Raw genomic sequence first — 144,179 nt, 5'->3', positions numbered from 1 at the left:
AACTGCTTTAATGTTAATGTCTTGCTAGAGGGAAAAGCAACCTTCATTTGACAATAAATAGCAAGGCCTCCTGTATCCTGTGAGTCTTCTTTAGCATCCGAAAATCCTTTTGGAACTTCCCTTACCTTTCTTTCCTGCAACCCCAAGGTATATAATCAGCTATTCTTCACAATCCCGGGCAGCAGGAGGCTTCAATAAAATCACCATTTTGCACCAAAGACGTCTCAAGAATTCTTTCTTGGCCATCGCCTCCAGACCCCACCAAACCTCACCTATATTTAAAAACTACATCAGTACTAGTAAAGTCTTTTTTCATTTTGCGTTAATGATTCTCCTAAATAATACTCTCTCCAGCAATGCGTGACTAACATATTCATGGTAATTATATCCATACTTTTCCTACCTACTCAGTACCCCATTTAAAAACAATTAGATACTTGAATAAACAGAAGATTTTTCTATGAACCTAAAATTGCTCTAAAAATCATCTTTTATTTATTTTTATTTTTTAAAAATTTATTTATTTATTTTAGAGTGGGGGGCCAGAGGGAGAGGGTGGGAGAGTCTTTCAAGCAGACTCCTCACTGAGCACGGAGCCCAACTTAGGGCTCTATCCCAGGACCCTGAGATCACGACCTGAGCCAAAATCAAGAGCCAGACACTTAACTGACTGAGCTACCCAGGTGCCCTTAAAATAGCCTTTTTAAAAAAATACCAAAACCAAATTTTTGCTATAAGTTATTTTATAAGAAAATGTGAATTAAATGTTTTAATTGGGTCACTCTTTATGCAATACTCTAAATAAGTGTAATTCTGTTCAGCAATCTCTACAAAATGATAGAGTTATTCCAGTTAGGGAACCATCTGCTTTCTCTAAATTCACAAAAGCATCTTCTCCTTCTTCAAATGTATAATAGTTACCTTTTGCTATATTTCAAATTAACCAGACTTCGTAAATTAAAAGAACAAACAGTTTAGCTAGTTCAGAGTTTCTCTTATGGTTGCAACCAAGCCATCAGGTCTGCAGTCATCACAAGACTTAATTAGACTGAAGACTTCTAACTTCACTCATAGGATTATTGGCAGGGCTCTGGGAAAGACCTGTTAAGTGAATGAAAAGACAAGCCACAGCCTGGGAGAAAATATTTTCAAAAGATGTATCTGATAAAGGACTGTTATCCAAAATATATGAAGAACTCTTAACACTCAACACTAAGAAAACAAACAACTCAATTTAAAAATAGACCAAAGACCTTAACAGACACCTCAACAAAAAGATACATAGCATATGAATAAGTATATGAATAAGCATATGAAAAGATGCTCCCTGTTTATGTCAACAGAGAAATACAAATTAAAACAATACTGGGATGTTGTTGTTTAGTTGCTCATATACAATTTGCAGCTGAGGCTTTCAGTTCCTTGATGTGTGAGCCTCTCTACAGGGCTATCTGAATAACCTCCTGATAATGGCAGCTAGCTTTTCTCAGTACATGTGTTGAGAGAGAGAGAGATCCAAGATGTGAGCCAGTCTTTTTGTTATTTAATCTTGGAAGGACATCTCATTACTTCTTCCATATTCTATTGGTTGGAAGTGAATCAGTGAGACCAACCTACTCACAAGAGGCAGGCATTCAGGAGAGAACAAATACCAGCGGCAGGATCGTTGACGGCTGTCTTAGACGCTGCCTACCACAATATGCCAAAGTCACCTTAGGTTGATAAGAAGTCAGGCCACACAGAATTGTACTGTTTTCTTGAGAGAAAATAACTTCTGGGTCTCCACTTTGAGCAACTGGATGGATTGTAATGTCATTTATTAAGCAAGAGAACACTGGTAAAAGACTGGGTTTGAAAAAGAGACCATGAGTTCAGCTATGGGTATGGTTAAGTTGGTTAAACTTGTGGTTAATTTGAGACCTCCAGCTGGAGGTGCTGAGTCGGCAGTTAATTCGTTGTGATGGAGCTCAGAGGGAGTCTGGAATGGAGATACTCACTTGAAAGCATTTACAGATATGGGCATGGATAAAATCACGAGGGAGAAAATATAAAGTAAGATGAGGAAGGAAACAAATTTAAAGCCTTGAATACCAAAATTAAAAGCCAGGTCATGGGCAGTGATATAACAAAGGACTCTGAGAGGAATTAGTTCCAGAGGTAAAAGAGGATGGAGGGAGTCTGGTGATACAGAAACCCAGGATAGAGTGTTTCAAAAAGGTCAGAGCACTCTACAATCTCAAGTGCTGTGGAGGGAAGTAAATAACAGGAAAACAGAAAAATGCCCATTGGCTTCATGATGAAGGAGTGGGAGAGAAGCACAGACGGAAGTGAGGTGAGGAACAGCAGGTGAGTTATCAGCGATACAGGCAATGAAGTCTTTGTAAAGGAAGGGAAAATACAGCAAGAATCAAAAGGGAAGTAGAATCCGAGCTGGTGATTTCTTTTTAATATGAAAGTGAATTCCATATGTTCAAACGATGATGGGAAGGGTGCAATAGAAAGAAAAAGAACAAGAAGTAAAAAATAAATAACACCACATCCTCTTTATCCATTCATCTCTCAAGGGACCCTTAGGCTGCTTCTATATCTTGGCTATCGTAAATGATGCTGCAATAAACATAGCGGTCCACATATCTTTTCAAATTAGCATTTTTGTTTCTTTAGGTAAATACTCAGTAGTAGAATTACTGGATCATAGGGTAGTTCTATTTTTAATTTTTTGAGGAAACTCCATACTGTTTTCCACAGTGCCTGCACCAGTGGGCATTCCCACCAACAGTGTATGAGGGTTCTCTTTTCTCCACATCCTCACCAACACTTGTTATTTCTTACCTCTTTAATACTAGCCATTCCTATTGGTGTAAAGTAATATCCCATTGTGGTTTTAATTTGTATTTTCCTGATGATTAGTAATATTGATTCAGTCACTATTGTTACACTCAAGAAAAAATAGTAGTAGCTACCATTGCTATCAGTACAATAATTATCAATGTGGTTATTAGTATTCATGTTGTATTTGTATCATGTTAATCAAAGGAACTTTTTCTGAAATAATGCTATATAAATAATCACCTAGTGGGGGAGGAGTCATTTTCTTCACTCATTAACCAAATATTTCCGAGTGTCTGTGTGCCTCCCCAAACTCACAGTTGACTCAAGAGGGCAAGAATACAAATAGTCACAATGCAACGTACCAAGCGTGACACCAGAGGAAAAAACAAACAAACAAACAAAAAATGTGCTCTGGGAGCATAGAGAAGACAAAGCTAAATGTGCCCAAGAGAATTAGAGGAGACTTCACCAAAATGGGGTTTTGAAGAATGAGTGTGAGTTTGCTGGATGGAAAGGAGGTAATTACAGGCAATGGGGACAACGTGGAAAAGGGTCATCGATCAAGAAAAAAATACACTTACTATGTGGTTTTAAATACTCTAGGTTTCTGTGACTTCAGTCTTGGAGTAAACACCTCCCAAATATTGCTTCTGACCTAGGTATTGGAGTTTTAGCCTGAGAAATAGTTCCACAATAAGAAAAAGTCAAATATCTGTTACCTTGAAACAAAGTACAAGGATATGGAGAAACACATGCAAGTCCAGTTTTAACTTAACAAGTTACCGACGGGCAAACAAATCCCCTTCCTACAGATGTTGTTACTGTAGTTGAGTTACGAGACTAACACGCCAGTGATCCTGGAGAATAGGAGAGCCAGCTCTGGCAAGGGCTCTTAGTTGTCCCCAGTATTTCCTCTTCTCCTACAGTAATAAAACCCCTAATTTTTAGTTGGATAAATCATCACCTGAAGACAGATTTTATTTCCCAGTCCTCTCTGTTACCAGTCGTGATAGAGTAAGTTCTGGCCAGTAACAAATGAAGAGAAGGGGTGTGGCAATTTCTGGGATGTATTCTTAAAGGGAAAGTGTATCTCCTCTTCCTCTAGTTTTGCTATCTTGAATTCTAAGGACCATGATGGCTCACTTTAGGGATGGTGGGACAAAATGCTAGAAGCAGTCTGGGGTCCAGAGGACTGCAAACTGATGGGTCCAACTCTTAATTGCCTATGTACACAAAATTATATATTTTATATTGTTATGTTTTTTAAGTAACTGACTTAAAAAATAAGTGTAACCAAACCTTTATTAGAATTAATAATTAATTAATTTGAGACTTCCAGCTGCAGGTGCTGAAATAAAACTCTATTGCTTTTTGTAAAGTTTCAGATTGGTTATACATTTCTGTGTTCTTATTTCCACTTAAAAAGCTATCTTTTTGGGGGTGCCTGGGTGGCTCAGTCAGTTAAGCGTCTGCCTTCAGCTCAGGTCATGATCTCAGGGTCCTGGGATCGAGTCCCACTTCAGGCTCCCTGCTCATCAGAGAGTCTGCTCAAGATTCTCTCTCTCTCCCTCTGCTCCTCCCCTGCTCATCCTCACACTCTCACTCTCTCTCAAGTAAATAAATAAAATCTTTAAAAAAATGGCTTTTTTAGATGGTAGATTTTTTTATTTGATAAAAGCAAATAAATAGAAAGAAAACTCATTAGAGTTCTACATAGAAAATGAAATATCAGTTTCTCACTCTGAACCTCCCTAAATGTGTAATTAACTGCCTGGCTCCCCGCTCTGAATCTTCCAGTTTCTGAGTTAAGTTCTTCCCAGGGACTCACTCATTCAATTCTCCCAACAGCTCTTTGAAAGAGGTGCTATTTTCAGCCCCATTGTACAGCTCACAGAGGTGAAGTAATTGACTAATGCCTCCCAGCTAGAACTTGAAGGACTCAGGCTTTTAGCCCAGGCAGTCTGACTCCACAGCTTAACTACTCAACACCACCACCACTCCGTAAGTATGGAGAGTCCTAGAAATTCTGTGGTTGGGGCTCATTCACAACAGGAAAAAAAAAATAAGTAGAAACAAGCAAGTAAATGACTTGACACGAGACATTCTTGTTGATCTATTCCTTATTTCTTCTTAGATTGTCTTCCTCGATCCTGAGGTATTTATACACTGGATTCCTATTTTGCCCTCCATGACTGAATTTTCTGTTCCTCAGCCCAAAGTGTTTTCTGTAACCCTGCTCTGCATAGTCAGACACTTGGGACCAGAACGTAATTTGGACCATTTGTTGTCCATGATTATCTTCTTTACATTCTCCTTGTGCTATTCCATTTTCAGTTCTGACCTCAGATTTGTGTTTTTGTCTCTTTCTCTGTCTCTCTGTCTCTCTCTCTCTGGAAAGGCTAATCTCTGGCTTGGAACCTTTCTTCCAATTCCATGCTTAGCTGGGTTTTTGGCTCTGATTTGACCTTATTTCTAAACCTAAATTCTAGACACTTAGAACTGAGAACACCAAATTTGGTGGACAGTTTGATTCTACAACAGAAATACGATTAACTTTGGCACTGTTGGTTACCATGTAGACATCTTTTGGCTGCCTCATTTACTCCTTTATTCACCAAACATTGATTAAGCACAGGCATCTTGCTGTGCCCTGAGATAAAACCATGAATGAGTTGATTCTTGTGCTTACAGAATACTTAACACTAGTAAACAATAGTTGCAAGAGTAAACAGTGGTTAGCATAGCAAAGGATGGTTATAATAGTAAACAAGTTAACAAAACTCCCGTGTCAAGGATAGAACCAGGAAGTCAGCAGCTGCCTGTGGTCAGTGAAGCTTGAGCGGAGTTTTGAAAGCTGTATTGTTCACCAGGTTGGCAAGGTGGTGTATTATAACCGAGGGAGCAGAATTTACAGAAGCACAGAAGCATAACCGAAAGTTTAGGATAGGACAAAGGGAATAGTTGGAGATGGTATGGAAGAGAGGTTTAGAGTTACATCAGGAAATGCCTCATATGCCATGCAGATGGGTTTGAGCTTTGAAGGGATTTAGGCAATCCAATGAAATGATGAGATTTGCCAGGTTTACCCACTCCTTCAGGCTTCTGCACATCAATGTGCCACCAGGCTAGTGAACACAGAGAAGTGATTAATGAGCTCTGTGACCACCCAGAAAACATTCCTGGCAGCCGCAGGCCCCAAGATACATCGAGGAATCTGCTTCTCTGGCAACATTTAAGTCAGAAATAAGTCTATTTTTTTTTTAGAGTTTTTCTGCTGCTTTCACCACATCTCTTTTTTATCTGCCCTACCACCTTATCATAGTTGCTGGTTGTCTTTCTTTCTAGGGATTACTTTCAGGGATTAACATAAAGATTAATGGATATAGAGAAGGCTTGTATTTCCTCAGTTTTGAGGTGAGCCGAGACTGACCATGCCAATGCAAACATAATTTGGTAGGACACACCAATTCTTATTAGTAGGACATGTAATAACTTATTGTTCCCCTGTGAAATAACAATACTTTATTAAAATGGAAAACGGCAGTATATCGTGAGAATGCTACGTTGACAGGCCGGAAGAATCCTTTAGCCCTGTGCTCACTGTCTGATGACGCTGGCAGGGGGCATTTGCAGAGAGGTCCCAGGCTACCCTCCCTGACTCCAAACTCCTCCCTCCTTAAGGCTGATGATAAAGCCAGTTATACTCGGTAAACCCAACAGCTCTACTTCCATGAGTATTTAACCTCCACTGTCATTTGGCATCTTGCACTGAAATAGGTAGCAGATTAGCACCAGGAATTTATCAGGACAATGTTGCTCATTAATATAAGAGTCTTTTGGAGCAAATAGGAAGCATCCGATCTAATTTTTGGAAGATGGAGAAATGGTGTGGTCCTGAAAACACCATAAGTGTATGACATTCTGCTCATTTGGGACTTTCTAATCTAGCCTCGGGGATCTGCTTCATGTTTCTATCTTTTTTTTTTTTTACATGAGAACAGTGTTTACCTCCCATTTTACAGTGATTGAAATTCCCAATACCTCAATTCAGGCCAAAGAAATGAAAAACAGTACAAGCAAGAAAATAATGTTCCGGGGACAGGAGACACATTTTTGCTTGAGGTAACAATACCAAGAATTGAGTATCAAGACAAGGATTATCTCCCTGGATTTTTTAAAAATAAATGCAGTGGTGGTTACAAGAAGAAATGAAATGTTGAATAGCAGAAGCAGCAGGGAGGATTTCATACTGGATAGTAACTAGTTGAGACATTTTTGATGTCTTCTTGCAGACCAGTAATTGGAAATTAAATAAATATTCCCTGTATAAAGGAGAAGCACCTGCTTGAGGCTTTGTGTTCTATTATTCCTGCTTTTCTCCTTTGATGCCTGATTTCCATGTGCTTAGAATAATTCATGAGAATTACTTTAACATTTCAGGAAAAAAGTAATGGGTAAGAGCTTGCTGCCTAGAAAAATATTACATAGCTGATTTCTGACATTACAAAGAAACTTGGAAATCTTTCCGCCTGTACTATCTGTAAAAACCCCAGTGTCCTAAAAAAGCAACAATTTTAGAGTCAGGAGTCCTGGCCACAAGACCCCACTTCACTGCTAGCTCACTGTGTATTGCTAGACAAATTCATTCACCTCTCTGAAACTCAGTCATGTGATCTAAAAAATGATGGAAGGCCTTTGATAATCAGTAAGGACCCTGTTGGCTTTGATGCTCTGTGATATTGTATTAAGTTTTAGATTAAACCCAAATGAACCGAGAAAAAGAAAGGCAGAATTGAAAGGGACCATCATTACTGTGCTTGGAGGTATGTGGAATCAAACAAGAAAAGCTGGAGTGGCTTTTTCCCCACACCTTAGACTGGAATAAGCAACCATGCATTTAAAAATGAAACTTTGGAACATAGTGAAGCTAATATGTTGGACTAGAGAAGGAACCAAGCCACAGCCCTGGGGGTGGTAGAGGTCCCCCAGCAAGCTGGATCCTATGATCCCAGTGTATCTGGCCCTCAGAGAGGGAGAGTATGGCTCACAAGGCCAACCCTTTCCTTCATCCCACAGACCTCAGGTCTTACTAATATTCCAGATCAGTGGGAGACCACTCTTGTCTGCCTTGGAAAGCCAAGCCAATTTCTGGGCTGGGAAGGAGTGGGTATCTAAAATGAATGCTTGTGTAGTGAAAGGAAAATAAATCCTCTAAGGGCCTGGCACAGGGGCCTCCAAAGAGGTCCAAGGATAGGATTCAGGTGGTTCTAAATGAATTTTCTTTCATTTTGTTTTTATTGCATTGAAAATTATCCTTTGGACAAACTGTTGTCAAGTTATTAAGATCCAATTATGAAAGTATACATTCAGGCAACTGTATGGTAGCTTGAGATGCTACTGGAGACAGTTAAATGACATATGTTTGTCATTGTTGCCATGTTATGATGTCCAGGATAATTTTTCTTTGATAAACATTAGGAAAAAAATGTATCCTACCATAATGACTATAAATACCTCATTACAGACTTCTCATATAAGGCACAGGTCAAGTTAGAAAATGTCAAAGAAAAAAATGGTACAATGAAACTTACAGATGCTTTGGTTTTACTTCCATTGCCAAAAATTATGGGACATAAACAGTTCTTGAGTAGTTGTACTCTTGCCAAAAGAAGCATAAAGTCAACTAAGCATGTTTCTGATGTATGTTAAACAATGTGGGGTTCAGGAGAAGAAAGCTCAATTTAAAAATTTGGAACTTTACACTTTTTCATTTACAACCATCAGGAACTTAAACTAGTTCAAGTGCAAAAAAATTTATTACCCTTATTTTAGGTTATTTCGCTGAACTGCAGTCAAGAACTACTTAGACCCCAGGAAACAACTAGAACAAGAGACATTAACTATTTGAACGCTTTTGTCCGTATTGTATTCACTTCTATCCATTTGCTTTATTCTACTCTCTCTGAAGATCAGCTTCTTCCACCATTTTTCTGGTCTAGGGTTTATATGATAGGAAAATACGGCCCCCAACATACCTATATTTTTCATAGCATGAATAAGTTCAGCAACCCAGAAAGGATCTGGGTTTTTTTTGTACAGTACCAGTCTGAAAGTTCCCAGGCAGAGATCCAGCTGACCTAGCTTGGGGCAGGTGTATATCCACAGGCTGATCAATCATGGCCAGGGTTAACATCGTAGCAACACAGCTGTTCCTGCTGTCATGTAAGCTCTTAGAAAGGAATTAGCATTACTTGGTATTAACTCATAGAAATGTACTGTACACCCTTGGGCCCCCAGTGCACATGTATAGTGTTCTTCTCTACACACAACTGCACGTGTGTCCTGCCTAAAGTTCTCCAAATGTCCCAGGTGAACTCTGTTTTTGGCCCCAAATCATACTTGCCCTGCATTCTGATAGAATGTCCTAGGCAGTAATTCTCTGTGGCCAGGCTTTATGAGTACAGCCCAGCCCTATTTTATTCAGTCTCAATCAATTATTTATGTAGTCCTTTTTTAACATGTAATATATTCAAGAAAAGCAACATAATTATAACAAAACTTTGGTTAAAAGAATGAAAAAGTTGTAATGTATATTGGTCTCTAATTCTTAACACATTCCCGATGGAAAGGGATGTGAGGAAATTATAAGATGAGCAAATATCTTGGACATGAATTTGCTAACTCTCTTCTTTGGAAATGAAGTGGATTCCTTGATTATTCCATTCACTGACTGGGAGGTTTCCTATGACAAGTGTTCTTCAGGAGCTGCATTTGAGGTTGGAATTTGGGAGGATCTCTCCTAAATCACCTTTGTAATTCACTTTTTTATCAGTGCCTGTATCCGGGGCTTGCTTTTCTGGGTTTTCTATGAACACAATTTCTGTCGAATGTTGTTCAATTATCTGTCAATTTCATCTGAGAGAATTCTATTTTTAAATAGAATTGACTGCAGTTCAGCGAAAGAAATGTGTTGAATTCAACCTGTAGCCAGAACTGGGTCTTGTTTTCTTGGATTCTACTGAAAGCAGCAGTGTTTAGACTCTTTCCCTCCCTTCCTTTCTCAGTTGAAGGATCTTTCTCACGAATGAAAAGCAATAGGTTGGAGCAGGGAAGTTTGTGCCTTTAGGCTGTAATGAGCCATCAACTCCCAGCTGTATTCCAGCTCTAGCTAAATATACTTTACAAAGAGGGGGTCATCAGTGTGTCCATCCCTGCAGTATTGGTGCTTTGGAGGGGCACCTTAAGTTCTCTGGGACCTCCTAGATATTTCTATTCCAGTTTCTAGAATGGAATTTCCTCATTTTAATTTCAGAATAGAATGCAACAGAGGATTTGATTTTTGCAGCTTAGCAAGGTAAAATATTATCCGATCCCCAGCTGGTCAAAGGCAGAGGTTATAAATATCTACTCTTTCATTTGAGCCACCTCAAACTGAATGTTATTCCCTTTAGGAAAAACCTCTAATGAAGGCCGAATTGAAGTAGCCAACATATTAAAATATTCTGACATTTGTCACCAAGCCCCCTTAAAATATTCTGACATTTGTCACCAAGCCCCCTAAAAATCCTGGATACTAGATACAAAAGAAGATGGCTAACCAACTTCTCTGCTACCACTGCAAGATCAAGTCTTCTCCTGGTCCTAGATAAGGGGTTATCACCCTCCCACCCTACCTTCAATCAGTCAAAGTGCAATGTCATACTTAAAATTCTTTCTTGGAAAAACAAGTCGTGTACATTCCCCAATGGAATACTATTCAGCAATAAAAAGGAAGCAACTTAATGAAGCCTTGACTCAAAACTATGGATGCAAAAACTAGGGATGCAAAACTATGGATGCAAAACTATGGATGTCAAAAACATGCTGAATGGATGATGCAAGACATGGCAACACATACTGTATGACTTCATTTATATTAATTAGAAGATCAGGCAAACCTTATCTATGGTAATAGAAGTCAAAGGTAGTTGTCTCTGAGTGGGAAATGAAGAACTTCCTGAAAAGGGACCCAAGCAAATATCCAACAAAATGTCTTTGTTGGAGGAGGTCATTAAAAGGATGTGCCTGCCCGTTGACCCAAGAGCTGGGTCAGAGCCATCGGAGGCTCCTCATGCCCTCCCCTGGCCCTTGGACTGGATGTTCTGCCCACTGCTCCCACATTATGAAATTCCAAGGACATAGTCTTGAGAGAGTGATGTGTTGTTGAGATCACCTGTATGGTATTTGTGATTAAACCCAGTTAAAATCTTTATGTAAACTTTTAAAATTCTGGAGGGTAGGTGAAGAATCTACTCATCTTGTGGCCACCCAAGACAAGCCTCGTATGTAAGTTCCTTTGCTTATTAAACCTGCCACCAGCCAGTCTGGTATGACCTGCCTTGTTCTTTGGTCTCTCTTTGCCCTCTGTGTACAGGGGACAGTTTACTTGGGGAATCCCAAGGTTCCAAACCAGCAATTCTGTTTTGGGTAGTTGTTACCTTGATGCTTACAAGTGTGAAAATGTATCACACTGAACACTTAAGATCTGTGCATCTTATTATACATAAATCACACTTCAACTTAAGAAAAAATATAATTTTTTCAGTAGAGGTATCAAATCTTACTCAAATTAACTACAGCAAAAAAAGGAATTGATTATAGGGACTTGTGAGAATTTCAGGGAAGACAAGAGGAATGGGTTTGAGCTTAAGGAATGAACCGTAACCAGGGATTTAAGGGCTCTTACGACTTGGTCTCCCACTAAAGCTAATCTTAGCACATCTCCTTCATTTCCTTTCTGTACCTTCCTCTACTTCTCAGGTCCAACTGGTAGAAAACACAAATGACAGCGGTCCTCAAGTGTCCCATGTTACAGGATAATTCAATCCTTCATTTGTTCAGTGAATATTTACTGATCTTGATTATTGATTGTCACAGTGTGCCAGGTACTCTTATAGGCCTTGGGGCCATAACAGGAAACTGGCCACACAAATCAACTAGAAGAGTGTATTCTAACTGAGGGGAAAGGAGAGAAGAAGTAAAAAAAAAATACACCAAAATAGTATATCAGGTAGTAATAAGGATACTAAAGAAAAGGAAAAGAATAATGCAAGTCCAATAGTGCATGCCATATTTCAGAGATAGAAGGACTCGTGGGGTTGAATGAGGAGTAGAGTGATAAAAAAATATAGTCAAGAAGGTAGGCAGCAGCTGTCCTGGAGAGCCATAAAGACATGGGTAAGGAATTGGTTGTATTTTAAGAGCAATGGCAAGTCACTGTGTGATTTTAATCATTGGAGAAATAGGTTCTGATTTATATTTTTAAACCAAAGATCACAGACTCTCATTAGGTAATTCTGTTATCCCTTTCTTAAACTTATACTTTTCTATCGAAAAGATTTCTTTGTCCAGTCTGGATCAGGTGCCCACCCCTTAGTTCAATGGTTGTGGCCACTGAATAGGGTCATTTTACAGAATAATGATACGTCCTATTCAACTATAGGTTTACAGGAAAGAAGAATTTTGAGAATTTTGTCTGGTAGACAGACAAACATATAAATGCTCAAAGTCCCAACACAAAAACTAAAGTTCTTTGTGAGTTTTTTTTTTTAATTGTACTGCCAAGTAGAGATGTGACATAAATTGGAAAGGCTTCAAGGACTCTGTTCTTTAGAAATATGAGAAGTGGTTTGTGCCTTGGTTTGTGGTTTGTGCCTCTGTCTACATCATCCACTCCAGAAATGCAGATATTTCACTTAATATTTTGAAGGAGGTCTTAGAGGAATTGGCAGATGTGCCATTTTCCTTCAGCATAAACTGGATGGAATGACTGATGTCTGCAAGTGCAGATAATTCCTAGCTTTCTTCCTTCCAAGCTTACTAGCAGGAATGGGATCAGGTCTATACTGTTCACTGCTGCATTGCACTGTGCAATGAATAGCACATAGTAGGTACTCCATATATTTGCTGAATATGTAAGTTGTGATGCCCCCAAAATGCATTCCTTTTTTATGTTCTGTTGTGGAAACTTCAAGGACATTGATGTCTCTGAATTGTTAAAAAGAAAAGTATGGTGTCTTTGACTGAAAGAAAAATGTCGAGACATTATGGTTAAGTAGAGCATTTGAAAGTTTGGCAGCACATCTGGGTTATTTTGTTGGCTGAAGATAGAAGCTCTACACATCATCATAGTTCATTGCAATAATTATCTTAACTATTCCCTGCCATATCCCAAAGTCTAATAGAAGTTCTGATATGTACTTCGTACTTAGTAAATATTTGCTAAATTAATTATCATGAGTATATCAGAATGTATTGACATCAAAGATTTTTTTTAACTATCTTGAAATAAGCCTTGTCTACTGCTATGATGTTGTCACCTTCATGAAAAATAGAATTTCTTCAAGCGGTTTCTAAGAAATGGAAATAATATAAATTTCTTTTTCATCATGTGCAAAAATCTATGATTTTCCAGAAGACAAATCTCAAATGCCTTCACTGACCCTGAGGAAGAAGTTAAACTTTCACTGAGGCTTAAAGAAAGCCTGTTCTAAGCAGTTTGACAAGGAAAGGCTCATTACTGACCTGGATTATTTGGTGGATAATTTTACCCATGCTAATCTGGTAATGTTCTATTTCGATGCCTTGCAGTAACTAACATGCTTTTACCGAAGGCCTGTGATCTCTTTTGACCAAGAGGTTTCAATAGAAAAAGTGGAGGCAGGGTACTCTGAGCTGTCTAATAGCAAAATAAATCCTTCTGTAAAGTGCAAGTTCTAGCAACAAAATAAACTATGGCAAAAATTTCTGTGTGTAAGTCTTACACATTGCAGAGGAGGCTGTCAATAGCTTTCAAAGGATTCTCAAAGAGCCTTGGATGCCAGAATGTTAAGAACCACTGTTACCCCAACATTCAATTTATAGATGAACTGTTCTGTGAGAGTCTTTTAAATAAGGGTGCAGGGGGAAGAGAAGTAAGCTTTGGGCCAGGTGCCCTGCCAGCCCTTCATGCGCATTATTGCAGACATTCTCTCTCTCTCTCTTCTTCTCTCTGTATGTATTCAATGCTGTCATGGTCCAGTTGTGAGCCCAGGGCTAAAGGTTCAGTCAGTCCCAGAGCAGCTGATTTAGCCCACACCCCAAACACCTCCCTTAAGGTTCCACACTCCAGGTTACTACGTATCTGTCCTCATCCCCCCAGTGCCATACCACACAACAAGGGACAAACCCTCTGACCTGAAGCCCAAGAAAACATTTTCAAATTAGTGAATCCAGACATCCTGTGAAACCTAACCCACCTGTCTTCCCATACAAACCTGCTTCCCCCCCGCCCCTTGTCCCTGGGGGAACAACCCCGTGCTCTCTGGTGGGGTTGTAAGTAACTTGGAGTTCTGCCTTTCACCTGTCTGCCTGTCATCGGCTTGTGTCCCACCACCAAAAGGACCTATGAATCTTATAGCACACCTTCGCAGTCCTGTGAAATAAACATCATGGATTCTGCTTTGCAGAGGAGGAAACTGAGCCTCGGAGAAGTTAATAAGGTTAATGAGGTAGCTCGAATTTAATAATCTGTTAATTGGTAGAGCTGGTATCCCAATCCACATCTGTCGATTATACTACTATACCTGGTCCTGAGAATGAGCTTCAAATTTATAAATTCAAATAACCTGCAAAAATGAGATAGGTATCAATGATTGTCCTAGATTCCTTAGATCTTCAAACACAAATGAGAGAGATGACCTAATACTTGGTTAAGAAAAAGTGACTGAAAAAACGCATGATTATCAGTAGTCATCACAACTGATAATAATTCTTCATTAACAATGAAATAAGTTACCTGTAGCACTCTAATAGTTGTCATTAAATAGCGTTTCATTTATTTTTCCCTTTGTGAAACAAAAAAGGAAAAATAAAAGATATTAAAAGGTTTCACTAAGAGAATATACATCCCAGCCATGCAGAGGTGTGTTTGAGCCAGCACTTACGAGCTTGCTACTTACTGTTAAAATTTTCGGAAATTTGCAAGGCACTTGTTAGGTAATTGGAAACTTGGTATGATTTGGAGGCATTTTTAAAGGGTCACCTATGTGACTGCAGAACAATTCATCTCTGACCTGTTTTCCAAATTCCATCACCCTAATTAGAAAATCTTACCTCCTCTATCCTATCACCTAAATTGCTTAATTACTGATCACCTTAATTAACTTTTTTCTGGATTTCTATATTCTATATTCTATATTGTACTACTCATAACTTCCCATAATTTTATATTTTTGAAATATTCTGTTAAAAACTTACATTAAAAAAATTTTTAGAGTATCATATCCACATAGTGTTACCACTATCTGAATGATAAGAAATGGCATTCCACTATGAATTACCAAGGAGAAAGTAAGGATTAATCATTTAATTTAACATCAACAAATTATTATGTAAAGTGATAATAAGGAAACATATGTGCCTTAAGGACAGAGAACAGTGAGTATGTACAAGTGAGACTTTGGGATACCACCTAATCTTTTGTGGCTTAGTGCCATTACCTACAAGATTGAAAACTTCACTTTTGTGTTGACAGAAAAAAGCAACATCATGAAAGAGAAGTGCTTCCAAAGAAAACACATTGCCCCACAGCAGAGACTTACTTTAAGGTGCATTAATTTATTTCTGTGATCGTAGTTCACATTTTAAGTGTTTTTTAAAAGATTTATTTATTTATATTAGAAAGGTGGGGGCAGAGAGATAGAATCTTCAAGAAGACTCCTTGCTGAGTGCAGAGCCTGAGGCTGGCTCCATCTCAGGACCCCTGAGATCATGACCTGAGGTGAAACCAAGAGTCAGGTGCTTAATGGCCTGAGCTACCCAGGCACCCCTAGGTTTTAATTCATTTCTCATTTAATGCCTACATTTCTCACAGTAGCACAATAGATGGTAAACTTTCTGAGATAAGGCATGGAGCTTTCCCCAGCACCTATTTCAGTCTGTGGCACGTGGTAACCACTCGATAGATATTTCCACAATAAAGGGATGCATGCATACTTAACGACCCAGAATGGATTGATAGAAATATAGAAGTGGGTACACAAAAGGGAGTATTATGGTTTGTGTGAAAAAATTTAATGATATCCTCCATGACACGAAGGATGTACCCTCCACTTCCTTTTAAAGAGAGAGGGGATAAGGTTTGACCTGGAGCAGGACGAAGGCATGAACATAGGACATACTTGGTCAGTAAGGCCAGTTGGCATTGGTCAGTTCTCCATCCAAAGCAGCCATATCCAGTGGAAAGAGAAATGAGAACTCCATTTGCGGTGATCCAGGATTTCCAGAATCCATTGCCACTGTTTTTTTTTCCCCCCACTTCACATCCCTGACTCCTCTCCCCAATTCTGCCACCACCAGCTGCCACTTCTAGACTCTGAAAGGTCATAATGGAAAATCTTTGTTCTATGACCTGCCTTCTGCTTCTATATTTTTGTTCCTCGCAAATAATTCTAATGAAAACCATTTTTCCATTTCAACTTATGAGATATGGTTTGTCTCAAAAGCCAGACTGCTCTTATGTCCTTACCTGAGGTGTTTTCTTAGCAAGAGAAGTCTGTGTACATGGATGCTAATGACTAAATCACCTTCTTATAAAGTTATGTCCATCTGTCACATAAGAAGGATAGTACCCTTTAGAGAGTGCTAAAGAAAACTAGGGGAAGGGTAGGGAAAATGAGCAGCTATTAAGAAAGGTAAAACGCTGGGCGCCTGGGTGGCTCAGTTGGTTAAGCGACTGCTTTCGGCTCAGGTCATGATCCTGGAGTCCCTGGATCGAGTCCCGCATCGGGCTCCCTGCTCGGCAGGGAGCCTGCTTCTCCCTCTGACCCTCCCCCCTCTCATGCTCTCTGTCTCTCATTCTCTCTCTCGCAAATAAATAAATAAAATCTTAAAAAAAAAAAAAGGTAAAATGCTGCCAGGGAGTATAACTGATAAAAGCAATTAATTAAGCATTAAGTGTAGAGTAGGGAATGTATGGCATAGTATAAATTGTAGCACTTCATGCTTCTTTGGTCCCTAGACATTGACATACAAAACCCCATGGCCTTCCAAATCAATAAATTCAGCCCTGTTTATGACAGCTTGTTTCCTTGTGACTGTAGCAGGTGTCTCTCCAAGTGACTCAACTGCATGAATATTACTAAAGTTATGTCACAAAGAGCTGACATGAACTAAAGCTATCAGTGGGAGTGGGGGGACAAGGTGCAAGGGTGTGGAGGAATAGGATTTGGGCAATTAGGAATGATGAAAAGAGGTTATATATTTAAAGCTACTCCTCTTTCTTTGCTAAAGCTTAAAGTTTATCAGCAAAAACCATCTCTCTGTCTGCTCTTTCACACAGCAATTATAGCAATTTCTTAATCTCAGGAGGATGCCAGTATCTTCTAAGGCAATAAAACCTGTTCTAGAATGATGTTACAGGCTTGCAAAATACTTTTTTGAAGCCTTCCTAACAATGCCATCTCAAGAAGTTTCCCCTTTAGAGATGGTATCATAGCCCACATATTTGACATATTTAAGGAGAGCAGGGATTAAAAGTACAATTTATTTCTAGTAAAGACAAAACGGAAAGCTTGTCCCATACTGATTGAAAGGCAACCACGAAAATAGGTTTGTGTCAGGCCTTTTTGTTGTTAGTAGAAGCCATAAAACTCTGAAAAAAAAAGATATATGATCTTAAATCTGAGTAGGACCAAATAAACTGATGGCTTTTTCTGAGCAAGAGGTGGGCTGATGGCCTAGAAACCTGTATTGTGTGATGTCAGTGAGATAGATCATACCAATTTAATTGGTATAAAGATTGAAATGGTTGTACAGAATTATTCCTCTGGGGCTATTTTCCTGCCAAGATAGTACAGATTTACACTCAGAGAGGCAAAACTTCTTGAAAAGGGCAATTTCTATCCCGAACACAGACTCTGAAAAGAGTTAAGAAAGAATGAATTCATGCAAACTTACAGTCGACAGTTTCAACAAATGCATCTCTAACTACAGAGGATAAAGCAGTCCGTACTAATTGGACACAAATTCTGTAAACCTCTCTCATGCCTGGATCCCAGTTCAGTCAGTCACTGAAATGCAAGATTCTATAAAAATAGAACAGAAAAGAGATCTTAAAGGAATTGCATTCCCGCAGGTCGTTGGATAACCTCTGAAGGTAAGCCAGGTCCACTTGGCTTGCATAAGATCAGCGGAATCTATGGAAGGGATATGAAAGATTAATGACATTATAATTCAACATTATAGGGTTTGCCAACCATGTTTCATTCATTATCCACTAAATTAGTGATGCGAGTTGCTGCCAACGAACAGCAAGACAATGCAAAGGAGATAAAAACCTGAGCAGGGCTACTTGTTCACTAATCACTCTAAAAAAGAAACCTGTCCCTGCACAGCTTGATACAAATCACATCGCACTGAGATTATTTGCCAAAGAACCCGAAAATGAGTGAAGACACAGAACATTTTTATGAAGTACTATTTCCCACGGAAATTGCAGAGATGCTTTCTTGAATCATGTACAGGGAAGCTACGGCACTCTGGTCCCCCTGGAATTGTTTCCTCTTTATCAATGCCCAATGCTTTATTTAATTTCACCCCCAAAGCAGCTCTCTGAGGCACGAATTATTGCCCTTGTGTGAAAGATGAGGTCATGAAATCTTAAGAGATTACCCAAGGTCTCTGGCCATCAGGTGGGGAACTAGAACCCACGTCCTCTCAAGCCCTAGAGAAGGTGCTCTAAAGTAGCGCTTCTCAAATGATCCATTGTGAAGGACTTTTCAAAATTCCAATTTGTTACTTTTGTGATGATGCATTCGTTTAAAAAAATTACTATGAAAATGAAATTTTTTAAAAAACCAAGATGTAGCATTCAGACTCAACTATTTTAGGATTCAGTTCAAAAGGTATAAAGTTACTCTGTCAAATTTCTCTCTTCCATTACCAATTACCATCACAGACGGGTAGCAAATAGCTCCTCAGCCAACATTGGCCCATAGTCCACACCTTGAAGAGCGTTGTGTTCAAGTCCTGGTTCAATGAATATATATTTAAAGGTCCCCAAACTATCAGCAATATATGGAAAACTCCTACCAGCTTACCAGCTTCAAAATGAACAGAATAATGAACTGAGACTGCTCACAGTCAGTCACTCCGTCTTCGCCTGGACCCTCCTCCAAGGAACCTCTCCAGGAGATTTCAACATTTGGGCACTACTTGGTGTCCATGTAGGATCTGAGCCCACACTTGTTCTGGTGACGGCTGGGCTGCATATGTGAGTGTGGTTCCTCTTCCTTGTGTGTTGGCGGGGGGAGGGAGCCTGAAATAGGCAGGGAATGAAGAGGGCGGTTGGGGTTGCACTGACCTCCATGGATCTTGCCTCCCTGCACTCTCGCCAGGGCAGGCCCAGACCTCGTGCACCGCTTGGCAGACCCCGTCTCTAAGCTGTGCTTGCTAGCAAGTGCTTCGTCTTTACTTAGTTTATATGTGAGAGATCATATAAACAGCAATTTTCCTGGAGACATCTTTATGTAACATCTAAAAAATTATATGCATTGTCTGTATCAAAGTATGATGTTCTCGTCAGTTTTATTTGGGTTCACTTGAGAGAACTGAGGGAAATGACAGGTCAGGGCACTAAGTCTCTTCTTCAGCTTATTAAAAGAAATGTGTCCTTGAACTTTACTTCCTTCTCTTGCTGCCATCCCATTTTGTTTCTCCTCAAAGTCAAACTTTTGGAAGAGGTACTTATACTATTTATGACCTCCTATTACTCTTAAACTAAATACATTTTCTTTTTTGGACCCATATCATTTTCCTGAAACTGCCACAGCTAAAATTACCAACTACCTCTTTACTACTAAATACAGTGGATACATCTTCAACCTTCTCTTATGTAATATTTCTGAAGTATTTGGTATTATTTGCCAGTACCACTTTTTAAAACTACACGGAGCAGGAAGAGCTCAAGTAATAGGCAAAGCATCTGATCCATCTTCCATGAACGATTTCCCCTTTTTGTTTTTCTTACAGTTCGCCCCAAATCTATTTCATAAACACTTCTGAAGTGCTTATAAATGTAAGACACTGTGCAAAAAAATAAATAAATAAAATAAATGTAAGACACTGTGCTAAGCACTTGACCAATGTACACTTATTTAGTCTTTGTAATCACTTCATGAAATAGGTGCTGTTATTGTGGTCATTTTAGGATGGAAGAAATAAAGACTTCATTTGAAGCTTTTTAAAAAATTTTTTTTCTTGCTGCAATCTAGACTGTGATTATCGGAACCTGCCAAGCAGCTTTTCATCTTGGGGACTCCCTTCACTGCCCTGCTGTGTGGGATCTACTCTCTGCTGGATCTGGGATCTGGTGTCATCCTCTCTCTTGGTTCTCTATCTCCTTCCTCTTTTTTTAAGAAAGGGCACATTGCGGGGCGCCTGGGTGGCTCAGTCGTTGGGCGTCTGCCTTCGGCTCGGGTCATGATCTCAGGGTCCTGGGATTGAGCCCCACATTAGGCTCCCTGGCCAGTGGGAAGCCTGCTTCTCCCTCTCCCACTCCTCCTGCTTGTGTCCCCTCTCTTGCTATGTCTCTCTCTGTCAAATAAATAAATAAAATCTTCAAAAAAAAAAAAAAAAGAAAGGGCACATGGGAAGTAAAAAATGTTATGACTCCTTGCATATCTAAAACTCTCTCCATTCTGCTTATATAATTGAGTGATCCTTTGGCTAGAAATATAATTTTGGATTTAAAAAAGAATTCCCTTAGAAATTCGCAAGCATTGTTTTAATGCCTTCTAAAAGCTATTGTTGGTGATGGTAAGTTTGATAATGGTCTGTTTCTCATCCCCTGGTATGTGATAAGCTTTTTCTATTCTGGAATCTTTTAATCGTTTTGGTGTTTTGAAATTTTGTGTGAAAGGTCTAGTGTAGGCAGAATTATAAGATGTCTCCTGAGATTTTCCACCTCCCTGATCTATATGCCCTATATAATCCCAGGGTCTGTGAATGTGGTGAGTTTTACTCCCGTTAACTGGGTTCTATTTATGGCACAGTTGACCTTAAGATAGGGAGACTACTGGGGTCTTGAATTAATTATGTGAGCCCTTTAGAAACAAAGAGAATTTTCGCTGGTCACAGACAAGGAAGCCAGAGATAGGAAGAACAAAAATGATTTGATGCACCATTGCTGGCTCGAAGATGGAGGGGGTCCCTTGGTAAGGAGTGCAGGTGGCCTCTAGATGTGGGAGTGGCCCCAGCTCAAAGTCAGCAAGGAAATGGGGACCTCAGTCCTACAACTACAAGGAATTCTGCCAACATGAATGAGCTTGGAAGCAGACTTTTCCCAAGAACTTCCAGATGAGAGCTCAAGCTGGCCAACACTTTGATCCCAAGCCTTGTGATACACTGAGTAGAGAACCCAAAGTGCCTTTTATTTTAGATTATTAAAGTGTTTGATCTTTCTTTTTCATGTCACAGTTTTTCTCACATGTCTGGTAATCCTTTTAATATTGTAAGTTACATGAGAACAGAGACTTTGTTCTTTTTCCACTGCTGATTAAATTCCGAATAAGTAATTCTCAAATTAATTGAATGAGTACATGAATGAAGGAACGAGGTGATAGAACTTTGTATACAAGGGAAGAACATTGATGACTAAGCTCTACTTCATGGTGAACAGACTAGAAGAAGGTTTCTTTCAGAGATGAATCCTCCAATATTTTGCCTGGGGTAAGTGCTTAGTCATTATGAACACAGAGATGATTAAAGGGGAATCAAGGAGAGTCAGGGTTCAGTATACATATTTATTCTGTCCCCTTGTTCTCAACCCCCTTATTGCTTCTGGTCTTCATTATACCAACCGTCCCACCATGCTAACTGAAAAGCCTCTCCAAGGTTGAGTTGGGCACATAGGCACCTTCCTTGCCTATCTATGGCCCCGTTTCTTCATATATTTCCTCTACATTGTTTCATCGTGTTTTTTTTTAAATGCATTTTCCAGAAATGTGCTCATGTCTTTATCTGCTGAAGTTTCTCTCCATTTTCTTCATTGTTGAGGATTTATAACATTTTTATTCTATTATTTTCATTTTAATATAGTATCGAGAGTGGGAGAGGAAGGGAGGAGACAAACACTTATGCTCAGTTTACGATCTTGAACTAGAAACCCACTCCCTAATTCTCACTACTTTTTCCTACCTTTAGGGCTGTGACACCACAAACCTTTTATCAGCGTTTGGAGAGAAAAACAACCAAACTAAATTGATATATATTAAGCTGTAAGTAAACGATGCACTTATTAATGATGTTTTATTGTTAATCTAAGAGAAACTAACTGGTGGAATTGTAGACTAAGTAAAAGATTCTTTTGAGCAGAGAGCCTTTCCTTAAAATAACTCTCAAGGATACTTTTTTACAGAAGTGTTGGGAAAGAAAAATGGGAAAATGAGTATTGAGGTTCCCCAGTGCCTCCTTCTAGTAGAAAAGGCAAGAAAAAAAAAAAAAAAGGTTGAGCATGAAGCTCAGAACTCACAGAAGATCTCTAAGTTCTTGGGTGTGCCCCTGGAGCAGAAGAACAGAAGCGAAATGTTTGCACCCAAACAGATTTCTCCTGTGTTTCAGATACTGTCAGAAGTAAATTTCCATGGCTCTGAGGCAGGGGTCAGCAAACTGTGGCCCATGGGCCCATTCTGTACTGTCAACTGTTCGTATCAATAATGTTTTGTTGGAACACAGCCATGCCCTTCTGCTTATGTATCATATAGGGCGACTTTTGCAGACCGCAGCAAAGGTGAGTAATGTGGCAGAGACAGTGTAGCCCACAAAGCCTAAAGGATTTACCATCTAGCCCTTTCCAGAGAGAGATAGCCTGCCCCTGGTCTAAGGCAAAGAGGAGAATCCCATTCCTCTTGCTAGTAACTGATTTAGGAAAGTAACTGGTATGACCAATAATTGTTAGTGAGGAAATTGTGGAGAAGACAGCTGTGGGGCTTTGAGGGTGGATTTTCGCCCTTTTAAAGGAACACTCTTTTATCTCCTGCTGTGTTGTGTCTGGAAGTGTGAGAAGGGCCTGGCTCCTGGATGGTGTGTTTAAACAATTAAATTGACCAGTGTAAGAGCTGCCCTCCCTCAGGACCCCCTGTTTTGTAAATATTCCTTCTTGTCTAAATCATTTTTTTTTAAAGATTTTTATTTATTTATTCATGAGAGAGAGAGAGAGAGAGAGAGAGAGAGAGAGAGAAGCAGAGGCAGAGGGAGAAGCAGGCTCCCTAAGGGACAGGGAGCCCGATGCTGGACTCGATCCCAGGACCCTGGGATCATGAACTGAGCTGAAGGCAGATGCTTAACAAATGAACCACCCAGGCGCCCTAAATCATTTTTTTTTTTAAAGATTTTATTTATTTATTTGAGAGAGAGTATGAGCAAATGGGGGGGGCAGGGAGTGGGAAAAGTAGGTGCCCCGCTGAGCAAGGAGACCAATGCTGGGGCTCGATCCCAGGACCCTGGGATCATGACCCAAGCTGAAGGCAGACACTTAACTGGTTGAGCCACCCAGGCGCCCCTGTTTAAATCATTTTGACTTGAGTTTCTCCTACATGCAGCTCAAAGTCTTTGCACTGTAACACCGCCCTGCTTCCAACATGAAGGCTGGCAGGAGGAGAGCTAAGAAAAACTAGGCCTCTGTTTCTATTTTCTTTTCCACACTGTCTTGAGGACTGTGCTGCCCTAGTTCCATACCCACCTTTTAAGGAATGAAATGGGAATGAAATGTTTCTCAGAACTGCAGCATCATGTCTGGGCCAGCAACTATTTGGGTCCTTTTGTCTGTTGGAAACTTCTAGAACATTAGCACTGCAGAGAGAAACTCTTGCTTTAGAAGTATGGAAATATGTCTGTCTGGACTCTTTTAGGTGTCTCTAAGTTGCTTTCTTGAGGACTAAAGAAAAAGGATAACATTTAAATGCAAACATCAAATGTATCAGGTTTTCTGGTTTCTATAAATTTTTAACAGTTATGGATTTCAATTCATATTATGTATATATAGGGTTTAAATATTTTATTTCTTTCTCCAGGTAATGGTATAAAATCATGATAGTTTCTAGAAGCATAAAGTGATTATTTCATTTTGTCTTACCAATAAAAACTGAGTGAAGCATTTTATGCGCTGTCCCAAAGTAGTATCTTAAATGGAATGTAGTAAATCCAGTAACCTAAACTCCTTTGATTCACCACCTAATCTACATAAATCAAGGTTCCTTAGAGAACTAATTGAAGCTATTTTCCCATTTGTAGTTGAAACAAGTATTTTTGCAGTGCAACCCCATTTCATAATAAAATTCTTGCTGGTAAATTCTCTTCCAGTATGCAATTGCGATAGTCCTGAAGGCAATTTTAATTTTGTTAGGTGCAAATTGTTCATGTTACGAGGTGCAAAAATCATAAAATAAAGGTGAAATTCCCGATACATGCAGAAAAATTTAGATCTCATTATTTATATTGCTCTATTTTGTCTGTTTAATCTTTTACAAAGTCTCTTTTTGTTTCAAGAGGACAAATAGACACTGACACACTTTTGAGAGGGAATTTTGAAGTACATAGTAAATGAACGTTAAAGAAATATGTTATATTCTTACCTGAAAATATTCCCTTTTTTCCTATTATTCCATTTATCTATTCGTCAGTCTGATTTTGGCAGGAAAAGAGCAGCAGTTGCAATATTACAGTCTTACTCTCCACTTGGGATAAATACATAAATTCATGTAAGCTTGATAATAGCCCTACTATTGTTATATAACACTACCACCATTATCTTGGCAGTATAAGAAACCAAAGTTTTTAAAGTAAGATGGCCGAGGCCACACAACCCACAAGAGGCAGTCACTCTACCAAGTCTGTTCTGTCTGACCAGCGAGCCACTCTACAATATTCAGAGACATTCAAGATCAACAAAAAGAAATGAATTATTGATATGAATTTAAGTTAATAAGAATTGTTATAATAAACAAAACATGTCTATAAGATGTCTGGATCAATCCGTGTTGGAAGAAAGAATTCAGTTACTAGTTAATAGAGTTTCCACTCACTCCTCTTGTTTTTCTGAAAAAAGAAAAAAAATAACAATGGTGAAATAACAGCACCTATTTTCTCAGAACATCAAAGTAAACAGAGGTCTTTCACCTCCATCTAGCTCGACTTTTCCAAAACGAATAGGAACTCTGACAACTCAATAGCAAAAAATAAAAAATAAAAAATAAATAAAAACAGAAACAAATAATCTGATTACAAAATGGGCAAAGGACCCGAGTAGACATTTTTCCAAAGAAAACATGCAGATGGCCAACAGGTGCATGAAAATGTGCTCAATATCACTAATCATCAGGGAAATGCGAATCAAAATCGCAATGAGGTATCACCTCATGTCTAGTAGGATGGCAATCATTAAAAAGACAAAAGATAACAAGAGTTGATGAGGATATGGAAAAAAAGAGAACCTTTGTGCACTATTGGTGGGAATGTAAATTGGTATAGTTACTATGGAAAACACTACAGAGGTTCTTCAAAAAATTAAAAAAAAAAAAAAGAAAGAAAGAAACTTGATATGATCCAGCAAATCCAATCCTAGGTATTTATACAAGAAACATAAAAATCTATATCAACAAAAACTTGTATTTGATTGTTTATTGAAACCTTGTTTATAAGAGCCTAAAATCTGAAAGAACCTAAATGTCCGTCAAGAGGTAAATTGATAAATTGTGGTGTGTTCATGCAAGGGATACTACTCGTAAATAATGAACTCTGAAACACAACAACACAGTTGAATCTAAAGTAAAAGTGAATCTAAAGTAAAAGTGAATCTAAAGTGAATCTAAAATGAAAGAAGCCAGGTACAAGAGGCTTTATGATTCCATGTATAAGAAATTTTAGGAAAAGGGGCGCCTGGGTGGCTCAGGTGGTTAAACGTCTGCCTTCGGCTCAGGTTGTGATCTCAGGGTCCTGGGATCATGCCTCATGTTGGGCTCCTTGCTCAGCGGGGACCCTGCTTCTCCCTCTGCCCCTCCCTCCCCCCACTCATGCTCTCTCTCTCAAATAAATAAAATCTTTAAAAAAAGAAATTTTAGAAAAAGCAAAATTATAGCAACAGAAGTCAGATTAGTGGTTTCTGGGGGCTAGGTTATAGAGGGAAAGGATTAGCTGCAAAGACACATGATGGGATTTTTTGGGGGGTGATGAATATGTTCTATGCCATGATTGTGATGATGATTATGCTACTGTGTACATTGGTAAAAATACATCAAATTATACACTTATATTGCTGAATTTTATTATATGTGAATTATACTTCATTAAGCTGACCAAATGAAAAAAGAAATAGCAAATATTCTAAGAGTTGATCAGATATGAACTTCCTTGAATTTTGTTTTTCTCACAAACATACCTTCATCTGTTCTCCTTCCTTTTTTTCCTCAGACCATAATGTGACCCTTCTCATATTTAAGACCAAACTCTCTATCTTGACTTGACTTCATTCCTTCTGCTGCATTGATTCTCTCCATTTCTTTCAGTATACTGTCTCTGTTCACTTTCTACACCCTTGGATCTTCCCTGGTTCCTCCCTCTTAGCCTTTAAACATGATAAAGCAAAACAGAAACATACATCGGCCATAGTTTCAGGCAATCCTTGTAAAACAGGTTATTCTGTGTGTCTCGGCTCATGCTCTTTCCTTGCCTAGAGTTCCTTTCCTCGTCCCTTCATCCGGCACTCTCCATTTTTACCTGATCAACACCACCTAAACAGTCAATGTTAATCAGTTCCTCTGCAATCTTTCCCTTATATCTTCTGCACCTTTGGACCTAAATATTCCATTTTCTGTTCTCTGATTTGCTTATTCCACATTGCTTTAAAATCAACTCATTTTGAGGGGCGCCTGGGTGGCTCAATCGTTAAGCGTCTGCCTTCGGCTCAGGTCATGATCCCAGGGTCCTGGGATCGAGCCCCGCATCGGACTCCCTGCTCCGCGGGAAGCCTGCTTCTCCCTCTCCCACTCCCCCTGCTTGTGTTCCCTCTCTCGCTGTGTCTCTCTCTGTCAAATAAATAAATAAAATCTAAAAAAAAAAAAAAAATCAACTCATTTTGAGGCTGTTTTAAAGGTATGGAATTTGTGTCCTACATCTAGAATGTAGCAACTGTTTTGTGTTAAATATGAATAATATAGTTTTGTAATATATAAAACATATGTAAGGGAGAGTCTTCATTTAAAGTGCTGATGGTGGGGAAAAAATAAAATGCTGATGGTGAGCCATTTATAGAAATTCAATTAAATTACCTTTGGGGCAAATTTTTAAAAATAACTCCAAAGATGGGTTACATACTTTGGAAACCCAATCTCCAGCAGAATTTGCAATATGCATTGTGTAATATTTAAAGCAATTGTCAGATTCTGAAGTTACATCATACGGATTAATTCCTTTAGAATTCTGGGTAGACATGGCTTTCGTCATCTTCATTATGCCTTGTAGGAGAACTACACATATTTCAAAATGCTTTCATATATACTTTGCCTTTGGGTATGTTCAGCTGCACTATAGCAGAGCTAAGGCATGTATTGCCATTAAGTGTTTTTTTTTTTTTTTAAAGAATTTATTTATTTATTTGACAGAGATAGACACAGCCTGAGAGGGAACACAAGCAGGGGGAGTGGGAGAGGGAGAAGCAGTCTTCCCGTGGAGCAGCAGGGAGCCCGATGTGGGGCTCAATCCCAGGACCCTGGGATCATGACCTGAGCCAAAGGCAGACGCTTAACGACTGAGCCACCCAGGCGCCCCCATGTTAACTGTTTTATCTACCTCAAGGTAGAGTAAAATTCCTGCCCCTGGAGGTGTTGGAGTTGAGGCTGGATGACAGACTATCCCCACTGGGCCTTTCTCCATCTTCAAAAGATACAGATTGACCACGTAAAAGTCAGTGTTCTCTTGGCTGTTGACAGTGACCTTTTAGGAGAAGTTATTTTTTATATAGGTCATATGCAACATAAAACTTAAAGCTTTCAATTTTTTTTCCTTCAGAATTAGAGAGCTATAATTTAATCCAAAGCAGTCATATTTCACCAGGCAGTCCTTCATGGAATTATGTAATCATAACTCACAGTTTTCCTTAGTATTTTAAAAACATGCCATAGTTGTGTTTTCACGTAGGCCTTCTTCCCTCCTTAAAGGCTTGCTATTTAAATGGCTCTGGGTTAAAATACAGCTGCTGCTGGATTTGTGAACTGCCAATAAACTTGACAAACCAAATGCTCCTGGTATCAGATGTCCCATGCTACACAGAGCTAGCAAGTACACTTTGCCTTAGACATGCTATTATTTAGAGTTCCCATTGTTGACACAGGCACAAATCAATGCAGGTGGTAACAACAGGAAACACCCATGAGCATCTCTTGAACAATAGGTGTCACTCTTCCTCCTGAATCTGGCCTCTATTTGCTTTGGAAGAGCTAAGAAGTTTAGTTTTGTCATTTGCTGTTTGTAGATATTGTCTTCATAAGTCAAGTCTTTTATTAGCATGAATAGAAAATAGTGTTTCCCTTGTCACTTATAGACAATAATCACCCACTTTACAAATTGCTGATTGAAAAGATCATGGTCATTAACATTTGTTGAGCAGCCCCTGGGTACAATGGGCTATAACAGGAAGAAGAGAAAGGAGAAATGAATGAGAAAGTGAAGGGCAGGTTCCAGAGAGTATTTAAGCTGCCTATCAAGACTCTTAGACATACTGTGTGTGCTAGAAAGGCAATTTAATTTAGCAAATATTTATTTACTATTAACTGAAGCACTGGGATAGTTTTAAAAGATGATTTTAAAAGGCCCAGACATTGTATGCTCCCTCAAAGAATGAATGTCCAACTATACAGACAGAACATAAGAATGTAAAAAGTAACTGACAATACCAGTCAGTAAGTGGGTATTAAAGAGGGCACGTATTGAATGGAGCACTGGGTGTTATATGCAAACAATGAATCATGGAACAGTACATCAAAAACTAATGATGTAATGTATGGTGATTAACATAACATAAAAAAAGTGTTCTTTTATAGCAAATATTGGAGAATTTTTGTGTAAATTAAAATAGCAATAGGAAAATAAATAGCAATAGGAATCCATTTTTTACTTTTCAGATTATCAAAAATTTATGGACATCATAATACTTCTGGTTAAGACTGGGAAATTAGTCCCTCATATATACTGCCAATTGAATGTAAATTGATGACCTCTTTCAAAAGAATATATCAAGCTTTAAAATGTATAAATCCTCTGACCTAATATTTCCTCTTCTAGACATTTGTTCTGAGCAAATGATTAATGTTTGTTAACATGTTATTTTCATTAGGGAAAAATTAAGTAACTTAAATGTCCAACAGTATGAAAATAGTTAAATAAATTATGATACATATATTCTTTTTATTGAGGTATAATTGAAATATTATATTAGTTTCAGGTATACAACATAATGACTTGTTATTTGTATATATTGCAAAATGCTCACCACAGTAAATCTAATTATATTCTTTAAAAGTATACAAGTGTTAAGTATATACATGTAATATATATATGTATATATACAGGTATGTTATATTTAATGCTATATATATAATTTGTATATAGGATGTTCTATGTGGAAAATAAGGCACAAAAGTATGATTAGATTATATGTAGATAATACATGAATATGATGTACCCACAGGCTTACCACTGAACAAGGGAATGACAAATGATTTGAACTTTTTTAACTATTGTTTCTAAAGCTTTACAATGATTACTTTTATAATAAGAACAGCAATAATAAGTGCATTGCTGTTTTTTTCCTTAAAAAGACAAAGGAGACATGGGGAATACAATAGGCATGTAGAGGAAGTTGGTTTTAGTATCTCTGTGGTTCAAATTCTAACATGGTAAGTGGGAGCATTATCTCTAGGGCTGCAGCTCATCCAAGTGATGAGTGCCAACCCAACCCTTGTTCATGGATTTTTAACTAACTAGACTGAACGGTTCTTAAAACAAAGGGAGAGGCTGTGAATGTCCTGAGTTAAGATAAAAGGCAACTTTTTGACTTTCCCATTGACATCATTTTTTTTTTTTTTAATATGAGCGAGAGAATGAGATAGAGCATGAGAGGGGGGAGGGTCAGAGGGAGAAGCAGACTCCCCGCTGAGCAGGGAGCCCGATGCGGGACTCTATCCCAGAACTCCAGGATCATGACCTGAGCCGAAGGCAGTCGCTTAACCAACTGAGCCACCCAGGCGCCTCTCCCACTGACATCATTTAAACTTTAGCAAATCACCGCCTAAATGCATATGAATTAGTAACTCACATGGATAATAGAAAAATTGCATTTGGTTTCCTGACAAACATTTATTGAACATCTAATTCCACGCCAGTGCTTTGCTAGGCCTCGGGGATACTACAGAAAAGAATAAAGGCTCTGACATGCTCTAGCAAACTGCTCTCTCAGGCGAAGCAGAGAGACATGTAACAAGTACTGGCTGTAGAGTAAGGCAGATGTTATGAGGAGGGAAGGGCCGCATGTTGCTATTCACCAGATATTTACAAAGTGTTTACTATGTGCAAGGTGCTGCCACACACACTGAGGATATAGCCATGAACCTACTGATCCCTGCCTTTGTGGGGCTTACACGCTAGTGAAGGAAGAGAGAAAAATAAAAGAAAGATATAAACTACAATGGAGGTAAGATGGTGGGAAGTTGTAAAGAAAGCCTAAAGCCAGGAAAAATGGTAGGGGAGCTGTTGTAACTAGATAAAGGATAAAGGGAGCCTGCCAGAGAACATAATATTTGACTGAAGACCCAATGGAGTGAAAGGAGTAAGCCCTGTGAATATTTAGGGTAGGATCATTTTGGAAGAGGGAAAGGAAGAGGAGGGAGAGTCAAGCAGAAGCAGAGGACCCAGCAAGGGGAAAGACTCTGAAATGAGAGCATGGTGGTACTTTCCAAGGGTTGTAAATGGTCCATGTGGTTAGAGGTAGTGAGGGAGGAGAAAATATAGTAGGTGATGGTGTTAGAGAGGTAAGGGTAATAATTCAGATCCTATATGGCCTTGTAGACAAATGTAAAAGTCTTTGCCTTTTACGGTGAAGTCACTGCAGCGTTTTGAGCACAGGAAGGGCATGATCCATATATTATAGTAGGATTACTGTGTTATTTTCTTGCAAATACAAAAACAAGGATGCCAAATATGAGTATATTGCAGTGATTTAGGTGAGGATGGAGGTAGATTGGAACAGGTTGGAGGCAAGGGACAAAGTGAGAAGTTGCTGGATTCTGGATATATTTTGAAAGCCGAGTCAACAGAATTTGCCAATGGATTAGAAACAGGGTTTCACAGAAAGAAACAAGTTAAAAGTGACTATTTTTTTTTAACATGAGTAATGAAAGAATGGAGTTGCCATTAAATAAAATGGGGAAGACAATGGGAGGAGCAACTTTTGAGAGTGGAAGGTAGGAGTTCAGTGCTTGACATGTAAAGACTGAGATTCCTGAAAGCCATCTAAAAGGAGATGTCAAAGAAGCAGAGGAATAATAGTTCAGGGCAGAGATTAGGGCTGGGGTACAGACATGAGCATCATCAGCATTTAGATGGTATTCAAAGTGATAAGATAGGATAATATTCAGAAAGACTGGGTGTAGACAGAGATGAGAAGAGGTTCAGACTCCAATGTTAAGAGACTGGGAGTATGAGATGGAGCCACCAAAGGAGAGTGAGAAGGAGCAGTCCTAGGGGTAGAGGGAAAACAATCTGGAAGCCAAGAGAAGAAAATGCTTTAAAGAGGGGGAGATAGATCAACTGTCAAATGCTGTTGGTAGGTCAGGTATTGGTAGGACTGAGAAGTGGGCCCTAGATTTGGAAACATGGAAGTCATAGATGACCAAAATTGCCTTTTTAGAGAAGAGATGGGTATAGAAACATGAAGGAGGTGGGTCCATGAAAGGGCAGGAGGTGAGGAGTTAGATAACAACTGTTCCAAGAGTTCTGTGGTTTAAAAAAATAGAAAAAGAAAAAAAAAGGGGGGGAGGAAAATTGAAGCATATGGAGAAGGAAATGGTGTCCAGATGGCATCCAGATTTTTATTTTTAATATGAGAGAAATAACACTGGTCTGTATCCTCATTTTAAAAATCCAGAATAGGGAGAAAAATTGATGATGCAGGAGAGGAGAAATTACTGGATCACTGGCATTGAGAAGGCAAGGGAAGATCGAGTGTCTTAGTGCTATTCTCTAGAAAAACAAAGCTTCATATGTTCACATTTTACTGGGAGGGTAAAATCACAAGGAAGCAGAAATGAGGATAAAGGGCATGTGGTAGGGAAGGAAAGAAAACAAATATGAGAGAATATTACCGATCTGACCACAGCTTTGTGACAAACTGATTGCTCAGTCTTGCAGGACATCTTCAGAGATGCCATATCAGAGAAGTTAGGAAGTCCCCACACAGTGCAGAATTTGTTCAATGGCTCACACCTCCCCTCTGAAAACTCAGGCTAGGAAGAAAGACATGTGCATGCATCAAAAAAAAGTAAGGAAGTTGCCAGTGAGTGGTGCCCACCATGACTTTGGAAGCTGGGAGCCTGCCCCCCAGTGGGCCTCTGGTCTGGGACAGTAGTGGTCATGGCAGCAGGAACCTAGTTCTTTGGTTGTGTAAACCGTGGTTACATTGCTCCTGCCAGAGGAGCACTGGTCGGTGCCTTGATCTGAGGTGATGCATAAACTGGAAATGGGACAGAAGGTTCCGGCTTTTGACTGGAGAACTGATAGGTCCTCCAAAATAACAAGAACAACAGGAAGTTGTTTGGGCATAGATGCATATAGGTGGGTAGTGGTGGAGTTTGTGAAAATTCTCTTCTGTTTCCTTCTGTTTTCTCAACAAAATCAGCTGGGTGAGAACAGGGGATTGATGAAGTTGGGAGGCTCATGGAGAGAGGAGGTTAAAATGATCATCTAGGAGAGTGGGAGGCATAAAAAGACCAGGGAGCCTGAGAGCGCTCATCTTTTCTAGGGAGTTTGCAAAAGCTTCCTGGAGAAAGGGATCTGGAAATTGAGATGTTAAGAATGAGCTGGAGTTAATCAAATGGGCAGGGGACCTATCTTCTGGAAAAGGGAATAGAGTATGTGATAAGACCTAGGGAGTAGAAAAAGCATAACACATATAAATATTACTGACCATAGTGCACAATGAGCAAAGCATAGGAATTGAGTTTGTAGAAGTAGATGGGTAGAAGATTCGCTTTTCAGGTCTTATATTTTGTAGGGTTTTGGTCTTGTCAACATTGATAATAAAAATACTTGGTGAATTAGGATGATTGAAGTGCAAGTCAAGGGCTAAGAAATTTATACCTACTTGTGCAATCAGATACACTGGGAATTCCTGATGTTCCCAGGGAAAGTCACAATTACTCCCATGAACAAAAAAGTAAGCATAACTGCAGTTCACAATTATGAAATGTGTTAATCATTTTGCAAATAATAGACTACATTATCTTCAGCTCCTCTGTAATATCTCTATGGCTATTACATCAGAGAGGAATTTGATAATATACTTATGATACTTAGTATCTTCAATAGAAGTATCCTAAGAGCACACTCAGAATTACACAAACACAGATCTGTGCACATACACAGATATTCATATATTTGGCAGGGAAGCTAGATAAAATGTGAAATAGAAGAATATAAAAATAAAACCAATTACTATCTTGGCAATAAGAGTTCTTTCGCTCTGCTTAGCATCTCTCTGAAAATAAGAGTATGCATTAACATCAATTCAGATAGTAGTATGTTCTGATACTTATATCTCTAGGAGGCTTTTATCCTTCCCACAAATAATCGAAAGATACTTGGACATAATGACATCTTAAACTGTAGAGAATTAAGAGCAAATATAACAAAGTAAAAGACTCCATTTTTTAAAGAGTCGCACTTGGGGCATATTCAGCTTTTAGGTCTTCAACTAAACTTGCTAACACTTGCTAAGTGTCCTACTTATCTAGTATGTCCTGAAATAGTGCATCATCAAGGACACCCTTTTGATTTTATTCATTCCTCACTGTCGCGTTGACGTGTCTACAATGTTCTCAGAGTTACGTTAAAAGCTATGGAGAAGGGGGCAGAGCAGGATGGCGGAGGAGTAGGAGACCTGGATTTCGTCTCCTCTCAGGAATTCAGCTGGATAGGGATCAAACCATTCTGAACACCTACAAACTCAAGAGGAGATCGAAGAAAAGAAGAGCAACAACTCTCTCAACAGAAAAGCGACCACTTTCTGGAAGGTAGGACGTGCGGAGAAGTGAATCCGAGGCGATTTTCGGGAGGATAGACGGCGAGGGAGGGGCCTCCGTCGGCCGCTTCTGGCAAGTGATAGAACCGGGGAGCACAAAATCGGAACTTTTAAAAGTCTGCTCCGCTGAGGGACATCACTCTGGTGGCTAAGCGGGGGGTGGAACCCTCCGGGACAGTGTGGTCTCAGGACCCTCGGGGTCACAGAAAGACCGGGGGTGCCTGAGTGCGGCAGAGCTCCCAGGTATCGGAGCAGGGAAGCCGGCTGCAGAGGCGGAGCCCAGGCGCGGGCTCTCAGCTCGGGGTGGCCATAAACTGTGATCCGGGGCACAGTCGGGCCCCTGCTCCTCCAGCAGGGACCCAACAAGCGGCAGATCCGGGGAGACTCACCTTCCTTCCCCGGGAGGAGCCGCGCGGGAGCGCACTGCGGGGATCTGCTGGGTTTGGAGACTCCACCCGGGTCGGGTGCCAGAGATAGAAACGCGCGGTCACAGGCCGGGTGAGCACGGAGTGCGGCCGGAGAGCGGGTAGACGGGAGTGACTGATGGCTTTTCTCTGGGGGCTCACTGAGGAGCGGGGCCCTAAGTTCTCGGCTCCTCCGGGGCGGAGATTGGGAGGCCGCCATTTTCACTCTCCGCCTCCAAAGCTGTACGGAAAGCTCGCAGGGAACAAAAGCCCCGGAGAGCAAACCCGAGCAGATTACTTAGCCGGGAGGGGGCAAGGGCGGGGCAATTCCGCCTCCGGCAGAGACATTTGGGAACCACGGCAACAGGCCCCTCCCCAGAAGATCAGCGAGAACAGCCAGCCAAGACCAAGTTTACGGATCAATGAGAACGGCAGAACTCCAGCGCTAGGGGAATACTGCACATAGAATTCACGGCTTTTTTACCATGATTCTTTAGTCTTTTAAAGTTAATTTTTTTTAACTGTCTTTTTGTCTTATTATTTCTTTTTGAATTTTTCTTTTTCCCTTTTTCAACCAACATCTTATCAATCCCTTTTTTTAAAAAAAAACATTTTTATTTTTCATTTTTAGAGTCATATTCTATCCCTTCATAGTAGTTACCCATATTTTTGCCTTATATATATAAGTTGTTCTCTCTTTAAAATTTTGAGATAGTTTCTTCTAACAGATTAAAATATACCCTAAATCTCTGGTATATGGTGCTTTCTATTCCCCTGCCTGATCACATCCTCTCCCTTTTTTTTTTCTCTTTTTCTTTTTTCTTTTTTTAAATCCTCTTCTTTCTTTTTTCAAACAACTTCTTATCAATTCCTTTTATAACATTTTTTATAATTTCCATTTTTACAGTCATATTCCATCCCTTCATCATATCAACCCTTATTTTTGTACATATATAAGTTTTTCTTTCTTTAAAATTTTGGGAGGCACTTTCTTCTAAAAGACCAAAATACACCCCAAATCTAGTGTGTGGCACTGATCTATATACCATATAGATCATATTTGATCACATTCTGGTTTTCCTTTTGTTGTTGTTGTTTTGTTTTGTTTGTTTTTGTTTTTATCTTTATCTTTTTTTTTTTCTTTTTCTTTTTTCTCTCTTTCCCTTTCTTATCCCACTGCTTCAGGTCTTTTCTGATTTGTTTAGAGTATATTTTCTGGGGACGTGGTTACTCTGCTAGCATTTTGTTCTCTCATTAATCTATTCTCCTCTACACAAAATGACGAGACGGAAAAAATCACCTCAACAAAAAGAACAAGAGGTAGTACCGACTGCCAGGGACCTACTCAATACGGACATTAGTACGATGTCAGATTTAGAGTTCAGAATCATCACTTTAAAGATACTAGCTGGGCTTGAAAAAAATATGGAAGTTATTAGAGAAACCCTTTCTGGAGAAGTAAAAGAGCTAAAATCCAACCAAGTAGAAATCAAAAAGGCTATTAATGAGGTGCAATCAAAAATGGGGGCGCTAACTGGTAGAATAAATGAGGCAGAAGAGAGAATCAGTAATATAGAAGATGAAATGATGGAAAATAAAGAAGCTGAGAAAAAGAGAGATAAACAACTACTGGATCACGAGGGCAGAATTTGAGAGATAAGCGATACCATAAGACGAAACAACATTAGAATAACTGGGATCCCAGAAGAAGAAGAAAGAGAGGGCCAGAAGGTATAATGGAGCAAATTATAGCAGAGAACTTCCCTAATTTGGGGAAAGAAACAGGCATGAAAATCCAGGAAGCACAGAGAACCCCTCTCAAAATCAATAAAAATAGGTCAACTCCCCGACATCTAATAGTAAAACTTACGAGTCTCATAGACAAAGAGAAAATCCTGAAAGCAGCTCGGGAGAAGAGATATGTAACCTACAATGGTAGAAACATTAGATTGGCAACAGACCTATCCACAGAGACCTGGCAGGCCAGAAAGGACTGGCAGTATGTATTCAGAGCACTAAATGAGAAAAATATGCAGCCAAGAATACTCTATCCAGCTAGGCTGTCATTGAAAATTGAAGGAGAGATAAAAAGCTTCCAGGACAAACAAAAACTAAAGGAATTTGCAAACACAAAACCAGCCCTACAGGAAATCTTGAAAGGGGTCCTCTAAGCAAAGAGAGACCCTAAAAGCAACATAGACCAGAAAGGAACACAGACAATATATGGTAACAGTCCCCTTACAGGCAATACAATGGCACTAAATTCCTAAACGCCCCAATCAAAAGACACAGGCTAACAGACTGGATTAAAAAACAAGATCCACCGATATGCTGTCTGCAAGAGCCTCATTTTAGAACCAAAGACACCCCCAGATTGAAAGTGAGGGGGTGGAAAACCATTTACCATGCTAATGGACACCAAAAGAAAGCTGGGGTGGCAATCCTTATATCAGACAAATTAGATTTTAAACCAAAGACTGTAATAAGAGATGAGGAAGGAGGGCGCCTGGGTGGCTCAGTCGTTAAGCGTCTGCCTTCGGCTCAGGTCATGATCCCAGGGTCCTGGGATCGAGTCCCACATCGGGCTCCCTGCTCGGCGGGAAGCCTGCTTCTCCCTCTCCCACTCCCTCTGCTTGTGCTCCTGCTCTCGCTGTCTCTCTCTCTGTCAAATAAATAAATAAAATCTTTAAAAAAAAAAAAAGAGAGATGAGGAAGGACACTATATCATACTTAAAGGATCTATCCAACAAGAAGATCTAACAATTGTAAATATCTATGCCCCTAACATGGGAGCAGCCAATTATATAAGGCAACAAAAGCAAAGAAACACATTGACAACAATACAATAATAGTGGGGGACTTTAACATCCCCCTCACTGAAATGGACAGATCGTCTAAGCAAAAGATCAACAAGGAAATAAAGACTTTAAATGACACACTGGACCAAATGGACTTCACAGACATATTCAGAACATTCCACCCCAAAGCAACAGAATACACATTCTTCTCTAGTGCCCATGGAACATTCTCCAGAATAGATCACATCCTAGGTCATAAATCAGGTCTCAACCGGTACCAAAAGATTGGGATCATTCCCTGCCTATTTTCAGACCACAGTGCTTTGAAACTAGAACTCAATCACAAGAGGAAAGTCGGAAAGAACTCAAATACATGGAGGCTAAGGAGCATCCTACTGAAGAATGAATGGGTCAACCAGGAAATTAAAGAAGAATTAAAAAAATACATGGAAACCAATGAAAATGAAAACACAACTGTTCAAAATCTTTGGGATGCAGCAAAAGCAGTCCTAAGAGGAAAGTATATAGCAATACAAGCCTTTCTCAAGAAACAAGAAAGGTCTCAAGTACACAACCTAACCCTCCACCTAAAGGAGCTGGAGAAAGAACAGCAAATAAAGCCTAAACCCAGCAGGAGAAGAGAAATCATAAAGATCAGAGCAGAAATCAATGAAATAGAAACTAAAAGAACAGTAGAACAGATCAACGAAACTAGGAGCTGGTTCTTTGAAAGAATTAACAAGATTGATAAACCCCTGGCCAGACTTATCAAAAAGAGAAGAGAAATGACCCAAATCAACAAAATCATGAATGAAAGAGGAGAGATCACACCCAACACCAAAGAAATACAAACAATTATAAGAACATATTATGAGCAACTCTATGCCAGCAAATTAGATAACCTGGAAGAGATGGATGCATTCCTAGAGAAGTATCAACTACCAAAACTGAACCAGGATGAAATAGAAAACCTGAACAGACCTATAACCACTAAGGAAATTGAAGCAGTCATCAAAAATCTCCCAAAAAACAAAAGCCCAGGGCCAGATGGCTTCCCAGGGGAATTCTACCAAACATTTCAAGAAGAATTAATACCTATTCTTCTGAAACTGTTCCAAAAAATAGAAATGGAAGGAAAACTTCCAAACTCATTTTATGAGGCCAGCATTACCTTGATCCCCAAACCAGACAAAGACCCCATCAAAAAGGGGAATTACAGACCAATATCCCTGATGAACATGGATGCAAAAATTCTCACCAAAATACTAGCCAATAGGATCCAACAGTATATTAAAAGGATTATTCACCATGACCAAGTGGGATTTATCCCTGGGCTGTAAGGTTGGTTCAACATCCACAAATCAATCAATGGGATACAATACATTAACAAAAGAAAGAACAAGAATCATATGATCCTCTCAATAGATGCAGAAAAAGCTTTTGACAAAGTACAGCATCCTTTCTTGATCAAAACTCTTCAGAGTATAGGGATAGAGGGTACATACCTCAATATCATAAAAGCCATCTATGAAAAACCTACAGCAAATATTATTCTCAATGGGGAAAAACTGAGAGCTTTCCCCCTAAGATCAGGAACGCAGCAGGGATGTCCACTATCACCACTGCTATTCAACATAGTATTGGAAGTCCTAGCCACAGCAATCAGACAACAAAAAGAAACCAAAGGCATCCAAATTGGCAAAGAAGAAGTCAAACTCTCACTCTTTGCAGATGATATGATACTTTATGTGTAAAACCCAAAAGACTCCACCCCAAAACTGCTAGAACTCATACAGGAATTCAGTAAAGTGGCAGGATATAAAATCAATGCACAGAAGTCAGTGGCATTCCTATACACCAACAACAAGACAGAAGAAAGAGAAATTAAGGAGTCCATCCCATTTACAATTGCACCCAAAACCATAAGATACCTAGGAATAAATCTAACCAAAGAGACAAAGGATCTATACTCAGAAAGGTATAAAATATTCATGAAAGAAATTGAGGAAGTCACAAAGAAATGGAAAAACGTTCCATGCTCATGGATTGGAAGAACAAATATTGTGAAGATGTCAATGCTACCTAGAGCAATCTACACATTCAATGCAATCCCCATCAAAATACCATCCACTTTTTTCAAAGAAATGGAACAAATAATCCTAAAATTTGTATGGAACCAGAAAAGACCCCGCATAGCCAGAGGAATATTGAAAAAGAAAAGCAAAGCCAGCGGCATCACAATTCCGGACTTCCAGCTCTATTACAAAGCTGTCATCATCAAGACGGCATGGTACTGGCACAAAAACAGACACATAGATCAATGGAACAGAATAGAGAGCCCAGAAATGGACCCTCAACTCTATGGTCAACTAATCTTCGACAAAGCAGGAAAGAACGTCCAATGGAACAAAGACAGTCTCTTCAACAAATGGTATTGGGAAAATTGGATAGCCACATGCAGAAGAATGAAATTGGACCATTTCCTTACACCACACACAAAAATAGACTCCAAATGGTTGAAAGACCTCAATGTGAGACAGGAGTCCATCCAAATCCTAAAGGAGAACACAGGCAGCAACCTCTTTGACCTCAGCCGCAGCAACTTCTTCCTAGAAACATCGCCAAAGGCAAGGGAAGCAAGGGCAAAAATGAACTATTGGGACTTCATCAAGATAAAAAGCTTTTGCAAAGCAAAGGAAACAGTCAACAAAACCAAAAGACAACCGACAGAATGGGAGAAGATATTTGCAAATGACATATCAGATAAAGGGCTAGTATCCAAAATCTATAAAGAACTCATCAAACTCAACACCCAAAGAACAAAGAATCCAATCAAGAAATGGGCAGAAGACATGAACAGACATTTTTCCAAAGAAGACATCCAAATGGCCAACAGACACATGAAAAAGTGCTCAATATCGCTCAGCATCAGGGAAATCCAAATCAAAACCTCAATGAGATACCACCTCACACCAGTCAGAATGGCTAAAATTAACAAGTCAGGAAATGACAGATGTTGGCGGGGATGCGGAGAAAGGGGAAGCCTCCTACACTGTTGGTGGGAATGCAAGCTGGTGCAGCCACTCTGGAAAACTGTATGGAGGTTCCTCAAAAAGTTGAAAATAGAGCTACCATATGATCCAGCAATTGCACTACTGGGTATTTACCCCAAAGATACAAAAGTAGGGATCCGAAGGGGTACGTGCACCCCGATGTTTATAGCAGCAATGTCCACAATAGCCAAACTGTGGAAAGAGCCAAGATGTCCATCGACAGATGAATGGATAAAGAAGATTGGTATATATATACAATGGAATATTATGCAGCCATCAAAAGGAATGAGATCTTGCCATTTGCAACGACGTGGATGGAACTGGAGGGTATTATGTTGAGTGAAATAAGTCAAAAAGAGAAAGACATGTATCATATGATCTCACTGATATGAGGAATTCTTAATCGCAGGAATCAAACTGAGGGTTGGAGTGGGGGGTGGGGTGGAAGGGATGGGGTGACTGGGTGATAGACACTAGGGAGGGTATGTGCTCTGGTAAGCACTGTGAATTGTGCAAAACTGTTGAATCTCAGATCTGTACCTCTGAAACAAATAATGCAATATATGTTAAGAAAAAAAAAAAAGAAGAAGAAGAAGAAGAAGAAGGTAGCGGGAGGGGAAGAATGAAGCGGGGGAAATCAGAGGGGTAGACGAACCATGAGAGACGATGGACTCTGAAAAACAAACAGGGTTCTAGAGGGGAGGGGGGTGGGAGGATGGGTTAGCCTGGTGGTGGGTATTGAGGAGGGCACATTCTGCATGGAGCACTGGGTGTTGTGCACAAACAATGAATCATGGAACACTTCATCTAAAACTAATGATGTAATGTATGGGGATTAACATAAGAATAAAAAAAAAAAAAAGCTATGGAGAATACTAAAAGAAGTACCTATCCTTGGGAAGATTCCTAGAGAAAACTCATGAGAATTACAGTTCTGCTTTCATCCCCCACTCAAATAAGGTAATTGGCTTAAGTCCATGAGGCTTCTCAAAGTGAAAGAAGAGTCTGGTAGAACCACATGAATCATGAGTGCTTCCATCATTAGCCATTAAAATACAGTGGAAAATTTAAGTCACCACATGCATGACATGCTGTGGTCCACAGAGGGGGAGAAGTGGTGTGCCTCCTTTAATTACTCCCACGGAACTGAGCACATGTCTAGCCATGGTCTTTTCTTTTACTATTTTCCAAATAATGAGTACTCTAATTGCTTCAGTTGGAGTGGCCCTTGCTCATTTTAATGTTTGGCTGCCAGTGTTCTTTCTCTTTCTTCCTTCCCTCTATTCTCTACACACACAGTCTCCCCTCCCTCCCCCGTTCTTGGTCTGAATTTGATGAAAGTCTGGTTTTTACTCCCTGAAAGTTTAAGTGGTTAAATTAAATCACAACTTGCTTTGGTCAATCATCTAGGGAGCTCTTTAGGAATTGGGGAAACATTTTATTTACGACTCAGCTTTCCACCTGTGCTGACATGGCATGGAATTTACAGCTATATTGAAAGCGTTATAGCCAGCACCTCAGAAATTCCACATTCTCCTGAGCTGCATTATTATGGAGCATTTGTCAGGCAGCCAATTGCTGTGTCAGCCCCTAATTGATTTATATTAGCGTCTGTAGGAACGAGGTGGAGGGTGGGGGTGACCTGGGCCCACTTCAGACTCCCCAGTTGCTGAGTCTCCTATGGACATGAGAGATTTGCAAACAGAATTGAATGTAGATACTGTGTTTTCCTTTTGTTTTATTTTTAGGCAACATGTTTAAAATTGCAGATGTTAACAAGGCCAGTATAAACTTTTACTACTTTGTGAAAAGTTTGGGGAGCTTAACTCCCTATCACTCAACTGTAAAGAACACCTGGCCCCCCGAGGAATGGGGTGGGAGGGGGGTGGATAAGGAAAGCTAGAAACACCTTCAAAATGTTTTTCTCTGTCAGCCTTCATTTACAAATAAAATAGTTAGGTCTAATGGCTCTTTTTTACACTTAGATTCCCCTCCTCCTGGATTAGAAACAAATCTGTATTACTCATTTAGAAACACCTGGACTGAGGTTAGGTCCAAGTTGAGGGAACCTGGAGAAATCAGCAAAAGGGATCATAGAGGGAACGCCCAAGACACTCATTCACCACAACATTGGTTCTTGGGTACAAATCCTTTATACAAGAGCTCCCAAACAGTGGTGCTCTCAAAGCGTCTTGGACAATATGATTTTAGATGTTAACATCCTTGATGGGCACCACACTCCCTGCCACTTCCTAATGCATCATATGTGGTTCACTGCACACATTTAGATTATGTGCCTGGCCCCTGCTGGTATATGAATTTGCAATGATTCACACTCTGCCATTGTGAAACTTCCTCAAGAGGTATAGGGCAGGGATTGAGGATGATAGGAAATGGCCATGATGTGAGTGTGGAGACCACAAAACCGTATCATGAAAGGGAGGAGTTCCTTAGATTCATCTAGGCTTTTGGTTATGGGGCAACCACAGCTGAGAGTGACTTTAGGAAAGGCCTGCCTCTTTCTACTGGCCACAGAGAATGTGACTGGCTGGTCAGCAGAGGTCCTGACGGCAGGGCCAGGCTCTGCGTGCCTGGCTCGCAGAGCTCGCAGAGCTCACAGTGTTCCTGATCTCCATGTGTCTGGGTTATAGAATACTTTGCTCGTAGCATGCCTGTGTCACAATGTGCCACATGCCTTGATTACAACCTGCTCCAGTTACACTCCCTAGACTTGACACACCTTGGTCAGAAGGCACCTTGGTCACACCAAGTGCTCCTTGATCCCTGCATGTCTCAGTCCCTGCATATTGGTCACAGAACCCCTCTCAACATGGTACATCTTTGTTGCGGCACAATGTGCTTTGGCCATAGTATATCTTGGCCACGGTATCCTTGTTTTCTCGTGCCTGTGTCTATGCGGATGGGTCACAGCAGCCCTTGGTCATGGTGGGCCTCTGTCTCTATGGTCTTGGGTCACAGAGTGCCATGGCATAATCATGGTCACTCACAGCTGGGTCACTGGGTGCCTGAATCATGCCTCATCTGGGTCATGGCATTATTGTGGTTACAATGTGTCTTCTGTTTACAAAGTAATGGTAATTCGAGATCATCTCTTAGCATGTATATGTTCTCATGGGAGGTGGAGAGATGGGCGGGATTCCAGAAAGACAAGGAAGAGAGGCATCATAGAGCCAGTAAGGTAGGTACTCAAAATCAGGTTGATCTACATAGCAACAGAATCTGTGTCCCAGAATGTTGAAGTGGGCACTTTAAAAACTATCTCTGTGCTAATGACTCCTGAATTCATGAATTCTCCCAGACTCATATATCCATCTGCTAGCTTGACATTCCCACTTTTACGTCCCTCAGAATTGATGCAGTTCCAAAACGGAGCTGACATGCTCTTCTAACCTGATCTTCCCGCAGTCTTCCCCATCTGAGATCGGACACCTCCCTTCCTCAGGTTGCTCAGACCAAAACTATGATCATTCTTGACTTTACTTTTTCTTGTGCCCCACATCCAACGCCTCAGCAAATCCTGTTGACTCTAAATTCAAAATACGTACACAATATAATCCTCCCTACCTTCATTCATAGCTGTAACTCTAGTCCAAAGGCCATCTTGCCTGGATTATTAAAATAGTCACGTAATTAATCTCTTGCCCTCTTTATTATCAACACAGATACTAGATGAACCTGTTAACATAGAAGTCTTTCCTCTGGTGAAAACCCTTCAAAGTCTATGCCTGCTGCACTGGGAAAAGGCCAAAGTCTTTGCAGTGACTCCGAAGGGCCCACAGTCTGACCTGTGTGACCTCTCTGGTGTTCTCTCCTGCTCTTTTTGCCCTTGGCCACCCCCTTCCGGCTACGTGCTCCTGCTTGGACACCTTTGCACTTGTACTTTTTCTGTTCCATGTGGAGCCCTCTGCCCCCAGATATCAACAGTGCTGAATCCCTCACTTGTTTTCAGCACTTAGCCCAAATGATCCTGAATATTGTCTTCCTGCTAAGCACATTCCCTTGCTTTATTTTTCTTTTTAGCATTTGTCACTATAGCACGTATTGTACTCATTTTGCTTATTGCCCGTCCTCCACAGTCGATTCAGGGAGGGCAGCAACTTTTTTTAGTGTGTCCTGGTATTCCCTGCTAGTGGAACAATGCTTGACATATAAAAAAGTGCTCAATGCATGTTTGCTGAATGAATGAATATTAGGCAATTACTGCAGCTTAAATTTCATTTCTGCTCTTTGTTGTTTTTTTTTTTACCCTTCTGAAAACTCTTTTGAGGCTTCAGTGTTAATCCCACGTTACCTATTTGTCCCCTGCACTTTTGGCTCTTTTATTTACTCCAGCTACAAACTCTTCATCTCATATCTCTCAGGACTTAGACTAATGTACATGCTAATCATTCACATCTCTTCATCAGGAACAATTTTCACTCTCCTGACCTTTCTACTCTCTTTCTAACAGCCTGTTGCAATTTCCATGTGGTTTTCTAATAAGGTCCTTAAATTGTATAAAATAAAATTCATTGCATTCTACCAAACTTGTCATGTTCTATAGCTCAGTTAATGGTGCTACAATCTATCTAATCACAAAAGCTAGAACTTTGGTGTCTTCTGCAGTTTCTCCATGATAGTTACTTCTAACTTCAGTTAGAAGACCTCTTTTTGGTCAGGATGACATTTTGATTTCTTGTTTCAATCTTCACGTAGCAAATATAAACATCTATGTATGCATCTATGGGCATATGTGTATAAGATACATACACACACACAGCACACAACAATAACAGAGGCTAAAGTCACAGTTCTTTTTTTTTTTTTAAGTTAAATTCAATTAGCCAATATATAGTACGTCATTAGTTTTTGTTCTATTAAGCTCTAAGTCAGAAAACTGGCAGATAGAACCAGAAGTTTGACCAAGAGCCAAAAGTTCCTCGGGCGTCAAAGGGAATGAAGCCAGGCTCACTGCATGAAATTGGACACTGGGGCAGGGCTCTCTACCTGTAAATACAATGGAAAAAGCAGTGACTACTGACCAGGGTGAAGGTGTTTTCAATCTATACACTTGCAGCACTTGAAGGAGATAGACTGGGCTTGAACCAAGCTGCCAGCCAGCTCCCATGACTGAATTTGCTAAGTGCCGCATATCACCCATAGCTTCTACTGTAAGAACTGCTTCTGGACTAGGGGTCCAGCAGTGTCCCCAAGGCAACCATAAAAAAACACTGTAGAGAAAAAAGTGGTCCTGAAGGGAGCAAAGAAAAATTATCTGTAAATGAAAATTCCAAAGCACATAGCTAAAACTAACACTAAAAGAGACAGTCAATAATATTGACAAGTGGGAGACTGTGTAAGTCTTAAAAAAATAAAAATAATGGAACAATCTATATGTGATTTTGAAATCCTTTTGTTTAAGATTCTCAGAGCCACAAAAAAGTAAGACCCAGGGAAGAAAAACTGTGAAATGTCAACTAGCAGATATAACTCAAGAAGAAGTGGTTAAAAACAGACACAACTAGCAATCATGTATATATAGAGAGAGTCTTGACTTTAAGACTTTTAGACCTTTTAGAATGTAGTCAAAGAATTAGAGAATTCAGACACTACTGAGCATCTGCCTAGAATGAACACAGGAGAGTAAATGAAAAATGTAAAAGATAATTTGAGGTTCCCAATTACATCTTAAAGAATTTGAGAATTCAAAAACAAACAGAAAGGCATATAAACAGTTTTCTAGAAAATAATTTTCCAGAATTGAGGATGAGTTTTCATACAAAAGTGCATCCTTAGTTTCAGGTATGGTAAATAAAAACAAACCCAAATCTACACCCATTACAGTGAAATTCAAAAGCATAGAAGATAAAATAGAAAGTCTTGAAAGTTATGGGAGAAAAGATGGGTTAGTGGCAAAAGAATGACAATTATACTTAGAACTGATTTCAACAGATGATTCTGGAAGACAATGGAGTACTATCTCTGAAATGTCAAGAGAAAACTACCATCAATTTAATAACTTTATACCAAGCTAAACCCCAATTCAAGAGTGAGGACAAGATGAAGATATTTCTAGACTCATAAAGGCCATGAAAATATACCTTTCAACAAGTTAAAAGAACTCTTAAGGGATAGAGTTCATTGATAAGAAAAATGAATCAAAATTAATGAAATCAAATATTAAAGCAAAAATGATTGAAGGAATGGTACAATTATTTTGGGCAATCTATAAGCCATGTGAAAGAAAATTCTAGAAACATGATTGAAGATAGTGGGGGTGGTAGGAAGTGGTAGGAACTCAGTGTGGAGGAAAAATGTATTAAAGTCATTAAGAGGACAAAGAAGCATCACCTCTTGTTAGAAAAAATCAAGAGAGAGAGAAATGCATGTTAAAATTTTAGTAGTAAATTCCCAAAGAATGAAAGTACAAACAATAGGTTGAAGTTAGCAAGGGAAAAGAAAAGTGAAGAAGAAAAATTTCAGCAAGGGGAAAAATGAAAAAAGCATAGGAAACAGAAACAAAATAAAATGGTAAAAATAATTCCGAATATATTAGCCACCTCAAATGGTAACAGTTGAACTTCTCTATTAAAAACTAAAAACCATGTTGGGGAAAAATTTCATGTTCTGATTATAAAAGATACACTTTTTTATTGTGGCAAAAAATACAACAAAATTTTGCTTCTTAACCATTTTTGAGTGTACAGCTCAATAGCGCTAAGTGTATTCACATTGTTATGGAACAGATTTCCAGAGCTTTTTCATCGTGTCAGTCTGAAAGTCTACTTATTAGAGTAGAGCTCCCCTTCCCCTAACCCTGGTAACCATCATTCTGCTTTCTGTTTCTATGAATTTGATTACTTAGGATGCCTCAGATAAGTGAAATTATACTTTGAAAATCACACAGAAAATTGGAAAATGACGTTGGAAAAGACACACAAAGCAAATAGAAAATTAATTGGTGTAGAATAGATTAATATTGGACACTCCAATCAGCTTAAGCCCTGAGCAACACTGCTTTTTAAGGAGTGGGGCATGGAAGAAGTGTCCATGGAGGAGACCAAGAAAAAAATGATTGGCAGAAAATGAGCAGAATAAGAAGAATGTAGAGATTCAGAAAGTAAGAGTTATACAACAATATATTAGGTCAGTCCAGTGAGGACCTAAACACATGAGGAAATTTAGAAGTTTGGAGTACTGCTGATATCTATTGGTGATCTTAGCAAGAGCAATTTCAATTGAATTTGAGCAAATTCCTCTCTCTTAGATTGAAAAGGAATTATGCTTTTGAGAAGTTGGAGAAAAATAGGAGATGATAATCTAGAGGTGAGGCTGAGGGAAGATGAATATTGCTTTATAGGACTCATATAACTATATTGATAGATTGAGGGCAAAGGGATTAAGATGGAGGGGTGGCAACTTGTCTCTCCAGCTGCATCTCGTTAGCCCCCACATAAATTACATTTTCTTTAACAGGGGGCCCTTCACTGGTCCCTGAACAGCCCCATCCATACCTTCACCTTTCTTTGATAACAATTTCTGAGTCCAGGGCCTAAAATTTCCTTTCCCTCTTTTGCCACTTCTTACTCATCTCCTTAGACTTAGCTCAAATATTCCCTCCTTTGTTAAATCTTCTCTGACTCTTCTATGGGAACCAAACCCTCATTCCATTGTATTCATTGATAATATGATAATAAGATAAATATGTTATTTATATATGGAATATGGTTATAATAAGTTTTTAAACACCCTGTCTATAAGTTCTATTATCTATGTCATTTTTACGTATGATTTTAACCATGGAATTTCCCCCCCTTATTACAAGTCATATTTTTTTCTGCTTCTTTACACACTTGGTAATTTTTTATTCTTTATCAAATATTATGAATTTGAAATTGTTGAGTGCTGGGTAGTTTGGTATTTCCGTAAATATTCTTGAGTTTTGTTTTCAAAGACAGATAAGTTACTTGGAAGTAGCTTGATCCTTTTGAGTCTTGATCCTTTTAGGTGGGACCAGAGTAGTCTTTAGGGCTAATTTTGTCCCATTACTGAGGCAATGTCCTGAGTACTCTACCTGATGCCCAGTGAATTATGAGGTTTTCCACTCTAGTTAGTAGGACCAACTACTGGCCCTGTGGGAACCTCAGGAACTGTTCCTTCTAATCCTTTCGGATGGTTCTTTTCCTGGCCTTGGGTAGTTGCCTCACATGCATGTGCTAATGGGTGTTCAACTAAAGACTCAAGGGGGACGCTCTGCAGATCTCTGGAATTCTCTGTGTAGTCCTCTCTTGTGTAATACCCTAGACTCCCAGCTATGTCTCCTTGACTCAGATAGATGGCTGGGCTCCATTTGGCCCTCTCTTCCTGAGCCATAGCCTGGTATTATAGGGTTCACCTCATTAATTTTTATTTTCTTAGGGTCCATTTCCTTTGTGATTCTCAATGTCTAACATCTGAAAATGATTGTTTCAATAATCAGTATGTTTCAATGAGAAAAAAATAGGAAAGCTAGGAGCATAGTTTTCAGATTAAAAAAAATGTCAATAGTAAAGTTTTTATAATTATAAATGCATAGCTATAAATTTAAACATTACTGATTAAATTCTAACTTTTAATCACAATGAGATTTTGCATAGATTTAATGGCTTCTCTTTTCCTATACAGCTATTATTATTATTATCATAGAGCTTTTTGGATATTAGCATCCATGTAATATGAAATGTAAACTATAAGGCCACTCAAAGGAGCTATGCTGTGTGGGCAACAGTCCTTTATTTTCTGGTAGTGATCAGATTATAACCAGTTGTGTCCTGAGAAAGGCAAATCACATCCACTAATTTATTATATTAATATCTACTTTCATTGTGAATTTTACCATAAGAAAATCATTTTATCAGGGTATGACTTCCTCAAGAGAAGAATTCTTCAGTGATCCAGGCCATGTCTCATTCATTTTTGATATCCCAAGAGCCTATCACATTGCTGGTACTCATGTATTATTAGGAGCTAAGAGACCTTGAAACATAGTTGCAAAAATCTGGATAACCAAGTATACTCAGTAAGCCTCTTTTAAAACTGTATCCACAGTTGGGATGGAAACAGGACATTGTAACAGCTGCAGGATGTACTACTGCAAGAGGATATTCAGTAAATGCTAGTGGGGTCAAAGGCTTAGTGAACTACTGCAACAGTGGAACCCAGGTCCTGGCATCTGTGTTGGGGCTGCTCATTGAGGCCAAACTGTACATTTTTAAAAGGGAGCTTTATAAATTAATGAAGAACGAAGTCAATAAGAATCTTGGGCAGTTCTTCACAATAAAATTACTATTTCAAATTGGCGCAGGACAAGCTGTTGTAAGTACACTCAAAATACAATGTTCAAGTGCAATAAACACTTTTTCCTCACTTACATTAAGTTAGGCTTCAAAGCAAATACTCTGGGTTTAGGGGGGAGACCATATTCCATATAGGTGTTCAAAGACCCAGTGTCTTCAAGTGAGGTCAAGAAAGAGTAGCTCTGGGCTATGGCTTTCCAATCAGATAGCTGCAGGAAAAGGACATGGAAGGGTGTGTGTAAAGGTTTTGTGGACCAGGCTTGAACTCGGCACTTTACACCTCTGTTCACATTCCACTGGGGCAAGAAGTCACATGGCTACAGATGCACCTAAATGCAAGGTGACTCAGAAATATCTAGTAGCTGGGCAGCCATACGTGCAGTTCCAACCAACCAACCAACCAACACACACACACACACACACACACACACACAAATCTGTTGACACACCTGGCCCTCTGTTTACTTTTAGTAAACTGAACAGGAATGGATATTCCTACTGACTGTTAGACCACATCATCTGGTGATCGTTTAAAAAAAAAAATACAGATCTTTTGACTTCCTTTATTTCTTCCTAGATGTCCTATTGACATACAGGTTAACCGTTCTTAGTATTTCTCATACAGTGACATCTCAGCTGGCTTTGTACCTAACAGCTTCCCTCTGATTTTCTCCTGACAGTTCATATAAAGTTCTATGGGAAATCATTGCTATGCGCGGGGCAAAAAGGAAAGGTTTGCTTTTCAAAGTTTCTGGATTCTAACAAAGGAAAAAAAAACACTTCAGGGCAATAATTTGTCATGTGTCTAGGGGTTTCTTTGGGGAAGAATATTTAAGAATATTTAAGAATATTTTAATATTTGTTTGTTAATAGCCCAAACATCTAAGATAGGACCTAGCACAGTACTCAAAAAAGTGTTTGCTAAAACAAAAATGAGAAAATATGCACAAGGACAAGTGTGCTTTTGCCAAATTTCAATTTTGAGCTGCACATAGGTCAGCATAAAGCCACAGAGGTGCATAGGGGCTGGTCAGGGGTACTCTTCTGTACTGTGAAAAGTTGGGGGGTTGGGGGTCACATACAGGGTATGGCTTGAAGGGTGGGCTGGATCAATGAGTGGAAGGTCCTATACACCATAACTGGGATTTAAAGCATAGCCATCAATGGTTTTTAAACAGGAAAGTGACCAATTCAGATCTATTTTAGAAAAATAATTCTGTGAAACAATGAATTGGGTAAGAGAGAGACAAAGGACAAGACATTGATGCAAGAGACAGATAAGGGTCTGAACTTATCTGTGGCAATGGGCTAAGAAGGGAGGCATAAACAATCTTGAGGACATTCAGGTGCCAAATCCATAGGAGTGGTGGTTACTGATAATTAAACATGGAAGGGAGTACCAGAACTGCAATTGTTCTGGGATGGAGATGGAAAAAAATCCAGATAATCGACTTGTTCTAGGACATGCGGAGTGAAGTTCATGTAACACTTCTAGGTAGTTCAATTAGAATTAGAGACAAAGTTAGTTTCAGTTTCAGGGGCCCTACTAAGCTATAGCACTTAACACAGTGTACTATAAATATTTATGAGCCTGCTTCCTGTCCCACTGATAGGACAAGGATCATTTTGCTTGTTTCTATATCACCTATTCAAAATATACAACTAAGTATATATGAAATGTTTGACAACTGATAGTGTGCTATCATACGTCAATTCCGAGCAGTAGATAGATCAAAACAAACCATATATAGAAGCATCAAAGTGACTACCGAAACAATGGCAATAATCTCATGAAGGCATTAGGTGTTACGTTCAAACAGGATTTAAAAAAAGTTAAACTTGTTAAAAGCCAAAATCAACCATGAAACCCAATAAAGATATGAAAAAATTATAGCAATCCAAGAGTGAAATTGTAAGTTGTGAATTGCTTTGCCTTATTCCGTAAAAGGCATTCTCAAAAATTCTTTAAAAAATCTTATTCTAATAAAAAGCTACATGTGAATACTGGTTATAATTTCTGTGTTCATGGATATCAATCATCATATGGGAGGATACAGAATTCAGACCCTTGACAACAAATGAATAAGAAATTAACTTGCAATTTTTATAGCAGTGAGAATTTGAGAAATTGTACGTATTTCAATCTATAATATAGACTTTCATGTTTTTTATCTTGGTAATATATTTCAAGTAAAATCAAACATCTTTATTAAAAGACACCGATCACTATCAGAGTTCTAAAAAAAAAAACAACAAATTACCCCAAATATTGGGATAACTCTGTAAATATATGTTGGCAAACCCTCTTTTCTCTTAAAAGAAAATCTCAGCTGAAGTACCTCTGTGCCATTTTTGGACAAATCTAAAACCTCTTGAGATTCTTTCAGAACTTTCTTTTTATACATTAGTTTAAGAAATGCCTCATGGAAAAGATAAGTTCTGGTAACTGGATATTTCTAGAATACTGAAATTATTCAATTCATGAAGAAACTGTACCCCTCTTTGAAGACTCTAATAGTTTTTTTGGCAGGACACTGAGTTATTCAATGTGTTAATAGAATGCTGTCTTAAAAAATAGTGAGTTCTTGGGGCGCCTGGGTGGCTCAGTCGTTAAGTGTCTGCCTTTGGCTCAGGTCATGGTCCCAGGGTCCTGGGATCGAGCCCCGCATCGGGCTCCCTGCTCCGCAGGAAGCCTGCTTCTCCCTCTCCCACTCCCCCTGCTTGTGTTCCCTCTCTCGGTATGTCTCTGTCAAATAAATAAAATCTTTAAAAAAAAAAAAAAGTGAGTTCTAAATTATCCTATTACACAAGTCCGACCACTGCAGATTCCAAGAGTGGGAGGCACAGAAAGGGTGCTCTGTGGTAACATTTGGTTCTCATTCTCTTTGAAAAATACCACCGTAGCACATCTATTGTAATATTGGTTATGAATTACTTCCTATCACATTAAATCAAAAAGAGCAAAACCCCTCAGGTGTGTACAAACACCAAAGCATTTTCCTTTTTTTGTATCAAGTTTTTAAAAATAGTACCATTGGCTTTATTCTGAGAAATAACTTTTGGTTTTTTTCTGTAAGAAGACTGTGAAAGTAAGTTTGTTAATGTTCCAGAGATTATATTTTATAAAATTCTGCCTGCCACAATTAAGGAATATTCATCTCCCAATATCTTAAAAAACAGACAAGATTATACATAGTAACGATGTTATCATTAGCGTTAGTAATGAAGGAAAGACAGTGCCAAAGTTGGGCGAATATCTATTAAGATACATTGTACATGAATTGGTTTTTATCAGAAAGCATAGAAAGATTAAACTGAAAATTTTAAGCATTTCTTCTCATAAGCCAAATGATTTGATATTTATTTTTTCTGAAGTCCATATTATTTTAAAACCTACTAGATAAAATAGACTCCATTTTAATATGAAGTCTCAATATTATATATATTATTTTCCTGCAAACATCAGTGAAAAATTGAGCTCCTCCTGTTTCTCCATACAGCTAAAATTTATGTAATCCATAGGTTTCAGCACACAGAGTGAAGGGGAAATGTCGTATTAACGTAGAGTGAATCTAATTTTTGAATTTCAAGTGTTAATGATTTAAACCTTTGTGGCTAGGTCCGGAAAAATTAAATTCTTTAAAAGAGGTTCAAAATAATTGAATAGAACCCTATCAATGCTTGCATCACATCTGGCAATAATGAAGACAAATTAACAGTAAGTTTTTGAAAATCTGGCAAGATGATAAAGCCAAAGCATACAAAATCATTTCTCTGTACTTAGTCACTTGTGGTCCAGGGAAGGATCAACTTCCTGGACTCTCGTGTCCATATCAAAGGAGGAAAATCTTACTGTAATCTGGGTTCCAGGTTTCTGGCTCACAAACAACAAGGCCGTACACTCACAAAGCAGGAAAACATCACCCCCAACACATCCTCTGAGAGGAACCTGCTTTTCTAATATCTGCTTTCACTTTAGTTCAAAGAACTGATAATGGCATAAATTCACACCCTCATCAGGTTAGATTTTAAAGCTTAATGTGCGATGTTAACTCTTCCCACTCATATTTAATTTCTCTTGGCCAAGAAGATTTGTCTTTAAACTACAGATGTAGTCAAGAATTTGCTTAAAAAAAAAAGTTTAATTATTAAACTTAAGTTTATGTCAATTACTTGAAACAATATCTTAATTTTAAAAATGACTGTATTCATTTTCTGTGTGTATATATGCCAGTCATGTAATGCCACTTTCATCTAAATACTGTTTAAAACAAATATTTTAAATAGCTTAAGTAACAGATTTGGTACTTAGTTTTTAACAAGTAGAGCAGGATGACCAAATTCGAAAAATATTTTGATTCTTAAAGAATGTTGCAGAATAGTTTAAAAGTACCTTTTCTATTAGAACTGCTCATCTAGCAGAAAATCAAGAATTCCATCAACATCCCATTATCACCTGGAACAGTGGGTGAAAATCCACCTTTGTTATAGCCATTTTAACTATAGAAATGTGCAATAAACCACGCTCTTGTTATAATTAAAGGGATGGTGAATGTGAAACTATTTGGAAAAGCACAAGGCATTAGACCACATAGGCATTATTATAATTAAAGAAAGATGGCTTGAACAGTGATTTAAGCAATGGTGGCTGTGCTGCATTATACCAGATTATACTAACAAATCTTTTTTTATTTGTAAAGTTAGGGATAAATTAATGCACCTCTAACCTTTGTAGTTCTTCTTCATTTACAATGTGTTTTCACATACACTAATCTGATTGGAGTCTGTATTAACTCAACACTGTGTGTTAGGCAGAATGGTCATTTTTTTGCTCATATTTTAATGTGCTGAGTATAATTTCCATCAATTTGAGACACGATAATATGAAATTATTAAGCCTAAAATGTGTTGAAAACAATAAAAACTGTAATTGTATAGATGGGGCTTGGGATCAAAATGACACATTTTATTAAATGCAATGTGCAAAATAAAATTAAGTGAACTCTAGTCAAAAAGGGTACAAGACAGGTATTATTTAAAATGCTTTAGTACTCGTTTTCAATAAAAAGAAATCTGGCATTATAAAAATACATAAAATAGTCATGGATTCATACCATTAATTTACATAAGATTTTTTTTTTTTTGCGTAAAACAAAGTTAAAATAGTTTAAAAAGGTATTCTTATATGAAAGTTACTCCCAGTATAAAATTTTTATAACTTTTTGTAATTTTGGTCCATCTGTATAAATAAGACATTTTATCCTTTTAAAATTCATAACTCCATTTAAAAACATAGGATTCTCTCTTTTAAATAAAAGTCCACTTGAGGTAGTATGTTTGAGCTCTTCTTTGCTCCCATTCAGTCTATGTGTCCAAGTCATAAGACTGAAAATGTGGAGTCCTGTGGTTTTCTAAAGTCTGTTTATAGGTACACGTGTGATTTTCTTGCTGAAAATCTGTCCTTTCTTTCCCATATTCCTCTGACTCAGAGTCCAAGTCTGGGGAAGAACGAGCTTTCAGGTGAAAGGCTCTTGGCTGACAATCCACTGGCTGTCCAAAGCTTGAAAAGGCATCCAGATGAGCTCTCTTCAGCGGCTTTCCAAATGTTCCTGAAAGAAAGAAACCCCTTGAGCATATGGGTCCATTGGCTAGCATGTAAATCAAAACACATTTCAAATGAATGAGCATCTTAGCCCGTAAGCACGAGTAAGTGTTCTCTACAAGTCACTTATGTTATCGGGTGTATGTGCATCCGTGTTACGGAGAGAGAACTTACAGAATGGAGCTGGGGAATGAATACATATGTCCATTCTTTATCACATTTCATCACCTAGAGTAATATTAATCATTGAGCAATGAAGTTCCCCAATATTATTTCTTCCAAATCCTGGCTTTAGTTCTTGACAGTCCACAATTCTCTACGAAGGAGATCTGGATTGTTGGTTCCAAGTAAATTGTGCCTGGATATGGAAAGTTTCTTTCAAAATAATCCTTATGTCTTGCCCTGTCTTCTTTACTGGCAAAATATTTCCACAATTCTCTACGAAGGAGATCTGGATTGTTGGTTCCAAGTAAATTGTGCCTGGATATGGAAAGTTTCTTTCAAAATAATCCTTATGTCTTGCCCTTTCTTCTTTACTGGCAAAATATTATTTAACTGACTCAAATTCTTGTCAGTCATATAAAAGATATTTTCATTTTTTAAAAAAGAGAATATAAATATACTGTGACAAAATTTCTTAAAAGCTGCATAAAATATTTTAAAATTCTTTTTTTTTTTTAAACAATTTGTGGTTCATTTTCCCGTATCTCCATTCAGTGAAAAGATGATCTCAGTTCTTCCATCCGTTATCCCCATACACTAGACAAAAAAATTCACAAACGAGTCTTGGTGCTAGCCAGCGTCTACCACCACCAACTTGGGCTTTAAGGCTCTGGCGGTCTCCTCTGCCAAAGCCGTCCAGCTTGGCTGACAAGCAGTTGTTGCCAGGTGAGACACTGTCCACCCTTGGACTATGGTCGAAGGGTGACCCACCAGACATCCCAAACCACAATCATGCAGCGCATACAACTCCACCCCAAAAGCTGCTGTAGCCCAAAACCACTTTTTCCACATGGCTGACAAATGGAGCTCCTAAGTCACTCCCAAAACTTGTCTTCTAGATGATGCCACACACAGAGCTAACCAGAAGGCTCCTAAGGCTTAGTTATGGATTAAACACATAATCAAGTAAAATCCCCCATGTCTGACTTTGCATTTAGGAATACGTATGCTAACTCATAGGATATCAGGACAACACGATTAAAAAAAAAAAACATTTTTCACAAGTTCGGCATTTGATACTCATTGCTCTCCCACATGCAACTTGGAATAGGAATCCTGAGTCAAGGTGTCTAATAATTTAATAAACTTACCCAGGGAAGAATTACTTAAAGTAACCGATGCTGGCTCTGAACTTGGACTAAAATCTAAAGAGGACTTGTTTAGACACAAACTTCTCATTCCAGGTCCTTCATTTTGAGAGTAAGTAGAGCTGATTAACTTCCTCACGTGTGAAGGCCATCCTATGTCACTGACACTCTGTTCACAGGATTCTTCTGAAGGATAAGGACATGGGTAGCACTCCTTTTTCTTTATGTAACTGGGCTCACAGTGGTCCATTAAGGCTGTTCTCAGGTCAGGGCCACAACCTTTTAAATTTGGGGACAATATCAGAAAGAGATTGAGTTAGTGCTTCTGGAAGTCCCTCCAGGGAACAGAACAGAACTCGGGTAAGAAAACCACATACCTGTATGATAGGCTTCAAACGGATCCGAGCCGTACACATTCCCCTTCAAATACACCGGGCCTGAGGACCCCAAAAAGGGACAAAGGAATGGATCCGTGGCAACTTCCACGTCGGCTTCACTACTATTGTCAACATGGCATGTCCCTGTAAAACAGATATCTCAGTCACTGAATGAATTTGATTCAAGTACCCTTCAACATTCTCTCCACTTGGGGGATTTTCCATATTTATAGATAAAAATTTTGGATAGAATAGCATGTAAAAGAAAAAACTGGAGAAATTTATTGTAGGGTTTTTAAACATTTACTGAGGCCTACGGATTAGTAACTGACTAAATCTGTGCCATCTTACAAAGAGGGGACTCGATGAACCATTGTACTGATGCGTTCACCTGGGCGCCGGCCCGCAGTGGCTTCCAAGAGAAACCAATCTGTATATGCACACTGCAGCCAAGGCGGCCACGGTCCGAAACACACAATGCCATCAGCACTGCCCCCTTCAGATGAGCAGGACCAGCAAGTGGCATTCAACAAGTCATCTCTGGATGCCCAGCTCAAAGATGAGCTTGGCCAAAAAAACCAAAAACCCCCCCAAAAACAAAAAACCGCTATTGTGAGTATCTAAGCCAAACAACCCAGAAATGATGTGCCAGTTAGTTAGGAGTGGCCACAGCAGTTGAAGGACAAGAGATGCAGTGCAGGTGAGAGATGCCGCGATGGGCCATGTGCCTGGGAAGCAGGAACTGGGCAGTCCCAGACAGGCTGTGCAAGACGTGATCACTAGTGCTTGTGGCCCCTAGAGCTGCTCACAGCTGACAGATCCCCAGCCCCAGTGTCCAAGCAACACAGCATTATTATGTTCCAGTTCTGTCACTTTAAACTTTCCTAAATGTCTTTTCAGTAAACCCTGCTACATTTGAACAAGCTTGCAACCAAATGAGTCTAACCAGAACACCCACCTGTATGTGCAAATCTTCTATCTCTACACCCTCTGTCACTGCCTTGCCAAACACTTTGTGACTATTTGTTGCAATTTTCATCTCGCTACTGCCTACACTATGAGACTGAAAACAAATATTCTTCCCTCTCAACTACAGGGTCCACCGTGGAGCAGATATTCAATAAATGCTTGTGGGAAAAGATGGTAAAATGCTTGAAGAGAATGTCAATAGTTTCCTCTTTTGGAGCCCTTAATATGTGCCAAGCGCCATGCAGTTTTCCAATATCATCTAATTTCACAACAACCTAATAAGGAAGTACTATGTAATTGCCCGAGGATACACAGTTAAGCGTCAGAAGCGGGTCTTGAACCAAGCTTGTGTGCGTGTATTATGGTGCCTCCAGGATTATTCTTAAACCATGCAGTTCTTAAAGCAAGAGTCAGAATTTGATTTCTCTAATACAATTTTAAATCATTTGACTTTTAAGACCATACATGAAACCAGTTAATGTCATTTAAGAAAGGGGAACATTCAGGGCCAAAGAACATTTATAGTGTAAAGAAATTATCACGTTGTATGCAGAAATTAAACCTTAATTCTCCTACTTGTCTTCTCTTAATATCAGAAACAAAGACTTTTCTGGTATTTAAGAAAAAGGCATAACAGTATTTAATTTCAGCTTTGCCAATGGTCTTAGGCCAGTTCCTTAATATACGAGTGTATTGACTGCTTGTGAAAATTAATACTGTATTTGAGCCTTCCATCAGATTATTTCGAGACAACTACAGCCAGTGTTCATTTTAAACACTTACCACTGCTGTCATGTTGTGGTAAGAAAAACCCGCCTCCTGAAGACGTGACAAACTGGTGGTGGCTTCCGCTTTCTGAGGAGATGTACCCATCCTGTCTGTCGGCTAAGGTTCCCTGAGATGACAAGTAGCTAGGGATATCTGCCGGCAAGTTGGTCTCATCTATAATCCAACAACAGCATTCTGTTAACCACCAACGACCATACATACCCCACAGCCTTCCCTGATGAACAGTATGTACTCTTTTGGCTTCTGTACAAGTCAAATAAATCTACTCCTGAAAGCCCACCTTGACTGTCTCGTCTTGAGGTAAGGAAGATGAGGGCTCTGCCGCTCTGGGAAGCACAAGCCAGTTCTCTATTTTGTCTTCTATTGGATGCCCCTCCCAAATGTCAAAAACAGATGCTTCAAAAGATAAAGCCTTGGGAATTTTCATGGGGTAGTATCTAAGCTCTTGAATTAAGCTTGATTTCTGCCATATTTCCGACTTAATATCTACCGATATAGGAGTTTGCACATATTAGTCAATTCACAGCCCCCTCCCACTAGTAACAGAATCCTCCCTAGACGCCTGCACACACGTATGCACACGGGTACACATGTGACAAGAGAGCGCTACGTCAGAGCGTAAACCTCATAAATGAAGGGCTGCTCCTATTCTCCATCACCTCTGTGTGAAGGAGTGAGGCTGTTTTACTCCGTGCTTTGGACTATATCTCACAGCCAACAGGATCTCCTGATAAGGTTTTAACAAAAAAGGATTAATCTTTAAACATCAGGTTTATTTTGGTCTGGGGTGTTATTTTTAGCTAACCATATTCCTGCAGCTTGAAGCAAATGAGTCACCCTTCTCACAGGGCCTTGGGCTGTGGGACACACATTCTGCAAGGAAATTACCACAGGACCACAAACACACATGACTATGGCACCCCGTGCCAAGCTTCTGTTTACACACCTGTGTTGGTGATGCTGCAATCCTCGTTCCTCCGCCTTGTGTGGTATATGATGACCACCCACACGAGCGACGTGCCCACCACACAGCAAACCACTGCTATGATCACGACACCCACGGTGGCCCATCCGTCATCGTCTAAGGACGAGACAGTCATCTGAGGGGAGTCACAGGTGGGAGTGGGCATTACGCTGAGGCGCACGTTGCCTCTCTCAGTGCCGAGGGTGTTAGACATTTCACACGTGTATTTCCCGGCATCACTGACATCAGAGTCCACAATGATCAGCAGCTGATTGCCTGCTGCAAAAAAGTGCCTTTCGGTGACCACCAAGGGGCTGTCATCCTTGGTCCAGTTCAATCTGGGAGGAGGGCTGCCTCCAGCGATGCACTGCAGGACAGCCGTTTCTCCCTTGGTTACCGTTCGGTCCAACAGGGGCCGCAAAAATGATGGTGTTTCTGAAATGACAAGTTATGTCTTGAATCTCCTGAATGAAATTAGGTTTTGCATATGGTAAGACCTACCACTTGAATTTACTAACATTAGAACCCAACATCGTATTCTTCCACGGCTTCATGCGTATGCTTCGATAAGCCCAAATACGTATACAACATTCAGAATTTCATTTCATTATTTGCCTGTCATTTGTTGTAACACCTGTTAGGGATAATGTTTACTATTTTTTAAATCTCAATCTCTCTCACTCTTGACAAGACTGGGAATGGTGGAAGAGGGGCAATGCAAAAATTCTAGACGTTTCTTAGAGATAGAAAATGTATAAAAGTAATTTCAAGCATGGGGGTATATTGATGGATAAAAAAAGTCAGAATGTTTAAATTTTTAAAGGGAAACTTTCTAGTACTAGATGACCAAACCTATACATAAATTCTGAAAGCACTTTTAATAATTTGGTGTTCATAGGTTACTTTGCTCAACTCTTCCAAAGATACACATGTGATGAACATGTTCACATTTTTTAAAAAGCTCCCGTTCAGGCAAAAGTTAAAAGACAAACTCTGATTTCCAGAATGGAGGGGTAGGCCAAGAAAAGAGTCGATCTTTCCCAATCTGCTCACAAGTTTTAGATTCTTGTATATGTTTTATAGTGTGAAGACTACTGGTAGCAGTAGTAGTAGCAGGAAGGGGGAGGCAACAAAGCATTTACTTTTCCCTGCCCCTTGGAACAGAGGAAGTGGATTCATCTCACCGGCCACAGACTTAAAGATGTAATGCACTCCCGACTTCAAAGCTCCTGAGAAGCCCTCTGTTCTCTCTAGGGAAGGGCAGTGTCCTATGGATTACCTGTCACCCTTACAACTCCTGACACTTAGGGCCTTTGGGTGAGCTAGTATCTTTAATTTCTATCACAGAATCAGACAGCAGCCACTTACCTAGGACAGTCAGAGTTGCATTTGCAGAAATGCTTCCTGCACTGTTCTGAGCTGTGCAGCTATAAACCCCGATGTCCTCGATCTTCACATCCACGATAAAGAACACATCATCCTCAGGCATAACATGCATGCGTCTCTCCCTCGCGGCGGGGAAGTCTGTGCCCCCATCCTTTTGCCAGGCTATCTGCGGGGCTGGATGTCCCAGGGCAGCGCACTCCAAGCGTGCCATGGCCCCAGCACGGATGGTAAGGTCCATGGGGGTCTTGGTGAAGGAAGGGAGCACTGAAATCAGAGAAAGAATGTGGGCATTAGCACTATAGAGTTTTAGAGGTTCATTTTCATTTTTTTTTTTAATATATACTTACAAATGCCCCTGCCATAGGTCAGGCTGGGGTTATTTCTGATTGCAAGACAAGGAATCTGAAGTTGAGATGAAGAGATCCCCTCAAGGTTACACACAGGTACAGAAATGATGAAGTCAGGCAGAGACACAGGTCACCTCCTATACGGACTGAAGGTCTTTCTCCTATTTTCCAGTTACTTTTTAGTTTCCTCAGTAATTATCTGTGAGATCTTGGGCAAATCAATTAATCTCTCTGTACCCTGACCACTCACTTCATCATCTTCTTTTTTTTAAGTCCCTCCTGGCTCTAACATTCTATGACTTTAGATCTGTGTTTTGTCCTACAATTTTAAACTCAAAATTGTTCTATGCATCAGGCCTCAACAATCATTTATAGAATGAATGCATTAATGAATCATATACAAAAATCTTCTACCATGGAAGGTACAAATGATTAGATAATAGAGTGGTGAGGTTCCTGTCATAAAAAAATGTATTCGGGTCACACAGAGCAAACAATTACATATTTAATTTATTAACAGCAGCTAATACTTATTGCATTTGGTGAGTGTTCACTGTATTCCAGGATAAGTCCTTTACACCAATTATTTTATCTAATTATCATATCTCTGTAAGGTAGGTACTATTGTTCCTAATAGAAAGATGTGGAAATGGAGGCACATGAAAGTTAAGTAACTTGGTAAGAGTCACACAGCTATAAGCCGGAGTGGCAGGAATCAAACCCAGATCTCTGAATTAAAGGTGGTGTGCTGGAACGCCTCACGGCCTCCCACATCCGACTCATATGTTGTGAACTCCCAAAGAGCACAACCCACGGGTGGCTCATCTCTGTGCTACCCTCCATGATGGGGTCCTAAACGCAATAACTGCTCATGCAGATACCAAGAATCTTAGTTTTGTGGAGTGAGAGGTAGAGAAAGGAAGGGTGAGGTGGGGAGCTGTGAACAGAAGATAGGGTTAGGAATAAGAGAAAGAGAGAAAACCAAATCTAAAAGGTGTCTTTAAATGCAAATGGAAAAGTTAGATCACATACTGTTTACTGTAAGCTTGGCTTTGACAGAGTAGGATGAACCGAAGTGATTGGAGATGACACACTGGTATTTCCCTTCACTGGTAAATTCCACATTGCGGAGCCGGAGAATGGTGGTGTACTCCATCACCTCGCCCCCTTGGGCCCGCAGGTGTGCATAGTTTTCCATTTCGGCATCATGCAGTAGTTCATTGTCTTTTTTCCAAGCAAAAGTCATTGGGGAGTCACTGCTGCTGGCGGCTGAGCAGATAAAACTCAAATTGGAACCTTTTATTGCCGACTGTGTTTCTGGCTGGACAGTGATCTGGGGCTTAGGAAAATCATCTGTTCAAGATGGAGAGGAGGAAACAGGACAATTTTAAGGCCTAGGAGTCCAAACGCTACTCAGTTTTTAATACCAAGAAACTCAAAACAAGTGAGGGCTTAGGTTTTACCCTTTGTGTATGTTTCATAGATAGACTAACAGTCCTCATGTTGAAATGATGGCCTGGGAGAGTGTTTATATTCCAAAATAATAGTCTCATCTCAGTTAATGATTGATAAATAGGTGTCAGTCTCTATTTGAAGTGAACAAATTAGTTTAAAGTTTATCCTAGGCCCCTTATGGGTTTTTTTTTTTTTTTTTTTTTTTTTTTGACAGAGAGAGAGATAGCGAGAGCAGGAACACAAGCAGGGGGAGTGGGAGAGGGAGAAGCAGGCTTCCTGCCAAGCAGGGAGCCCGATGTGGGACTCGATCCCAGGACGCTGGGATCATGACCTGAGCCGAAGGCAGACGCTTAACGACTGAGCCACCCAGGCGCCCCCCCCCTTATGCTTTTTTAAATATAAATACAAGAAGAAATCAACTAAGAAACTTTTAGGCTCATGGATCATCCTTAAACGTTACTGGTAGGAACTGCAGTTTTTCCCATGTTATCCACAAATAAGCAGCAGCAAAACTGAGAAATCAGTATCACTAAAGATAGCAATTAATACCCCATTTACCAAAAACAGAACCCATATTAAAGAGCAGTAATTTTTAGATAGAGTTGAAACAAATAATCCTCAGCAAAAGAAAAACCAGCTCTCAAACTCCCTGTTGAGACCCTGGCTTCAGCATGGGATTGAGGGTGGACCATCAATCAGGCCGCTGTACTCCACTGTCAGAGCCGCATGATAATTAGAGCTGGGCAACTCTTTCATTCCTAACGGTTATTTTTAGTTCTCTGTGACTTTCTGGAGAAGTTACCTTTTTTGAACTGCACTTTCTTGGAGATGGTCTAAACCCAGAAGGAAAGAGCTTAGATCTACCAAAATGTATTATCTGAGTGCTCTGGAAGAAGGACACGCGTGTGTGTGTGTGTGTGTGTGCGCGTGTGCGTGTGCGGAGAGGCTTTGGGAATGCTCTGGGAACTCCAATGCTGCTCACTTCCAATACCATGTTGTCATCAAGATGGTTTCTTCTTCTGTATGATTATTCTAGAATTCTCATCTGATAAATCAATGTTTAGATTCACAATGGAGGGACTGAAAGAAAAATCTAAAGACACCATATACACGTCCCCAAATAATAGAGAGTTCTTATCTTGGGACTAGAGAACTGCGAAATAAGCACCATGGGAAAGGCATGGCTCAGGCCCTTCTAGACGAATGCCAAAGCTTATTTAGATCCAAAAGCTACATCAGACATTTTATTTCCAGAAACTGTTGGCACTGTTTAATGCTGCAACCTAAAAAAAAACGTATTTTTCTTGTACTTGACTAAACAATCGTAGGCAAAGAAGTTTCAAATAAATTTTTAAAGGCCAATGTAAAATGGGGTTCTGTAGTATCTTAACACACATGCTAAAATTTAAGCTAACTTTGATTTTGTGTTCTATGTGCACATTTATTTTTACAAAGGTCTCCATGGCAGTGAATAGTAAACAGCAGTGTAGTGTAGTCCACAGAAGTCTGCAGCAGGAAGAGGAGAACCTGGGGTTTTGATCCGGATCTGCTGACTAGCTACGTGAGGTTTGAGATTTCTAGCGCTGAGATTCTTAGACGCTAAAACAATGGACCTTACGCTGACTGATAATAAATTCAAACTTTCTATTACATGTAATATTTTAACCACTAGGAGCAAAATTTTTAGCAGCCTGTAAATCACGAGCTGATAATTCCCCCCCCTGTACCCCAACACGCAGCATTGACGTGGGTTAGGTTCAGCGTCTCCACAAGCCAGTCACTTCCCACTTCACAGACGCAGATGCTGAGATTTAGGGAGGAGGGGGGGTTCTGACTGCCCATCAGTTCTCCCAAGATCTAAGGCCCTCGTTCCACCCAATCCCCCTGATGTCCAAACAAAGACATTTAAGGAAACTCTTTCTCATCTGTAACATTAAAATCATCAGCACACTATAGATCCATTTCCATCTACCTCAGCAGATATAAAAGCTTCATTAAGAGAACATAAGCTTATTCAAGACCATTTGTTGGAGGGGAAAAAAGAAGAATGAAGGCAGAGGCAACAGTTACAACTCACCACACACAAAGCCATCTGGGCTAACAGCAAAAATACTTCTTCCTTTTAGCAGCTGAGGATGGGCGCAACTGGCATTTACAAAGCTCTGAAAGTTGTTTTCCGCCACCCACTGTGGGAGCCATTTTAGTTGGCAATCGCACAAAAGGCTTGATGTATTTAAATGCCTGAGGAGAGTAATTACGTTCAATTTGTTTTATATGAAATGCAGATTCTACGAGTAAACTAACTCAAGTAAATATTAACAAAGCAGTGGATGTGGAAACCAAATACACACACCCCATGCAATAAATATTCTCTAGTCCATCTTAAAATGTATGAAATATTAGCACCATGTTGTTGTTCTTACTGACCTACTGAGGGAGAAGTGCTGATATATTGAAAACACCTCACTCCTGAAGGCTTGCTATCATGATCAGGTCCCACAAATTTAAATTGCAAATTCGTAACAGAAACAAAAAAACTTCTCAACAAAAGAAACAAATCACCAACTCCCTTTGCTTTCTGGTATAAAAATTAAGTAACGCTAAGAACGCGCTAGATACATTTTACAGACACGTGATCTAGGCTGACATGCCCCCTCCCCCGCCCCCCCCGCCGACAGCTTCCCTGACACCATGTTTCATTTGAAACTCTTGGAAAGAAAAGGAAAGCTTACAATTGCTGAAGTTTCTTCATTTGTGAAAATGCATTGCCTTGTAATGACATGATTGCGTTGTCACTCAGATCTCTGAAAACAACCAAATTGAATACATTAGAGGGAATCACTGCCTGCCTCAGGCAAAAGCTGGGCCCACACTGCCCACCCCATTCACCAAACTACTCCATGTGCTGAAATGCACCAACTGGGCAACTCCAGAAGAACCCATTAGGAACCTTGGATCAAAGAACACGAATATTTGTACCAGAGGCAGGTTCTGTTATAGTAAAAAAGATTTGCTTTATATCATCATGTCCAGGTTATTTGACTCATGAGGGCCTACTAAGCTGTTCTGCTGTATTTTTTTTTATAGTTTTATGGTTTGTTCTGCTGTATTATTTTATTGCGTTTCTCAATATTCAAATTAGTAACCAATAGTAACTTTTAAATACACAAGTAAAATTTCTCATAGTTATGCTTTTTAAAAAACCCATCATGTATAAAATACTTTCTATGACATGCACTGCGTTAAATGATTTACATTTACGTAGTATTACATTTATTCCTCATAGCAACCCAAAAGAATATGGTTTTACTACCTTGTTCACCATGAAAGGGGAAGATGTGAACTCAATTATTTTCCATTTCAAAACCTATGCTCTTGGTCAGTAACCCATTCCGCCACACACAACTCACTAGTAGAGACAGTAAGGCGTTCAGACAAGATGTACTTGCTTTTAAAACACACTTTGGGCAGGACATTTATAAAACCAGAGAATATTCTAGGCTCAATTTATTTTTAACTAGTGCTTACAAGCAGTTTGAATTAAAGCACTCTCCACAATGATTACTACTCTGTTTTTCTTTATGGGGTCAGAGTATACATAAAGGATTCTGAATGAGATGAGGGTCAACAGAGGACAAAGGTACCAAACATGGGCAGAGAAAGAGGCTGGGAGAGTCAAGACAGTTTAAAAAACTGCAGCAGAGGTTAATACTCCACTGATCCACTAATTCCACTTTCCCAGAAATGAAATGGGTCAGATGACAAACCCTTTGGCTAGTTTCCCTTTGAAAATAATTTGTTTCAAGAAGTCCAGCAACACTGGTCCGCCCTTCCAAATTCTGCTTTGCAGAACCATCTGACTCCAGCCTGAATTGCTTCTGTCAGCGTGGCTAGCAATCCAAATCTCCCTCAAACTAATAAATGAGTCAGAAGACAACAAGGTGGTCACAGACAATGGCAAAATCGTCTCTCTCAAACACAGTGCAAATGTGGGTTTGCCCAAATGTGTTCCGAACTTCTTTTGTCCAAGTTGATATTAAAACTTTTGGCTATAAACATTCCCTACTAGAGTGGAGATCTTTTACATCATTTTTTACTTTTTCTGTACAAGTGGAAATATTCCCATGGTTGTAAGAAGCTGGTTGGTTCAGCGCTCGTGCAGGTTTTGACTCCTATCAAGGCTGGCTAGCTTGCCCTCCTAGTGGCTGGAAATATCTGCGTTCCCTAAATGTCATTTCAAAAACATGTGAGGGGGTGGCGCAGAGACTGTGAAGACAAGAGCTAGTGTGGCACAAGGACACGGACAGCAGAGGCAGCCCTGGTGTGAGTCCTGCCTCGGGCAACTGCGAGCCGATGCGCTGGTAGCAAAACCGAACAAGAGAAAGAACAAAGGTAGGAAAACAGGTTTTATGTTTTATAATTAAACAACAGCAATGACAAACTAATAAAAGTCTCAAAGTAGTGTCACTACCCTCCTAATGTCACTCCTAAGGACCGTGGGAAATTGCTTTTTTAATCTTTAAAATGAAAGTCACCATCTTAACTGTTCAACAGAATCAATGGATATACTCAAAACCTCCACTTCTTAAAAATAAAGGTAACAGGAGCTACTGGATAATTTTCTCATGAGGATTAAATGAGACTATATATATAAATACCTGGCATAATGCCTGATGTATAGTAAGTGCACAATAAATGGTAGGTTTTTGAAAATTACATATATCACTACTTAAGAAAAATAACTGAAAGAAAACCCAATAATGTATAGTGATGTCCTCAAATGCAGAGGAAAATGTATACCTATATACCTTCATATAGATATAGGTACGTAGATAAACTGGTAGAGGATAAGCAGATGTGTAAATATACTTTATGGTACAGAGAGAATGCCAACAAAATTAGATTCTAGTTTATCTTTCATGACAGATAAATAGGTAACCATCTTAGACTCCTTTAGGGTAACTAAATTCCAGTCACTCACAGATGTTCTAATGCGTCCAAACCGGTAAAGGCTTTTTTGGTAATAGATCGAATCCGGTTTCCCTGGAGTATTCTGAGGGGGGAAAAAAAAAGTTACAATGGAATAGTTAAAGCCCCATTTGGGGGTGGAATTCTCATGAAAAGAATCTCTTTTAAAATCAATGTGGGGAAAAAAAAATCATTGTGAACAATTCTATTTTCTTCAATTAAATGATATACCCTGTACAAACGTATTCATGCCACCTATTTCAGTAACATAGTTCAGCATGGTCTCAAAGCATTCAAGAGAGAACCGGCAAATATAGGTATTCAATAAGTTACTCCGGCGGTTAAATTAAAGACGTGATTTTCAAAGTCTTCTTAGGAAGAGGTAGAAACTTCCTTCCAGGTAAATGGTCTCAGAACTATAATTAGTAAAACAGACAATAGTGGAGGTCTTCTTACGCTCCCTGCCCATGGATAGTTTCATCACCCACGGAAGTTTAGGGCTATATGGAACTCGACTTGAAAACTTCGGACACAGGGTCCGGCCACCGACAGGGCCACTGTAAGGCGAACAGAAGCAGGTTTCTGCCTGTACTGCCTGGAGCCTACAGCAGTGTTACCAGTGGGCACTGGGGCTCGCCACTTACAGATTCTGTGAGCAGAACGCAACACTGAAAGTTCCAAAATGGTGAGATCAGGAGTGTCCTTCCATACAACGATAATCCCAAGATTCTAAGCACTTGAAACAATTTAAAATTCTGGGCTGGATATTAAAATAAGTCACAGCTCACCAAAGTGTTGGAGAAAACCGCCATACCAAGGAAGAAAAGCTAATTAATACCCATCCTGTATAACAACACTCATCTGGGGAGATGACCAAGGGAAGCGACCAGATTCAGCCTCTAGTTCTAAACTCTCTCAAATCTCATCCTGCAGAATGGACTTCAACAGGTGTAGGTCAGACAGGGAGGCAACCATGAAGCAAATCCTACTCACAGCCGCCTCAGTTTGTCAAGCCCAGAGAAAGCACCGTTCATGTCTTCAATAGTCCAGGAAATTTCATTGTTCTTCAGATCCCTAATTATAAGAAGAAATGTTACCGAAACTGGTACCAGGCACTTAACAAAAGATATAAGCACTCTCCTTAGAGAGATGCTCAGAAAGCTAATATTGCCACCCAGGAGGCATGTAATTTGTAATAAATTCCTCATAATCCCCCACGTCATCTCCACCCCTTACAAAACAATAGAAAACACTTTCCCTCTCCCAACACTAAGTTTTTGTCCAAAATCAGGACAGTTGATTCAGTCCTATTAATTCCTCTATCAAGATGACTAAATTCTGAAAGACCTGAACAATCTGAAAAATACATTAAACTTTAAAACCACTGCTCCAACCACACAAGTAGGAGCTGGCCAAAGCACACAGCATGTCTTTCAATTATGTAATGCTTCAAATAGTGAACAGAGCAAAAGTTTCTGACAGTGCAAAAACAAAAAAGCCCATTGCACAACATTAAAATGAACATTTCAGAGATTCTTCAAAGGTCAATTAATCCAACTCTGCCTTCTTCCTCTTAGGACAGAGATCAAGTCTGGATATGATAAACAGGCATCTTCCTTTGCTGCCCTTTGTATATCTTTTATGTTCTGGGTACTTTTCTAATCTGCATTTTTATAAAGAAAAATCAGTGGATTTAAAATTGTTTCCCTTTTGAGCAGTTACCAACTTCCTGGAGATCCTGAGAAGGCTAAGTGTAATCACCAAACCAATCTGATCATTGTCCTTTTTAATCCCTCTAAGAAACACATATGGATGAAATGGACTGATTTTAATCAAACTGATCTGGGAAAGATTAAGACACTACTTTCTGAGTCTATACATATTTCCTTCACAACAAAGGAAATCTGCTTGGAGAAAAGTGGGCACATTTAGGAACCAATTAGGTTCATGTATGGAGAACAAAATGTGTACTTACAAAGTCTTTAAACTGGAAAGCCCCCGGAAGGCACAATCAGCAATGTAGCTGACTTTGTTATTCCCAATGTGCAGTGTATTTAGTAAGCTTAGGCCCAGGAAGCTTGAATCATCCAACCTCGATAAGTGATTGAAAGTTAGGTCCCTGTAAAAAAAAAACAAAAAACAAAAACAAATAATAGCCTTTATTTTCCAATTCAACACAATGATTTGTTTTCAAACAACAGGTAATATATGTAACCACAATAATCCTTATTTTAACACTCTGCCTTCTTAATAATACTCAGGTAAACATTATTTCTAATCCTAGTAATTAAAAAAAATTCTCTTTATTTGAAAATAGCCCATCACTGATTTAGACCATGTGCCCTAGAACTCAAACAACACAGTTGGCTTCAACTTATCACAACAAAAATATGACTAGGTTGCATGTGAAAAAAGCTGTCACCCTGGAAACTTTGTTATGAAAATTTCACAGATCAGTGGTAAGAAGCTCATGTTCTGGCATGATCCCTGCTCTCGAACCTGAGGAGAATAAAAGGCAACTCACAGCTCACTGAGTTTCTGGCAGAACTCCCAGGCATCAGGGCTGATCCTGTTGATGGCATTTTGGCTGAGATGAAGTTCCTGCAGCATCAGCAAGCCGTAAAGCCAGCCTTTGGTAATCTCTGTTAAGTTGTTATGGTCCAGCTGCCTACATTTACAATAAGAGTCAAAAGCAGGATCAAAAGTTCATTATCTAGTCTCTTCAAAGGAGACATATGATTACAACCTATTACATATTCCTATTGTTACAAGATGTTTAGCTTTTGTTATATAAAGACATCAGCAAAAAATACAACAGGCTTATAAATTCTCAGTCATGTTACCTGAAACAAAACTGAGTATTAAATTATAAGATTGTAAATTATGAGATTTTAACATAGGATTTCATAGCACTCCACAATCATACTACCGAAGTAGGAACTGTGATAAGCCACACTTACAAGATCTCCATGTTGCTCAGCCCCCAAAAAGCTCCATCCATAAGTTTTGTTACTCCATTTCTTTGCATTTTCAGAGACTTCAGAGCACCGAGCCCTTGGAATGTGAGCCCATCTACGTTTTTAATCTTGTTCCGGTTCAGTTCACTGCATTGGATAGAATAGTTAAACAGCTTATACGACAAAATTCTGGAGGTGGTAATAAAATGTGACATTACTACAATATAGTTAAACTAGCCTGTATTAAATTACACAGAAGGTTTTAAATTTCTAAACATTTTTATTGAGAAGAATTCGGATTTATTAGCAGGGAGTGAATTTCCTCCTGAAATGTGTGATATATTTTTGGAATAGTGAAATATTGAAACTAGACTACGCCTTAATTTCTAAAACGCTTATCAACTCAGTGTATTTGTTTTTAGATTATCCAGAGTGAGTAGACTGAATATTATGTTAAAACATGAAGTCTATTCAGAGGCAGGGCTTATTCTGCTTACAAAAGTTGGTTACTCTCTTTCACGGTTCTTTTTCTGTTTAATGCTTTCTCTTCAAGGCAGTCATTTTCAACCTTGGTTGCACACTGAAATCACCTGAAGAGTTTTAAAAATTACCGAAGCCTGGATCTTACCCCCAGAGATTCTAATATAATTGGTCTAGGGTGTGGCCTGGACATTGGGATTTTTTTATATTTTTATTTTTTAATTTTTTTAAAGAAAGATTTTATTTATTTATTTGACAGAGAGAGAGATAGCGAGAGCAGGAACACAAGCAGGGGGAGTGGGAGAGGGAGAAGCAGGCTCCCTGCTGAGCCAGGAGCCCGATGCAGGGCTCGATCCCAGGACCCTGGGATCATGACCTGAGCCGAAGGCAGACGCTTAACCGAATGAGCCACCCAGGCGCCCACACTGGGATTTTTAAAAGCTCCCCAGTGCCTATAATGTGAAGCCAAGTTTGAAAACCACTATATTGTAGGAGCCTGTTCACAGATCGTTCCACCACCATTAACGAGACAGCTCTTTGCAGCCACTTAAGCTATAGAGCCTCCTGGAGTTGTCGGTATTATTTTCATAAACCACAGCTGTTGGGCGTCACCATGATTTCGCCAGTGCCACAATGATGCCTTTGTATGGAGATAGTTCAGTGACGACACTGTTCCTTCCTTCAGTAACAATCGAACCTGCCCTGTCAGGCAGGAGTTTGCACTAGGTGACTGTGAAAGCTCTTTCCGATTCAGAAATTCGGCCACTCTAGTTCTCGAAGGGAAGAGAGCCACAGCCTTGCTTCTAAACTCCTTCGGTCACGTTGTGGATTTTAGGCAACAGACACCAAGGGTTCAGAGGAGATGAAGAAACACTGTCTAAGAGGATATCTTACTTACAGGTGTTGCAGTTGGGGCAGTTTAAACATCTTGGGTGGGATAGCTGAGATTCGGTTCCTGTTCAGTTTCAACACCAGGAGTGTGTTGGCCAGATTGTCAAAATACCCAGGTTCCATTAAAGTGACTCGGTTGCTGTTGAGATACCTGTTAAAAGTTTGAAGATGAGCTTCTCCTTCTGGCTCTTTAGAAAGTTAAAACACATATACTCTCTGTATTATAATCTCCAGAGAACCTAACCATCATTTGTATGAACGGACACTTAAAAATTAAGTCTTTGGGTCCTTTTGGACCAACGTTGACTACGATTCACACATACTGCTAAAGAAAGAGTGACTGGAATATTTGAAAGGTATAAAAATTTGTTACAGATGCTTATCCAATTTTTATAAAATTCACTTATTAATGAAACAAAGAGTGGTTTAATTTTTTAAAGAAGCACTTTTAATTCCACATAGTTTTTCTAATAAAGGATGCCTAATTTTTTGTAATCCGAAAGTGCAACAACAGAATAAAGACTGTGGTTATTTGGGTTTATAGCAAATTACATGTCAATAAGAAAGTTACGTTGCTGATACACCAGCAGTTAAAAAAAAAAGGCAGATTTTGTTACATCTTAAAGTTGATTTTTTATTATTATGACATGGTATTTTCATCATAGGTGAGTATTTTTGTTAAAGACTTGACTTACAGATATTTGAGTTGTAGAGGCGGAAGGGGAGTTTTAAGCTCTGTAATGTTATTGCTGCTCAGGTCCAAAGTTTCGAGGGATTGAAATTGTTTCAGATGTTCAGGTAATATTTCAACAATTCTGTTTCCAGCTCTGGAATTTAAGGATAGCACAGGTGACAGGGTTAATAATAATACAACAATCTGAAAGGTGAGAAATATTTTCTATTCCTAATCTGTTCTTCAGAAATATGGAAAACTACAGTTCTAAAACTGTACTTTTAAAAGTTAAACAGCAATTCTTATGTCACTTTAATTTCACCTTAAATAGTAAATCATATTAGAAGGTATGAAAGCACTCCTATATAAATCTGGGTGCGTTTAACAGCCATGGCTATCCAAACGCTAAGCACCTAAAGACTGTCTGATTTTTATCTTTTTTTTTGGTTACCAGTCCATCTTCCTTATTATTTTATTAAATGGCATATAAATTGACTAACACTGAGTTGGCATTCCAGGCACTGATGTGTTAGTTCCCTATTCTTTTTCTTGATTCCTAAGCTATTTCTAATTCTTCTCCTGAACAGTACCCATACGACAGGTACCAATGAACTTAAAATACTCATCAGATTGGTTTTTTCTTTTTTTTAAGCCATGCTAAAGAGCTCTCTTTTTCTTCAAGAAATAGCAAGTTTCAAGGTATTGCCATAGTCTTCGAAAACAGTGGATATGCTCCAGGGCTTTGAATATTATAAAGGTTATTACGTAAAAGCACACCAGTCTAAATAATCTCTATTTAATTAGATTAATAGTTTGACATTAACAGTCTTAAACACCAGACCATGATGACCAATATGGTAGCCACATGTAGCACTTTAAATTAAAATTAAAGGTTAAAATTCAGTTCCTTAATCACAGTAGCCAAATTTCAGGTTCTCAACACCCACATGTGCTTGGTGGCTGTCAAATGGGTCAGTGCACATACAGAACATTTCATCACTGAAAGTTCCACTGGTGAGCCCTATACTACACCACAGATGAAAAACAAAACAAAACAAAAGAGGCCAAGTCAAATCTCTTAAAAGGTCAACAGTACAACAGCTTTCAAGGGGAAATTCAACACTAAATGACAATCTTGCTAGAAAACAGGAATCAAACTGATGCGCAAGCCATCTTATTTGTCATATTACATCAGGGAGCCTGGACTTTTTTTTTTTAAAGATTTTATTTATTTTTGACAGAGAGAGAGAGCACAAGCAGGGGGAACAGCAGAGAGAGTGGGAGAAGCAGACTCCCTGCTGGAACAGGGAGCCCGATGCGGGGCTCGATCCCAGGACCCTGAGATCATGACCTGAGCCGAAGGCAGACGCTTAACCATCTGAGCCACCCAGGCGCCCCTGGACTTTTTAGACCATCATTTGGCAGGGGAAAACAACATGTCAACGTAGGAAGGCCAGGATGAAAACAAACTCCACTTACAAAGAAGGTCTCTTTACAACCCACGGAACAATGAAAGAATCTGAAGGCTCTAGGCAGAACTCTATACATGATATGTCACACACTGCTATTTTTATACATAGTCTATGTGTAAGCCTCATTTAATGGGAAAACTTAGGAAATACATCTCATGTGTGTATCTTTCTACCAATACCGTATTTCTATAGTGCTTTGAGAGTTTCATTATAACACATAGGCCTCTCACCATCTCAGAAGGTCCTTGAGTTCAGAGTACCTTCTCTGCCATACTCTGAGCTCCTCTGAAGTAGGGGGATAGGTCTCTACCCCTCTGTCCTGGACTGCGCATGAAACCTAAGAACGTTGAGAACATCTCAAATGTCAAGCTGAGGCTAAGCATTGTTCATACAGTATGCCATTTAATCACAGAAATGTTTCTCTAGTAGAGATATTATAGATAATTGTAAAATTAGGAAACCAGAGCTTTTAACCTATGAGGCCATACTGGTCCCAAAGCAATTGCTGAAGGCTAGTTTCATAGAATACACTGTCAAACATATTTTGGCAATTAAGTTCTTATGTGGAGATGCACCCCCAGAAAGGGCCACAACTTCTCACCCTTGCAGAAATGCTGAACTTCTGGTTTCAAACTAATGTGGGAATCAACACTGGCTCATGGAGCCATCACCATGCCAACACTAAGGATGCCCTGGAAACAGGGTCTCCCCAGTCTTGCTTGCACCCCAGGAAGACAACCCAGGGGTGTGCATATGTTTGCCATCCACCAGAGAAGAAGACCAACTTCCTGAATACGTGCCAATGTCAGGTGCTGATTTCCCCACAGGAAAGAACAATAAGGGGAGAAAACAAGTTGGACCTTTTCTATTTAAACAACAACAAACAAAACTTCTCAAAACATTGTTAAAATCCTCCATATGTTACTTTTAAGGACTGCAGGGACTCATGTGTTTTGATTCAGGTCATCAGGGAATCTAACTCTTCACTCTGAAGTTATCCTATACAAGGCAACAGGCATAGGTGATAGATCTTAAAAGCTGAATTTGTCTGTGATTACAGTAAGGTTAAAAAAAAAGGGGGGGGTAACAGTCCTATTTACAAGTAACAAGTATCAAGCCCCTTAGTCTCCCATAAAGTCTTACAGACTTTGTGTAGAGTCAAGTCAGCCATGACCTCTGATTTTGACCATTTCCCACATCTGGATTTGCCAGTGTATAAACTCCTTGATCTAGTTGTGAGGTACAGGGGAATGCAAGTGAGACAATTAGTCAATTTCTAGATCCCGGAGATGGATTTAGTCCAAGAGACAAGCCACAGGGCCTTAGGGTCAGGGTGTGTGGGTTAAACAAAACCACACTTTAGGGGACAAAAATGTTCTCTTAAACACATAACCCAAATGTTTGCATTACCAGGATGTCCTCCCACAAACAGCAGAGTAACCCTGAAATGCTCCCCTCTCTCCAACGCCGCCCCCACCCTCCCCCCCGTCCCTAGTCACTGCCTCCCATCAAACTCTGCATCTGGTTTTGGCTCCCCGGGCTGTCTGAGGCTAGGACAGCCACACTTAACATTTAACAACACAAAGAAAGGGCTCAGCTATAGATTTTTGCAATAAATGGAACAAACTGGTTTTTTGTGGGAGGGAGAGGGAGACCCACAGGTGTCTATCACGTTGGTCAAATAAGGCTACGAGTTAGATAACAGGCCATACAATCTTTGGTTTATGTGTTCATTTGTTTATTAAGTAATTATAAACAAGGTATTAAAACTGCCAATTACTTGAGTGATGAATAAAATTTTCCTTGCAGTTAAAGTATGCTCCAGCCAAAGCCAGCAATTTCCTGAACTGCACACTTCCTAAATTGCAGTGTGAAAGTGCTCAGTTACAGATGGAGCGTGCACAGTGCCCTCTTTGTCAGCCCTGCTTCCTCGCACAAAAATCCCTTACAACTGCCAGGATAATAGTCCCTGTATCACAGAATTTTAACTCTGTGCTAATGGAACTGAATTAATCCAAATACCAGCTTCATATTAGCTCTCAGACTAACTGAGAAATAACCACCTGATATGTCCCAGTTTAAACAAAACAAACTTGCTCTATATCATGCAAGAGTTTTTAAAAAAGGAGACAACTCCATTAAAACTAGATTGAAAAATCTTTTTAATCACCTAAAACCCTCACAATAAACATAATTCTAATAGAGTTGGTCATGAATAGCCGCTTCTAAAAGACAAAGATTCAATTCAACTCCAGCTTTAATTTTTCTCCAAATATGGATAAATGCCAAAACTGATGAACACACTGAAAGCACTGCAGTTAATTAATATTTTTGGCAGGATGTGCAATGCTTTAAGAAAACAAACAAACTGTGTGAATACCTTTTTCCATGACTTCATGTGGAAGTACCATCTTTCCATTGTTCAAAAATCACAGTATGTAAGTCGTGTAAGTATTGGAAGGCATTGCAACCTTGTGCAAATCCACCTCAAAAGGACAGCGAACATTTTGGTCATCTGTGTCTGTTGACAGTACAAGGTGTTCCAGGGTCAAATCATTGCCGAGGTCAAGTAGAATTAGTCCCTTGTGGACACACAGACAGCTGGGGGCTTGGTCTGTGGGAGCACAGACGGTTCCCTCAGGCATCCAAGAGGCCACAGGAAAAACAGGAGTCCCAGGTAGTTCACTCAGCCTTCGCTTCTCAGGCTCAACCATAACGGTTTCACTTTGCTGCTAATTTCCCCTTTCAACCCACTTTGCCAGATACCTTTAAAAGGCAGAGCCAAACAGAGCCTGCCATTTTCTTACAGTGGTATTTGCTCGGAGAGTGCTGGAGATCTAATGAAGAACAAGATGGATACGGTCCCTGACCTCACAGAGCTTACGTTCTAGCAGGGAGAAGAGGCCAGCAGATGGAAGTGGTCACCACGGCGATAAGCGCCATGCTAAGGCGGCAGTGGAAGAAAGAACAGCCTCCCAAAAAAGTGGTGGGAGGGGTCAGCAAAACTTCCCATGGCAAGGAGACAGGCTAGTGTTCCAAGCAGAAGCAAGTGTGTGGAAGGGAAGGCTCCCCTTTGAGGAAATGGAAGAAGGCCTTGATGGCTGGAGTAGAGAGTTCATGGGTGAAGACTGGGGAGAGATGAAGTCCAAGAGTGAGGTAGCTGAGAGGAGAGGAATGTAGGTCAGTGGGACCCTGTAAACCTCGCAGACATTGGGCCTTTATCTTGGGGGGGCAGGGCAGATTTCAGATATGAGGTGACAATATCAGACACGCATTTTAGAAAGTGCGCTCTGGCAGTAGTGGGTAGAAACACTGGTGGGGGACAGGCATGACCAGGTGCAGGAGCACCACCAGCAGGTGCAGAGGACCAATGACAGTATGCTGGGATAACAATGACCTTCTGCCTAGCGATCCACTTTGGGGGTGAAGCACCACTCTGCATCTGGTTCCCCAGAGCACAGGCTGTGCTTTTCTCGCTGCTTGACACAGAGGCTCAGGTTTCCAGCTCTGCAGCCTCTGGACACTGGAACCCAGTTCGGCACTACTAGAGTTCCCATCCACTCTCAATTACTGCTTCTGTGTGTGTTGCTGACGTGGAAGGCCTTCTAAAGCATGCAGTGCAGACTGGGATCCCAGCTGGCTCAGGTGTGAGATGCTACTGACCATTTTAATGTCTGTCGTCACTGGGAAAATGGACAAGTGTGTTATTCCCATATATAAGATTGTGCTCATTTGTTCTGATCCTCTGAACGCCTGCACTGAATGTAAACCCAGACTAAATTATAACAGTAAAATAAAAGTTATGAGGTTAGTGACATGATCACTTGGTAAGATGATGATTGGTTTTACTTTCTGACTCACTCCTATCTCCACAAAGCCTAAGAGTCTCAAAAGAATTTCATGGACCCTTAAGTGGATATAAACGGTGTCAGTTTACTTCCAGAGTCTAAAAGGAGAATGGAATATTCTTTGTGAGAAACCAGAATACCGGGTTTTTCACATCGGAATTCCTGAACCAATTAAACTGCAGCCTCTTGATGAATAAGAAATATCTGTCAATAGTTTCAACTGTCTCCTACCTATTATAGATGTTAACAGGCAGCTTAAAGCTTTGCCACTGTGATGTGTGAAGAAAGACGTGTAATCTTAGCTATGTAAGAGAAGGTTATGTGCATGTGGCAATGACCTTTTAGAGAAGGTGTACACAGTGAGAAACCATTTTTTATATGTTGCAATGCCCTCTCTTCTTAGAATGCATCACTCTAGCCACACCCCTTGAGTCCAATTCAGTCAGTGGAGCTAACAAATGGCTGAAGCTGTGGTCATTCTACACAGCCATAGAGAAAGCATATTAACTGTATTGACTGGGACAGTCAGCTTGGCCCCAAGGAAATACTGATTTCTATATACAACCTGCAAGCAAACACGTTAGCACCCATTTATAAAAGAATTACAAGTTGTTAAAGGAAACACTACATTTTTGCAAATACATTAAAAAAAAAAAAAAGGTCACTTACATTTCCAACAATAACTTCTTCGTCCCCCAACAAAATGCTTCCTTGAAAACCACCTTGGCTGGAATAACTAACACCCGATAATGTTAGGCTTCTTTTAACAGACAGACTTGGCAAGCAAAAGAACCTCTCCCATGCAGATAAAAATAAACTGTCTCTGCTCATCTTTTTTCTAAAAAGATAATTGAGAAGTTTCATTAAAAGAACACATGTTCAGACTGGTCCACTGGCACTGTGGCATCAAAGAGTAAAGCCAACTGAGGGAACTTTTGCAAGGAGAAAGATTCTTGATTAAGAACTAATGATACTAAGCAGCAAATGGGCCACTGTAAGGAGCAAAGAGTCCGTTCCTTCAGCTAAAAGCCAGGTCAACATAAAATATAATTGCCCTTTGGATCAAGAACATGAGTAAAGATGGCCATAATATTTTAATACAGATACCCTACAACCATCAGGGCCATATTTATGTGCCAATTATAATACATGTTAAAATGAAAAAAGCAAGAGGGGTCAAAAGCCCATTTTCACCACGTAGAAAACAACACTTTTGGATCCCCAAGTGTGAATTCAATTTAGTTCTTTATGTAAACAGAAATTTAAGGGTGAATCCCTTAAAATTTAAGATGCTAATGAAGCAGCAAAAAAAGAAATTAAGAAAACAATCCCATTTACAATTGCACCAGAAATAATAAAATACCTAGGAATAAATTAACCAAAGAGTTGAAAGAACTATACTCTGAAAATCATAAAACACTGACGAAAGAAATTGAAGACAACACAAAGACATGGAAAGAAATTCTCAGCTCATGGACTGGAAAAACAAATATTGTTAAAATATCTATACTATTGGTTTAATATTACCCTTCTGAAAATACCAACAGCATTTTTCACAGAACTAGAGCAAACAATCCTAAAATTTATATGGAACTACAAAGACCCTGAATAGCCAAAGCAATCTTAAAAAAGGAAAACAAAACTAGAGGTATCACAATCCCAGAGTTCAAGATATACTACAAAGCTATAGTCATCAAAACAGTGTGGTACTGGCCCAAAAACAGACACATAGATCAATGGAACCGAACAGAAAGCCCAGAAATAAGCCCCAATTATATGGTCAATTAATCTTCAAAAAAGGAGGTAAGTATAAGCAATAGGAAAAAGACAGTCTCTTCAACAAATGGTGTTGGGAAAACTGGACAGATGACATGCAAAAGGATGAAACTGGACCACTTTCTTATACCATACACAAAAATAAATTCAAAATGGATTAAAGATCTAAATGAGAGACCTGAAACCATAAAAATCCTAGAACACAGGCAGTAATTCTCTGACACCGACCACAGCAACATCTATATGGGTCTCCTGAGGCAAGGGAAGTAGCAGCAAAAATAAACTATTGGGACTACATGAAAAATAAAAGGCTTCTGCACAGGGGAGGAAACAACGCAATTAAAAGACAACCTACTGAATGGGAGAAGGTATTCGCAAACAACATATCTGATAAAGGATTAGTATCCAAAATATATTAACAACTTATATAACTCAACATCCAAAAACCAAATGATCCAATTAAAAAATGAGCAGAAGACATGAACAGACATTTCTCCAAAGAAGACATCCAGATGGCCGACACATGAAAAGATGCTCAACATCACTGATCATCAGGAAATGCAAATCAAAACTACAACGAGTTACCATCTCACACCTGTCACAATGGCTAAAATCAGAAACACAAGAAACAAGTGCTGGTGAGGATGAGGAGAAAAAGGAACCCTTGTGCACTGCTGGTGGGAATGCACACTAGGCAGCCACTATGGAAAAGAGTATGGAGATTCCAAAAAAAGTTAAAAATAGAGCTACCCTACAATCCAGTAATTAATCGTACTACTGGATATTTACCCAAAGAATATGTAAACACTAATTCAAAGGGATACACACACTCCTGTTTATTGCAGCATTATTTACTATAGCCAAACTACGGAAGCAGCCCAAATGTCCATTGATAGATGGATAATGGTGTGTATACACACACACACACACACACACACAGGAATATTACTCAGCCATAAAAAAGAATGAAATTTTGCCATTTGCAACGACATGGATGGAGCTAGAGAGTATTATGCTAAGGGAAATAAGTCAGAGAAAGACAAATACCATAATTTAACTCATATGTGGAATTTAAGAAATAAAACAAACGAGCAAAGGAAAAAAAGAAAGAGACACAAACCAAGAAACAGATTCGTAACTACAGAGAACAAACTGCTGGTTACCAGAGGGGGGTGGGTGGGGGAAGGGTAAGTAGGTGATGGGGATTAAAAGGACACTTATCTTGATGTGTATTGGGTAATATGGAACTGCTGAATCACTAAATTGTACACATGAAACTAATATAACACTGTGCTAACTACGCTGGAATTAAAATGAAAAATAAGAAAAGAAGAGGAAGCTGCTAGTGGGTGCGGCTGTGTCTGATTGTGGCCTTGTGCTAGGCATGGACAGCGGTGGGCGTAATCAAGAGCAAATGTCACAGAACTACATGCCTAGCCAGCTCGTCTATTCCACGAATCAGGATCTCAAACCTCTCGATGTACTAAAATGATGGTCTAGGAGCAACCAGAGAAATTAAGTTGGGATAAGGCAGTGTTTTGAATTTTCAATCAGTCATTTTTAAAAGGTCTAAGTGAAAGCAATTCTTATGAAAATGACAATAGACCTGGGGAGCTTGGCTGAGCACAGCTCAACAGGAGCCAATAATACAACACGGTCCTTCAAGGCTAACATAATTTTAAGCTTCATTAATGTCTAGTATTCTGGTGAACAGGCATGGTCCCACCACGTTTTTTTAAATTTAAATTCAATTTAGTTAACATATAGTGTATTATTAGTTTCAGGGGCAGAATTCAGTGATTCATCAGTTGCATGTAACACCCAGTACTCATTATATCAACTGCCCTCCTTAATGCCCATCACCCAGTTACCCCATCCCTCCATCCCCCTCCCCTCCAGCAACCTTCAGTTTGTTCTTTATCGTTAAGAGTCTTTTATGGTTTACCTCCCTCTGTTTTTATCTTATTTTATTTTTCCTTCCCTTCCCCCCCCCGTTCATCTGTTTTGTTTCTTAAATTCCACATATGAGTGAAATCATACGGTATTTGTCTTTCTCTGACTTATTTCGCTTAGCATATCTTGTTTGGGTACCATATTTTACACTGCCATGCTAGATGAAGTGTATATGGGAGGACCTTAAGAGTCTAGACCTGCATTGTTCAGGACAATAGCCACTGGCCATGTGTAGCTACTTAAATTTAAATGAAATACAATTAAAAACGGAATTCTTCAGTACACTAGCCACATTTCAAGTGTTCGATATCCATGTGTCTAATAGCTACCACAGCGAACAGCACAGATATAGAACATTTCCATCACTGCGGAAAGGGCCACTATGTAACACTGGTCTAGACTGAGTATCATATAGGAAAGGGTAATATTTGAGCCAGGAAAAAGAGAAGGCTTTAAGAAAACCATGTATTTTAAGACTTACAGGTATTAGTTTGCAGAAAATAGAACCAAGTTGTTCTCTCCAACACAGCGAACTAAGACAAGAGGTGAAGGTGGGGCAAGAGTTCAGCTTAACAAAAAGTCCTACTAATTAGGACTATTCACAGTGGAACGGTTTGTCACCAAGAAGTAAGCTTTTGTCCCTGAAAGTGCTCAAAGGAAGGCTGGATAACCTCTTTTTTCCAGAGATCTCTCCATAGGGAGAAATGTCCTTTCCCATTCTAAGCTACCAGGATTGCATGCAGATACTCAAAACCACCACCAACAAAAAAATTGGTTTTGGCCAGTTATACAATCTACCAAACCATTTCTAATTCCTCTCATCCTTTAGTTGATACTTAAATGGGGATGATGGTGAGGAACTGAAAGCAAAAAAGACAGGAGGAGGAGAATAAGAAAAAGAGGGATTTATACAATTGACTACATTTCCTGATTTTGTAAACATCCACTCATCTTTAAAGAGTACTGCTTCTATTCCTAGGCCAGTGCCTTGTTCAGGATTACATGGCAATTAGTGATTAACTTCAAAAAGCACCTTATTTTTTTTTTTCTAAAAAAGAAATGCTCGTTTTGATTCTATTCCAATGTTTGTTTTGAAATAAAAACATTTAAAATTGCTCATGCACAGTAAAACTGACAGTCCAAGAATGTACACCATGTTCACCTTGTGCTGTAGGGCACTTGCAGCATGAATATTACCTTGATATTTCATTTTGCCTTCTGCCTCGTTCTAGAGGCTGCTCTATTTGCCAGCTAAAGCTTCACAGGGAGGAAGGGAGACTGTCAGGCAGGTGATTTTAGAAAGGAAGCGCTTATACTTTTAACTGCCTTTCCTCTCATGTTTTGAATTTACTACTTAAGCAACTTTCAGCCAAGGAAAGAAGCGGTGGTACTGGTTAGCAGCCTGTTTCATTGTTTTGGTCTCTCTTCCCAACTAGAGCCCAGAGCCTCTCATCTATGGAAGATGGCAGAGATACTAAAATGAGGACGAGGAGGAGGAAAAGGAACTAGGCCAGGGGAGAGACATGTTGACTCTTGCTAGCCCTATCACGAAAAGCAACTGGCTGTAACTTTATTGTTTTGTCTGTCTTGGCAGCACAAGCCTTGCTCAGCACAGAAACGTCTCCGGCAGAAGTTGCACCAAATACTTCAAAGCAGCAATCAAAATGGCTAGCATGACATTGAGGGGAGAGATGAGAAAATAGTGCAGGTTCAGGATAAACACTGGTAATACAGGAGACTTTGTGGCAAGCTATGCTGGAAAGTCAAGTTCAAGGGAGTGGGGGTCAAGTTTATGGGCTCCGAGAACCGCCACTGAACAAAGTTGTCTGCTGGTTCACTATGTCGTATCTAACAATGTTGTTACCTTGGAAAAAGCAAGTTTTAGTAATGAAAACGATTTTAAGTGCATGTGGAGAGGCATGAACAAAAAGGTTAGCTGAACAGTTTTCTACAATTAACTATATATAGTATTAATTGGGACTGGGCCACCCAGTCATTCATTCAATAACCATGCACTCCCTCCCAGGTGCCAGACACTGAGCTACATGCTAGAGTTGCAGTGGGGATGAAAACACACATGCGCTCAGCTTTTAGGAAGTTTCATTCTGGTGGGGGAAATGGACATTAAAGAATCACAAATATATAACTGACAAATGCCACTGTGTGTATAATAATGTGGACACTGTACATAAGGGTGATAGGAAAATGTGTCAGGTGACACGAAGTCTGGCTAGCAAACGCTGCACAAGGGTAAGTACTGTAGGCAGAGAGAAAAGTCTGTAACGGGACCTGACACAGAGCAAGCCGACACACTGCTAGAAGTGAGAAATGAGTCTAGAGGAGGCTCAGTGGGAAGAGGATTCAGATCATCCAGAGCATTGTAGGTCTTGTCAAGAATTCTGCTCTTAACCTAAGAGCCACAACAGGATCACAAATTTATGTTTCAAATCTAAATTGAGAATTCATACACCTAGCAAACTTGTATTGTGGGGACTAGTTTACGATTAATTGTGAAGATAAACGTAGAGAGTAAAGAATACATCTCTGTGTATAGTAAACACTTTTATGTGCAAATCACGTATAAACACTTTAAAATCCAATAAGAGAATACAACTTATCATATTACGATGCTTATGTGTTTATTTTGTAAGACTTGAGCTTTAGGAGCTTATTTCCATTAGACACAATAACGTCTGGTTTGTTTATACTGTGAAGGCTGCAGCCCTCTGATGCAATGTCCTTTAAACACAAAGACGCTAGTCCATTCATCCACATCAGCAGCGCATACATTTGGGAATGAATTTTTTAGTTAAGGGGGTCAAATTCTATGGGATCCTCTACACCCACAAATGGGTAAAGATGAGATATGGTTTATGTCCACTTAATCAGAACAAAGCTCCCTGATTCCCCAGAAACTTAAATTCTAATTTTGACTAAAGCTTCTCCTCACTTCCCTAATCAATATGACACACTGGTAACCTCCTTTCAAATGCTAACTTAGATAGGTTTGGTTTAAAAACAAATAAACAACTATTTGAACTTTACCACATAGTTACAAAATTACTTAGCTACATCATCACTTGAAAACCTATGTAACACTTGACTTCCTTATATGAAGCTGTGTCTCTGAGCTGTGAACTATTAAAATATCAATATGCTTTAAAAATCACAAAGTAAGTTTGATGAATTTAAACAAACTCTGCCATACAACCAAGCAATAGTCTCTCTTTTTTTTTTTGTACTTTTTTTTTTTTTTAAAGATTTTATTTATTTATTCATGAGAGACAGAGAGAGAGAGAGGCAGAGGGAGAAGCAGGCTCCCAAGGAGCAGAGAGCCCAATGCGGGACTCAATCCCAGGACCCTGGGATCATGACCTGAGCCGAAGGCAGACGCTTAACCATCTGAGCCACCCAGGCGCCCCAAGCAATAGTCTCTTAAACCACTGTCTCCCAAGATGATTTTTTTATTAGGCTGATTTTTGAAATGTTCAACTAAAAATGCATGCTTACGGATGAAGTTGCCACCTAATATGGTGCTGGGGTCAATATATTGATAACAGAATACTGCAGATCTGATTTCTAATCACGTGCTCAACTCCACTCTTTTCATCATACATAAGTCAATGCTTATATGACACCCACCCTATGGTCAATTTTCCTTTTGTGGGGACAAAGAAAGATGTGGCCCTAACATACAGCAAGGCTCAGAGCTCGGGACTGTTCTAAGGATGAATGGATAGCAGGTATTTGGCAAGTCCTAACTGTTTATGATCAAAAAAAGCACATTATTTGTCTTCATGGCATTTGATTTTGAAAATGAACATGGTTTAGTGACTATTTGAAAACAAGGAGAGATGATGATTCTGTGCTTCAATGAAATGTACTCATTTCATTCCCTTGCTTAACAAAAACATCCCCCAAACCTTTAAAACACCTAAGTGCATTGTTACAATGTACCCCCATGTCCTTTCGTTCTCTAGACCTCATGCATTCTTGCCCTCCGCCCACATGGAAGCTGCAGCCCTCTTCTGCACTGGCCCAGCCAGGCGTCTGTCTCCCCATCACCCTACATGGAGGTGCAGCATGTCTTTGTTGTCTATTTTCCCGTTATTCATTATTCAAAGCCCCCTGAGGGCAGATGCCAAGTTCTATTTTTCTTTGTTCCCCAGCACTTAGCACATAGTAGGTGGTGGTGTTGGGCACTCGGAACAGCTCAAAATCCACCTTATAAATGCACAAGCCCTTGGGCTAGAAATGCTACTCAGTTATTAATTATAACTGAGTGTTCACCAACTCTGAACTATCTGAAGAGAGCAAAAGTTTTCCAGATAACCCACTCCAGATGCAAAGTTCTTTCTCCCTCCCTCGTCTACTGCTGCCAGGATAGGTTTCTAAATTGTGCCTTCCTCCTCTGACCCAACTGCTGTGGCTCACACTTCTCAGAGTTCTCACCTGAGATTCTGTGACAGAACTACCTGAGATAAAGACACAGACATCTCACACTGGTTCTTACAGATAAACAAAGAAGAGATAATGAAGTCTGCCTGCGGTCAGACGAGTCACTAGTGAGAGACAAGACAACAACATGTATGCCCCGTTTCCAGCTCAGGTCTCTCCCTCGTCCACTCAGATACTTAACGGAACGTCCTATGGGCCAAATTCTGGCCTGGGCCGCTGAGGGGATGGACAGCTCAGTAAGACCTTAGTTCTACCCTGGAATGAGACATGTGACAAATGCCACTGAAGAACCTGCGGGAGTTTCAAAACTGAAGGCAGAAAGTCACCACTCTTCTCAGAATTCTACAGTATTGTTCAGGCCAAAAAGCTGCCAACATTCCCTGCCGCCCAGGACTTTTCTCTGTAGCATGTAAATCACACTGGACCTCAGGAAAGGACATAACTCCCATACTTCCCTGTATCCCAGAGCATCCCCCATATAGGAGGACACGTAATGTGACGGACCACATCTCACACCGCATCAGGCTCTGAAGCCAGTGCACGAGGGGAAAACATCTATCACTAACACACCCTTGAAGATCCCTTATAACACCAGCAAGGTGTTCTTATGCAAACATATCCTCCTTCCCTCTCCCTCTCTGAGTCCTGTAGGGCCAGTTTTGACTTCAGTGTTGGAACAGATCGATTTTGTGTTTTGTTTTTTTTTTATTTTGAATTTTTAGTTCAGGACCCGATGCAGTAGTTCACATGTGTGCTGGGCACAGGGTCAATGAAAAACCCATATCTCTGAAGACCAAAGTCATCCCTGGTGGGTTGAGATACTCAAGCTTTTAAAAAAGGCAAATACAAAAGGGGACTTTTATTTCCCACACACTTGCATTGCAAACACACTGCAAGGCGTGTACGTGCTCACTGGTGAGAGTGGTGAGCTGAATCCCTTTCCTACTTAAACTACTTCTTTTACTTATTATTGTTGTTGTTAAAATTTATTATTATTATTTACCAAGCATGCAGAGTTGAACATAAGTAAAATGTAGGCATGCTTTTTTTCCATTGTAAATTTTTAGCCACCAGCACAGACTAACTTAAGAGGAGATCTACCTGAATAATGCTAAGTGCACGTGGCTTTCCATAAATATTCCTTAATCATTATACCTAGCACCAACTATATGCCATACACCTGCATAAAGTGCTGGGGAAAACGAGAGTCAGCTACAAGCCCCAAAGTATAGCATGGGAGAAAAATATAAATAAAACCATTTCATTACCATGTAAGAGTTGGACACAATAGGCAGGATGGGCCTGGACAGGGCAGGGGAGGCTTAAGGAGATGACCTTCACCCCCAGGATGCTGCACAAGACCCTTCCCTCCCCCTTCCCTGATTCAAGTGTCACCTTCCTAGCAAGCCCTTCCCTGCATCCCCATTTAAAACTGTCAACCCCCATTCTGCCACACACTCCTCTGCCTCCTCTCTGCTTTTTCTGCCCTAGCACTCACCACTTTCTGACCACATCTCTTATTTATTTGACTTTTTGTCTTTCTCCTTCCATGAGAAGGCAGCTCTGTGAGGGCAGGGATTTCGTCTGTCTGTTCATCGCTGAATCTCAACCTTAGACCAGTGCCGAGCACACAGTAGGATTTGGTAAATACTCAGAAGCCTTCCTGGACCACATTAAAGGGCAACTGCCAGGGCTCTTCTTGTCCTCCTTGCTTTTCCTTGACAACATTTATCAAGAATCTGAAATCATCTTTTTTAAAAAATTTGTTACTTATTGTTCTTTTACTCCTCACTAGAATGGAAAACTTTGTAAGAGCGAGTTGTCTGCTTTATTTACTGCAGTGTCCCCAGCCCTTAAAACAGAGCCTGGCACTGCTCATTTATTCAATGAATTTCACTTGAGTGTGTGATCATCATCATCATCATGATCACAGCTCATAGTCACTGAGCACTCAGCATATACCAGATGGTTTTATCTGCATTCTCTTTCCAAATCCTCACAACCTGTGAGGTGGACACAGTTACGTTGTCTCTTTTTGTAGATGAAGAAACACAGACAGATAGTAACTTGCCCAAGATCTCAAATCTAACAAAGGGAAGAGACAGCCAAATAATTCCAAGCCATCCAACTTGAGCTTTGCTTTAATCACTGTTCCACTGCCGTGACACAATGCTGTTCACTCTGGGCTCCTGTAGTGGTCCCCCCCACCCCCCAACCATGGTCATCTGCCCTCTCTACACCACCCTCAGGCACCGCTAGGACATCCTCCACACTAAAGCCAGAATGACACTGTCAAATAGCAAAACTGATCACCTCACTCAGCTTTAAATCTCTTCACTGTCTGTCCACTGGTAGAGCGCACATTTTGGGGTCCCTCCAGCAAAGTGATCAATATTTATAATAAACACTCTGGAAGATGACATTGCCATTTCCAGAAAAATTAGAGACTATGAAGAACATGATGGACGTGGGAGAAATGCTCTACCTTTGAGATAAGAAATAATGAGAAAAGGCTTATTTGATTATAACAAACTGGAGTTTATCAGTAGTTCCAGAAATATTTATGCAATATCTAATCAGAACCGGTAAGGTAGATGTGTTAAAATGGATATTTCTGGGCCCCACCCCACCCCATCCATTCAGAATCTCTAGGGATAGGGTCAGGAAATCTACATTTTTAAACTAGTAATCTGGGTACTCCTTTGACATTTGGGGACCTAAATCTTTTCAATTCTAACTTACAGGCAAGTACTTACTTGTTGGGCAATATTATATAAACCATCAATGTCAAGACTAAGACCTAACCAGCTTTCTTTAATGACCAATGAGAACTCTCTTGTTCAACAATGTTATAGGACCCGTGGAGTCAAACCTGTCCTAACTCAAGTCACAGTTTTCAAAACTGTCCAATGCTTGAGTGCTTCATGCCACCTCACAGGAAGCCAAAACTACCACATCTGGTAAAATCAACTTACTTATGCCGGGTCAACAGTTTTATTATATGTTCATTCCAAACATTAGTGCATTTTTCCCCTTAAAATATAGCATCCTGCCAAGGCTACAAGATAGAGAAAAAAAAAGACGAAACAAAACAAAACCCACAAACCATGTCCTGCCCCTAGCATGTCAGTTGACTTCTGAGCTCATGCTAGGTGGGATTCAAAAGAAAACAAATCTATTCAAGTCTTTTACATTCCAACAGACCCCTAAAAAGGTTAGAGATGAGCTTTGTTAATGCGGGAGTTCAATGCTCATTCAACCACCATCCCAAGACCCTGGTATTTTACCAGGCTTCCCTGACATTATCAGAAGTGGTCTGAACATTATCAGATGTTCATCTCTGGATATGGGGTGCCATTTGCTCCTGAAGATGAGCAAAGAAGAAGGTCTCACCAGGTGAACTTCCCTGCCTCCAGCTGGGAAGGGTCCCCACTGCACAGATCAGCAACAGGATGGAGCACCAACATTAAATCTTTTGCTCAAGACTCCAACTGATTTTCCTTTCTTTTAACATATTTTCAAATGATTTAACTTGTGCAAATGACCCCCAAAATCTGTTTCCTCCACAAAATGTTAAAAACAAAACAAAACAAAAAAACCCTTGATCAAATAAAAGTCAAACAGTCCTGAGAGCTGCTTGGAAAGACATGGTGTTTAACCGTGGTGCCATAGCAATTTTCTAACCTAAGCCATGGTATGTACTTTAACGATTTCCTTTGAAATTTCAGAAATATAAGTACTGATTTTTAGCTCTGATGTTCAAGTGCTTCTATATAAAAGAAAATGCTCTACCCTATATAACACAAGACAGAAATTAATGGTGCTTTAGAAACAATGACTGTGTATTGCAATCCAAAGAGGCCTACAGGCAAAACACATTTGTAGAAGAAAACAGCCAGAGAAATACATTTTTCAACATATTTCATAGGTATGAAAACAATTTTTCACTACCCATATTGAATTAGCAGTCCCATCCCATATAAATAACCCTCTGCAGATGCTATGCAATCTAGGTAATAAATAGGATCTACCATTACATAAAATGAACAAAATAATCCCTGGTCAGATGTAATGCAACAGATTAAGGAGAAAGAAAAGTGAGATTATTCAAGGTCAGTAAAGATTACTTAGCACTCACTAGAGTGAAACAAATGAAAATAGGGAGAACAGTTCAAATTTTGAAGGTTTCCATCTTTCCAGACTGAATTTCAGTTTTCTAATTATAAATGAAAGCTTGGAAGTATAAAATCACTAGGTTATTTATTTCCAATGAAAGTTTCTAATTTCCTTACAAGTTCTTAGGATTTCAACTCTATATCAAGCCAAAGGGAAGACTGTTTTCTCCACCCCACCCAGATTCCAAAACTCCCCTGTGGACCCTCTCAGCCATGAAGCACACAATGACCCTCAACTCAAGACTCTCTTGAACATGCTGACAGAATCTGCCAATACATAGGGCAAGATCAGCAGGGGGAAGCAGCATTCTCTGGGATTTAGAAAGGCCCCACTGGTCAAATGAGAATAGCTAAAGCTGTTTAAGATACCAAAACCAGTACTCCACTTAGACTCTAAATTCTTAAGCAAATGTGAAAGACAAAGAAAACAGGTATTAATACTAGCATAAAAATGTTTTTTAAAGTTAGTGTTTATTTGTCAAATACCAACTCCTTTTTCTTTCATTCCTTTCTGTGTCTGATCTTTGGAAAAACCACATCAGTATCAAATGTCACTTAGTTCTTATTCAAACAGAGGAAAGCAGACACAGCGGCTGCACCCGTGACTTAGGTGACCTGGGCCCTCCGTAAAAACCAACCTCTATAAATCACCAGATGTAAGCAATTGGGTAGTGATCACTTTAATTAATTGAACAGCTTTCCTGAAATTTACTGTATAATTTTAACCCCCACGACACCTTTCCCAGAAGCAACCAACAATGGTGGGCTTTTCTTAACTTGTTTAAGGAAGGAAAACATTTTAACCTCGGTGGCTTAGATATATTTTTTAATTATTCAAGATTAAGGTGGCAAGCTACTTAAATTTTAGAAATCAAATACTGCACATTCTAAATGCTACCCTTAAGTGCCAAAAGTCAAAATTATTCCAAAACATCTTCAATGCGTGACGATAAACATGTTATCTGTCCTAAAAATACAGAAAATTTAGAATTTTATTTGAAAACTCATCTTTGCAAAACAACATGCAATGGTATTTATAACTTCAATCACATACCTAATTTTAACTGTATAAAGTTGATATTTTTGATGTTTCTGAACCTCGGTTTTTACTACAGGTGCCACACTTAAAAGAGAATACTCCAGTGCCTTGTTACCAACTCCCACTTTCTCTCACAAAACAGCTCCAATCACCCTCCACTAGGAACTGTGTAATACCTAATCCACAGATCCCATGACAGCCACTGAGTAATAAGCAGAATTAGTCCTAGTCTTCAGGACATAATCAAACACGTCTCTATGAGGTGAAGGCAGTGTCTCTGAACCTGGGATACCAGTTCAGCAATGACAGCAACGTGGAAAGTGTGTTGTTACAATGCTACTTAAAATTTAGGAAAGAAAGAGGCTGGGGAACAAGTCAACCAATTTAAAAAATGCTTCTCCATTATCTACAGAAGAAAGTATTCATTTTTGCTTGTAAGACCTTTACTCTAGCCCATATGGAACTGCTACCCACGGTCCCTGCAAACATACATGCAAAATCTTGCTAACATTCACTTACAAGGACAGAAGTGTAATATTTGCTGAGACTGGTCCTAGATTTGGAATGGTCTCCAATTCATTGTTGTTCAGTTTCCTTTAAGCGCCAAAAAAAAAAAAAAAAAAAAAAGACAGAAAAAGGCTGATTAGGTCATCTGTAAATCACAGAGGTGAAAACTTTATAAAGTTATTTAAAAATACCTCCTAAGTTAAAAGTTTTTAAATAATTTACTGTAATCCAAATGTTCTTTACGGTTAAGTAGCATATTTTATTCAAATCTCAAATAGAAAGTAAGACTCACACTTCTCGAAGATTTTGAAGGTGGCTCATGGAATTTGCCTTGATGAAAGACAATCTGTTGTGACTCAAGTCCCTATGAGAAAACAAAAGTCAAGTTGTAAGTAGTTTCCAAAAATCACTAATAGTGCTTAATGATGTGCAAGACAGAATGGGTTTATGAAATTCCTCTACGACACTAGTGGCGATGTAAGAAATAATTGGTTCATCCTATCCCCAAACTAGATGGCAACTAAACTGCCAAAATCAAAAATACAAATTCTGAGGACAAAATTAGTTCAGGAGACTGGCAGATTCAAGGGCTTTAAGCCCACAGATTTTCAGGAGATGTGTTTTGGCACAGGGTGAACAGATCTCTTGTGAATGGGGCTGTTTTGCCTCACCCTCCCCATCCCCTACCATCTCCTCACTTCCAACCTGATATGATGAAGTCATGTCCTATGAAAAGTGGCTAATTAGGAAGGCTGCTGAAACTCAAACCTCTAAAGAAACCTTTTTATTATTATCATAAAATTAAGCATCAGTGTTCTTATTACAGGCAAACAAAATAGAAACTGCTCTTCACACATATTTGTTTCTCTGGGTTCAGGCACCAAATTACTTAAGGTATCATGGTGTGTGTATGTGTCGAGAGAGTCAAAAACAACAATTCTGCTTTCCTGAATTCCCCAAATCTCAGTATCAGATAATATAATGTATAATTTAAACCACATAAACCACCTACAAAGTAGGCTATCTAGGAACCTATAATCAGATTTCTTTGCAATCATTAAATAAATCTGCTTCTTACTCAGAGACTTCATCTAACTTAGTAACAATTTCCCTAAGACATCGTAATTTTTTTTTTAAAAAAAGCAAAACAAAACTCCTACATATACAATATCCTAGACTAGGCCATCATCTTGGCATTTAAGACTCCACAATATTACAGAAAGCCTGGTAAATATTTGCTTACATTCCTTTCTGCGCGGACACACTGAGTGTGTGCCTGCCATGTGGTGAATTCAAAGTGAAATGACTAGAACAGCTACTGAAAAACAGACTTACAAACAGTATGGCTGAAAGCTCTCCCCCCCAAAGAGGTTCACCAACCCTTACCAAATGAATTCTCTCAGTGTTTAAAAATGAAGGTTTTTAACTAACCAGCGTTTTAGAGAACCAAACTGAATTGGCACAAAGCATGAACCAAAAATGAAAGGCAGAAAAATCACACCCAGAGAAACAGTGTAACTTCATCTAGTCTATGAAGTTAACAATTAGAAATCAGGGATCCTTTCAGTCTTTGCATGTTTGTTTTGTGAATAAACCTGGATTTCTCTATTTCACCCCCCCCCCCAAAAAAATCTGCAAAGGTTTTATTTGAAACATGTTTGCCTAAAGACCTACCAGACAGTAACAGACATGAGTAGATTTGTTCTGGTAGAGTTATAACATGAAAAAAAATCTGGCACAGTCTTTAAACTATAAAAATCCTGCAATTACAACCACTGCTGTGCATGCTCACCACGCTGGAGCCAGACACTTTCCCTCACAGCCCAGCTCACGTCCGTCTGGAGTTCATCAAGGAACCCGTGAGCCCAACAGCTCATGTTAGGATTCAAACAAAACCTGTGTGCTTTTAGCACCACAGACAGTCACAGATTTCCCACAGGGTTTCAAAAACAACGAGTGAAAAGAGTCCTTCACCTGGGAGGTTGCCTGAATCAACAGAAAGTCTCATTTGGATCCACTTAACTAAAGAACATTGAACAAGCAGAAAACTGCATCCCCTATTGTTTCAATGTTTAAAGGGAAAAGGGGAACAGATCTGGCATTTACATTTAATACAGGTGGTTTTCTTTTTAATTAGAAAAAAACGAAAACCACACTTCATTTTGAGGATTATTTCGTAGAGCAATCCTATGAGAAAAGAGAGGGTTTAACTTTTTTTTTTCCAACCAGTAATGGGATGAGATCTCCAACAAAAGACTTTTAAAATGGGAAACTGCCTTCTGAGAAATGTACACATGCTGGGGACCACTCATTTCTGATCCAGAAGTGGGAGCTGGTAACCTTAAATATTTTAGTTATTGCAACACACTTCCATTCCTGAGTTTTGTGTACTATTAAAACCACATTATATGTAGGAGAAAAAAAAAAATCACCTAAGTGACTTTTACTGCTAAATACTTAAAGCCATGAAACTTTTAATGTGTCTAAATTTAGATTTAATACAGTTTATGTTTCAGAAATGATTACTTTCCAGTTAAAGGATGTCACACTTTCCTAAATCTTCCCTATATTGTTTTTATGGCTAGACCACATTAAAAACAAATACAAGTCGTACAATGTCGGTATTTTCTTAAACCCATGAGAACGTTCAGTAAGAAAAGCAAATTCTTCATTTTCAGAGTTCCATTAATGAACATCTTCCCCAGGAAACCTTTTCAAAAAACTTTGTGTAGTGAGGTTAATAAATGGATAAGTGGTAAGGCGGGGAGGTGTTAACTATTTACCTAGAACTCAGCTGGCCAAATGCTGGAAAATCAAACTCTACAAGGTAGAAAAAAAGTCTCTCCTCCTGCACATTAGCAAGTGAATAAATATATGTGAAAATAATTAATTTATAACATTTAGTTCCAGCCACCACTTTGCTCCTTTTCGCATTTGGAAATCTGACTTCCAAGTCAAATTTTAAAATGCAAATCCAGCACAGCTCCTTAATCAATCCCACTGGGGCCTGCAGAGCTGCTAATTCAGCAGAAATCTGGAAAGCTGAAAAACAAAAAGCCAGGCTGTAGCTGTTTTAAGACACTGATCCAAAGTGACTCATAAATCAGCCTGCTATGTTCAAGTTTTAGTCTGGAAAATATAGAAAAACAGCTGTGAAAACCATAAGGACCATGACCCCCCACCCCAGCCCCAATTCTGGTACCGACCACACAATTTATAACAGGCGAACGCTAAAGAAGGCTCAGCAGCAGAAAGTACCTTTCGGACTTTCGCCTCAGCCCAGCTCATGCAAACATTTCTACGTGATAAGATAAATAATTCTGAAATTCCAGTGAGGTTTTAATACATTAAGCTCTCACTGGCAATTGAGCAACTTTTCCCTCTTTTGGCTAAGTAACATATTCCAACAAGCAACTCCTCTTTGGGTTCAGAGCTCTTTGTAAGCACAAACTCTAGATGTAAACTCAAGTCTGCCTTTAACGGCAGTTGTAAGCAAAGCTTCAAATAGTTACTGTTTTAAAAGCCACTTTCATCAAAATATTACAAGTCACTTTTTGAAAAGAGAACCACATTATCATCTCACAGCTCAAACTATTCAATTTTTCACACATGAAATTAAGGCAATAAATTACAACTAAACAAGTGAAAAAAATACACACGTAGAGAAATTTTTTTTTTTAATTTGCAAATTCAACAAATGACACAAAAGATACAGTTTTCTTAAATGGTGCTCTCATAAATTAGTCCTAAGGCAAATGTTTACTACCTTAATTACCCAAGACAAAGTTAGGATATGGGAAAGAACAATATGTATTTTTCTACTTATTTCTGAACTCTGAACAGTCTACCTAAACACTTTTATAATTATGTAAACTTTAAGGAACAGCTATCTTATGCCTCTTGTTCCAAACACCAAGTAACAGAGAATTAAAGCCCAATTCCACGTGTTTTTCTGCTTCTTTCAAAGGTGGAGAGAGGAGACCTCTAGAGCTTTAGGCACAAACAAAAGAAACATTTACAATAAAGAATTTAGACCACATGGTTTGGTGACAACTACAAAGTTGGTTAAAAGTCACACAAGTACAAGAATGACAGAGCTGTCCAATGAGTGATCACAGTGGGGCTTCTGACAACAGACCTAGTGCTTATTTATACAAGTGGAACTTATTTTCACATATATTTAAGGAATGTGGACTTGTATTGAGACAATTTACTGCTGGCGGAAATGTAATTAAAGATTGTGCTAACCAAATAAACTGTAATTTGTTTTTAGTGTACCACCAAATTATCTGCAAAACGAAATCCTAATTAGGTCAGCTACTTTTAAGACAATGTTTAAATAGGTATCAAAACCCTTTTGGTTTAACTCAACTTTTAATCAATACCAAGTTGTTTTTTTTTTTTAAGACATCCAAATTCACACAAAAAATATGTATTTTTTTAAGACATCCAAATTCACACACACAATATATATATTTTTAAAGACATCCAAATTCACACAAAAAATATATACACTGGCATGACCTATACTTGACAATGAGAAACTACTAATATAAGCTAAATTTGGTGAATCATTCAAGCATTTCTAAACACACTCCAGGAAGAGCTATTCATTTTCTTTTTCTCATCTCTCTATTATTTACACATGTTCACCTCCAGTCATTCAAATGTTCAGTTCCATATGTTGTCAATAGAACCATTCACATTTCATGAATAAGGCAGCATGACCTCCACAAGAGGCAATTGAACAGAATTAGCCACAACTAATTGAAAGTCTTCCTGCTTTAGGTTAAAGCCCTTATCTCCTTCTTCAATTATAAAACAAAACCAAAAAACTACAATCGACATCCCATGATAAGAGATCAGAAAATCTAAAACTCTAATTCCACTTTTTTTTTTATTAAACTAAGGTTTATTAACACAAAGAGTATGTTTTTGATGGCCAACCATCCCATAATTCACAAATAAAGATTCTGATTAGCACAATGATTTAAAAACACAATTTCTTAAACTATGGAACCAAACTTCCTACTACTATTAGTAGGATGTTAGGACAGTCTAGTAGAATTGTTTTAAGAATGTAGAATTTCCATTGCAATTCTGCTAGGCCCAAAGGTTAAGGATGGACCTCACTTTAATTTCTTTTAGACAAGATAACTTTTTTTTTTTTTTAAGAAACACAAGTTGTAATTGTTTACATTTTACAAAAGTCCACCAATTTTAACAAAACTAGGGCTGGGAGAGAATAAGGAGACGACGTTTGGAAAGAATCAGCCTTTCTAACTAAACTACATTCTCTTCCTTGTTCTTCCACGCAGTTGGCAGTGATTAAGGTTTTCAGACTTCACAGCTAGCATCCAAAAACTTGCATAACAGCGCCCAGTCCTTCTAAACTGTTTGCTGAGAAGCTATAGAAATCACGCCCTTCGTTCTGAAACCTCTAGCTCCTTTCCTTCCACATCTACTGATTAGTTTCGCCTTCTTTTTTTTTTTTTTTTTAAAGATTTTATTTATTTATTCATGAGAGACAGACAGAGAGAGAGAGAGAGAGAGAGAGAGAGAGGCAGAGGGAGAAGCAGGCTCCGAAGGAGCAGGGAGCCCGATGTGGGACTCGATCCCAGGACCCTGGGATCATGACCCGAGCCGAAGGCAGACGCTTAACCATCTGAGCCACCCAGGCGCCCCTAGTTTCGCCAACTTCTTACTGGAACGAGGATGTGTTACAATTTGGTTGAGGCTTTCTGGAACTTCCTATAGCGACATTAAGCACAGGGGAGAGAACAATAAAACGGTGTCTACTATAGCTTGGACAGTGACGGACCTTTGTTGAGGGGCCTTCTCAAATGAAAGGAGCTCATTCAGTTACTGGTTGGGAACAGGAAAGGGGGCCTGAGCCAGTTAGAAACTGTAGTTGAGCCACAGGACCTTACACTCTGGGAGAACTGCGAGCTCTTGTAACCCGCAGATTGCCACCTCTCCTGTCCCGCCCTCGCAGGGGCGCGCATTTGAATCCATTTGGCAGGCTCTGGGCTCAGGACTTTGACTCTACTCCTCCGAGTTGTCAGTGGCTCCCTTCCCTCGCCCACCTGCGGCCAGCGAGCGGCAAGCCCAGGGCCCACTGCGCGGCTCGCTAGGCACTAGGGTAGGGCGACTGAGGCCTCGACGTCTCCTTTTCCATCTCCACCGAGTGCCGCCTGAGGCCTGGGTCAGGAGTAACTGCCCCAGAAAAGGCAACCGCGCGCCCAGCGCCCCGGCCCCTCGCGAATCCCGAGCGGCTCCCCCTCCGCCCTCAAGAATACTTACAGGCGAGCGACCCAGGGCGGGAGCGACTCGGGAAGGCGCGCCAGCCGCTGGCGGCTGCAGTCCAGGAGGTCCCTGAGGCAGCGGCAGGGAGCGGGACACAGGCGCTCGGCGGCGACCCCGGAAGGCTGCCCCAGCGCCCCCGGGCCGCCGCGACCGCCGCCCTCAGCCGGGCCCAGGCGTCCCAGCACCGCACCCAGCAGCAGTCCCAGTGCCACCGACGGCGCGCGGAGCCTCGGTGCGCCCATCGCGCCCTTGCGGCCTCTCGCTCTGCCCGGCGCTCCGCAGCCGGCGCGCGCTGGCGGCCCGGCACAAACTTGCAGCCGAGAGTGGCCGCCCGCGCTTGGAGCCGCGTGCGCGCGCCCTCGTCTTGCGCTTCTCGGCAAACTCCTTTCTTTTACGCCCAGCAGCTAAGCCCTTTCATGCCCCGGAGCAGCGAGAGGGAAACCAGAGAGGACGGCCAGCTGCGGCGGCCCCGCAGCCCGAGCGGCGTCGGTGCTCCGAAGTCCCTCTCGCCCGCAAAGAAACTTTTTCGCCTCCTCCCTGCGTTAGTGCGCAAAGTCCCGGCGCGGTGGAGTCGGGAGGCGGGGCTTGCGGAGCTGCCGCGCGTCCATTGGCCGGCCGGGCCCCGTCGCCCCGAGGCCACGTGATAACAACAGGCCTCCAGACCCGGGCGGGAGCGCGGGAGAAAGTGGAGCTGAGATTGTAGGAAATTCGGAGTTATATTTTCCAGCCTCTCTGGCCAGCCGTCTCCACTACGTCCTGGGAAACATATATCAAATGGAGTTGAAGAGAAAAAGGGAATGTGCAAACAACTGAACAACTATTAGGCCAGCTTTCGGAGTTGGAGGTATTTTGGCGAACGTGAGGGGAGTAAAGTTAGCTCAGTTATCAGGAAAACTTTAAATTCCAAATTTTTTAAAAAATTAGAAATTATCCTACCATCCACAGATGAAACAGTGGTTTCAGTGAAAATACAGTTGTTCTAACATTAATATTGGTCGATTTTCCCCGTACATATCGGCTCAAAAAATAAAAACAGTAAAATGTAAAAGTTTTTGGAAATGGTATATTGCGTTACAAATAGCCAGCCTTAGTGCACTGGATAGAGCTGGGGGAAATTATGGGAAATGACCTTCTAATAAGTTGTGATGGCAATCAGAGTGTATGCAATAGCTAGAAATAATAAAAATAGTCACAGTTATTTCAAGGCAAAGTAAAAACCAGGACCTTTAAGGAAAAGATTAACATAGGCACCGTGGTCTACCTGGGCTTTGAGTGATGACAAATTCTGATTGAGAACGCTACCAGGCTAGAAGTACTTGTCTACCTGCGTGGGGTCGGGGTGGGGGATGGATTCAGGCGTATGGGACTTCACCAGTGAAGTCTGTGTTCTAACTTAACTCTTAAACCCCACAGTTCATCTGTGAACACCCTGCTCCTCTAGGTGAGGATATATACCCAGAGAAAGTAACTAACCTGTTGTGGTAAAAAGAGGAAGCTTATTTTAAAATTCAACTTCTGCAGTGATTGTTTCTTATGTTGTCTGCCAAAGCATTCCTTTTTTTTTTTTTTTTTTTTTCTCCCTGCCAAAGCATTCCTTAGGGGCTGTTTAAACCTGTTCATTATTGAGGAGTGGAGATATTTTGTAGAGTGGAGACTTTAACTCCAATTCTAGTGCTTTTTAATTTCCACGGTAGCAAATCACGTGTAAAAGCCCACCCATTTTTGAGGGAGAGAAAAGATTCACTTTGAAGAACACTTTAGATAGGATATCCTATCCTCTTCCTTCCAGCTACCGTTGGTGTCAACTCCACCACTTTTTTTTTTGATGATGTACAACTAGGAAATATTTATAATGATGGCACCTTGGTTTTGAATGATCATTCTGCCTACTTGGAGTGGTCCAGAAATACCACAGTCATGCTATGGATTTTCCAGCTCAGTCTTCTCCATCTGTTTCATGTAAGGAAAGTCAGGCCTAGTGCATTGGAGTTTTTAAAAAGTATGCCATTATAGGGCGCCTGGGTGGCTCAGATGGTTAAGCGTCTGCCTTCAGCTCGGGTCATGATCCCAGGGTTCTGGGATCGAGTCCTGTATCGGGCTCCCTGCTCCTTGGGAGCCTGCTTCTCCCTCTGCCTCTCTCTCTCTCTGTGTCTCTCATGAATAAATAAATAAAATCTTTAAAAAAAAAAAAGTATGCCATTATACACATGCCCTTATGTATAAGTGTGGTGACTTGCTAATTGACATATCACCCATATGACAGAGATAGTCAGAAATGGGCTACCATTTTGAGGACGTTTGGCTCAGTTTCTTTCCCCATTTTCCACTTCCTTTATTTCATTTTCTGTGAATTTTATTCACACCTATGTGCTGATATTTACCATATCCATATTTCTAGCCCACATCTTTCTCCTAAACTCTAGACATATATTCAACCACTCCCAAACTGGATATTCAAATATAACATGTCTAGAATTAAATTTCCTCACCCCTGAGCCTTACTCCTTTTCCTCGTGAGTTTCTTATTTCGAGGAATGATACCTCCCTCTATCCAGATGTCAACTACTCCAGAAACCTCATTCACCCTTAATATTTCCTCATTGTCACCATCACCTCTACATTCAATCAATTAGTAAGTCCTAATGAAGGTAGCAACTAAATGTATATCTTCTCTCCATCTCCATAGATGCAATGCAAACTCAGACCACCATCAGCTCTTGCTTGGATTACTGCTACAGCCTCCTTCCTATCTGGCATTGCAGTCCTTTCTCCATAGTGCACTCAACATGATAAGCCAAAAGCTCAAATCTGAGCCTGTGACTCAAAAGCCTAATTCCTACTGTTCTCAGAGCAAAGTTTAAATTCTCTAGCATAACATAGTCTTTGTATTGGGCTTCTACTCACCTCTTTAATTCATTTTATTTAATCATGTTCCTTTTATTTTAGGAACTACTGGCAATTCTTTTCCCATGCTGCCCTCATTGCCTTTGGCTCTCTTTCATCCCCAGGGGCCTCTGTCTCTCTTCTGTCTGGTTGGTTTGCACTTCAACCTAAGCATTCCTCTTTTTGAAGAAGGCTTCCTTGAATCCTCTTTTAACTATCCCTCACGCTTTCAGCACATCCACTATTCACTGGAACGTAATTGGCCATTTTACTCTGCTACTTCCTAGATAATGCTTAGAATTTCCATATAATCATGTTTCCTGTATATCCTTTAAGGATTTTAGCAGATTTGTGATGTTCATTAAGTTACTTAAAATTTCAGTACCTCAGTTTCTCCATCTGTAAATTGGGAATACAATAAAAAATTTAAATTTAAAAATCTGATTTCCATTATCAGTTCACTGGATTAGCTGTCACTCTATTCCTTCTGTAAGATTTATTGACTAATACCTACGAGTAGTTGAAATCTAGAGGTTATCAGCCCCTCCTCAGTACATCCTTCACATGTTTGCTCCTTCTAATAGGATGTTGATCCATAGTAGTTCCAGGCTTGTTTATATCTATAATTACACAAATGAATTAAATATTGTGTTAACCAAATGAATCTGAGTGCAACCAGAAAGTAGCTTTATTCCTTGTAATGAATAATGAATTTGATAGCTTAATGAAAGCTAATGATGAATGTGAAACTTGGGAAAGATTCTTAAAAGGTAATTACTAAAACAGTGCTATCAGATTAGATATGGGCAAGACAGTTGAATAACTGGGGAGAAATTATAGATTAGGAGACTTCTTCACACAGATTGCTCTGCAAGCATCTCGAAATTCTTATTTCACTTCAAAGTAATTGTAAGTGGGAATCAATCAGCAAAGGATGTTTTATGGATGTGGCTTATGCTTGCTCAGAACTTCACATGGTCATTGAGGGAGCAAACTATGAAGACATGAAATGGTTTTAGCACACATTAAATATGGCTATTCTCCATCTCAATATGACCTCAACCATTCAGTCAATAGAAGGAGGAACTAGCTCTACATGGGAACTTTAAATCACTTTACTATTTTCCCAGACTTCTCAAACCCTTTATGAACCATAGGACAGAACTTCCATGGAGTGGCTACTGAATGAGCAGGTTCCTCACACCCCTGTGCAGCTTCTTTTGTATGTATGTAGACAGTAGGAATGGAGACAGAGTCCCAGGAATGATGGTCTGTAATAGAGGAGGAAAAGGAACATAAAAATCTTTTAATCTCCTCAAAATTATCACTGAATAACAGTGGTCCAGGAACAGTTTTAATGTGTCATTGAATTCTCCGATCTTCTTATGAGGTAGTTTATCTGTGTACACACATACACACCCACACAAATATATTAGTATCAAATGTTGATTCTCTGTTCTTGTGGCTAATCTCTCATAAATAAGGATTTAGTGTGAAGGAGCCAGATTCATTTTGAGTGGAGGTCTTTTAACATTTGAATTAAAATGAGATCAAGTGCTGGGTTTCTGTACTCCTTCAGAGGTTTACACTGGTTAACTGGGTAGTTGAAAATTGACTCTATTGGAAATGACCTAAATCACTTCAGACAGTTTCTCATTAATAACTTTGTCCTGGTGAATGGCAATTCCCATCCATTTTTAAAACAGCCTCCTATCGCCCATTTTGTGGTTAGTATAACCCAGCCCCAGTTCTCTTTTCAGCTTTCCTGTTTTTTTTTTTTCTCCCTCTGGCAAGTGTGAGACTTTCTTATCTTGAGTGTTGGCAAGGGCAATGACTCACCGATAAAAAGTAATAGAGGTGCTAAGCTGTCAGTTTTAACATCCCAGGGCAAGAATGAAAGCTAAACACTCAGTACTTGCTTTATCATTACAATGAATGACACAGTTTGTGTAAGTGTGAACTGTGAAAAGGGAAAAGAGATAAGGGAAAGGAGGAAGAAAAGCACAAAAATCCCCAGATAATGGTGCCAAAAGCAAATGTTGCCATACTCTGTAACCTAACCATATCTTTTCACATTCATTAAGGCATTTTAGAAGAAATAGATAACCCGCCTTTCTCACAAAAAGTTCAATGCTTTACTTAGAGAACAGAGACTAGAATCTTACTTTATAAACGCCCTGCTATGAACATGTCCTAACTCTTTAGAAAATAGTTAGAAAAATGAAGATAACCACCCATCTGTGTCTCTCAAGTTGGCCAACTGTGTGATATTACTGTAATTGAAAACAAACAATGTTATCTGAACATTCTATTCATTTAACCACAAATTACACATATGCTATCTTTTATTTTACCCACTTCTCAAGTCACCCACTAGGAATACGCGCTCTGAGGAGAATGCATATTGTGAACACAACTGGATACCCTAGAAATCACCTAGGTGGAGCTGGGAGCCACTGGGAGCTGGGAGCCCTGAGGTGGGGTCGGAAAAGGGTGAAGACTCAGGGCTCTGACCTCCTCCAGATTCTCCTCAGTAGTGTATCCTTCCCCAGCAAAAGATCCTTTCAATGGTCTCCAGTTTCTCCGTTCCTTTAAAGACTTCAGGGCACATTCTCTTCCTTCAATGTCTGTTCCCTTCTTTTTCTGTAGCCAGCAGTATTACTAAGACCCTGCTGGCAATCTCAACACATAAAAAATAGCCCACCCTGTCAGAAATGCAGAAATCCAAATGATTGAGAGTTTGTTATGGAGGATGCAAGGTAGTTAGAAGTCTGACAGGGAGGTCATACGTGCCATAGCTTTGGCGCACATTACCTCATGGTGTTGGTCAGTAAAACAGGTGAAGACTGACACAATGCTGAACAGTAGTATTGTGTGACTGCAAAGTCCTGTGTAGATTCTAGTTCCTGTTACTTAACTCCCACGTTGCTGTTTTCTTTTCATGTTTCAGGGAGATAAAGTGAGTTCCCTACAGAAACATTCTGCTGCTGGGATTTTTGACCAATGGAATGTTGGAATTAAGGAAACCCTCAACTATTTGTCCTGAGAAAAATAATATTTAATCTTAAAAAGGAAAACAAACAAAAGCATTTTATAACCTTAATATAAGATCCTTAATCTTTGTGTTATGACAGCATACTATACATATCCTGAGATTTTTAATAGGTCTTTTATTAGGCCATCTCAAAAAGTTACTGCATAACTCAATTTGTTATGATTTATGCCATGAGGTCAAAAAGAATCATTAGGCATATTTACTAAAAAGACTCATATATTCCTCCTGGGATCTCTTCTACAGAATATTTTTCTTCCACTTCTTGGATGAACAGTTGGCCTATACACTATTCTGAGATTTAATTTACATTTCCAAACCATGAGAGCCCTCATAAATGAGTTATTTATTGCTTTTATTTATGGATTCATCCTCTTACACTTTTGATGTTTACCCAAGTCTATCAAATTATCATGAATCAAATTGTCATGAATATTCTCAAAATCAAGTCCCTTGCGTTAGAAACTCTGCTTCTATTCCTAAATATAAGGATCTCTATCAAGCTACAGTTTTTACTATATCATTACGCATCATTCTCAAACAGAGAATGAAGAAGAATTTTGGTTATATGGGGTCAGCTTCAACATGACGCTGTGCTCCTGTTGTAGCAAAGGCAGAATAAATACTTTCGTTCTAAAATCTTAAGTTTTTAGCCCAAAGCTTTACACATTTCTATTATGTTTATATAGACATACAGAAAGATTCCCTCAGAAATACTGACAAAGAGCTTGAAGAAACTTTCAAGGGCACCTTGCTTATCCATTTGCCCCTGGCACAACCATGTCTGCAGCAGGCAACCTCCTCCGCTCCCACAATTCTTTCAGACTTGAACACCTTTTTCAGTCAGAGCATTCGTCCTTACAGCCCACATAAATAAAGTCCTCCTGCTCTCTTGCTGGTCATTTAGCTTTTCTTCTTCTACTGGGCAAACTAGAAGCTGTTCCCAGAAATATTCCTTAGTTTTCTTCTTTGTGAATTAAATAAGTGCAATTCTTTCTTTCTCACAAGCACTACTGTTCCTCTATCTAACACCCTCATGAGGATCAAGAATGTCTCTTTTCTGGTTATTTGCCTTGTGTAGGTGAGTATGGCAAAGTGGAAGTAAGAGGGCTCACAAGTGAGGATATTCAACCCCTGTCAAGCTTTCACTATTCTTAACAATTTTCTAAACATTTGCTGTGTGTTCACTCATTTATTACTTACCATCACCCTGTATGATATCCCCATGTTGCAGACAAGGAAACTGAGGTATGGAGATGCTAAGGAATTTGCCCATGTCAAAGCTGGGATTGCAACTCAAGTCAATCTTACTCCACAGTGCACCCTCTTAACCACTATGCTACACTGCTTTCCACTAGAGTCAGAAGAAGCAAGTTTCCAAAGCCTTTCAGAGAAGGGGTTTCTCCTTGGTAGATTGGGATCAATAGGGGAAGCCTGCATGGAATTTGCCTCGTAATTCTTGAAGGTAGCTGACTGCAGTCACTGCCTTTCCTTTCTTTTCCTCCTTCTCCCCTCCTTTCTTCATTGGTCCAAATTTAGGAAAAAATATTTGTCTTTATGTAGATGTATAAATCAGTCACCTTACTTTCTGATTCATAAAGGTTAATATCCCTGCCCAGTATTGGAGTGCTCCTTGAAATCTAACTATTAGAGATTAACTAACTATGTGCTCAGACATGATTGTCTCCCTGAAGTTCTCTTCTGCAATGTCAATACACCTTCACCTCCAGGAGTATCACATAAGGTGTCATTGGCATTTTAGAGTCAGTGTTCTATAAAAGTCCAAATGGCTTGCAGGAGAACCTATGTGGTTGCTAATCAGAAGAGGGTAAAGACACAGAAAAAGAGACAGACTTGGCTTTCTTTACAATTTTGTCTAGGGCTGTACCTAATTAGGAACCATGAATGGGATACATTTGTCCAAGAAGCCCAGAGAAATGAAGTATTAATACTAGAGATTATATTTCAGCTGTTGAGATGCTTTACATGTGATAGCAGAATTTTCTTTTAGCTCTTGGCTTATTAGGTAATGCTAATTTTAATGCTTTTCTAACTCTTGTACAGTGTACGGAGAACTTTTCTTAAAGTGTCCCAAATTGGCTAGTTTGGTTTCCCAAACAACTTTTTTTTTTAAAGGATGCCCTTCAAGACCTTTGCCCTAGGAACATCTCAGAAGCTTCCTTTCTTTAGGGGACTCTGTGCAAGTCCTCCCAGTGATGCTTGAGTTAAGAGTCTTTCTTACATTCAAAGACCCATCGTGGAAAAAAACTTACTGGAGTTCTGATAAAAATTTATATTTTCTAATATTAAAGGGGAAAGTCCTAGAGACACAGGCTTCCCTGTATTAAAAGTTGTGAATTCATTTTTGAATTTTTATTATCATCCAATATTAAGAGCTCTCATCTATGATTTTATGAGTCTGTACAAAAAAATAATTTATATAAAGTATATTGATTTTTTTCAGGTATTTCTTAAGTAAGTTATTAAAAATAAAGTTCATTTGAACAGTTTTTCCTAGAACATTAAATTATTTAATGCAGTGGTAAAATTTTTAAAAGCCAAGACCTATCTTAAGAACAGGAATTTGGACACAATCTTTATTTCCCCTAATGAGAATATACTATAGGAAGTTAATGAAAACACAAATAATTAATTATAACAAATGCTGATGGGCCTGTCCCAAAAGGATTCTATGGCATTAGAAGTTGATGAGCATTTTCCTGAAGTTTGTGATTATTCATTGAAATTGATATGCCTGTAAAGGGAACAATAAAATGTACTATATTTTTTTCTTGTAACTTTGGATTTTTTCCTATAGTTTTAATGAGAGTACATGCTAAATGTCTCAAGGTGAGGGTAGAATTCTCCATCTTGTTAGTAATTATACTTGACTTCTTGTGATCCAAGACAAGAATGTTGGAAACAAAATTATGCATAATTTGAACATACTGATTGCAGTCACAAAAACTCTTTCTAAAATTTTTGCCCTAGGCAAAAAAAAAATTAAATCAGCTTTTATAAAATCACTCAAATGTAGCATGCTTGCCTCCATTAAAAATAACTAAAATATCCTAAGGCAATCCATATTTGGTAACTATAGTTACTTCTTTAAGATGTGTTTTATGTGTGACTAGATCTGAAATTAAGAGCAATCTGTTTCTTAAAACTCTGATATTTAAAAAATAAAAGGTTTAGGTCAGAGAATCTTTAAAACATCTCTCATCTTTTGTCATCCTTAGTTCTAAAACTTTATACTGGATATGATTCATCCTTGTACTATTTAGAAGGCACAGGATAAAACAAGAGTACTTACAGATGATAGTGTTTCTCCAAGGGTGATCAGTATAACTTTAGCATCAGACCCAGGGGAGGCTTAATAAACAAAAAGACTATTTGGCCCCTTTCTCAATGTACTGAATCGGAAATTCTATAGATGGTTTCTGGGGATCTGCATTTTAACACACCCTCCAGTGTTTGGGAATCGGCAAGTTGCTACTCTGGAATCGTGGGGGATTAATTCTCCTATTACCATGTGGCCTTTCTCATAGTTTCTTTCCATGGGTGATGAAACCCTTACCATGAGTGCCTGAAGCTCCTTTCTCTTCCTACCCTGCTCTGTGGAATATAGATGAATCTTATGGAGTATAGAAAAGGATGCTATGATTCTATCTTGGGTATTCATGGTTGCCTAGGACCAGTATGGAAATTTGGCAAAAAAGAAGCGTAGTTTCCCATATATTTACGTGGACAAGGAGGATATGTTCTGTGGTGCCAAGCAATAGATATTTATATGATATGTAACTGTACAAACCAATTATACAATCAGCCAATACTAAAATACCGCATATCTCAACAGGCCACAACTATTCAGTGACCTATTTATACTAAAGGCAAAAGAAGAAGCACTTAAAGTTATAGAAAATCCAGAGATCAGGAAATTCCTGAGTATATTTCTGTTGCAACACTTGTCAGGTATGTGTGTGTTGGTTTCTTCCCTATGATGTGAGTTCCTTGAGTCTTTGAGCCCAGGAACTGTCTCGAATCCCCATCTCCCCTGGTGGCACCACCTCTCACCTGGTCACTGGGGCTTTCCTTCCACTCTTCTCTTTCTCTCACAATTTGCAACTCACCTCCCACATTAGCAAGTCCTGTCAGTTCTATTTTTGAAGTACATGCTGATTCTCACCAGTTTCCACCCCTCTGTTCCCACAACCCTATTCCAGCTATCTTCGTCTTTCTCCTAGATTAATAGACAAACCTCTTATCTAAGCTTGATGCCACTCTTGAAGTCCTATTATCAGTTCTCCACAAAGCAGCCCGAATCTTTTTAAACATGAGCCAGACTCCTCTACTCTTCTGCTCAAAATCTATCTGCAGATTCTCCCACACTTAATATTAAATCCAGAGTTTTCACCGTGATGTGCTCTGCAAGGCCCCACAGGAGTTGCTTCCTTCCCCGACCTTATCTCCCACCCCTCTGCTCTGATTTGTGTCACTCTCCCTCTGGCAGCACCACGCTTGGTCTCTTTCCTCTTGTTTCTGGAACATACCAAGTTTATTCTCACCTGAGGTTAGTTTTAGTTGTTGTTCATTCAGCCAGGCCTGGACTGTGCTTCCTTGATCACCCCCTAGCTCATTCTCGCCTCGGTAAGATCTCTGCTCAAATACACCTCCCAAAGAAACTTCCCTTCCACAGCTTCAAAATAACCTCCCTCTCCTCCCTCCCTGCCTCTAGATAAGCTCTAGTTCTTGCCTTATTTTACTTCTTTGTATTATCACTACCTGAAATTACATCCTCTCTATTTCTTTCCTTTCTTTTCCTTTCCTTTTCATTTCTTTCCCTTCCCTTCTCTTCTTTTCTCTTTTCTTTTCCCTCCCTCTCTTTCTTTCTTTCTTTCCCTTTCTTTCTTTCTTTCTTTCTTTCTTTCTTTCTTTCTTTCTTTCTTTCTTTCTTTCTTTCTCTTTCTTCCTTCCTTCCTTCCTTCCTTCCTTCCTTTTCTTTCTTTCTCCTTATGTCTTCCACCAGAAGGTAAGGCCCTTGGCAGAGTGGGAACTTGGTCCTGTTTTACCAGTAAAACTCCATGCCTAGAACAATGTCTGGCATGGCACAGTAATCAGTGAAACTTCAATGAATGTCTGTATCTCCAGAGCAATCCCATAATCAGAGATTTGTATATGGGGCTGAATGTCTCATTGGATGACTATTAGAAGCTTTGTGTTTCCAGTTGCAAATAGTCCCTTTAAGCAGAATGTGCCCCTTGCAGATGAGTGCCCTTACCTGGTCCTCTCCTCTGTCTCCTTGATCATATTTTTCCATTAGAACAGATTTGTTTTCTCCTGTTTGGATGAAAGAAAATCAAAGAGAAGCTAGTTCTTATTAAGTAAAAAGCATCATTATGGTCTGAAAATATGCAGGGGATAATCTCAATCTGTTGGTATCGGTTGAGACCTGATTTGTGACTCAGTATGTGGTCTGTTCTGGAGAAAGTTCCATATGCACTCAGGAAGAATTGAGTATTCTGTTGTTTTAGGATGGAATTTTCTATGTATCTACGAAGTCCATCTGGTCCAATGTGTCATTCAAAGCTCTTGTTTCTTCATTGATCTTCTGCTTAGATGATCTGTCCATTGCTATGAGTGGAGTGTTGAGGTCTCCTACTATTAATGTATTATTATCAGTATGTTTCTTCATTTTGGTTATTAATTGGTTTATATAATTGGTTGCTCCCATGTTGGGGGCGTAGATATTTACAATTGTTAGATAAAAAGCAATTTGGGGTTCATTTCATCCTATAAAATAATTTAAAAATTAATTTTGCCCAATGAAAGGATATAGGGTGACTTTCAAATTATCATGAAGCAAGGCAATATTAAGAGATAAGACAACAGACTTAATAGTGGGCCTTTGTTACTTGTTTCTCTCTTTCTCTATGCCAATGAGGATCTAAATATTCTGTATAATGATCTACCTGTTATTGGTATTCTTCCAATTACATGTTTCAGATTTCTCATCAGATTCTCAGACACCAGTTTAGATTTTAGGCACTAACCGTCTCACTGTCACATTTCTAAACAGAAAGTCTATCTTTATGGAATGGACACTTTAGAATGTGTATAATTGAAAAGCTGAAGACTCCCAGGCAGTATAGTGGTCTTATGGAAAGGTGTCTTCCTATTAATACCTTCAGAAGTATCTGAAAAATATCCTTTGCTATTATAGGAGGGCAAGTATGGCTTCTGATAATATTATCCACAATGTTTGGGAAATAACATTAATGATTAATGCAAATGAAATAATAAAATTGCTTTATGTTATAGTCCTCCCCACCCCCTGCTTAGAATTCAGTTTGAGGATAATTTCACATTGGTGGACAACTGCTTCCCACATGTGAATTACACTTAAATTATACCAGTGATGTCATTGACATGGAATAAAAAGTGCTGTGATTTTTGGTGATGGCTATTTCACCACAGCTGTGAGCAATGTGTTCCATAAAGACTGGTATAATTCTCCCAGGAGCCATGTTAAACCCTCACTCTTGCAACTCTTTAGTAAAATAATAATGATTAAAAATGGATGCTAAAGACATTTACCCACAAGGTCAGTATTTTATGTATTTCCTACTTAATAAGTGAAAAAAAGGTTCTGATATTATTATATACATGATATATTAGGCTAACGTGCAGTACATGCTTTATTATTAAGCAAGTCTGCAAATTAAAATACGAGGGTGATCAAGTACAATAAGGGTGATTTTCTGGTTTGAAATAAAAGTATAAGCACATGGTGCCTTTGAACTTTAAATATTTGAAGAAAAATAGCCTGGGTCAAAGGTAGAGCTAGATTTTTTTTTTTTCTTTAAAAGCTTTAAGATTGCCTACTCTTATTTTGGTTGGATTAAAGAAAATCGTTAGCATTACTGTAACCTGGGTCAGAGCCGGCCTGGGGGGGATGGCTGTGTGCCCAGCAGACCCATTCTGTGGGCAGCTGCCGTGGTGGCCCTCTGCCCAGGTGTCCTCCATGGAGCACAGTTCTCTCCTTGTGGGGTCTCGATGATTCACCATTGAATTTTCATTGAGGAGAGAGAGTTTTCCAAAATGGGAAAAGAAAAACAACACCCGGCAGCTGAATAAAAGCAGCTGTATTTAGCATAGAGAAAGTGAAGTCACTCCTTATGTTCAGAGTCCTTCACCTGTACGCCCAGCATCTGATGTGATGTGCCTGAGCAGATTGCTGCCTTTGCCCAAGACATCTGTCTGTCTGGGTCCTGGTTCGCCACATTTTGCAGAAAGACTGTTTATTCAAGTCATTGCAAAAATAAAGCCTCCTGGGTTGGGGTTTGTGTGGGGAAGGATGATTATCCAGGAAGGCTGAAGGCTTAAAGTGAATGTGGAAAATGCCTTTGCTATCTGTGCTCTGAGCTTATGTATGTGTGAGCTCTGAGAATGCATAAGTTATTTCTAAATTATTTAACATGATATCCCCTGAACTTAGCCATGTGCCTAGCACCAAACACATTTTATATGCTGAAAAGGGCTGTATTGAAATGAATAAAAGGGAAAGGAAGAAACTTGAAGTGGGAAAATAAAAAGGATGCTGAGCATCGGGTCTAAAAAAGTGGTATGTGGACATTTTCAGAGAACTGCATGGATCCCTGAACTGGAAGAACTAGGCTGTTGAACAGAGTGCAGATCAGCGTGGGTGTTCAGGACTAAGAGGGTACAGTCTGCAAGGTAAGTATACTGAATGCCTTTCTCAAAGCTCCTCACTGTGTGGAAACAGGGCTGGCCTGACAGTTTATAGAAATTGCCTTTGACAGGGACAGACCCTGCAATGGGCACATATCCTTCTGTGGTTAAGTCCTGTTCAGTAACACTTGCATCACTGCCCAGTGCATTTTTTTCCTTGTGGTATCCCCTCCTACTTTCCCCACTAGAATGCATATAAATCTTAAGAACACTGTGGGTTGGCCTCTAGGCCTGGGAGATGTAGAGTGGTTTCCAAAGACACTTAATTTGCAATCAGGAAGTAACTCAGACATCAAGCTATTTTGGCTTAATTAAGAAAAAAGATCTTTGACAGCTACAAGTGGAAAGTTCTTGGGATGGGACAGCCTTTAATAGCTCCAGACTTGGCAACCCTCAAAAGAAATGCTGCCAGGTCTTAATTTTAAAACTAAGGCTATATTTATGCAACATTTAAACAACTGGTTAATTCAGTGAAACTATTGCCATAATTTGACGACATGTAGATGAACAGACCTTAGATTAACTAATTCACCTTCCAATCACTTGTCAAGATGTTGCAAAAGTGAACTGATTTCTATTTCACACAACTGAGATTTATGGTATCATTAAAGAGCCAAGGTTCAATGACTTTGCTTGAATTATGACTTAAAACACTGTCTTACATTAATAGTGGTGAGGATATGAAGATTTGCTTTTAAACGTAGTGTGACTTTTTGGCTTTTACTTTAGTGACATATTTATCAAAGATAAGTATGTGCTGAGTGCTCAAATGTACGTTTAATCGTGCTTTTATCTTATACTCAGAAAACTACAGCAGTCTTTTTATTTTGCATTTTATGATGTTAATCTCTTTCCTCCTATCTAACTTATATTGTTAAGGAAATCTTAAATATTATTTCATAGTGTAATTTTCATCCTTAAAAACTTTAACACTACATATGTGCATAGATATCATCATATCCAATCTAAGTGAACATATGAAAAATAATAAAATTTTGGACAGGTATACACGAAGGTAAGGAATATGAAAAGTTTAATTGAATTTTGAAATTCTTGTTTCTTATCTGTGTTTTCTTATTTTCTGCGATGAGTACATCTTGCCTATGGAAAAAATTTAAAAATTAAAAAAAAAAATTTTTTTATTTATTTGAGAGAGAGAGCGGAGAGAGAGAGCAGGTACAAGTGGGGGGGGGAGCGGCAGGGAGAGGGAAAAGCAGGCTCCTCACTGAGCAGGGAGCCCGACACTGGGCCCCATCCCAGGACCCTGAGATCACGACCTGAGCCGAAGGCAGACACCCAACCGACTGAGCCACCTGGACACCCCTTCTCTTTGTTTTTAAAAGTTTCAATAATGCCCATTGCCTTGATTAAAAAATAGTTGAAAAAAGTAGAAAGCACATAAGAAATTATAGGATAATCCAAACATTGTAGTAATCATATCATAATCAATGTAAATAAGTTAAACTTCCCAGTTAAAAAACAAATCTCAGATTGAATTTTAGAGCAAATACAAAAATTGGCCATGTTAAGTTCATAGGATATATATTTAAAATATTTGAATGAAGATTTACATCAAAGGACAGAAAAAGTTTGTTTACCAGTTAGTGGTAAACTAAACAAATTGGTGTAGTTATTTTATGTCAGAAAAAGTAAACTTAAAGTCAAGAAGCATTCCTAAATATGAAGGCTTCAGGTCACCTCTCAGATATAATAGTTCTATTTTTTTAAAGTAATCTCTACACCCAGCATGGGGCTCGAACTTATGACCCCGAGATCAAAAGTTGCATTCTCTACCGACTGAGCCAGTCAGGCACCCCTCACACTTCTATTTTTATATGCACCTAATAATTAATATATAGTCTCAAATTGTATTAGAGAGCTTATAATACATCTCTCAATAACCGATACATCAAAGCAGACAAAAATATCAGCAAAGCAATAGAAGATTGAGCAGTACAGTTAACAAGTTTCTGGGAACATTACACTCCACAATTGGAAAATAAATATTGATATAATAGAGCTCATATTTCCTAAATCCAATGAAGTTAGAAATTGATAAGTATGAATCTAGGAAGAAAAAACAATTAAAACACTTATAAACACATTTTCAAAGAACTAATTGATTTTAAAAAATCATAATTGAAGTTATAAGTATTTAGAACTAATTGGTAACAAAAATACTATATAATAAAAATTTGGTGTAGAAACGAAAGTAACTTTTGGTGTGGGTTATATAGCCATAAATACAACAGAAGTGAGCTCAAAATTAATGAGCTAGATTTTTATACTAGTAATACAAGATGGTTTAAAGTAGAAAATAAAGTAATGTAATTTACTACATTAACAGATTAAATGAGAAAAAGTATTTAATTATATTAATGAAAATAGTAAAAAAAGTTTGACAAAATTCAACATTCATTCATGATCATAGATCTTAGCAAACTAGGAATAAAATGGAGCTTCCTTAACCTGAAAAGGGTTATACACAGATGTGTACAGCAAGTGTTATACTCAATGTGAAATGTGAGAAGCATTTTTATAATAACCCAGAACAAGCCAAAGATGCCCATATCATTGGTTCTAACCAATGTTAAGCCAATAAGGGAGTTTTACAAGTTTATTTGGTATAAAAATCAAAATACAAAACTCAATTCTATATCCGTGTACCTATAAAAATCAGGAAAGGTAATTAAAATAAAATGGAAAAATATGTTCTTTCTAATATCCCCTAAATTGATAACAACAACTAACCACCATTACCGACAACAAAAAGCCTATCAAAATATGCATGCCTTTTATGGAGAAAATCGTAATATTTTAATGTAAGATATTAAATAAGATCTAAATAGGAACATATATACCATGTTCTCAGGTCCTATATTACAAAGAAGTGAATTCTTTTGAATTTTTCTAAAATTCAAAGTAATTCCAACTTGATTTCTCATGGACTTGAATAAACTAATTCTAAAATATACATGGAAGAGCAGAGATGAGCAATGTGATGTTACTTGCACAACCAGATGTTATAACAGTGTGTATTGTCACAGAAGAAAGACAGTTAGACCAATGGACCAAATAAAGGATCTAGAAAGATCCTTTCCTATTTGGAGTGTGACCTTTGGAAGAACAGGCACTGTGAATCAGTGGGAAAAGAAGGAACAATGTTATACATGATTCTGGGAAAAGTGATAATTCCTGTGGAAAAATAAAACTGGAGCCCTATCTCCTCCCAGACACAAAAATTAATTCTAGGTGGGTTAAAGACTTAAATGTGAAGTGCAATATTTGAAACAGATACTTTGAGAAGACAGTATAACAGGATATTTTTATATTCTGATTATCAGGGTATGGAAGCATCTCTTAAGATATTTAATAGGCATTTAAATTAAATAATTTTGTTTAGCAAAAGATACCATAAATAAAAAGAGTAAAAAATAAGCCAGGAACTGGGAAAAAATATTTCCAATATATGTCACTGAGAAATGTTTGCTAACTAGTATGTGTAAAGAATTCCTTTGGCTCAGAAAGTTGGGAAGAAAACCCAACAAAACCTAATAGAAAAATTGGCAAAAGGCATGAATAAACATTTCAAATAAGAGGAAACAGGAAAAGCTCATAAGCATATGAAAAGATGATAAACATCATTAGTAATTAAATAAAATTCAATTTAGTTTATTTATATGTTAAACCACAATGAAACATTTCATATGTACCAAATTAGCAAGGATTCTAAAAGTCAGAAAATTCCAAGTATTTACAAGGATATAGAACAGGGGTTGGCAAACTTTTCTCTAAAGAGCCAGATAGTAAATATCTTAGGCTTTGCGGTTTATAAGGTCTCTTGTGACAACTCAGCTCTGCTCTTGATTCATGAAAGCTGACATGGACAATAAGTAACCAACTGGTGGCTATGTTCCAATAAATCTTTATTTACAAAACAGGTAGCTGGTTTGATTTGGCTCATGGGCTGTAGTTTGCTGACCCCTGATATAGAGAAAAGAGAAATCACAAGGGCGTATATGTTTTGAAATTATAAACTGAAGAGTCCTTGAACAAGCCACTCCTGTATATGTGACGCAGAGTAACTCCAGCACATGTACACTGGAGGCCTATGCAGGCATTATCATATCAGAATGTTTATAATGGCAAAATACGAGAATCATCTCAAACGTATGTCACCAATAACATGGATAAATTTATTTTGAAGGAGTCCTACAAAGAAATACTGTACAGCAGAGAACAGGGATGAACCACGGCTAGAGGCGAAAATAGGGATGCATCTCAAAATCATGGTGTTGAATAAAAGGAATAGGTCACCAAAGAAGACAGTATGAACGCATCTGAATAAAGTTCAAAAGAGGCAACACTAAAAACACCTTTTTTAGAATCACATATGAGGTGACAAAACTCAATTGAGAAGCAATAGAATGATTATACAAAATGCAGGCTAGTGTTCACGTCTTTCAGAAGCGACAGAATATGATCGGGGAAGGCTACATAAGGGCTTCTAAAGTACTAGGGCTGTGCTGTTTCTTAACTCATTTGGTACATCTTTTGGTTAGGTTTCATTTTATTCTTTAAATGCTAAATATATAAGTTATCTACCTTTGTCTATGTGGTATTTTGTAATAAAATATCAATTTAACTACAGTGTGTGACCGGGGTACCTGGGTGTCTCAGTTGGTTAAGCATCTGATTCTTGATTTCAGCTCAGGTCTTGATCTCAGGGTCGTGAGTTCAAGCCCCTCGTTGGGCTCCATGCTGGGGATGGAGTCTACTTAAAAAACAAACAAACAAACAAACAAACAAAAACTATAGTATGTGATCAAGTTAAGTAACGTTTCAGGAAGATTATTTTGGTGGAGGGACTCAGGACAAACCAGAGAGGAGGAAGAAGTATCAGGCGGACTAGTTAAGAGTATTGCATGCATAGGGAACAGATATAAAGAACTTGGGTGGAGGGGATGGGAAGGATGGATAAGCCTAGTGAATTATTGTTGTTATGATGTTGTTGACAATTTGGGTCTCTTTTATATTTTCTGAGCACCTGTTATAAATACTTAAGAAAATGAGGGAAAAACCATTGAAGAATTTTTGAGTAAACCAAGTAATTTCCCCCTAGAAGAGCCTAAATGAAATGTTTATTGGAATAAACACAAAATAGAAGAAACAAACAAAAATTTGTTGTGAAAATTCCCAAGTAAATTTGAACAGCATTTGTTTTGACGTAATGAAAGAATAGGTCATGTTAATATTATTTATTGAATAACAAACCAACCCCTGGCTCCATACAAATGGTAGCTGCTTAGAACATAGAAACATAGGAAGAAATGTGATCATCTTACTATGGTGGTTAAGAGCACGGGTCTCCATTCTGAGTGATCTTTGGCAATGGTTTTAATGTTTCTAAGGCTGAGTTCCTGATCTTTAAAATGGGTGTAATGATATCTATTTCAGATAGTGTTTGTGGGGCTTAACGTAATGCTCTTATGTGCTTACTGTATTGCATTATGCACAATAAAAACTTGGTAAATGACAGATAACAAAAATATAATGATATTTTAATAAACATAATTAGGTCTTTTTAAAGGAGTAACTGGTAACTTTTTTTTTCCCTAACATTATCTGGTTATATTTATAATAATATTTTTACAAGAGAACCTATTACCCGCATGGCTTTTAGCTGCTTTGCTGGTATTGCTGTTCTCCTCCCTCACTTCAAAGAAGCATTGGATAATACAACTGGATTTATTTTAGCTCATCCTTCGAGACATTTACTTTTCTTTCAATGACTTTGGAAAGGGCACATTCACTGAGTAAGACTAGTTATGATTTCACAGAACATATCTCACACTTCTGTGATTTGGGGTGTATCCTTAGAGAAAAAAATTGAACATACACACCTCACTCCTAGCCTTCTGCAAGAGATAAATGGGTAAAAGCTGGGCTTATGTGCATTTAAATTCTGAGTTGTGAGCTTCACTTTCCTGTGGGAAGCTCAGTTATAATAAAAAATAGAGTGTGTGAAAGGAAGGAAAGTAAGAGCAAAGGAAGGAAGACTGTCACTGTTTAGAGTGAATAATTTAAATCAACTGCCTATAAAACTCAAATTGTGCTGATAAGCGTTGAATTTCCTGCCTTATTTTTTATTGGGAACATTCAGTCTTTAATGGCTCAAAACTTTTTTCCCCCATTTAATAGTAAGAACAATAAAGTCATGTCTTAGCTACATGAATGGGGATTACTTTAGGATTTTAAAAATATGCATTGCCTTGGGAGAAAAACATATAACCTTCAAGGTGAAACTTGAAATATTGCCCTTAAATTATTAATTATATTTTATGGAGATACTATTTCAATCTCACTTGACTTTTGAATTTGATTATTTAATGCTTGGGGCTATACACAGCTACTATAAGAAATTAACTTCAGAAGTATTTTAAAAGAAAATAAAGACAAAGAAAATGGAAACTTTGCTTCTTTATGAAAAACCTGAAAAATCTGTCTAGTAATTTTCTCAAACTGATCAAGTAGGTGATCTTTTATTTGTCATATTTATACTATTTTAATAGTTAAATTACTAATCACCAAGCTAACATGTATATAGTACCAGTTTGCAGGTGATTTTGGTATATTTTACATAAGAGGAAAAGTTAGATTTTCTTGAAGATGTAGCTAGTCTTTGCAATTTTGGAGGATGCATGGAGGGTGGTGGTAGGCTGATCACTTCTAATTATAATTTGTTTTCATTCACTTGGTCTTCTTACCTAGGTTTTCATATGTCAATCTAAGTAGATAATGAGAAAAGGAAAAGATCAAATAAATACACATGGAATAAGAGACATTCTTGCCAAGGAATACATTCATTAGAAAAATTCCATAACACTATCTCACAACTTCCTTCAAAACTAGGAGAAAATAGGTGATGACCAACTTGATGTTTACATAAATGAAAAGCATGGATACATTGAATCGTAGCAATTATAAAAAATTCAGTTTGGTAAGATCCAGTTGAACTTCTTATGACTTCTTAAAACAAATGATCTGGAGTGCATGTTTTGCTTTTTGAGAGTTATATAGAGAGGAGCAAATCTCAGTGTTGGTTTGGTAGGATACACATCCTCATGAAAGTGGATCAGATGGTTACAATGTCCACAGCTCTCTCTGATGGGTGACAGAAGAAATGGTGAGCTGTGGACTGAACTGAAATCCTTGTTCACTCAGACTGTTTACCATCTCTCAGTGATGAAGGATGGAGGAATAAGACAGGCAAGAAAACCCGAGTGTGTTAGTAAATAAAGTGAAAAATGAGAGATAGGCTCAGGCTTATTTACTCCATAGCAATGAGAACATAAATGACAGAGTCCAAATGTCACAAGACTGAGAAATGATTATAATGGACTATACTTTTTAGTGCTTGTGATACACTAGAAACTTGACTAAGAATTTTATATCTCTCATATCATCTCTTGACTTTCCTGACAACACTATATAGTAATTACTTTGTTACCACCATATTATGAGGAGGAAACTGAGGCCAAAGGAAGCTAAATAAATTGGATTGAAATCACAGGTTAAGTGAATAAATTAGCTAGGTTTTGAACTTAGGTCTCTCACTGTGGTCCAGGGATAAGAGAAGACTAAATGACTCCCAGTGTAGGCGATCCTACTGTGACACCAGGATTAAGTATTCATTTGATACTAACATTCTTGATCAGTTTGATTTGAGGATCTAGTAGAATATCTATGTCCTCTGGGTGACCAATGGTAAATACGAAAGCTCTGATAAGAAACATTACCTATTATAATTTAGATAAGCTGAAGAAAACATTCTTTAAATGTTCCATCTGTTAGCTAAAGATTTTTTTTATGAATATCTGTCAGATTTCCAACTGCCTATGGAGGTTCAGAATAAAGGGTATCAGAATAAAGATGTCCCAAAAGAATTCATTTTAGGGAAGCTGTGAAATAAATGTGGCACTAGGCACTAAGTTAATTATTGCAGCCGTTTAAGATGATAACATAAAGTCTATGTATCATCATAAAGAGAAGTGATGAGGGGCGCCTGGGTGGCTCAGTTGGTTAAGTGACTGACTTCGGCTCAGGTCATGATCCTGGAGTCCCGGGATTGAGTTCCGCATCGGGCTCCCTGCTCAGCAGGGAGTCTGCTTCTCCCTCTGATCCTCCCCCCCCCATGCTCTCTCTCTCTCTATCTCATTCTCTCTCTCAAATAAATAAATAAAATCTTTAAAAAAAAAGTGATGAAAATAATAATTAGCATATGCAGAATATAACTTGCATATATGTTATAATTATGGCTGTATTTTAAAAGGCACTCTTTAAAAAACACAAAAATAAATCAAATGCTAACAAATGGTTTTGTCAAGTTTTGAAGATTTTTTTCTCCCTCTAATTATAAATTTTAAATAATGTAGTTTAATTACTTTTATAATAGAAAAAAATGAATAAATAGAAAACCAAAACAGAAAAGCAAGAATATGTTTGAAAGAGACATTTAAGGCTTATAATACACAGGGTTTCTTAACCCATGGATGTGGTTGATGATTAAAAAGGAGGAGCTGAAGATGATTCCTAGTTTTTCTGAAGAGCCAAATGCATTCTCCAAAATAAGAGGAGGAACAGGTTTGGGAGGAGGATAATCGAGTTCAGTTTAGACATTGTTGAGTTGCAACTAACCCAAATATTGAATGCAGGAGAAGGAGGAAGAGCTTTTTGGAGGAAAAAAAAATCTGTTAAGTTTTTGTCATTAGGTTTGTTATATGCTGAATATCCACCAGACAACTGGTAATTTTATACTAATGTTTGGAACAGAAGTTAGGGTTAGTGATTATCATAGGAGAGCTACCTGCTGATGAGTAATGACTGCACTTCTGAGAGTGTGAAATTATCCAGGAAAAAGGTTCCAGGGAGAAAACAGAGCCAAGGACAGAACCTTGAGAGACTCGGGTATGAGCAATGGATTTGAGCAGGTGAGACTGGCGGCATGGAGTCCATTTCAGAGGCTGGTCCTATGTTTCTTCTGTGAGTTAATGAGAACATTGAGAATGGAGGTTGACATGGAAAACAATTTAGGTGTAAAACTGTGTTAGAAAGTTGATGAAGAAAGGAAATGAGGTTAATTTCAGGGTACCTGCTGGTTTGAGTGACTGAGTGAAGGGTGGTGTCACAACTGATTAATGGGATAAAGAGGCTGAGCAGATTCAGAAAAATTCATGGATCTAGATTTTGAGTCTCAAATATCCATTGTCCAACCAGGGAGAAATAGCCAGTCAGCAAATAGATCTGATATGAGTGAGGTCAGGGCCAGTGATAAAGACCAGTGTGGAGATGGTGGTGAAAATCATGGCAGTGCGTACAGTGTTCCAGAAAGAGCAGGTCAAACAGCATCAAATGCTGCCGAAAGGGCCAGAACAAGGACTGAGAGGTGATCGTTGATATAGCTGTGGGAAGAGTCATTGGTACTTTGGTCAGGGTACAAGATCAAAAGTCCAGTTGTGTTGGGTTGAGTAGTGAGTGGGGGTGAGGGAGTAGCAACAGCAAAGATAGACTGCTTTCTTAAGAATGTTGGTAGATATAAGGTATTGAGTCTTTTAGACTGAGGGAAAGAGGCATGGCATGTTTTTAGGATGTTGAAAAGGAGTTAGAGAAGAAAGAATGGTTGGAAGTACTTTAATATGGAGATAATGGATAAAGTAGGTTCTCTAGAGACGGTGTTGGGGGTGGAGTGGGAATGGAGTTGCCATGGAAAGAATAGTGATACTTACTTTTCTGAGGAGACCACCCTGAAGTGCTTTGCAAACACATGTTAAAACAATAGTTCTCTCCCTCTCTCTCTATGCCAACTTAAATCTGTGTTACAACTAGACTGGCATTGTTCCAGAAAAATAATTAGCAATCTTCAAACTAATAAGTTCTTACCACTCTTCACCCTTGAGCTAGCTATCGGAATTACCCAAGTAAGAAGTAGCTCTATTAATAATCAGCTCCTGATATTGGATTGTCTGTCCTTTTGACTTTGAAATCACAGTATATTTCCTCTCAATCCTTTGGCAGTGGAGATTGTCTTACGTTTGAGATGCCACTAGGCCTTCAATGTGAATATTCCGTGGAGCTTATATCTTAAGTCAGATCACCCCAAAATGTCCTCCAAATTTAGTGAAAATCCATGAGGCAGCAATAGAGAAAAAAATCAATTTCACTTACATGTATTTTAAGCATATATTACATATTTTCCATCTCTTGCCCCAAACCTTCATTTTCAGGATGAAGAAAAAACAGACATCTGGAGGGATGAGGTAACTTGTTTGGGGTCCTAGTGCTTCTGGTTGATAACACAAAAGGACCTATGAATGAGGCTTCCTGCCCTGAATTCTAGTGCTTTATCCTGTGGCATACAGTTACGTGAAACATGTGGTGGCTTTTTTGTTCTTTCACCCTTTTCCTCTAAAAGTATATCTATACTTTATTGTAGGTGGCCTCAAACAGTAGGCACATCCTCTTATTACTCTGGATGATTTAATTTAGGTCTGTTTGAAAGTTCTGTTACCCGTGTATGTGACAGGAGCTGGCTGCCAAAGAAATGAAATACTATTTCTGCCTGCCTTACCTATTTTCTGATTATCCCATTTGTTGGGAGAATTGATTTGGAGGACTTCTTCAGCTTTAACATTTGCATGGTACAATGTACTATATCCTGAGTAATACATAAATAAAAATGAGGGGTGCTCTGGCTGACTCAGTTGGTAGAGCATGTGACTCTTGATCTCAGAGTTGTAAGTTCGAACCCCACATTGAGTGTAGAGATTACTTAAAAAAATAAAATCTTAAAAAAAAAAGAAAAGAAAAATGAAAATAAACAAACCTATCTTAGAACTGGCATGTTATTTTCCCCAGAATTTGGGTGGTTCTAGTTTTATAGATTTAAATATAAAACATATGAAAAGATTCTTTTGAAAATTGAGACTTTAAGATTTTCTTAGAGGAGGAGGTTCTGTATGTGTCAATTGAATTAAATATGACATGGGATTCCCAGAGTGGAAATTTGAGCCTTTCAGAGAGTGCTAGGCAGTTGGACTGAAGGGACAAATAAATCAGAGTTGGAAAGCTTATAGGTCTTATCAAATCTTATTTACACTCTTGGGGGTGGCAGTGTGTAAAACAAATTAAGATGTGTCACTATTGGTATCTAAATCCCATGATAGTTTTTCAACGCTTTCCTGGAGTAATAATCTTAGTTTGGGTTGGTGTCATTTTGTTTCAGAATTGGAAGTTCTTTTCTATTCCTCGGACTGTTGTCTTTCATTTTAATTATATTTTTTGATGCTAGAGATTGAGCACAACTACGCAAAACAAACCAATACCCATTGCTGACTGTGTTGTACTTAAGGGTATTCCTTCAAAGAGAAGACATAAATAAAGTGTATCAATTAGGAATGAGTTGGTCTGACTTTAACAATTAAGTGGGTCGGAATGGGCTTAAATTATAGCTCCGCTGGGGCGCCTGGGTGGCTCAGTTGGTTAAGCGACTGCCTTCGGCTCAGGTCATGATCCTGGAGTCCCAGGATCGAGTCCCGCATCGGGCTCCCTGCTCAGCGGGGGGTCTGCTTCTCCCTCTGACCCTCTCTCCTCTCGTGCTCTCTATCTCTCATTCTCTCTCTCAAATAAATAAAATCTTAAAAAAAAAAAAATTATAGCTCCGCTGTTGGGGAATCCTTTCTTACTCTAAGAGGCTGAAGCCTGTAACTTAGAAATAACACTAGTATGTTAGAAGTTCTTATATGTAATCCTTATTTGCAATGAGTATCACAATAGTGCATGCACTTTGGCATTTCAAGGTCTGAAAATTGTCACAGCAGTATTTTTTTAATGTTTTTATCAGGTGATTTTATTTTTCTTTGATTTTAAAAGACTTGCATGCATCTTGTCCTAAATTTATAAAACACAGAAAAATATGAATAGAAAATAATAGTCCTATATTAAACCTACTGTGTAGAAGTAACCACTGTAAACATTTGGGTCTTCTTTACTCCTAGATTTAAAAAAAAGTTAATCATTATCATAATATAATACTAACAATGCCAATAGTTATAACATTTATTAAGAACTATGAACCAATAAATTCATAGTTTGTTTATTGAATTTATCAAATAAAGAAATTAATATAAGCACATAGAGTAGTGCTTTATATATTCTAGGTGCTTTATGTAAGTTTCCTTATTTGATTCTCACAGGCATATTATAGGGTAGGTGATATTACTGTTCCCATATTATAGGGGACTAAAACAGAGAGGTTAAGTAACTTGCCCAAGAGCACACAGAGTAAAGTGGTGGAGTATTTGAATATTGAATTTAAGCAGTCTTACCCCAGAGTCTAAACATTTAACCATTACCCTTTGCTGTCTCATATACATGCTCATTTATATTTAGTTTAAATCATACTTCAGAAGCGATGTAACATCTGCTTTTTTTCTGCAAATGTATTATAACAAGGATTTCCCATGTTAATAACTTCTTCATAAACATAATTTAAATAGTCACCCAATGCATCATTATATGACTATATCCTGTTATGTAATTATTCCCTTTAAGTGAGACATTTAGGTTATTTACAGATTTTTGATATTATAAATAGTGCTATGATTAAGTTACCTTTATGTAAACCTTAGCATTTCTTATCATTTTCTTAGGACAGATTTCTAGAAGCCTAGAATTATTGCTTGCTATGAAGACATTTTAATGTCACACTTTTAAAAATTACAATGAGTACAAGTTAATTTTGGAAAAAATTACCCCATCTACAAATAAACTCCAGGTCTTCTTTAAAAGTTAATTAATGGGAGTACCTATGTTTTAGAAGCTTTTATGATGTGATGAGAGAAGGCAGGGGTCCAAGCAATGGGAAACCATTCTAACTGCAGCCTGACCTTTGCTCGTTAATAAGCCACTGCCTTATCTTTGTACGAAACCCCTGGAGCTAATCCACACATGGATTGCCCATTGCTTTTAAATAGGCTGTCTTCTCAGAGCAGCTTTTTAGGGACACACAGAAAGAAAAGAAATTAGGACAGAGATTGCAAAGCTTCTATAGATACTTAAAAGTCACCACACGCCATGTTGTTTTTAATCACAATTCACAAAGACCTCTTTGTAACATGAAAATAAAAATAACAAAATAGAACTCTGTTCTAAAGTAGCATTTAGCATTACTATGGGAATTTGAAGGTACATTATGAAATAAAGGCATGATGAACTCTCTACAAATGTCTGTATTTTCACAGCAGAAGCCAGCTCCAGTACAGTGAGTAGGTCTAAGTTTGCGTTGGTGTGATTCAGTAGCTGAAAATGTGGTCTGCTTCCTTTGGTAACTCACCTGCTCTTTGCTGTATTCTTGTTCAATGCTTCTCTTCTGTTGTTCATCCTGGCTTTATCAATCCCATCTCCTGACCCCAATCTTACTGAATCACCATGCTGCTCTCTTCTTGTCCTCTAATAGGTTCTCTTGTATCTTCTACCTTGCTATCCTTCCCTGGACTCTAAAAGTTAGAAAACCATTTATTTGGTTCTGGCTAGGTTTTTATATACATATATACATTTACATACATGTGTATACACATGTATATGCATGTGTGTCTATACGTATAAACCATACACGTGTGCGCAAACACACATATATTTGGGGATATTTTAAATATATACTGTCTTCATTAACCAATAGGCCTGACCCCCAGCTGAAAATGTAAATCATTATTCAATGTTCTGTCTTTATTCCTTCTCTTCACTCATTCAGTGTTTTCTTGCTGTCCTGTGTCCTGGACAGGTTTTCCCATCTGGGCCCAAATTTGTCACAACTATTTTCTGAAAAATGACAGCTAAGTAATTGAATGAGCAAATTCAAGCTAAATGAGAGGACATGTTCCTGGCTCCGGTAAACTGAAAAATGAAACTGAGAGGATTAAATACAAAGTGGTTACAATGAGAATACATCAATATGCATTTAAGATTGGCTAAGAGATTAAGTTCCTGCAGTTATACCTTTCCTTAAATAACATACAAATGTCCCCTTCCCAATGCTCCCTCAGGGAAGGTAGAACTATGTATAATGTTACCTATTATAAAGGATCTATCGGTTCTTTATTCTGAAGCTTTAGATTTAAATTCTTGACTTTAAAGGAGCACTATGTAAAGAACTCCTTTTGGTGAGTCTCTAAATACTAAAGAGCAATGGCTCCCAAATTTGGCTGCACATTTGAATCACCTGGGGAGATTTATAAAAATACAATGGGGCCTGGGAATTTATACTTTTCAAAAGTTCTCCAGCTGATTTTGATGCTTAGCCAGGTTTGGGAACTGCTGTTTAAGTGGCTGCTTGGATATTAGCTAAGTCAGCTTCTGTGCCTTCAGTGGGTATGCAGTAGGTGGTTAACAGTTATTGAGCTCACATACTGTGCCAATCACCCTGACATTTTATATCCTAGAAAATTTGCCTGTTTGTAAGTGGCAGAAACTGGTCAAAGAGGTCAAAACAAGACTCTGCACACTCATTCTTATGTAGCCTCTCAACAAAATGTTGATGACTAAGATACAAAAAAATGGTTAGGGATAGGCTGAGGTTAAAAATTCACTCTTTAACTCTCACCTTAGTCAATCAGTTTCTTTCACCATAAAATGGAAATAATATCTTTGTAGGATAATTTTTACTTGACTTTATTCTAACAAAATTTTATACTTTGAGAAGTTTTGCAAAGCCAGCACAGTCCTTCTATATACCCTTCACCCAGCTTCCTCTAATGTTAACATCTTATGTAATGTAATACCTAATATAAACACTGTTTACAACCATGGTATAGTCTTCAAAACTAAGGAATTAATCTTTGAATTTCTCCAGGTTTCCCATTAATGTATTTTTCTCAATTTTATTGAGAAATAATTAAAATACATCATTATATAAGTTTAAGGCATATAGTATGATGGCTTGATTTACATATATTGTGATATGATTACCACAATAGGTTCAGCAAACAGCCATCTTCTCATACAGATACAATAACAAGTAAAGAATAAAAGCAAGAAGGAAAAAACATTTCTCCTTGTGATGAGATCTTACAGGATTTACACTCTTTAAACTTTTTTTTTTTTGAAGATTTTATTTATTTATTTGACAGAGAGAGAGACACAGTGAGAGAGGGAACACAAGCAAGGGGGAGTGGGAGAGGGAGAAGCAGGCTTCCCGCAGAGCGGAGAGCCCGATATGGGACTCGATCCCAGGACCCTGGGACCATAACCTGAGCCGAAGGCAGTTGCTTAACAACTGAGCCACCCAGGTGCCCAGGATTTACACTCTTAACAACTTTCCTGTTATTTCTTTTTCTATGAGTGGGTGTGTGTGTTTTGTTTAGATTCTGCATATAAGTGAGATAATACCGAATTTGCCTTTCTTTCTGACTTATTTCACTTAGCATATTACCTTCAAGGTTCACCCATGCTGTCAAAATGAGGATTTCCTTGTTATTTTTTAAGGCTAAATAGTATTCCATAATTACCACAACTTCTTTATCTGTTCATCCATTGATGGACACTTAGGTTGTTTCTATATCTTGGCTATTGAAAATAATGCTGCTATGAACATGGGGAACAGATACCTTTTGAGTTAGTGTTTTCATTTCCTTTGGATATATTCCCAGAAGTGGAATTTCTGGATCATATGGCAGTTCTGTTTTTTTGAAGATCCTCTATGCTGTTTGCATAGTGGCTGTACCAATTCACAATCCCACCAAATGTGCACAAGGGTTACATTTTCTCCACATCCACACCAGCATTTATTATCTCTTGTCTTTTCTTATGATGGCCATTCTGACAGGTGTGGGGTGATACCTCATTGCAATTTTAATTTGCATTTCTCTAATGATTAGTGATGTTGAGCATCTTTTCATGTACCTATTGGCCTTTTTAGACTTTCTTTGGGAAAATGTCTGTTCAGGTCCCTTGCTCATTTTTTAATTGGGTTGTTTGGGTTTTTTGTTTGTTTGCTTTTGAGTTGTGTGAGTTCTTATATATTTTGGATATTAACTTCTTATCAGATATGTGGTTTGCAAATATTTTTTTCCCATCCCATAGGCTGTATTTTCACTTTATTAATGGTTTCTTTCGCTGTGCAGAAGCTTTTGTTTGAGGTAGTCCCACTTGTTTGTTTTTGATTATGTGGCTTGTGTCACATCTAAAAAATCATTACCAAGACCTATGTCAGGGAGCTTTATTCTCACCTTTTCTTCTAGGAGTTTTATGGTTTCAGGTTTTACATACAAGTCTTTCATCTATTTTTGAGTTAATTTTTATGAATATTGGAAGATATAGGTCCAATTTCATTATTATACATTTAAATATCCAATTATCTCAGCACCATTTATTGAAAAGACTGTCTTTTCTCCATTGAGTATTCTTGGCTCCCTTGTTTAATACTAGTTGACTGTATATGCTTTGGTTTATTCCTGGGCTCTGGATTCTATTCCATTGGTCTATTTGTCTGTTTTTATACCAACACCATACTGTTTTGATAACTATAGCTTTAAGGTATAGCTTAAAGTCAGGAATGTGATGCCTCTTGCTTTGTTCTTCTTAGGATTTCTTTGGCTATTCAAGGTCTTGTGATTCCATATAAATTTTAGGAGTGTTTTTCTTCCGTAAAAAATGCCATTGGAAACTCAATAGGGATTGTGTTGAATTAATAGATGGCTTTTGGTAGTATTGACATATTAATAATATTAATTTTTTCAGTTCATGAGCACAGGATACCTTTTCATTTATTTGCATCTTCTTCAGTTTCATTGCAGTTTTCAGAGCAGAAATCTTTCACCTCCTTTCTTACATTTATTCCTAAGTATTTTATTGTCTTTGATGATGCTATTTTTTAAAGATTTTATTTAATTATTTGTCAGAGAGACAGAGAGAGAGAGAGAGCACAAGCAGAGGGAGAAGCAGGCTCCCCACTGAGCAAGAATTCTAATACAGGACTCGATCCCAGGACCCTGGGCAGACACTGAACTGACTGAGCCACCCAAGCATCCTGGATGATGATATTTTAAACAGAATTGATTTATTTCTTTTTTCAGAAAATTCAGTATATGGAAACGCTACTGATTTTTGTATGTTAATTCTGTATCCTGCTACTTTCTTGAATTTATGGATTAGATCAAACAGTTTTTAGGTTGAGTTTTTAGGATTTTCTATATATAAAATCATGTTATCTGTAAATAGAGGCAATTTTGCTTCTTTTTTACAGTTCTTATGCCTTTTTTTTTCTTGCCTGATTGTTCTAGGAGGATTTCTACTGCTGTATTAAATAGGTGTGGTGAGAATGGACCCCCTTGTTTTGATCCTGATCTTAGAGAAAAAGTTTTCAACCTTTCACTGTCAAGGATAACAAGTCTTTTGTTGCCTGTGGGTTTGTCATATATGGCCTTTATTATGTTGAGATATGTTCCTTTCCTTCCTAGTTTGTTAAGATTTTTTATCCTAAATGGATGTTGAATTTTATCAAGTGATTTTTTGCATCTACTGAGATGATCATATGATTCTTTTCTTTCATTCTTTTAATGTGATGTATCACATTGATTAATTTGCTTATATTGAACCATCCTTGCATTTTAGGGATGCATTTCATGGTCCTTTTAATGTGCTGCTGAATTTAGTTTGCTAGTATTTTATTGAGAATTTTTGCATATTCATCAGTGATATTGGCCTGTAGTTTCTTTCCTAGTAGTGTGCTTTTCTGGTTTTGGTATCAGGATTATACTGGCTTTGTAAAATGAGTTTGGTAGTGTTCCCTCCTCTTTGATTTTTTGGAAGAGTTTGATAGGGATTGGTGTTAATTCTTCTTTAAATATTTGGTAAAATTCACCAGTGAAGCTGTCTGGTCCTGGACTTTTCTTTGGCGGAAGATTTTTGATTGCTGATTTAATCTCCTTACTAGTAATTGGTCTATTCAGAGTTTCTATTTTTTCCTTTTTCAGTCTTTGTAAGTTGTATATTTCTAAGAATTTTTCCATTCCTTCTAGGTTGTCCAATTCTAGTTCTACTTCCTTAGGGTGTAGAGTTAGTGTGTTTATTTTAGTGATCTTAGTGATCTTTAGTGATCTTTCTTGCTTCTTCATGTAGGTGTTTATTGCTATGAACTTCCCTCTTAGAATTGCTTTTGCTACATCCTAGAAGTTCTGGTATGTTGTGTTTCCACTTTTGTTTGTCTCAAGAAACTTTTTTATTTCCCCTTTAATTTCTTCTTTTATTCATTGGTTGTTCAGAAGAGAGTTTAATTTCTATGTGTTTGTGAATTTTCCAGTTTTCCTCTTATTATTGATAACTAGTTTCATGCCACTGTAGTCAGAGAAGATAGTTGGTATGATTTCAATCTTCTTGAATTTGCTAAGACTTGTTTTGTTGTCTAGCATAGGGTCTATCTGAGAAAATGTTCCATGTGTGCTGGAGAAGGATTTTTATTCTGCTGTTGTTGTATAGAATGTTCTGTCTGTTAGATCCATTTGGTGTATGGTGTTGTTCATATCCACTGTTTCCTTATTGATTCTCTGGATGATCTATCCATTGTTGAAAGTAGGGTATTAAAGTTCCCAACTATTATTGTGTTACTGTTTATATGTCCTTTTTAGTTCTGTTAGTTGTTGCTTTATATATTGAGGTGCTCTGATGTTAGGTGCATAAATACTTATAATTGTTATAACTTCTTGATGTATTCATCCTTTTTCATATTCTAATGACCTTCTTTGTCTCTTTTTACCATTTTTAAAGTCTATTTTGTCTGGTATAAGTATAGCTATCCCTGCCTTTTTTTTTTTTTTATGTTTACCATTTGCTTGAATTGTCTTTTTCCATCTCTTCACTCCCAATCTTATGTGTGTCTTCAAGGCTAAACTGTGTCTCTTGTAGGCAGTGTATTGTTGAATTCTGTGTGTGTGTGTGTGTGTGTGTGTGTGTTTTAATCCATTCAGCTATTCTATGTCTTTTAATTAGAGAATTTAATCCCCTAATGTTTAAAGTAATTCTTGATAGGTAAGGACTTACTATTGCTGTTTTGCTTATTGTTTACTGATTATTTTGTAGATCCATCATTCCTGGTTTCTTATCCTTTTATCTTTTTTATATTTTGATGTTTTGGTGTTTATGTGCTTTGACTTCTTTATCATGGTTTTTTATGTAATTACTACAGGATTTTTCCTTATGGTTCCCGTGAAACTTACAAAAAAATACCTTAAACTTATAATACCTTATTTTAAACTGATAATAACTTCAACATAATTTTCAAACTTTACACTTTTACTTCTCCCCCTCACATTTTAAGTTATTGGTGTTATAATTTACATCTTTTATATTGTATAACTAATAATATGTTATTGTACTTCTGGTTATTTATACTACATTTTTTCTTTTAATTTTTAACTAGATTTGTAAGTGAATTATGCACCACTATTACTATATTGCAGAATCTGACTATGACTATATATTTACCATTACTGGTGAGATTTACACTATCTTTTTTATGTTTTTATGATGTTAATTAGTGTTTGTTTACTTCCATTCAAAGAACTCCCTGTAGCATTTATACAAGGCAAGTCTGGTGGTAATGAACTCCCTAAGCTTTTGTTTGTTCAGGAAAGTTTTTATCCCTCCTTTGTTTCTGAAGGACAGCTTTGCTGGATAGAGAATTCTTAGTTAAGAGTTCTTTTCTTTTAATATTTTGAATATGTCATCCCATTCTCTCCTGGCCTGAAAAGTTTCTGTTGAGAAATCTGCCAATATTCTTATAAGGCTTCCCTTGTACATGACTATTCTCTTTTCTTTTGCTGCTCTTAAAATTCTTTTTTTTTTTGTCTTTGACTTTTGACAATTTAATTATAATATGTCCCATTGTAGCCCTATTTGGATTCTACCTATATGGGATCCTTTGGGCCTCATGGATCTGGATGTCCAGTTCTCACCCTGGGTTTAGGAAATTTTCAGTCATTATTGCTTTAAATATACTTTCTGTCCCTTTCTTTTTTTTTTCTCCTTCTGGAATTCCCATGATGTGAATATTGTTTCTTTTCATTGTGCTCCACAATTCCCATAGGCCTTCTTCACTCTTTTTTATTCTTTTTGCTCCTCTAATTGAGTAATTTCCAATGTCCTATCTTCCAGGTTCCTGATTTTTTCTTCTGCATGGTTGAGTCTACTTTTGAAACTCTATTGAATTCTTCAGTTCAGTTATTATATTTTTTCAGGTCTAGGATTTCTAGGGTTTTTTTTGTTTTTTGTTTTTTTTGATGGTTGCTATTTCCTTGTCAAACTTCTCATTTTGTTCACACATTATTTTCTTAATTTTGTTTGGTTGTCTGTATTTTCTTGTAGTTTACTAAACTTCCTTAAGGGGATTATTCTGAATTCTTTGTCTGACAGTTCATAGATCTCCATTTTTTAAGGTCACTTTTCGGAGTTTTATTAGTTTCCATTGGTGGTGTCATATTTACCTGACTTTTATGATCCTGATATTGGCATCTATACATTTGAATAATTGGTCTCCTCTTGCAGTCTTAGCAGATTTGCTTTGGTAGGGATAGTTCTTCACCAGTCTGCTCAGTTTGGGTTTCTGGTTGTGTCTGCTGGTAGTGTCTTTAGGCAGGTGGGGCCTCCGATTATGGTCTATTTTTGGTCAAGGAAACTGTTTAAGGTTGAGGATAGGGATGGGGGGTGTACCAGTGGCTGAGGATAGTTGGATAAGACTGGTGGCTTGGTTCCCAATCCAAGTGAGTCTGTAGGATGGGCTCTGTGGTTCTCTGATCAGGCTCACTAGATGGGACTGGGTACTGTATTCAGTAGTACATGGGGCTATGAATTAACTTCCCTGACTTGGCAGGTCAGCAGTTCAGTCCTCAAGGCCTGTACAGCTCATTGTCAGGGGATCCATATCAGACCAGAGAGTGCACTGAATTCCCTGGTCAGGTGAAGCCACTGGTTTTGCTTTGAAGATGAGGGAAGCCCATGAGCTGTATTCTTTGTTCAGGTGCCATTATGTATGTATATATGTATGTATGTATGTATGTAGAGCTTTTGAATAGGTTCTGTAGCTTCCCATGTACTCTGGTTAGGTTCCCTAATCAGAAAGGCTGAGGCTTTATTCAGGGATGAGTGAGATTATGAATTAGATTCCCTGCACAGGGTGCAGTGGGAGAAGCATCTCTAAAGCTGGTAAAACTCTTTGTTTGCTGTGTTAACCTCTAGCTGACCTGTGCCCCAAGTGTCCTGACTGAACAGAGCCACTGGCTTTGTTTTGCAAAATGTTGGCTCTGCTTGCCGACCTCTTGGCTCAAGTACCACTGGGTTGCACAGCTTCCAGGAGCTGTCACTAGCCCTTCTGGTCAGATGGGGTGGGAAGACACTCTCCACAGTAGGTGGGGCTGTATCTTAGTTTTCTTGCCTAGGTAGGAGGGGGAGGAGTTATTCTAGACTTACTGTCAATTTCCCAAACAGGCTCTCAGGTTAGAAAGGGCTGGGAGCTACCCTCAGCCCTTGGCTATGAATTAGTTCCCCTGCCTGTGCATAGCAAGGCTTTGCTCTGGGGGCAGTCACTTCTGCCCACCTGTCTCTCAGCTCAAGTGCCACTGGGCTGCATTGCTTCCAGGAGTTGTCACAGTCCTTCTTGTCAGATGGGGCCTGAAGATACTTTCCACAGTAGGTGGGCCGGTGATTCTGTTCCTTGCCATGGTATGGGCAAATCAGGCTCTAGGGCTGGCAGAACACCTCATTTCAGGATCCAAATCTGACAAATCTTCACCTTACTGAGTTCTCTGGTTGGATCGTGCCCCCGACTTAGTTTTACAGATGAACAAAGGCACCAGTTGGATTACTACTTGAGCACTGCAGGTATGAATTTGGTCTACCAAGATGCATGTGCTGGTTGTTGCAAACCTTTACCCCCTTCTCCATCATAGTCAGATTCCCTGTGGTTGAGCTCCTCAGATTCCCCTGCAATACCTGTGGTGTGAGATCAGAGTAGGGGCTCCCTTGAAGCAACCCACCATGCTGGGGGGAGGGAGTTGGTTGTCCCCTTCCCACCAGCTTATCTTTTCCCACTGGAGGATTTGGAGGCTCAGGGGAGACCTCCTTATGTGGCGCCCTGGGGGAGGGAGAATGCAGTCACTATGTAGCCACTTCCCTGATGCTTTTAATGCAGTCTGTTTGGGTCTTTATGGTACAGGAGGTACTTCAGCCTCATTCCCATGTACTAGGATTCCCTCACTGGTCTTGTTCTTGAATAGTTGTTACTTGTTTTTCTTGTGAGGGGGAGTGAAGTCAGGAACAGCCTATGACATCTTGATGATGTCACTCATCCTCCATTTTGGATTTATCTGATGTTTTCTTAAATTACACTGGTGTTAAGAATTTGGGAAAAGTATACCATAGAGGTGACGCACACACCCTTCTTGTTCCATTGCAATAGGGCCTTTGTAAGATTTCTGACAATGTATTCCCTCTCAATAAAGATATTTAAGAAGATACTACATGACTATTTGCAATGCTCAAATAATCCTTGCATTAAGCAGGATCTTCAAGACCTTTTCCAACTCTAAAAGTCTAAAACTAATAAATGAACATCACAAATAAAACATCACACATATAAGATGGATATGGGATTTGGGTAGAGTACAAAGACTGGAAAGAATCAGCTCTCCAAAGAATAACCTCCATCTTAGTAGTAGGGTTTTCCTACATGGGGACTGAATTCAGAATGTGATATCTCCATTATATTGGGGGCTTTCCCCCATGTGAAGGCTTTATTAGAGTCCCTGAAGAGGCATCTGTAAGTAAATCTTTGCTGTGTGTATTTAAAGCCACTGGGTTGCTCTTGTGGTTTTCCTCTGTGTTACTAAAAATTAAATTGATGTGTAGTTAAGTGGAAAGCAATCTAATTTGAAAAAAAGCAATGATCTAACTATGACTGTGGCTTGGATGTTAAGTTATCTTTTTTGCTTAATTTCTCTAACTGTGAATCCTCATTTTTACTGAAACATAGTGTCTTGTACTGGACTCAGAACATATCTCCAATTTTAGTATATGTGCTGCCGAAGCGAGCACAGAACATATCTCCAAGAGCGGAGGCTGTGGGCAGGTGACTGGAAGTGATGCTTGGGATTTAACCTATACACACATGCTTTTCTGTCTCCTTTCCAGATTGAGCTTGGGGGGTTTGTTTGGACTGCCCAGTGAAAAGAAGCTACTTTCTATTTGTTTGATAGGCCCACGGTGGGAAGGCAAAGCTATGTGCTCAATGGTGCAAACTTCCTAGCTCCTTCCTTCTGAAACTTTTGCCAGCTCTAACTAACCCTGAAGGCATAAGGTGAAGAAATGCTAGCAGGAGAAAATTCCTCAGAATTTTCCAGAAATGTTGATATTTGAAGGTGTGGAAGTACTTTCTGGGCTGAGGAAGTGACCAAACCATAAGGGGCTTTATTGTCATGCCTTCAGGATACATAGACAGGCTTCCTCTAGATGTATTCTTTCTTTTTAAAACCAGTGTTTCTGCTCTTGGTTCACTAGAAGTGAATGCAGTTATTAGCTCTTGCAAGGCAACTGTGAAAGATAAAGACTGTAGCATGGAAAACAAAACGTATCTCCAGAAATACAATGCCTACCCCTGGCAAATGGGATGACTTCATATTTCAACATATGTATTATAAAGGTGATTCATTATAAAGTATAATTTGAAGAATGAAGACACCAGGGGCGCCTGGGTGGCTCAGTCAGTTAAGCGTCCGACTCTTGGTTTTGGCTCAGGTCGTGATCTTAGAGTTGTGGAATCGAGCTCAAATAGGGCCCCACGCTCAGGGTGGAGTGTGTTTGTCCCTCTCTCTCTCTCTGCTCCTCCCCCTGCTCTCTCTCTCTCTCTCACATGTGCGTGTGCTCTCTCTAAAATAAATAAATAAATAAAATCTTTAAAAAAAAAGATACCAAGTAAACTGATTTATCTGAAATGTACTAAAGTTCCTTTGGAGAAGTGGTGGGGGGGCAACTGGGACACTGGAAATGACATGTTGGAGTGTTTAGTGTATATCTTGGCAAGACTGTGGTGCCAAGGAAAATGCTCTTGGAAATCAGAATGCCTGGTTTAGGACCAAGGGTGCAGCTGCCTGCCACATGTATGCACCCAACAAATCTTACCATTTGGCTTCTTCATCTGTTACATTAAGAAATCAGACATGATTTCTAAGATCCAGTTTCTAAATTCTATAGTTCTTTGTTGTTTTTTTTTGAGACTTCGTCCTTTATATTGATGAAGCCGTTGATTCTGTATTGCTACTATACCGTAGGTAAATACATTATACTTAAATTCCTTTAATATTCAGGAAATACTTGACCATACACTTTTCCAGCTTAAAAAAATAACTTGTAAGTATCCTCACACAGTTTAATAATTTGTTTGAAAAATTGATACATTTTTGCTTTTGTGTTTCTTAACTAGATAAAACGCTTCAATCTCAAGGGAGAGAATAGTTTAGAGATTTGAATATTTGAAATGGAAAATAACCTTATACATGTATATATAAACAATTTAATGAATAAATTGTCTATCTGCCCCAGATCTTCCTAGTTATTTTATTGGCAGGAAAATGGTTGTTTGGAAAACAGTTTCATTGTGATAAGTATAATCAACACATTTCCTGTACTAAAGTTAGAGACCTGTTCATAAGCAACATTAAAAGAAAAATAAAATGACATAATGTCTGGGAGAGAATTCTCTAATAGAAACAGACTCGAGTCCATGGTTTGTGGTTTTGCAAGTACACAATTCCTCCCAGGAGGCCCTCTTGACAGATTTGTCCTGATCATAGGAGTATCATGTAGCTCTGCATAAAGGTGGGATCATTCCACTGTGGACTGTTCCATTCTGTTATCCTTGCTGACCAAAGAGGGAGAAGCAAATTACCCAATCAAACTTGAAACTGTGCTACAAACTTCCTAGTTCCTCCTTCTGGAACTTTTGCCCTGTCTAACATCCTTGAAGGCATAGGGTGAGAAACGTTTTGAGGATCTTTGATGACACCTTCAGTAAATCCCCCATTACACTAAGAGGCAAATGGAGCTTTGTGATGGGTCAGATGTATCACAGAATAAGTACACATGTCACTTCACATTAAATTCTAGTCTGAGATCAATCCCAATTTTTAAAGTTAATTGCTTTAAAAAATAATGGGGAATCAAGTTCTTCATTAATGGTTTTCTATAATGGTCTTCATGGTTTATAATAAAATAAACATGTGGACTGCTTCGATGATTGCTTTCCAAGTCAGAATAGTTGCAATCTATATAGGAAATAGCAAAGTCAAACATTTTCAACAATATATCTGAAACTTGTCAGCACACTGTGAATAAGCATACCATACTTCATTGTCAGTTGTGTGATAAATATTTAACAGCTGGTCTCTGGAGAAAAGCTCTGATTTTTGTAGTGTTTGCCCATGTCTGTGGTGTAAATATTTTCACAATGGTCAATTTCAAGCTACTAAGGTTACTGTATGTGGAATTGGGAAGAGCAATGGCAAGGTCAGCTCTCGGGAGCCAGTACTAGGAAGCTTTATCACAACACTGATTATGCCTGTTACACGCATGGAGAAAAAGGGAGAACAAGGGGCAGAGTTAGGGCCACGGATTAATAAACAGAGAGGAAAATGCATGTTTCCCAGGTTCTGTCAGGCAAGTCCAGCAATTTCACAGACATCCCTATCTACTTCAGAAAATTAAGAACAACTTTCTTTATAAAAGTAGATTCAGATCAAGATGTAGTTCTTTTTCGATAAGGCTTTTACCACTGTTTTATAAGTTGGATTCTTAAGAATTATGTGTTTTTCATCCAAAATTATGTATGTAAGTTACTTCCCTGTATGAAATTAGAGAGTACTCTTGGGCTGCTTGGCATACCAAACAGGAGAAACCGCAAGTGAATAGTTGAGTGCCCTGCTGTTCAAATTCTTAATGAAGACAACTCTGTAGATCTCAGCCAGTTCAGCTTCTTAGAACTTTGACGAAAAGAAATTTGGGAGGTAGGACTTTGCTCCTGTGGGCTGTGCAGTGTGACGTGGGTGCCTTTTGGAGTAATGTTTTAGCATCGTCAAATCCCCTTTCTTACTCTTGGTCTGAATTGAGCCTTATTTCTATGTGTGTGACCGAAGAGGAGCTAAAACTACTATCCTGGCATTTGACAGGAAAAACTCTGAAGGCAAAGCTGATAATGGTGACTTAAGAGTCTTCTTTATGAGAGTTTTTGTTTAAGTGTTTTATGGTGTTTGCTATAATCAAAACACATATAAACCCTTTTGGATTGCTGGTGTTCCTTATGTGTCTGCTTAAAATAGCTCTTCCTCAAGCTAAGGACTTTTTTCCCCCCCCATTTGTGAGGGGGAATGAGCCTTCAATGTTAGCTTCACAAATTTTTTTAAGACTTATTTATTTATTTTGAGAGAGAGAGAGAGAGAGAGAGAGTGGGAAGGGGCAGAGGGAGAGAATCTTTCAAGCAGACTCCCCGCTGAGTGAGGAGCCAGAAGTGGGGCTTGATCCCACAACCCGTGAGATCATCACCTGAGGGGAAACTGAGTCAGACACTCAACCAGCTGTGCCACCCAGGTGCCCGTGCTTCACAAATCTTTTAAACACTTTCTCTTTTTCTCCTGTTTCTTTTCCTTCTTTCCCACTCTCTCCTTTCTCTCCTCCTGCTCTCCTCCCTCTCAGGCCCTCCCTCACCTCTTTTCAGGGAGAATGAGAAGAATAAACCTAGAAAATGAATTACAATCAAAATACACATACAGGAAATTCCAGGGTTAAGCTTCATGTGGCGAAGTTAACTTGGCCATCAGTGTGCTGCATTTTTTATTTTTCTGATGTACCGACTACATTAGTATTAAGTTAACCAGATGTCCTGCATTAGGCAAGACAGTGTCTTAGATTTCAGGGTTTTTTTTTTCCTCATGACAGTATTTCTGCACAAACATTCCTACCAGGGCCACTCTGCTGAGTGGCTTATTTTGATTACAGCAATGCTAAAAGCCTCCCTGACCAAAATTGTCTTCTTGAGTCCTCGAACGTGGACATTTGATCTGAGATAAACTGCAAAAGTCTCAAGAAGCAGCATCAGAGAACTAAATCATTCACTAGTAAGATCTCTTCATCTGATGGATAGATTACCACCTATTGCCATCTAGTTGAGAACACGGTCCATAACAAAGGGCCAGGAATTTTTTCTCTAGAAGGGGTAAGTAAAAAATGGTACTTTGTTTGAGCAGCATCAGGGCAGACAGGAACGGGAGGCAGGAGAAAAGAGAGGCTAGATACAGGTGGAAATAATTACCTGAAGGAGGCGAGGGAAGTGGGAAAAGCAAGAGACTACCTGGGCACACTTGACTTCTCTGACTGCCTTGTGGTTCTCAGAAACCTCTGCTCTTAACCCAATTCCCTGATCTTCCTATTCGCCCTTCCCTTTCTTCAAAATTCATTTGCTTTTGCTGCTCAGGATAAGATTTATATGCTAATCCTTAGGGCATTTATTTCTCTAATTTTCATAACAAAGGAGAAAAGCCCATCCACCTGACTTGGTTCATTCTCCATTCTCTGATGATGCTTATTTACTGATTTGACACATCCCTCCTAAGATGGATCCTTTAACCCAGGACACTCCTAACTTGCAGGTGAGTATGCAGCCCACATCTATGCTAGGAATCTCTAAATTTGAAATCACATCTAAACATATGGTGACTTTATGCTAGTGATAGAACTCTAGGTTTAAATTTGTGCCATCACATAGTCAGCTAAATAGTGTTTGGTCAAATCCTGTGGAACATGCAAGTCGTCTGTGAGCTGACCCACTCTTACATTTGTAGTCTGACCTCCTGTCATTACCTACCACCCCCTAAACCTGTGCTCCCAATATCACAGTTAATCACCAACAATGTCACATGCTATCCTTCTGTCTCTGCATAAGCTTTTCCTGGAGTACTGAAAGCTACTCCTCTCAGTGTCTCTTTTCTCACTTCTATTTGAAATATGTGTGCTTTTCTTTTTTCTTTTTTTTTTTTTAAGATTTTATTTATTCATTTGAGACACAGAGATACAGAGAGAGAGAGCATGAGCAGGGAGAGAGGCAGAGGGAGAAGGAGAAGCAGGCTCCCTGCTGAGCCAGGAGCCCGATGTGGGGCTCAATCCCAGGACCCTGGAATCATGACCTGAGCCGAAGGCAGATGCTTAACCATCTGAGCCACCCAGGCGCCCCGAAATATGTGTGCTTTTCTTAATGAGGAAGATAAAGTACAGTTTTTATTTTAGAACTAAAGTATGCTAAATATTATTTAGTAAAGTAAGTGGAAAAGAACAGGTAGAAAATTTTTGAAAAAGAATAGTAATGGAGCAGTAGTTGGAGATAGCCTAGTATTAACAGTATTATCAGATGTTAATAATGAAAAATCAATGAATTAAATTCAATTAATTAAATTTTATAAAGGCTTAGAGAGGTAGATCTAAATATATAGAGCCATATAATGATAATGATCATAGATATAGAGTCACAATCATGAAACAGTCGTGAATTCTTCCTAAATTAATTTCTAAAATAAATACTATTTATATTACAATGTCACAATTTTTTTCATGGAAATTGACAAGCCAAATCTGATACAGAAAAATGTCTAAGAATTGACTTTTTTTTAAAAAAGAAGACAAAAGAAACACTTGCTCTACTGTATCCTGAATAAAAAGAGTTAATAGTAATGAAAACAGTGTGGGGCTAGACGAATGAATCAGGGAGATACAATAGAATCTCCAAAATGGATAATACGTATATTAAAAGTTGATATATGATAAATATGGCACTTCAAGTATTATGGGATAACTCTACTTTGAAAATACAAACTGTGTCTCTATTTCCCACACTTAAAGAATGAAAATAAAATGTATTGAAAACTTCAAGAAGAAAATATAGAATAGTATCTTTAATGCCTCGAGCTAGTGAAGGCTTTCATAAATAAATTGAAAATCAATTTAAAAAATAAATTGTAAATAAAGTTAAAAGAAAAACAAGTGAAAGATGGGATAACTACATGTAACACATATAACAAAGGGCTGTGGTGTCTATATTTTACATTTTAAAAACTGCAAAGTTTCATTAAGAAAAAGACCAGTCAGTAGAAAAATGGACAGGTATAAAGCAGTCAATGTGTAGAAAAGGAAGTATAGCTAGATAATAAATGTATAGAAATATATTTTACTTCATTAATAATCAAGAAAATATAAAACAGAAATTAGCTGCTAGTTTTAAACTGCCAGATGGGAAGTCTTTAAATATTTGCTAATAGCGTGTTTTGAGAAGGGTATGGGGAAATAGGCACTCACACACAGCTGAGAGAGCAATGTGGCTCCATTTATTAACATTTAATTGCACATAACCTTTGAGCCACCAGTTTACTTCTCAGTAGACATCAGAGAGATTTGAACAAGGAAGCATTTGCAAAGATATTCACTGAATGGTTAATTGAAAGACTGAGAAACTTATCTTGTTTTATCAGTAGGGGAGTGTCTAAACATAAAGAAACTGTAATGTACTGTAGACATGTCAATGCATCTATGATATATCATTGAGAAGAATACATTTAAATAAGAATAAATGATATGAGATTTGTTTAGAATGCATATATACTTGGTGATTTCATATTTGTTTGCAAATGTATAGAAAAAACTTGGAAAAGATCTACACCAAACTGGTAACTTGGCTGTCTAAGGAGATATGCCTTGGAATGGGAAGGTAAATGTTCAGGCTTTATCAAAACAAATCCTCTCATTTTTCTGAAACACTGGTTCTGGAACTAGGCTATGATGTGTCCATAAAAGTTTATCTTTGCACTTTTACTTTCACTGCTCAGTCCAAAGGGACACAATTGTCCCTTTCAGCAAAGCTGTAGGTCCTCCTTGTTATCAGTAGATGCATGTATTGGCAAGAACTTGGTAGAAGCCCCAGAGAGTGATGGAAAAAGTCCTTCTGGAATATGTCCTGCCCTCTAACCTTTGCTACAAGAGATGTCAGGAAACAACCTAATACAGTTTCTCCACTATGGGATCTTCTTGTGAGACTGGGTGGCTGCCCTGCTCCACGTCCTTTGAGGAGGGTTTTCATTTAAGGAAAACTAGTGTTAACATGAAACTAGGTATTTTGGGGAAGCTTAAACATGAGACAATGCCACATGGTTAGGGTTACAACACGGATTTGCTATTATGTTTATTGATGCATCTCTGAAGGGAATCCTTGCTTTGAAAGTGAATTTTGGGGAATGGAGAACCTATTCCCACCCCCTCTCCCTTTGCCTTGTCATTCTTTGTGTCCAAATGGGTGCTTTGGGAACATCCACTGTGGCTCCTAGTGTTCTGAGCCATTGAAGGCTATATATAAAATTTCTACCCTTAGATCTTGGGAGAATCAACATTTACAGCTTTAGTCTTAAGGTATTCAAATAACCATGGTCTGGTCTTAGAAGATTATTTTCAAACTTCTTAAATGTGCTGGCTTTTTGTTCTGTCCTTAAGTTGATCAGGTGGTTGTAATGACTTGGAAAGAGGTATGTATAGATAGCTATTCATTTGGAATAATTGATGGTGACTAGGGAAATGGCCGCATGGAGAGTTCTCTATTGAGAATCTATGTGAACTTTGGAGGCCTTGAGTGTCTGACCTGTGTACAGACGTGGTTGAGATGGGCTTGAGCCTAGTCTCTGTGATGTATTCTTCCCCAGACTCTCTTGAATTTTCCAGGAAAGAGCTTCGATTCCTAACTTTTCTGTGCTAGCAGAGACCTGATTTTTGTGGTAGGAAATGTTACCGCCTCTCTTATTTATTGGTGGGCCTATTTAAAATGTCAAAAAGGATGCTGTTTAACTTTGGAGTCCTCAGTACACCTACGAGAGAGATGAATAACATTATATTCATTGGAATATTAGTATCTCAATACACAAAATAATATCACATAAGCATCCATTATAGTTTATATTAGGTCAAAGTTATAAATTATGTCATGGATACTTAATTACGGTAAAATTTCAAGTAATTTATTAAGAATGGGCCAGTGAGTGACTGGCACCACAATTCTGAGGGGCCAGTTTATGTTTAGTGTGAATTGAAATGTGTGAGGTGAGAATAGTCCCCTTCTTGTTTCTTTAGCTTTCTGTTTGGCTTAGTAAAGGTTAAAAACTTGGGAATGAATATATTTTTTGTGTTTTTTGAATTATCATAAACATTAATTACTTCCTCATCTTTATGTTAACAGTAGCTTGTTTCTGTTTTGTCTTTTTTTTTCCTCCTACAATTTCATCTGACTTTGCTTGGGCTTTTATAATGTACACTACTTATGATTGGATGCTGTGTGGAAAGAGCATGGACTTTGGTATTAGGGAGGCTGAACTGCAAAGCCTATCCCTGACACATACTAGTTTACTTGTTGTGTGACCTTGGGCAAATTATTCTTAAGCTTCTTGTTTAATAATAACAAGGAGTATTGCAGGGACTTTGTGATAATTACAGAAAATTTTCATCATGCACTAATGCATACACATATGTGTGCAAATGTGCATATATGTGTATGTATGTACTTGTTTTTACAATACACAGTACTCTATAAAAGGTGAATTTGTTCAATGTAGTATATGAATTTTTTTTATGTGTGCATTTGTCTCTACCACTGGAATCTAATCTTGAAAATAGCATTAACTATGTATTATTTATTTGGCATTCTTCCCACAGTACTCAGTGTAGTGATTTGCACAAATTAGGTACCCTTTAAATGTTTGTTTCATTTAATTATTGAGGTTTTTTTTTTATAAGAATAAGTTTTATTGAGACTTGAGATCTAAGGTGCTTGTGAATTAATTTTCAAAAATAAAACTTTGATGTATTAGCATCTTTTTCTTTTCTAAAAACAAAA

At 38.8% G+C, this 144,179-nt stretch overlaps 1 protein-coding gene across 2 annotated transcripts; it reads right to left on the bottom strand.

Moving 5' to 3' along the window:
- Positions 1-55,060: 55,060 nt before the first annotated feature.
- Positions 55,061-99,002, bottom strand: LRIG3 (leucine rich repeats and immunoglobulin like domains 3). Of its 2 annotated transcripts, none has more exons than XM_045873074.3 (19): positions 98,485-99,001; positions 92,474-92,545; positions 92,194-92,268; positions 72,976-73,107; positions 72,288-72,431; positions 70,913-71,056; positions 70,477-70,620; positions 69,928-70,071; positions 68,946-69,026; positions 67,966-68,037; positions 65,717-65,788; positions 65,062-65,225; positions 62,562-62,882; positions 61,165-61,446; positions 59,779-60,231; positions 58,827-58,985; positions 57,075-57,218; positions 56,701-56,976; positions 55,061-55,394 (listed from the first exon to the last, which is right to left on the bottom strand). In XM_045873074.3, exons 1-19 carry the CDS (start codon positions 98,727-98,729, stop codon positions 55,150-55,152), a joined length of 3,369 nt encoding a protein of 1,122 aa, XP_045729030.1. In that variant the 5' UTR covers positions 98,730-99,001; the 3' UTR covers positions 55,061-55,149. The 2 variants fall into 2 exon arrangements, with proteins under 2 accessions (XP_045729030.1, XP_064447043.1); XM_064590973.1 differs by lacking the exon at positions 55,061-55,394 and adding an exon at positions 55,401-56,146 and having other exon boundaries at positions 98,485-99,002.
- Positions 99,003-144,179: the final 45,177 nt, after the last annotated feature.

Source organism: Mirounga angustirostris, unplaced genomic scaffold (genome assembly GCF_029215605.1).
Source record: "Mirounga angustirostris isolate CCGP_5_RB_7025 unplaced genomic scaffold, mMirAng1.0.hap1 SCAF_5, whole genome shotgun sequence".
NCBI classification, from domain to species: domain Eukaryota; kingdom Metazoa; phylum Chordata; class Mammalia; order Carnivora; family Phocidae; genus Mirounga; species Mirounga angustirostris.
The sequence above is the reverse complement of the archived record's forward strand: the minus strand, read 5'-3'. Positions and strand labels throughout refer to the sequence as shown.

Excerpts from the sequence above, each read along its gene's own strand:
- LRIG3 (XM_045873074.3), bottom strand. The coding sequence starts at position 98,729 with ATGGGCGCACCGAGGCTCCGCGCGCCGTCGGTGGCACTGGGACTGCTG. Across the intron at positions 92,269-92,473 it reads CTTCAAAATCTTCGAGAAGT|GAAACTGAACAACAATGAAT; the intron begins GTGAGTCTTACT and ends TGGCGCTTAAAG. Across the intron at positions 70,621-70,912 it reads CTGAGCAACATGGAGATCTT|GCAGCTGGACCATAACAACT; the intron begins GTAAGTGTGGCT and ends TTGTAAATGTAG.